This window comes from Girardinichthys multiradiatus, chromosome X (genome assembly GCF_021462225.1).
Source record: "Girardinichthys multiradiatus isolate DD_20200921_A chromosome X, DD_fGirMul_XY1, whole genome shotgun sequence".
In the NCBI taxonomy this organism is placed as follows: domain Eukaryota; kingdom Metazoa; phylum Chordata; class Actinopteri; order Cyprinodontiformes; family Goodeidae; genus Girardinichthys; species Girardinichthys multiradiatus.
In genome coordinates this window covers 11,125,697-11,260,557 of record NC_061817.1, presented here as the reverse complement: position 1 = coordinate 11,260,557, position 134,861 = coordinate 11,125,697, and the positions used below count along the sequence as shown (strand labels likewise).

The 134,861-nt window shown below is 40.6% G+C and overlaps 1 protein-coding gene across 6 annotated transcripts; it reads left to right on the top strand.

Annotated features, from left to right (window-relative positions):
* The first annotated feature begins 23,717 nt into the window (after positions 1 to 23,717).
* On the top strand, positions 23,718 to 107,710 carry LOC124863567 (phospholipid phosphatase-related protein type 5-like). 6 transcript variants are annotated; one of them, XM_047357999.1, is made up of 8 exons: positions 23,718 to 24,100; positions 39,420 to 39,533; positions 68,307 to 68,495; positions 94,966 to 95,086; positions 98,122 to 98,372; positions 98,620 to 98,796; positions 99,450 to 99,577; positions 106,834 to 107,710. In XM_047357999.1, exons 2-8 carry the CDS (start codon positions 39,465 to 39,467, stop codon positions 106,874 to 106,876), a joined length of 978 nt encoding a protein of 325 aa, XP_047213955.1. In that variant the 5' UTR covers positions 23,718 to 24,100; positions 39,420 to 39,464; the 3' UTR covers positions 106,877 to 107,710. The 6 variants fall into 6 exon arrangements, with proteins under 6 accessions (XP_047213955.1, XP_047213956.1, XP_047213951.1 ...); XM_047358000.1 differs by having other exon boundaries at positions 99,450 to 99,593; XM_047357995.1 differs by lacking the exon at positions 106,834 to 107,710 and adding an exon at positions 101,029 to 101,922.
* Positions 107,711 to 134,861: the final 27,151 nt, after the last annotated feature.

Here is a 134,861-nt window from a genome sequence, read left to right as displayed (position 1 = left end):
CCATGATTGGGGTTTTGAGTGATGAACCAGGCTGGGAGTTTTAAAGGCCTCAGGAATCTTTTGCAGGTGTTTAGAGTTAACTTGTTGATTCAGATGATTAGGTTCATAGCTCGTTTAGAGACCCTTTTAATGATATGCTAATTTTGTGAGATAGGAATTTTGGGTTTTCATGAGCTGTATGCCAAAATCATCCGTATTAAGACAATAAAAGGCCTGAAATATTTCAGTTAGTGTGCAATGAATCTAAAATATATGAATGTTAAATTTTCATCATGACATTATGGAAAATGATGAACTTTATCACAATATGCTAATATTTTGAGAAGGACCTGTATGTAGTTATGTAGTTCTCTCTATGTTTGAACAGCTTTTGCTCTGTGAATTTAACTGCTACTTCCTTTATTTGCAGTTTCGAATTGTCTGCGTCATTAAGGTGCAACAATGCTATGTCTATCGCTTCTTTTTTAAGAGCCCAGAGCACGTTTTTCCTTTTGATTAGCGAGTGACTTCCCTTAATGTTCCATGTACACAATCTGATTGTGGTTTTAACCATGATCAGACACCAATACAGACACACCAGATATCAACTACGACAGCTGTAACGAGGTTTTCCTGTCACCTGATCTGATGAAACTCATTTATTTTACAGATTCATTACACAGAGTGAAATATTTCAAGCCTTTATTTCTTGTAATTTCAATGGCTTACAGATAATATTATATAGGATTTATAAAAAATATATATTATTTTAAATATAAATGCCAGACCTCTGAAAATAATTTTAATTTCTATGTACTAAATACATGGTTGGACCTCCTTTAGGATGAATTACTGGATAAATGCAGTGGGGCATAGAGGTGATCAGCCCATGGTTCTGCTCAGGTGTAATAGAATCCCAGGTTGATTTGATAGCGGCCTTCAGGTCATCTGCATTCAATTCAATTCAAATTCAAAAACACTTTATTAATCCCAAAGGAAAATTAGATGTTGTGGTAACTCATATTATGCAGGTTTATTCAAGGACCTGTTGTAGATGCTGAAGGCTGTGGGCAGGAAGGATCTCCTGTAGCGCTCCGTCTTACAGCAGATCTGAACAAGTCTCTGACTGAAGACACTCTGTTGTTGTAGGACAGTCTCATGAAGAGGATGCTCAGGGTTCTCCATAATGTTCTTCATTTTATGAAGAATCTATCTTTCCACAATGATCTCCAGAGGTTCTAGATGAGTCCCCAGAACAGAGCCAGCCTTCTTTATTAGCTTGTTGAGCTTTTTTAAGTCCATTTCAAATGTTGCGCAACAGTAGGTTTGGCTATGAGTAACTATCAATAAGTACCAAAGGCAATTATTAACAAAGTTAGTAATTCTGATCAAAATTCCCAAGTCAAGATTGCCAAATCAAGAATTAATAGCCATTTTAATTAAAAACGCTCCAGTTTTTATTATAACAAAGACAGGTTTAATATTTATGTTGATTTTGTAATTTGTTTAGATTACTTTTTCACTTTCATGGCAATAGAGTTATCTTTATGTATAATTTGAGCTGAAAAGAATAAAATGCCTAAGAACTAAATGTTGAAGTTAAGAAGATTAAATAAAGTGATTTTCATTTAATAATCCGTTGTTATACATTCTATTTTATTCTACACGTTTGACTGAGGGGGTAATTGTGGCATAAGAAAATGGCTCAGGCAGTATACAAGTCAAAAGAGGTCTTGAGAAATTACATTACTTCGAATAGACTGGGCAGTTGTAATTGGCCATGACATGTATTATGATAGACGAAGTCATGGTCAACTGACTGTAGGTCCTGTGGGACACAAGACTGTGTGATGCCATGGTGGGAAGTTGGCACAAGGGCAAAAACGTTCGCCTTTTCCAAAGGCACTTCATTCACTGCAGATCAAGGTGCTATAGTTTATAAAATGAAATCACCTTTACCAGCTATCCGTAAACCAACATTGAGGATAGTTTTAAGCTCATGGATGCCATCTGGAGACTGTGGAGATATATTATGTGTGTGCATCATTATTATTATGTTCATAACCAGTGTGGGAAATAAAATGTATAACCTGTGTTAGTATAAGACATTGTGGCCTGCAGAATTGTTATTGCACAAACTTGGCCTTGAGTGTGATAAAGCAGAAAAATACTGAGAGCTGAAGGAGTGTGTGAAAAATAGAGACTGACTTACTCCCTGCTTATATCAGTAGATACGAGTGCATGTGCTGGAACAATGACTGTCTAAATATGGTAAGCCGGAAAAAGTGTATACGTGATCCAGATCCAGACCCTTTCACCTGGATGTTTCTGTAACAGCACACACCGCGAACGGAGTGCTGTTCCAGAAAAAAGGGGGAGTAAGAACAGTGCTAATGTATATTAGCGTGATGCTTGACAACATGGAACAAAGACACCATGAATGTACCAGACATGCAGCAGGGTTGGCAAAAATAATTCAAAAAACAGCCCATGTGGTGATGGGACATCCACTACATATTCTAACATCACATGGGGTAGTGGTATTTGTCAATTCCAAAACTTTCACACTCTCACCATTGAGACAACAGAGATTGAGTAAGGTGCTGGAGGCGCCAAATATCATCTACAGCCATGAAGGGATCAACATGGCAGACAGAATGACAGAAGGAGAGCCCCATGTATGCGCCGAAAAAGTTGAGGTAAGTGAGAAAATCAGACCAGACCTACAAGGAGAACCACTGACAGAAGCAAGAAACCTGTACACAGATGGCTGTTGTTTTAGACATGACACAGAGGGTCTGAAAGCAGCCTATGCGGTGGTGGAAGACACAGGAACGAACTTTGTGACTCTTAAGGCAGAAGGGCTGACAGACACCCAATCAGCATAGAGAGCAGAGGTGCTAGCAGTAATAGCAGCCCTAGAACTAGGGGAAGGACAAAAAGTGAACATCTACACGGACTCAGCTTATGTCACGGGAGCAGCACACGTGGAACTGAAGCAGTGGATGAGAACAGGGTTTAGAACAGCAGGACAGAAACCCATTAAACATGAGCCAGAAATGAGAAGATTAGCTGAGGCCCTACTACTTCCCCAAGAAGTAGCGGTCATAAAATGCAAAGGACATGATAACAGCTACACTAGGGTTGCTCAAAGAAATCAAGCTGCAGACCAAGCAGCCAAAACTAAAGCATATCTGCCCATACACATCTTGATGAACTCTGAAGTTGAATGGACACCAGAACCGACTCTGGAGGAGGTGAGTAGACTGCAAAAAGGGGCCTCACCGGAAGAGAAATCAGTCTGGAAGGCAAGAGGGGGAAGAAAAGACCAGGATGAACTATGGAGAAGTCCAGACGGACGTCCCATCCTACCCCCAGGGTTGACCACAACAGCGCTGGAAGAAGCACATGGACCGGGACATGCAGGAACTGCACAAATGATGAAGAGTCTTGAGCACTGGTGGCATCCATACCTGAAACAGACGGTAGCTCGTGTAGCACCTGCCAACAATTCAATGTGAGACCCACTTTGAAGCCTGCACCAGGTAAGTTCCCTGTGGACCCGGTAGCAGGTAAGGAAATCATCATACACTACATAGACATGACTGAAAGAGTGAATGGGTTCAGATATCTTTTGGTGTGTGTGGATGCGTTCACCGGTTGGCCAGAGGCCTGGCCAGCAAAAAAGGAAGACAGCAAAACAGTGGTGAAGTGTCTGATTAATCACTACATCCCCAGGCACGGTTTTCCTGTGAAAATCATGTCAGATAACGGCACACACTTCAAAAATGAAGAACTTAGAGAGGTTGAAATGTTCCTGGGACTGAGACATTCCTTTGGAACAGTGTACCACCCCCAATCTCAAGGGAAAGTGGAAAGGATGAACCAGACAATCAAAACCAAATTGGCTAATATCTGTGCACAGACCAAAATGAATTGGGTCACAGCATTGCCTTTAGCTTTGATGTCAGTAAGAAGCTCAGTGAGCCAGAGACATGGGTTGACGCCCCATGAACTGCAGACTGGAAGACCTTTTCCAGGCCCAAAAACCAGGTTACCTTTTTTGACTGAATGTGAACAATCTATGTCTCACCATGATTACTATAGATCTCTCCACAGCTTGGTTGCAGCATTCTCAAAACAGGTGGCCGCCCAACCATCCGAGGCTTGAGCCACCACCTCAGACGCGGAGTGGATCCTTCTGAAAGTCATCAAAAGGAAGTGGTCAGAGCCCAGGTGGACGGGTCCATTCCAGGTCACAGAGAGAACCTCACATGCGGTGAGGGTCAAGGGCAAAGGAGACACGTGGTATCATTGGAGCCAGCGTGCAGCAGCAGAGGCACCACAGAGATCGCTGCCAGAGGTCCAGCAGAACCTGAGGGACAACACCAGCACACCAGAAGATCTTTCTCACCCAATTCAAGGGGCAGAATAATCCCCTAGGGTGAGAAAGCGTTCATTTACACCTAAAGGTTAGTCTACACCTTAGGTGCACCGTCAGATCACCGAGACCACTTAGCTCCAGGTCAGTCTGCACCTATGAGTGAAGACCAGGACATCACACAGAAGAGGCGGGTGTGATTGAGCTTTCCTCTCTTTCACTGGTGGTCGTAGCTGTTCTCCCACCGAAGAACTGAACTGAACACTCTGAACTTTAAAAAAAAAAAAAAAAAAAAAGAGGTATTTTGTGTTTCACCATATTGTTAATCCTTATCTTCCTTTACAGGTACCTTTGAAAAGAATGGGAAATCAAAAGTTAGGACCCAGGCCCCTAAAGGGTTGGGTCACGGGAGGTATAGGTGTTTTAGCATTTTTCATTGTCACATTGATTCTAGGTTTGTATTGTGAACTTCCGTTCCAGACATGCTCTGACAGCCGCCAAACTGAGCAAATGTTCAAACGTGCAACCAATAAGGGAAAAGCGGACCGGTGCCTGGCTAAATACGAGTGGATAGAGCTCAATTATATTTGTGGGGCCACCACCACCTTTTCTTTTGACCTCTGTCTGGTAGTGAATTGCGGGAATGGCGGAACCGGGTGGGAAGGTTATGCCATTTATTTATGCATGGACGAAAGATGGTCTAAGCACTGTAAACAATGGGGGGACTCCTGGCCCATACCCCTACCATGTGGCTCTTGGAGCGGGGTGACGAGTTGGACGGGCTCGGGATGGACTCCTGATAAAAAGGCAGTACCCGGTAATTTGACAATTATCAGCATCCAGCGCAGCACGCCAGGTGGAGCCATTACCAACGGATGTAACCCCCTTATGCTCTCCATGAACGTTAACTGCACTCGACCCTCTGTAGAGTATTTAACTCTTGCAGTATGGCAGTCAGGAACAGACACATGGGGACCAATAAAAATAAATTTTCGAACACCGTCTGTGCACCAGGACAGTCAGGCCAAAATATAAACCCCAGGTGATGGAACTTGATTACTCCAAATTGAAACCTATAGAGGTAATTCAAATGGCCACAGGATATACCGAAGACAACCTTTGGCTTCAGTGGATAACACAAACAGCAAAAGAACAAAGTAGAGCTGAGTGTGTGGCCTGTGCCTCGGCCCGACCACATCTTACCACAGATCCCGCCCCTCTGTATCCAGAGGACACGTGGGGTTACAATTGTATGATACAACTAACTAAGGAGGCCACACCAGCTAACTGCGCCACACTAGCCAGCATTTTTCCTCCCATTCCCAATAACACCAAAACAGGACCATTTACCCCTCAGAAAGGGAATGGTACTTATACTTGTTTTAATTTCACTGCTCAGAACCCTAAAATCAATGTGGGACAGATCCCCTCAGATTGGTGTAATAGGACCGCTTCAGGCGGGGGCATTGGACGTTGGGCAAGATCAGGACTCTACTATTATTGCGGAGACCATAGACTGCTCACTAATATCCCACAAGAGACTGTAGGATTGTGTGCCATGGTTAGGCTACAGGCACCACTGGTCCTGATAGGACCTAATATAACATCTGCCACGACCACTCATGATAAGACCAGGGCGTTAACACGTAGAAGAAGAAGGCACGTCATGAAAAGGAGCGCAGGAACCTTTGACCTAAGTCAAGGCTCCCCCACTTACATTGATGCCATAGGAGTACCTCGGGGAGTGCCAAATTAATATAAAATCGCGGATCAAATCTCAGCGGGTTTTGAAAATATCCCAATAAGCGCAGAAGGCCTCTTTCAAGAGGTTCTTCAACAAGATCCAACATGACCGAGGTTAGTTTGTCAACCCAGTAGCTGTCCTGTAGAGAAGAATGAATTAATTTTCATGGTGCACTGTGAAAATTTACACAACCCATTGGCTTGAGGAACATTTGTCCTCAAAGAGAGCTACAAACAGAACTGTGACCTATGGTCTTAGCAGATATCACATGCAGTGTCAAATTTGGCAACATATTAGCAGACTTTAAACAGAAAATGTTAATGACACTCGGACTGCTTCAGGCCGTCAAGTAGTTCTAATAACCTGTGAATGAATATTATCATTAAAATGTATAAACCTTACATATCATTTGTAAGGGTGGCACTGGCAGAATTTATCACAAAATGAATGACTGTACAGTCTGTACATTTAGCTTAAATTGATCCTAAACTTGTAAATCAATACACAATGTTGCAGAAACTGAATGCTGAGGAAACTCGGTATTACCCAAGAATTCAGCTGCACTATTGAAAAACAAGACAACAATACGTTTTAGCAATTTTAAAACAACAAATCATAGATCTAGAGTAACTCCCATATGGACGGCAATAGGAGAAATGTCTGTCCCCCTCTTCTGTGGATAAGGAAACCCATCTGCATCTCTGTCTGGCTGACATTCCTGCCACTGGCTGGGTTGACCAGATGGAATGTCGCTGCATCCATGCATGCTGCCTCCGAAATGCCAAAAGTACTTTTAGTCAGAAGAAAGATAAAAGGCAGATTCTTCTGTTTTGTGCTGAGTTCTGCTGTCCTTCGGTTTCTGGTGTAGACCACCATTCCATAGATCAGCATATTTTGGGTTTTGTGGACACATCTGCATGCAGGTGTTTTCCAATATTTTCTGTAAATGCATGTGAATGTCAGTGCGCACATAAACCTCAGTTCATCATCAGATCCATAGACATCTTTATGACCCCCCTGACAAGAGGTCAGGATTGTTTTATTGAGATAACGTAATGTTTATGTACAGCACTATACATATGTTTCGGATCGAACAAAATTGGACAAATTTATCTCAGCTCGATTTGAGGATCTTCTTTGCTTGCTGCTGAGGGATCTCCTGCCAAAGGAACTCAAAGAGCTGCTTTAGCCTACACATTATGATCACATGCAAACATCCACAATTACCCAGAGGAAGCATATGATCCCACAAAATGTGCACACACACTGACTCAACCACATATTGGCATGAAGGACGTGGCATGCTGGCTGTGCAACCTGCTCAGAGCAAGAACATTTAGCATGCATAATTATAGAGACATGACCCAGATGAGGAACTATGAACCATCCCTCGGCCCAACAACTTAAATACCAATTGAATTCTCTATTTATTCTCTCTCCTTCATATCAACTTCATGCCCATTATGACCAGCCACCCTTCCCCTGAGAGTGTGGGATAAGAAGGGAGTCTGGGAACATTAATGTTCGGTTTATTCGGGGCATGAAGAATGATTTGGTTTCACTGAAGGTCACACGCTGAGACTTTCCTTTTATATGAATCTGTTGTGACATTGTTGTGATCTGACCTTTTTTGCTTGCCATGCTGCTTTTGTAACTCACTTCCAAATCATGTCAGTCTTTTATAAAAATAGAGCCACAGTGACATTCTTTCTCATTTTTAATCCATTAAAGTTAGAAAGCAGGACTCAATTTGATCTATATTAGCTGAACCGACGTCCCTAAAAATGGACGTCCGTTCAGGCTTTTCAAGACTGCAATGCAGTGAAAAAGCAGCACATTTTCAGCGTTTAAAACAAGAATGTTCTATTGAAGAGGAAAGTAGGGGCCCCCAAACAAAATTCAGGAACATACTCGGCCCTCTAGGAGAGGTGGTTGATGCAGGTAAACACTTTTTTTTTACTGACAAATTCAATTCAAATCTTCATAAAATGGAAAATGTTAGGTACATGTTAGTAATATTAGGTAATGCAAAGTATTCATATTTTAGTAATCATGCTTTTGGTTTTCGTTTAATTTCCTAATCAATAGGACCACAAATATCCATCAACTTGTATGCAATAGCAGACCTGGTTGCACCCAAATCTGCATTTACTTGATTTCTTAAACTTGGCTAAATATAGGTAAAAGCTTTCCAAGACAGTATGACCCAACTCCTGTTCTTGTTGCTCATAATTGACATGTTTTTTCAGGCCAAGAAATAAAAAATCGGTCAAACCTAACCCTAATTATTTTTTTTAAAGTTTGCCTTTTCATTATTAAGGCAAACATGCAAAACCCTTTTTATGTATGCAGATTTAAGAAAAAAAGATTTACAAATATTTTTGAGTTTTAAATTCAAAACAAATCTTATTCTTGTGCCCCGTCAGCACCTTAGACGTGAGGATTTTGGTCCATGGACATTTTTTTTCTTTTTAAAAAGTAGAGATGCTGATGCAGAACACTACAACACCAGAGTCATTGAAGTCCTTAAATGACTGAAACGACTCTGCACCACGCCACTGGATGAATCTCTTGTAAATTGATTATTTCTTTGTATTATAAATAAAAATGTTATTGTAGAAGATAATTAAGAGTCAGAGTAGTATTACAGTCCATTACAACATTAATTTTATCTCTGTGTTGGCTCTGATCACTCATTTAACATCTGAGTGATGTCGAAATATGAGTCTCATGGTAACCATGTCCAACACTCAGACTTCCCCCTCATAAAGGGGTCACCTGATCAGAGAGTAAATGCTCTGTGAGACAAAGGACCTTATAAATTATGCAGAAGAAGCTAGAAATGCATGGCATTGCCAGTGTGGATGAGATTGCAGCAAACATGAGATAACAAGCTTCCAAGATTGTCACCCACATTCCTCAAATTGACTGTTGGTTTATCCGGAAACAGAACAAACAACTGAATGAGCTCGGAGGATTTGTGACTTCGACGTGTCGTTCAGCAGAGTCATGGTCAAGAACTTACAGCTCGTTGCGCACTCCGTGCCTCTATATTAGTAAGTCAGTTTTTCAGGTCATCAGCCTACATCTCCAAAAGTGGAGTGATTCATCAGAGTGTCAGCGCCAGATGAAGTCTGCTTCTTTAAACAATTTAGAGTTTTTTTCTCCAGTTTCACAACTTCTAGTTAATGCCATCCACTATCCAGCGTGACGGGGGAAGGGTGTGTGTGTGTGTGAGGGGGGGGGGACACACACACACACCTGGAAAACCCGTCTTTGGAGGTAATTTAATGATTAAAAAAACTAATTTGAGTATGCTTTTTTTAATAAATGCACAATTTTCTTATATTGTACATTTGCCCTTACTGTAAAGTGTCTTATTCTTATTTTGTGATGGAAAAGAAAACTGAAATTTGGACAGGAAATGCTCCATTTGGGCCACAATTGTAACTTTCTGCCCATTAAACTATTACAGCATGGTCAAAAACTCACAATAACAGCAAATAACTGCCACATACTCAGAGTTAAAGTTGTCCTGCACAACACTCACTCATTTCACATTTTATGATACCTCTACAACCATAAAATCAAAATTAACCCATGTCATCTATATTTACTTTTTGTCATAAAGGAGTCAACCCACCCTGATGTTCCTTCTTAATCTCGATTCTGCTAAAACACATCAGCTGACAAAATCTTCCATCATGGAAATTAAACACAGCTCTGATGTTCTTTCAGCTACCTTCCTGCAGGATGGTCAGAGAGAAGAGTTCAAAGCTGAAGCTTCTCTGCTCTACCTCCCATTCATAACAGAAAAACAAACAGCAACCTAAAAACCCTTGGTGTGTACTGGTTTTAAGGGTTGGTACCTTTAGTTAATATCTTCATTTAAGTATTAAGCAAAGCCAAAGGTCGCATAGTCAAGTTTAAGATTAACATTAATCAGACATTTGGCGCATACCTTAAGGGGAAATGATTTGGCCCTATCTCATTAGAATATCCAAAGTGTGCCCCTACAAAAACACAATATACACAATATAAATTTTTCTTTCACGCCCAAACAAAGTGCTGTTAAATTACATCAAAATGAGCTGCATTATCTTTTAGCTCTCCACAGAATACAGCATCGTTCAATTTAAAGCTTTCAAAAAATGTGAGCTCGGTATGACGCGTGGCATGGTGGAAGAGCGTGCGACCCATATACGGAGGCTTTAGTTCTTGGCACAGCTGTCCCTGATTTGTGTCCCGACCTGTGCTGCATGTCTTCTCACTCTTCTCGCCCCACTTCCTGTCTGCCTGTTTTGAAATAACAAAAAATAAAGACCGCTAGTGCCACAAAACAAAAAAAAGGGAACTGCATACTTGAACATATTTCTTTTAACTTCTTCATAACACTCTGTATGTGTGCTTCCTTATGTATATTTGATGGACTCCATAATGGGTGAAAAACATTTAAGAGCGAAGTGATACAAAGATTTGTTTTTTTTTAACTACTCTTGTCTTTCAGATGTATTCAGTGTTTAGTTAGGTTTAGCTATTAGAACTGCTTAGTAATGATTATGATCTAAACTATTATGTTGAAGTTAGGAAACAGTTCCCCTTGTTTTAAGTATGGACCAATTTATAACATATATGTGAATATAATGTTTCACTTAAACTATTTTGCGCCTAGAAATCTAACAGAAAAGGTAATCCTCTGTAACCTGGTGACTCTAAAATGTCTCTGTCACAGCTGAAGTAAGACAAAAGAAAGACGACACATCAGAAACAATGTGTAAAACGTGGTTAATACGTGGCATTACAGACAGAATCCCACACCCCCATGCTGAACGTTAAATAGGCCTCATTCAAAGCGTCCATCAAAAAACGTCTTTCATAAATCAATCACCAATGTGGAGAGTTTTGTGAGTGATATTTGTCAAGTCGCCATTTTTAACATCTATTCTGTATAAATACATTTTGTTTCTAAACACCAACCATACAACAATTCTGCATTGGTCTACTTTTCATTTCAAGCTCTCAAATAAACCCAAACAAACAAAAAATAGAAAACTTGCAATACTCAGGTGGCTTTTATGTTGAGATCAGTATCACGGAACAGGGTTCCCAGCTTTGGAGAGGCATGCACACCTTCAAATTGTGCATATTGTTTCTGTGAGGCTGAGAGAAACAGTGAATACTCCAGGCTGCAGTTCAAATGCAAGCGGTATTTGTTAAGTTTGCAATAAGAAGCTCCTGCGTTGTATTTAGCAATGAGAAAAGGGGAAGATGACCATTGACCCAGAAGACTAATCTAAATAAAGACATCTAGATAATAATCTATAATACAGATAATAATAAAAAAGGAGCAACTGAGGTACAGTGAAGGCAGAGCAGCTGAAGGAGGGAGATTAATTAACCAGAGTAGAGCTGAACAGAAACAAAAGAAAACCCATGGAAGTATCTAACAAAAATCCAACAGGAAATCCCAAATTGAACAAAAAACAAAAGAATGAACTAATAAGGAAACACCTAACAATAAAAAGTATGAGTAAATTAACTTAAGAAAGCAAGACCTTAAGAACATACAGTAATAAACAGCAAAGAAATGGTAAAAAAACATAGGTTTATTAGAGAACATTTGTCAACAAGCGGCATCATGTATACCAATTAACACAGCAGACAGTTAGAGATAAAGTGTGGAGAAGTTTAAAGTAGGGTTAGGTTGTAAAGTAATTTTACATCCCATGGAGCACTGTTCAGTCCATTATCTAAAAATAGAAACAGTATGGCACCACTGCAAATCTTTTTATGGTCGTCCACGTAAACTGACAGGCTAGTCAAGGAGAGCCATTAATCAGAGAAGCATCCAAGAGGCCTATTAATTATCCACTCCACAAATTTGGCCGTTATGGACCCATGGGATAATGAAAGCCATAAGAGGTCCTGTTTGCAGTTTGCTATAAACCAAGAGAACATATGTGGAACACATTGAAGAAGGAAGGTTGTCTGGTCTGATGAGATCAAAATTGATTGTTAAGGGTGAGTACAAAACCTTATGTATGGCAGAAAGTGAACCCTGCACATCACCCCACTGTGAACACCCCATCCCTACAGTGAGATATGTTGGTGGCAGCATAATGGTGTGGGGATGCTTTTCTTTTTTCTTCTAGCCCAACAACTATCCTAAACATACAGCCAAGGCTACAATTAAATGATCAAAGCACACTGTTGTGTTAGAATGGCGCTCCATCTAACATGACTGAGCTTGATCAATTTTCCAAAGAATGCAAAGCTAGATAACACATACAACAAATGATATGTAGCTAAATTTGCAGATGGAGGGGATTTTCGAAAGTATTGTCTCAGGGTTCACTGAATACAAATGCATGCTCAACTTTTTAAGTTTTTATTTGTTAAAATGTTTGGAAACCATGTATGATTTTGCAGCCATTTAAGTTTATGGTTGTACTGTGAAAATATCCTACGAAGGTTTATTGGGTATGGATATTTTGCAAGGGACTGCACAAATAAATATACAGATCTTCAGTTATCCTCTTAAAACATACAAAAATTCATTTAGAACCCGTAATACCTTAGTAATAAAATATAAATAGACACTTTAGGTTGTTTTTTAACCTGCAATTGTCCCTGATCTTTGACACAGATTTAAAAAAATCTAAAAGCTAAGGAGGTAACTAAGGCAGAAGATTTTTTTTTATCTTATTAAAATGTGTGAAGACTACATCAATCTTTAGCTGCAAGGAAGTGTAGTTTGGTTCTTAGATTTCTGCCTTTTCAGTATTGAACAAAATGAACTGCAAGTGCAGAGTATTGATTCTGAGGAAGAAATGTCTTTTAAGATGTGGTCCATGTGAAACTTTTATTCCCCTTACCACTCACATCTTCCCACCTTTCCTCTCCTGGTGCTCCGCCTCCACTGCTATGTGTCCTACTATCCTACCAGATGAGGCGTTCTGCTTCACCCTGTGGGTGTCTTGTACAGAGCCTCAGCGGCTCTGGGTACTGATCTGGATTTGTCTAACACAGAAACTGTTATTGCTGCCTCTCAGCTCTAATCACTCAGCATTTCTATACCACGTATGAGTGCCTTTTGTAGTTTTGCTTGTGTTACGTTAATTTTGTCACTATTTATATGTTCATAGAAATTCTTATCTATTCTAGAATTTCATGAGCCTTTTAAAGCCTTACCCGCTTTCAAGAAAATGTTTCTGCAATACAAGTTCTTGTTCTTGCTTCTTGGGTAATTCTATTCCTTTATGTCCATTGAAATGTTATTTCCCTGTTTTTTGGACACATTTTTGTCTTATCTTGTTTTATCTGGTCAAGTTTGCTGCCTTGTTGTACTGGATGATAAATCTGAGCATTAGAGATCTTGAATTGTTTTTTGCCTAAGCGTTTAAGTACACTTTTTAGACTTTACCATCACATCAGAGATTATTTGTCGTCCCATAATCTGTCCAAACTTTCACCAGGATTCTCTTTGACCTATGAAAAGCTAAAACGCTGTGTGTGAGGCCTTACCTTAGTTTAATAGTTTTCTGTCCTGTAGCATGCACATTTAACCTGTTTTAGTGTAGAAGTACTGCATAAACAACCTCATTATCGCCCATTACATTACAAGGACTTCCCAAATAGTACTTTACACATATTCACCTGTAATGTGGGTTTCCAAACGTATAGTGTCATGTTAACTTTACGTAAACTAGAATATTAAATCTTTGAAAGAGTTCCTGTTGAAAGCTTAATCTTATTTGTAGTACAGTGAGAGCCCCAAAAACTTTTAAGGGCCACAGATATTAGAGAACAGTAGTGGAAATGTGGGTTAGAAATGAGTTTGTTGGAGCAATGGTCTAAATGTTATCAGATATGCCAATAACTGATGGTAATTTACAACTGTCTTTAAATGTAGCTGCTTAATGGCCTTCTCTTGCCATCTGTTCACTGGCTGAACGATTCCTCATAATGAGGGCATATGTCTTTGACATTTTATCTCTGTGAGCTGCTGTGTTCTGAGGCAGGGATTGTTTGAAGGTATTCACTAGTGGGGAAACATCAGGTACTGTTCCTGTTTGCTGTGTGGCTTGAACTACATATAAAACTGTTTTCATGCAAAGAGAAGCGTTTATTATTCTGTTGAGTTGTTTTTTTCTAAAAATGTCCTTGCAAGTTCTCTATGCAATGTCTCAGTATTCACTTGATATTAATCCTACTGTAGACATCATAATATATTTTGACATGACATGAATTGGTATTTCAATGACAACTTCTATTCTGGCAGCGACAGGCAGGTTATTTATATATATGTATATATGTATATACAGGGGTTGGACAATGAAACTGAAACACCTGGTTTTAGACCCCAATAATTTATTAGAATGGTGTAGGGCCTCCTTTTGCAGCCAATACAGCGTCAATTCGTCTTGGGAATGACATATACAAGTCCTGCTCAGTGGTCAGAGGGATTTTAAGCCATTCTTCTTGCAGGATAGTGGACAGGTCACTACGTGATACTGGTGGAGGAAAACGTTTCCTGACTTGCTCCTCCAAAACACCCCAAAGTGGCTCAATAAGGCCATGGGAGATGTTCAACTTCACTTTCATGTTCATCAAACCACTCTTTCACCAGTCTTGCTGTGTGTATTGGTGCATTGTCATCCTGATACACGGCACCGCCTTCAGGATACAATGTTTGAACCATTGGATGCACATGGTCCTCAAGAATGGTTCAGTAGTCCTTGGCAGTGACGCGCCCATCTAGCACAAGTATTGGACCAAGGGAATGCCATGATATGGCAGCCCAAACCATCACTGATCCACCCCCATGCTTCACTCTGGGCATGCAACAGTCTGGGTGGTACGCTTTTTTGGGGCTTCTCCACACCGTAACTCTCCCAGATGTGGGGAAAACAGTAAAGGTGGACTCATCAGGGAACAATACATGTTTCACATTGTCCACAGCCCAAGATTTGTGCTCCTTGCACCATTGAAACCAACGTTTGGCATTGGCATGAGTGACCAAAGGTTTGGCTATAGGAGCCCGGCCATGTATATTGACCCTGTGGAGCTCCCGACGGACAGTTCTGGTGGAAACAGGAGAGTTGAGGTGCACATTTAATTCTGCCGTGATTTGGTCAGCCGTGGTTTTATGTTTTTTGGATACAATCCGGGTTAGCACCCGAACATCCCTTTCAGACAGCTTCCTCTTACGTCCACAGTTAATCCTGTTGGATGTGGTTCGTCCTTCTTGGTGGTATGCTGACATTACCCTGGATACCGTGGCTCTTGATACATCACAAAGACTTGCTGTCTTGGTCACAGATGCGCCAGCAAGACGTGCACCAACAATTTGTCCTCTTTTGAACTCTGATATGTCACCCATAATGTTGTGTGCATTTCAATATTTTGAGCAAAACTGTGCTCTTACCCTGCTAATTGAACCTTCACACTCTGCTCTTACTGGTGCAATGTGCAATCAATGAAGACTGGCTACCAGGCTGGTCCAATTTAGCCAGGTTTCATGGCTAAATTGGACCAGCCTGGTAGCCAGTCTTCAACCTCCCACACTAAAATGACAGGTGTTTCAGTTTCATTGTCCAACCCCTGGATGGATGGATGGATGGAGGATAGATAGATAGATAGATAGATAGATAGATAGATAGATAGATAGATAGATAGATAGATAGATAGATAGATAGATAGATAGATAGATAGATAGATAGATAGATAGATAGATAGATAGATAGATAGATAGATAGATAGATAGATAGATAGATAGATAGATAGATAGATAGATAGATAGATAGATAGATAGATAGATAGATAGATAGATAGATAGATAGATAGATAGATAGATAGATAGATAGATAGATAGATAGATAGATAAGATCCTGATGCTAAATTCATACTATCCAGTCCTCTCTACTGCCAGTCCCCCTTGATTGGTTTCGCCTCCATTTACATCTAATCATAGAGAGATTGTGGTTTTTCCTCCATGCTCCTTTGCTTTAGGACCCCATCTAGTGTGATTGCAATAACATGCATCATTTCCCTTTGTACCTCGGGGGTTTATTGTTAATAAACAAGGGACCACTCCACTGGATCCTGAGTAAATGGGTGGGGGCAAGCACAGCCAACCACAGCTCTAGAAATTCATATACATGAGATGGGATTTATTTTTCAATCTCAGTAAAAGAGAAGATCACCAGCTGCATCCGTCTCTTGGTGTTTGTGGAACCTTGGCCTGATGTGTTTATGTTAATAATTTGTCAGATATGGCATTTTCTCTCTGTATGCAGGGAGCTGTTCAGCCATACAGAAAGTAAATATGTAAGGCTCTCAATAAAGATCTTCCTTCTGCTGACACTTTACACTGTTCAATAGAGGAGGAATAAAAGCTATCATCTTATCCAGTTCAATCCAACCAGTAAGCAATATTAACCAAAATTTGTAATTTCGAATAACTGCTTTTAAAAACATTTCACTTCCCAACAGCCAAATTGCCAGGCCTGGCTCCAAGAAGATGTGATAGTTTCCCTTTCCCAGGCGAGGTTCACCTATTATTATGTTTGCCGTCCTCACGCTCATTTTATCACCTTCATCAAAGAGCCGCATCAGCTGTCAGTACGCAAAATACGCAGCAGCATCCCATGTCATGACTAACCGGCACGCCACAATGCTAGTAGAATAAAACAGAACAAGGAAAAGATTTTCTTGCATAGCTTACATCAGTATACAGAATATAAGGAAAGTATGTCATGGAAAAGATAAGCAGCTAAAACAAAGATTGAGAAACAGCTCATAAGTGGGTGAGGCCAGTGAAAGGTGATCTCTGAGGGATTTTTATGACGTTTGCTAAAGTGATTTCTCAATTTCACACGGAGGGGAGCACAATGTGGAGCGACACTGTAAAAGTGAGTCGCACAAGAAACGCACAGCTGAAAAAGCCGCCTGCTGATCTATAGACTCACTTTAACTCAAACCAGGAGATGACTGCCAGACAGACAAGGTAACAGATTACCAGTGTTTAAAAGCTTGTAAAGTTTTTGTTTTTTTCTGATAAGCATAGAAAACCTTTTTTAAACAGTTTTGTTAAACTTCAAAAAAGTTTTTAAAAGTTTTATTTTCCAAATGCTGCTAATTCATTGTTTTGTACTAACAGGCAAAGCAAAGACTGATATAATGTGAGATCTGTGGTAAAATGTATGTCATCATCATAGTGTTAGGATAAAACAGAACAATGTTGCGGTACTCTGTTCGACCTTCCGGTTATCTGCACTAAGTCTTGCTTTAATTTGCTATACTTTAGCTTAAATTAACTATAGACACAACTCTGTGTTGTAGAAAACGCAGCTTCTTACATCTCTGTGCTTCCTCTTCATTCAAACACTTCAATCATACTGAAAATGAATAACTGGGACTCCCCATACTTCAGTATAAGTTCCACACTGAAAAGTGGTGTTGTCAGTGTGACATGATAACATTTACGTATGGTGCATTTACCGATAAAAACAAAAAACTGTTTTCTGACCAGTTGGTCAACAGTTAGGTCCAGTCATCAGACTGTTCTCTGTACATCTCTACAACAACCTTATCTTAATTGTAATAAGATATATTTTCCTATGAATAGACAGTGTAATTAAACTTACTTGGATTAAAATTAAAATATTTACCTATGCCAATTTTATTATGTACAGTCTGTTTTTCAACTTGCCTGCTACTAACTTTCTCTCACCCCTAAGAGGTGCTGGAGCTGCAGTCTGAAAGCGCAACCTGTCCACCCACCTTGCTTACCTGGGACATCGGGGCGCTCCAGCCGGTTCTGCGCAGGCTCACGCCCCAGACTTGTACCCGTCTCTCCCCCCTGGCGGATCGGTTGCCTCCTGAATAGTGAGCATAGATCTTGGCTTGATTTATCCGATCTGTTTCCTCAGCTCATCTGTCTTTCCCTTAAAGCCTGACTCCTGAGTCTTTAAGAGTTAAAAAGATTTGATGCCGGAAATAAATAGCTTTTAGCTAAAAGTAGCTAAAGTGACTGGTTCAACTTATAAGAGAACTGATGGTCGTAATTGTGAAAAAATTCTATAAAGAAATACAATTTTAAAAAAGCTAATAAATTCTTATACATGACATAATAGTGTTGGTAGATGTATGTACTTATTTGGTTGTCATGTACTGTTTTAAAATAGTTCAGACTGTATTCTTGTGCCTTTTGGGCTTTATCCTGTAGACTCATCAGAATGGCCAGTCTTTCTACATGGTTGAACAAGTGATATGCAACTGACCTTGAACTAATTAAATAAATTATTTAAACAAAGCAGGCACTCTACAGTTTAACTGACAAAATGCTATTGACTTCACCTCACACCCCATTTTGTTTATTTTCATCCATCAGGGATGGAGTTTAGAGGGATTTCCTCTGGTGCATGCACACACTATAGGAGGGGGATGGACATCACGATGAGGCAGGGTATATGGCCAAGAGGAGAGTAGACCCATGGGACAAGCATCCAGTATGATGTAAACCATAATGGCTCGTTTTCACTACTGCTCAGGCCATATCTCATCCACCACTATGACAATCCCGTCGAGACCCACACAGGGCAGGACAGCCAACTCAGCACTGGAGGAGGGGCAGGAGAGTCCAGGTAGGTGGTAATTTGGAGGAAGTGACAGAATAGCAATGAATTTCAGTGACAGATTATTTGGGGAAAGCTGTGTGGTTTTATCGAATCTTTGCTTTGTATGGAACAGGGTTTTTCTTAATTAGAAAGTTAGTGGATAAGACCTCCTGTTTCTTGTTTTACTATTTATTTGATGTGCTAACCTTCTTAAGATATAGGGTATTCAAGGCAACAGGATGGGCCTTCTTTTACCACCCCTGGGTTTCTCTGATCTGCTGAGGTCCACATTACGGATCAAATATGTTGTTTCTGATCGAGGAATTTTCTAAAGATTTTCTATTTACAACATAAATTGTAAATAGTCAACAGCCCTGAGTCAACAGAAAATAAAATCACTAACATTCCCTTAAAAAAAATAGAACATTTAAAATGATCAATAATGCAGTAAATGTAGATGCAAACATGCCTTCTCTAACCAACAGATCCCCACCCCCAACACAAACCATTACCCCTTTTTCAATCACTGAAATGCATTCACAGACAAAAGTATGGAAGTCTGATGTGCTCTAAAGTGCCAGTGACAACATACACTCATAGGTGTGGATACAACTGATCCAAAATCAACTCATTCAAGCTCTTTTAAAATTAGTGCTTCCCATGTGGACACGCCAAGTCTCCTGGAAAAAATCAAAGATAAAAACTGAACAATTTGGCCACAGCAACAAAGTATATTTTGAGGAGACGAGGCTTGTCATGATGAAGAACCAGGTGACTCTAGTGCGAGCAACAATTATAGAGGCAGAATCAGAATTAAACAAGTTTATTGAAAAACAGAAACAGGCAGGAGTCGTAAGGGGGCCCCGGGTTTGGCAGTGTGGGGAACTACAAAAGAGAGATTGGTGAGTTTGTATCAGATTATGGTGTCCAACTTGGAATGTTAGATGATAGCTCTTATTTGAGAGAATGAAGTGGAGCAGCTGGGAGATTTTGAGGGACGCCACTGAACAGAGATTGACAGGTGAGGTTGTCATGAGGTCGCTTGGGTTTCTCTGGGAGTCCTTCCAGATAGTTGGTGTGAGGTTGGAGGGTGGACAGGCCTCTCCTCCTTAGATCCTCGACCTGCAAAGAGGAGTCTTTGCAGGTCGAGGATCCAAGGAGGAGAGGTGAGTACATTTCATACATTACCAGGTTCCAGGAAACTGAAGGAGACTTAGGACGGGTGAGGTGCTTTCATCCACAGGTGAACTCGAGCTTGGAACATGGACAGCAAGGGAACAGGTCCGGGTTCCCAGAGTTCCTTTCAACTCTAAGGAGAAGAGAGAAAGATAAGTACAACGCAAGTCAGGGTCAGTGAGTACAAAGAACTGGTCTGTGTAATGATTTGGGGTTGTTTGGTTTTTGGTTTCTGTTTTTTTTCTTATGTTTTTCACAGTTAAGGTTTTGACTCGTTCTTTTGTTTATTATTATTCTTAGATTTTGAATCATGCTTCTGTTTATTTTTCTGGTCATGTTTTAGTCTTGTTCATGTTTTGTCAAGTTTGGCTTTGTTTGCATATTAGAGTCTCTGTTTTGGCTCCAGCCACGTTTTGTTCAGTCTGTCAATTACGTTTATTCGGTTCACCTGCTCAAAGTTAATCTGTCTCCTTGCTCCACCTGGTTTTCACTCCATATATACACACCTGTTCAGTTAGTCGTCGGGGAAACATTTCTCAAACCGAGTCTTTTTTTTTTTTTTTTTTTGATCATGTCATTCCTGTCTCGCTTGCCCTTTTGTTGTTTTGTTCCTGCCTCCTGCTGTGAGTGGGTTTTTGTTATTAAACCTTTTTGCACTTACCATCACGCTGCCTGCTCGTCTGCATTCTGGGGTCCTATATCTCGTAAGCCGTAACAGTCTGTAGGTCTGATTACTACTCAGGTGAGTTAACAACTCCTACTGCAGGGTTGCAGTGGCTTAAGAAAGCCCCTACTGATTAGTCCCGATGATCCACAGCTGTGAAGTCAGGTTCCAGGGAGGTCTGCTTGATCCAAACAGGATCAATGCCAGCAGCAGACTGGCTTAACCTGATACAGCATAAATAAAAAATAATTTCCATTTGCAAATTTTTCTCCCAAAACAAAACTGCAGTAATGTGCAGCGCTCAGAAGAAAGCTTGTATCACATCGTTATATATTTATACATTTTTAAATATTTAAATTTGTCTTATTGTAAAAGTATAAGAAACATAATTGTAGTTGTTTGGTCTTTTATACTGTGTTTTCAGCTTTGCTTTGTACATGTGCATCCTCACTGTACAACCTGGACAGACATAGAAGCAGACTGCAGCTCAGCTGGTTTACATTGGAATTCAACTGTGAGGAGGTCATTTTAGATCATTCTGGTCCAAAGTAAAGAGAACACTGGACCTCTCTTCAATGCCTCAGCTCTCACTATGGCATCACGTCAACCCTCTGGCGTGGTTTATAATAGCACAAAGTGGCCTCTGCAGTTTCACTGGGTAAGAGGATGTATTGTTTTTCATAAGCAAGTCTTATCACTCTGTATCTAATTTGGACCTGGAAACCAAAGATCCCAAATCTCGGAATGATATTCCTACCCCTCGAAAGCTTCTGTTGTAGATGCACAGCATTTAATCATTGCCCTTGTTTGATCTCCTCTTTACAACCATGTTTCTGTGTGCTGAACTAGGTTTTTCAGTTCCCCAACATTTTGGTCTCCACAGACCACATTCGCTGTCCCACATGACTCTGCAGAGTCAACCAGGACAACAGGCCCGGGTGGTTGGAGGGGTTGGGGGGTGGGGATGCTATTGGATTTGCATCTATCACACATTTCCCCATGCAACCACTAAAACAATGGACCATTTAGTCGGACCACATGCCACCTTCTCAGTGTCAGCTTACATGCCTATTTTCCTGCTCCTTGTCATATCTTAATAGTTTTCAAGCATACAGGCGAAGTACAGGGAAATGTTCAGGTTTTTCAAAATTAAACCGTTCACATGCTTCATTATTTGATTGCTTCATGTACCAGTGGCCCCAAGCCTAGTACTGGTCTGGATCTCCCTGGTTGGGAACCCCAGCTCTGCTTTGTTTGGGTCAGTGACATAAAACACTCCAATTAAACACACCAAAGTTTGTGGTTGTAATAACAGCTGCATGATAAAAGAAAATGTGATAACGATATTTGCAATAAATTCACATTTTCTTTGCTCCTCTCTTTTTCAACTGTGCTTCCAGCTCTCTATGTGAACTTCAGCATGTTGGACACTGTAATGTCTGTGAGGTGTGGGATGTGGTGCGTGAGACTCCATCCAACTGGCTTACGACCCTTTTCCACTGGCTATTTTTAGGATGTGCAGCTCCACTCCACTCGGACTCTCTCTACTCGGTACGGTACCTGTTGCATTTCCACTGATACACTAACGGCTGGAGCTACGGCTTTAAGCCCCGCCTCCAGCCATCCAGCAGTGTGCTGTGCTGCTATTAATGTTACTGTGTGACATTACTGCAATAAAGTAATCTGAGTGAAATGTTAAAAAATAAATAAATAAAAACATAAACAAACTATAAATATTGTTTATTATTGTACATGCAAGAATGTCTTATAGATGTTTTTTTTTCATGATTAAAATGATCCACTGGGATAATTATCTGGACGACAGTCCAGCCAGAACCTAAGGCTCAGGGGTTCTGATGTGAGGGGGGTGTGGCAGCAGAAGCTGAAGGTAGAGACACTGCTGTCTGCACTGGTTAAGCTGCAAATTTTGCCTGAAGAAGTTACAATTTTAGGCTTTATGATGAAGTTTTTTGTCTCAGCTATGGCAATAATGAGGACAGTGACTTTAAAATACCAAACTGTGGACTTTTGACCACGGTTAAGCTAGTCTTGGGTTGGATATTCGTACTCCGTGGATTTAGCAGGGTCTTCCTCTTGTTTGACCCGATGCAGGCAGTCTGACTACTTGCAGCTGCTCTCTGCCTGCTTCCTCCTGTTGCAGTTGGTGGTTCGCTTAAGGACTGTCTATACATTTCTGAACCAAACACGCTGTTTCATGGTGGTATTGTTTTGTGTGTTTTGGGGGAAATCTTTGTGTGACTCAACAGCTGGCAAATCAGCAGATGTTATTAAATACAACACCGAGCCTGTGTATAATTCAGAAAGCTGACATGGTGTCCTTTCTCTTTTCTTTCAGCTTTCAGGGATCGTTAATAATTTGTAAATAGTAAACTTATATTTCAGTATGACCCGCTACGGCCATTGTGGTCCTCAGTATTATTGTAGTCGCTCTTGAGTTTTATTAACTTTCCCTGCCCTACCTCAGCGAAAACCTTCTCATTTCACCTGGTCCCATGGCCAATCAGCGAGCAGCAGTCTGTTCACGTCACATGTAGTCCCTACTCAGCCCCGGTCGTACCTGCTCACGAGCAGGGACCATAAATGTAGGTACCGATTAAGAAAAAACAATAATGGAAATGTAAGCAAAGCATGCCAAGTGGAGTGGAACCAAGCTTAGTGGAACCAGTGGAAAAGGGACATTTGTTTTACCTTCTTAGGCATATTTGTAGTAAAACAACACGTGTAGTGCCAGTCTGCTTGTGTCAACCGTCATCTTTGTCTGCTCAGTGATGTTACATGTGCTCCTGCATTGCTGTATCAGTAGCCATGTGTCATTAACTCACTTCCTTAGCTCTCATCCCCTGTGCCCTTAGTCTGCAGAATTCTTGCATCACTCTTTTCTCTCCTCCATGGGTCAGGTCCGTGGCCAAGAAAAGCTAAGGAAGGAAATGGACAAAGAGATGAACTGTAGATGAAGGGAGAAGACGGATAGAGGGATGGTGAAAGGCAGGAATGAAGAGGAAAAACAAGCATTGAATACAAATGAGCTGACACACATAATGCTCGCCCTCCCTCCCTCTGTTTCCCTCTCTCTCTTTCTGCTCTCAATCACTGTCTCCCTTACATGCTTTTTCTTCCCTCACACACGTTCTTGCACTCTGCCTCTGCTCAGCGTCCTCTCATTGGATCAATGGAGCACAGGAGGTGATTTCAGCCCCTTGATTTATTAGTAATCCCTGGTTGTTGGATCAAGCCAATTAAAAGGATTCTGAGTGTGTGCACGCCTGTGTGGATGATCCTGAGACAGAAACAACACTGCTGCTGTGTCTGACTGTTCTCTCACGCTTCACTGTGGACCAGGAGGCAGCAGGGAGAAGAGGGTTGCAGGGTGGTGGGGGGCTTGGAAGAAGAGAAGGAAGTAACGAGGGACAGACAACTGGGCAGACAATTTCACGCCACTTTAGCATAATTTGTTCTGTCATGGCCAGGACATAGGAATCCACAGCAAACGTCAGCTTGGCTGCAAGGTATCCAAGGTAAGGATGCAAGGAATGATGTGTTAAATGACAGATGGGAGGTTTTCCATTCCTCTCACCATTGCTGTGATGGGTTAAGGAATCTGGGTGCCTGGGTTTCTGTGACAAAACTGCTGTTTTGTTTAATTTTTTTCCAACATAAGATTCACGTTCACACAGTAAGAATAGATTACTTGTCTTTTTTTTCCAAGAGTGTCCCCAAATGTGCTTCTTGGTGTATCTTGGGGTTTCCTTCTGAGAGTATTCTGTGGTATTCCCCAAACAGAAACAATTGTGGATAATCCTATTATGGTTTATAATCCCTGCTATGTTCTTTTCATAGGAGTCACATAGCCTGAGGAGTGCTGTGTTTGTCCTGGTTGTTTGTGACTTCATTCCACAATCAGAATAGGTGTGTTGCACATGTTCCTAGCTTCAAAGTGTACAACTGTCCAATGGTATGGTCACAACAGACTGACAAGTATGGGACTACAGTAACCATAGTGCATGGCAATTTGTTTTACTGCTGTTAAAAGAAATATGGAGTTTGCCATAAGCTATTCAGGAGATACAGCAAACATGTGGATGAAGAAGAAACTCTGGTCACATATGACCCAACCTAATGTTTTTGGCCTACACATCACACAACATGCAAAGCATCCTGCTATCACCACCATAATACATGGTGGTGATAGCAGGATGCTTTGGGGATGCCTTGCTTTTTATGTATGTCCAGTCAAAGATGAGAGCTTTCTGCTTACAATAGGGATGTTAAGTTACAAGCTTTGTGCAGAACCGCTCTGAATTTTATCACACGGCAGAATCCGGATGATTTCTTAAAATTTTATTGGCCAGGGTGTGGTAGGAGGAGAAGCTTTCCCAGGGTAAAATCATGCAAGAACCACCACTGCTCAGGAATTCTGGGAGAAATCTGGAATCTAGGTTTATCTTTTAGCATAACAGTAACCCCAGACACACAGCCAGAGCTATGGTGGAATGGGATATTCATATGTTAGAATAGCCTAGTCCATACTTAAATCTAATTGGAATTTTGCAGCAAGAGTTAAAAATCTTATAAAAAGGAATAGTACAAATAGCCCACATTATAGTTCTGGATTCACCCTCTTATGATTTCTAAAATATCTGTTCTTTAAATAGTAATAAATGGCTTCCACACAGTCACTAACTGTTGCACAGCAAAAATAACCACAGTGTACAAAATTAGAAAATAAACATTAAAAACATCCCTCGTGCAAAGGCATTTGAAAGGATGAGATTGGTTGTGATGCCATAGAAACATAGAATGGCTGAGTAACACTTAGAATTTTCACACTGCTGCATCTTTTTAGATGCTATTGCTGCACAAATGCATATTTAAGCAGAAAAGGGCATAGGATATGCAAGGCCATTGCTCTGCAAGGACAAATCTGAGCATAGCCCAGACTGTGTTGCCCATGTAGTTGTTTTTTTCCCTGCAGACATGCACAGTTCTGTGTTTTGCAAGTCCTGGAGCAGGGTGGAGGACAGATGGCTGCCCAGGTCTCTACCCTTTGACTGGTGTCCTCTGAGCTGCAGAACAGATGTGCTGCAAACCCTGATGTTTGGGTTTGTGTGTATCTGCGTGAGACAGCCAGCTTCACCTGCTGTTGCTCCTTTCTCCTTTCCCACCACCATTTTGATTTGAATTCTTTCATGCTTTTATTGTGAAACTGTGGTTTGTGGAGTGTTTGTGGTTGGAGTCCATTTGATCTGTCTCCTCTGACAGCTAAACTTGATTTTCTCTGAGTGATAGATGGATAATAAAAAGAGGCTCATTTTCACATGGTCTCTGCTAAATCAAATCAGATCCAGCTAGAAGGTTTCTTCCCTACACCCTCATTTACATGGACACAGACCAATAACTGGATTAATTCACTGTTATACAGATGCATGTTGGAATATAAGTGCTGCAGTGCAATGAATGTTCTCCTGTTAGTTGTGCCTGCTGCTGTTATTTTTCAAACAAGGTTTTAACATGAGAAGTTTTCTTGGATGTATCCTGTAGGACTTCAAAGGGGACATATAATGCAAAATACACTTTTTTAGCCTTAAATGGATTTTGTTGTGTCCTTTGAGTCTGTAGGAGTGCAGAAAATGTTTTTCCAACTGTTACGTCATAGTATTTGTTGCAGAACAGCTAAAGAAGGTCATGGACTTCCGGCTGATCAATTTCACATGTCTGCCATATCCATATTTTGCTGTGATTTTGTAGTCCAAGCTCAAGTTTGCCTACGCTACAAAAGGATAGGTTTGGTCCGGTTGTTGCGTGTAGTAACCCACACAAATCATCACACCGTCCCCCAGAATCTGATTAAAGGGTCAGTTCCTTCTGTCTGTGGATGCGATGGACGCAGCAAAGCCGTAAGCTGTAAGTAATGCTAAAATGACAAACTTTATTTTAAGCATTAATTTATTGTGTTGATATGTCCTGGCCATTGTTTTGATGGCAGTAGCATAGTGCCTTTTAGTTCCTTGAGGACAGAACCGTACTGCGTGTTTTAAATATTATTACATTATTAGTTTTGCATTGTAGTTGTTGTTTTTGTCTTGTTATCGAACTACAAAAATGGCCATGGGTTAAAGTGCAGCGCTCCTTGACCTTGAGGGGGGTGGGGTGTGAAAGGAAGGATTTAAAAGCATGATATGACCCCTTTAAGAGATGCAATTTAAAGTGATAGTTCAGACTGGAGTAGAGCCAAAGAGGTTATGAACAATTTATGTCTTACCAGAGGCAGATACAGTAAATCAATGTTGAACACGATTTAATCACTTTAAATATTTTTTGTGACTTAAAATTCACTCTTGGTGTCGGCAACAGCCTTGTCAATCCATACATAGAACTAAATCCAAGCAAATTAGTCACAAAATGAAGCTATGGGTAAAAAATCAAATGCCTAGTTTTATTGTTGCAATACAAACTAATGGGAACAGTTCAACTAGATTTCTAAACTACAGAATGTTACAGTAGGCACCTCTGAAGCAAAAATCAAAAAATGGAGAAAACATCGTTTCACCCTAAGCCATCCGTGGTCGGGTGCCCCTCGTAAAATGTCTGACAGGGGAGTCAAAATAATTATCTAAGAGCCAAGGAGCAGGTAACAGGTTCCAGGTACCAGGTTTTTTCCATAAAATCAATACGTAAAGGACTTGAATGCAACAACTTTTACTAATACTGCACACTGCTAAAGAGCAAAAGCAAGCTTGTAATGTACTGCAGAAGATTTGGACCAGTCAGTGAAATACTGGGACAATATAGTTTAGTCAGATGAATTCCATTCTGATTTTGTTTGGATGTCATTTCTCACACCATGTCTGGAGAAAGAATGGTTCCTCGCATCACCCCAAAAACACCATGCCAAATCATGATGTGGGTTATCTTACAATATAATTGACGGATGGAGAAATGCACCGGAGCTCTCGATAGGAATCCATATATGATACAAGTGTGGATTTCTAAGCAAGACAACATTCCCAAACACCCAGCCAAGGAAACTCTTAATTGGTTTAAGAGAAAAACTGCCTGAAAGACTCCATCACCTGACTTGTATCTAACTGAAAATATATGGAAAGAACTGAAAATCAGAAGGCGTAAAAAGGACCCCAGAACTTTGATGCTTTGAAGACAGTTTATGTGGTCTCTGGCAAGGCAAGTTCATTTATATAGTCAGACAATTCAGTAGCAAGACAATTCAAAGTGCTTTACATGAAAAAAAAAAAAAAGAAACATAATAGGAAAAGTACATTGCAGTAATTAAATAAAAAAAGGCCACTCTAAACAAATACATTTTTAATCTTGATTTAAAGCAACTTAGGGTTTCAGCGCTTTTACAGTTTTCTGAGAGTTCATTCCAGATTAGTGGAGCACAAGAACTAAAAGGTTCCATGTTTGGTTCTTGTTCTGTGTATGCAGAGTAGCCAGAACACCTGAGAGGTCTGGGTGGTTGATACACTGACAACAAGTCTGTAATGAATTTTGGTGCTAAGCCATTGGGTGATTTATAGACTAACAGAAATATTTTAAAGTCTATTCTCTGAGCTACAGGGAGCCAGTGTAGGGACATTAGAACCGGCGTGATGTGCTCCGACTTTTTAGGCAGACCTGTGAAGACACCATTGCAGTAATTAATTGTACTAAAGATGAACGCATGAATTAGTTTTTCAAGGTCCTGCTGAGACATTAGTCCTTTAATCCTGGAGATGTTTTTTAGGTGATAGAAGGCTGACCTTGTTACCATCTTGCCTCTGAAGATTCAGGTCTGAGTCCATCACTACACCCAGGTTTCGAGCCTGACTGGTGGTTTCTGGCTGTATTAATGAAGTTGTGTACTAACTTTTAAATGCCCTTCCTCTGGTCTAAAGATTATTACTTCAGTTTTGTTTTGATTCAGCCGAAGAAAGTTTTGGCACATCCATGCTTTGATTTCTTCTAAGCATTTACCCAGCGCTTGAATGGGTTCATGGTCACCCGGTGACATCGTAACCTATATAGCTGTGTGTCGTCTGCGTAGTTATGATAACTTATGTTATTTATTATAATCTGAGTTAGAGGGAGCATGTAGATATTGAACAGGAGGGGCCCTAAGATGGACCCTTGGGGAACGCCACATGTGATTTTTGTGGTCTCTGATGTAAAGTTACCTACTGACACAAAAAAGTCCCTGTCCTTTAAGTAGGATTTAAACCAATCGAGTGCTGTTCCAGAAAGGCCGACCCAGTTTTCCAGGCGCTCTAATAAAATGAAATGATCAACAGTGTCAAATTTTGCACTAAGGTCCAATAATACCAGCACTGTGGTTCTTCCACAGCCTGCATTTATACGGATGTCATTGAACACCTTGACAAGAGCAGTCTGTACTGTGGTGAGCAGCAAGCCTGACTGGAAGACATCGAAGCGGTTGGTCGTTGTTAGGAAGTTGTTTAACTGTTGAAACACAGCTTTTTCAATAATCTTACTAATGAAGGGGAGGTTTGACATAGGCCTGTAGTTGTGTAGCAGCAGCTTGTCCAAGTTGCTCTTTTTCAATAGAGGTTTGATAATTGCTGTTTTCAAAGCCTGGGGGAAAACACCTGAAAAAAGGGACGTATTTATTATTTGAGTTAAATCAGATGTTATGACAGGCAAAGCCTTCCTAAGGAAAGCTGTGGGTAAAAGATCAAGACAGCAGGAAGAAGAGCTTAGTTGCTTAGTTGAGGCACAAAGGTTTTTGTTGTTTATTTGGTGAAATTGGGAAATATTGTCAAAATCAGTTCTAGTTGGAGACAACATTGGTCCTGGAGTTGATGTGCTGACTGCCCCTCTGATCTTTTGGGTTTTTTCAGTAAAGAATTTAGCAAATTCATTGCAGGCCCTGGTAGAGTGGAGTTCAGATGCTACAGTTACAGGAGGGTTTGTTAACCTGTCGACCGTGGCAAATAATGCACGAGCATTGTTAATGTTTTTAATGATGATCTCAGAAAAGAAAGATTCCCTTGCATTTTTCAGTTGTAGGTTATATTTGTAGAGTCTCTCTTTATAGATGTTAAAGTGAACCTGGAGTCCAGTCTTTCGCCACCAGCGTTCAGCTTTTAGACACTCCTTTTTTCCACTTCTGACTGGTGGAGCACTTCTCCACGGAGACCTTTTCTCCCGAGAAATGACCTTCACTTTAATTGGAGCAATTGAATCAATGATGTCTGAGATTTTAGAATGAAAGTTATCTACCAGCTCATCTACAGTGTTACAGGGCAAAGTGGAGGTAGAAGAGTAAATCTGGTTAAAGGTTTCAGCAGCACCGTCCTTAAAGATGCGTTTTCTTATCATGTCTCTTTGGCAAACTGAGTCATTGCAGATGATGCTTTCAAAAATAACAGAAAAGTGGACAGATAGAGCAACATCAGTTACAGACACCTTGGAAATGTTTAGACCCTTAGTGATGATCAAGTCCAAAATACAGGTCCTTCTCAAAATATTAGCATATTGTGATAAAGTTCATTATTTTCCATAATGTCATGATGAAATTTTAACATTCATATATTTTAGATTCATTGCACACTAACTGAAATATTTCAGGTCTTTTATTGTCTTAATACGGATGATTTTGGCATACAGCTCATGAAAACCCAAAATTCCTATCTCACAAAATTAGCATATTTCATCCGACCAATAAAAGAAAAGTGTTTTTAATACAAACAACGTCAACCTCCAAATAATCATGTACAGTTATGCACTCAATACTTGGTCGGGAATCCTTTTGCAGAAATGACTGCTTCAATGCGGCGTGGCATGGAGGCAATCAGCCTGTGGCACTGCTGAGGTCTTATGGAGGCCCAGGATGCTTTGATAGTGGCCTTTAGCTCATCCAGAGTGTTGGGTCTTGAGTCTCTCAACGTTCTCTTCACAATATCCCACAGATTCTCTATGGGGTTCAGGTCAGGAGAGTTGGCAGGCCAATTGAGCACAGTGATACCATGGTCAGTAAACCATTTACCAGTGGTTTTGGCACTGTGAGCAGGTGCCAGGTCGTGCTGAAAAATGAAATCTTCATCTCCATAAAGCTTTTCAGCAGATGGAAGCATGAAGTGCTCCAAAATCTCCTGATAGCTAGCTGCATTGACCCTGCCCTTGATAAAACACAGTGGACCAACACCAGCAGCTGACACAGCACCCCAGACCATCACTGACTGTGGGTACTTGACACTGGACTTCTGGCATTTTGGCATTTCCTTCTCCCCAGTCTTCCTCCAGACTCTGGCACCTTGATTTCCGAATGACATGCAGAATTTGCTTTCCTCCGAAAAAAAGTACTTTGGACCACTGAGCAACAGTCCAGTGCTGCTTCTCTGTAGCCCAGGTCAGGCGCTTCTGCTGCTGTTTCTGTTTCAAAAGTGGCTTGACCTGGGGAATGCGGCACCTGTAGCCCATTTCCTGCACACGCCTGTGCACGATGGCTCTGGATGTTTCTACTCCAGACTCAGTCCACTGCTTCCGCAGGTCCCCCAAGGTCTGGAATCAGCCCTTCTCCACAATCTTCCTCAGGGTCCGGTCACCTCTTCTCGTTGTGCAGCGTTTTCTGCCACACTTTTTCCTTCCCACAGACTTCCCACTGAGGTGTCTTGATACAGCACTCTGGGAACAGCCTATTCATTCAGAAATTTCTTTCTGTGTCTTACCCTCTTGCTTGAGGGTGTCAATAGTGGCCTTCTGGACAACAATCAGGTCTGCAGTCTTACCCATGATTGGGGTTTTGAGTGATGAACCAGGCTGTGAGTTTTAAAGGCCTCAGGAATCTTTTGCAGGTGTTTAGAGTTAACTCGTTGATTCAGATGATTAGGTTCATAGCTCGTTTAGAGACCCTTTTAATGATATGCTAATATTTTGAGAAGGACCTGTATGTCCCTGTTTGTGCGTTTGTGCGTTTGCTGTTTAACATGTTGAGTCAAACCAAAATTTCTAAGAGTGTCACATAGATCTATAGTACTTCTGTCTTCACGATTGTCCATGTGAATGCTGAAGTCTCCCACAATAATTAAACAGTCATAATCAACACATATCACAGATAAAAACTCATTAAAATCACTGATAAAGTTTGTTTTGGACTTAGGAGGCCTGTAAATATTCAAGAACATTGTTCGGACCTGGCTCTTTACTTGGAGAGCCAAATATTCAAAAGAGTCAAATTTGCCCAGAAATACTTTTTTACACTCTAATAAATCTTTAAACAAAGTGGCAACCCCTCCACCTTTTCTTTGCTGTCTCCTCTCACAAAGAAAATTGTAGTTCGGAGGTGTCGCCTCTTTCAGAATAGGAGCTTCATTAAATTCATGTAACCATGTTTGTTACAAACGACATCAAGATCGTGGTCAGTAATGAAGTCATTGATTAAAAATGATTTTCCTGACGAAGATCTGATGTTCAATAAAGCCAGTTTATATGACTTAGTTGCTGATATTAACTCTGTGTCTGGTTGTACCTGACAGTTTATGGCTTTTGTTGATTGTTTATTACTGTCTCTTATCCTTTTAGCTTTGTTCTTTCTGTCACGTATAAGCACAGAGATTTTACAACTATCTCCTATCAGGGGTCCAAGTTTTTCCTGGACATGCTCATTTCTGATAGAGTTACCACTGGGACCCAGGCTGTATCACAAAGAAGTGATTTGAAGGTCCTGATTAGGAGATAGATAGATTAGGAGGTAGTGAGGCTCTGCAGCTTTTGAAAGATGTTGGTTCGGTAGCAGGGCCTCAGCCACGGGGGTGTTGAATGGAGAAGATGTCAGAGCCATTTGGGTCCCCATCTTAAAAACCTCTTTCACGTTGTCGGTGAAATCCAGAAAAGCAAGAATTGGGCTCAGTGGAGAGACGGTAGAGTTCTGTGCGGTCTGGGTTGGGGTCATGGGTGATGGGGGTTTAACAGGGGCGCTCAGTCTGGGTCGGGGTTTGGGGGGAGGGGAATTTAATAGGGGGGTCCACTTCTCCTCTGGAATTCGGTGGGGAGCAGACGAATTAAATCCTCCTTCAATAATTTAGATTTTTTTGCTTAGCTACGTCATCCATGGCTCCAAAGTGTATGAAAATGTTTTCGATGCTCTTCTGTGATCGCCAGAATATTCTCTGAGATATCGGACACCACATTACTGGTACCAATCATAACTTCTGTGTTTTTCTTGTTGCAGAGGTTTTTGATCCCATTCACAGCTGCGTTGCCCACTATTAGGGTTCTTGGTCCGGTGGGGCGCTGTTTCTCTGGCAGCTTAGGAGAAGACTGTTTAGAATGAAGATTGTTCTTATACCGTTTATTGTTCTCAGAAGATGGATCATTTTCCTGGTTTTCATTCTGTAGTGGGACAAATTTGTTTTGGAGGGATGTTGAATGTTAAATTTTCATCATTACATTATGGAAAATAATGAACTTTATCACAATATGCTAATATTTTGAGAAGGACCTGTATTCTAGTCATCCATTTAGTCATTGGGTTGTTTGGGTACCTGGTCTATGAGGGAAACACAGTCATCCTTCTACACAGTGACACACTGCAGTTTATTCGGGGGAACCCAAGGCGCTCCCAGCTCACAAGGGATATATATAGTCCCTCCTGCAGGTTCAGTCAGGCCTGGGGTCTTCTACCAGTAGGGTTGTGCCGACAAAGCCTCCAGGAAGGTATCCAAAAAGCATCCAGATCAAATGGCCTAACCATCTCGACTGACTCATTTCGAGTAGGAGCAGCAACTCTGAGTTCCCCCCAAATGAACTCTGTATCCTGTCTCTACGGATGTGCCCAGCCCACCCTACGATGGAAGCACGTTTCAGTTGCTTGTACCCGAGATCTCATTCTTCTTGGCCATGATCTCTCTCATGACCATAACTAAGGCTGGGATTGTAGATGGACATGTCACCTTCGTTTTTTTGCTCAGCACTTTATGCGCCACAATGGACCGGAGCAGTGCTTGCATCACTGCATCTCCAGCTCCATCCTACCATCGCCTGTGAACAAAAGGCTGACACACTTGAACTCCTCCTTGAGGCAGATACTGACCCCTGACCCGAATCATAATCTTCTGAGCTAATTCTTCAAATAACATCGTCAGGATGCAACATGAGAATGGAGGATCTGTCTCAGCCTCCAGCGCTGTCCCCATGCTTTGCATTAAAAGCAGTGAACAGATTTTTTCATACTAATCAACCTGCAAACTTGCAAAATCTATCAGCAGTCTGCATATACCTGAGAGGAGCATAACGTAGACTTTAATAGTCCTATCCTCACCTAAAGGCTTAGTGTTGTGTTTCTTAGATATTAATCACTAGACTCTTATTCGCTTCATCTCAGGCCACTTGAGCCTTTTCCTCAAAACATAATTACACCATTGGGAAACCTGCCAACACAAGCTCTTTGATGGGCCGAAGTGTGGGAGAATTCCTCTGTGCTGCCTCACACCGAGCCAATGAAACAGGAAGTAACATCTCAATTGTTCTCATGGGGTGACGAGAGAGCAGCCTTTTTCCCCTCCGTTTCACCATCTCCTCTGTCTCTGTCAGTGTCCTTCAGTGGAAGTTACTGCTTTTTCACAGTGACAACTACTCCCTTCTTTTCTCTTTCTTTGAAGGGGGACAAGTATCACATACACGGATGTGCCAACATGAGGACATGCCTTCAACCAGTTAACCATTAAAGTTCTCTTGGTTGGCACATTGTGATGTTATAAAAGCTGCTAAGAGCCTGGATTTATGTTTTATTTATCCCTCAGGCTCAATTTTTTCCCTCTGGCGGAGAAGGATTTTAGGAGAAAAACTCTCTATCACATTATACATAATGCTTGTAGTGGTTAGTCTTACAAATACTGGCAAACAAAATTTTGGGAGTATGACAGCCACGATCACACAGTGCGTGTTGTTGGCAGCGTGTGCTGGTCTTTAATGTGTTTGCATGTGGGACCTAAAGTGAATCAAACACAAAGCACTGGGATATTTGGCAAAAATGTGTTTAGTATTTTATGAGTACTCATATAAACCCATTAAAGCTGTTCACACTAGGAAACCTGTATTCACATTTCAGCATAAGAGCAACTGAATATATCTGCCAATACATCATAAGACTGTATGTTTATTTCAAAATTGTAATAATAATAATGATAATAATAATAATAACCTCTTAAAATACAGGGGGTATGTAATTTAAAAAAATGGACCATTATAAATCTTTGATTTTGACATTTATTCCATCCAAATTAGACAAATCACGTTTTGGTTCAATAACAGCACCGAGTCCTCATAAAGAGTCTTTCAGCAAACACCCCTTGATTTGGCATTATATTAACCAAGACCAAAGACATCAACTGTGAAAAACTGGGTGGACTTATTTAACTGTTACTTCACTTTGTGATGACTGTTTCATCGGTGACATATAAAATAAAGGATAAAAATATGATGTATAGTAATGTGCAATGGCCTAGAACAAACCTTTTTTTTCCTTTGCTAGACATGTTTGAGGCCTTTGTACAGTTTTCTATTTTTTTTATTCAGTCTCATTAACTTAAATCTTGGTTTATAAAGCATGGTGTGCAGTTGGTGTTAAAACGATTGGAAAATAGCCATGTTGAGGTCTAAAGTAAAAGTGTGTTGATTGGTATCTAAGAGTCACGTCTTGACCTGGGAGATGATTTTTCTTCCAGTTTATCATCAAATGTGTAGTTTCTGTGTTTTTTTTGTTTTGTTTGTTTTGCTTTGCATAACTTAAAACTAATTTTCGCTGCAACAGTATCGTGAAAAAAAAACTTTTATGTTTAGGTGTAGACTGAGGATAGCCCCATCAGCTTTTTAGCCAAATATCCAAGTTAAATGCTTTATCAAAACCCATGCCCTTAACAGCTGTGTTTAAAATAATAACACTGTGTTTAAAAACTCAATGAAGCTCAAAATTGTGTAACTATAACCTCCCTGTGATATTTTTGTTCCTTAAAATTTTTGTAGCAGTTATTTTTTGGATAGTATTTTTTTGTTAGATTTTGTTAAATTTTGTTATCTGTGCAGCCACTTATGATTGTTGGTTTCTACTTGGGGGCGCTGTGGATTGAGACAGAGTGAGTGGGCTTCGGTGAGCTACATTTGCTGCTGTCTGATGTATGGTTTCCTCCAGTTTGGGTAAAAATAAAGAAGTTGGTAAGAAGTGCAACTGTAGCCCAAGCATGCAACCTGAGAGACTTGAGAAGCTACAGGGGAACAACTGAGGATTTCAATAGATTTATTTCCATGCAGGAAAATGCAATGGGAACAATAACACATATTTTAAATCAAAATATTTAAAGAACTGTTATCAATCTACAGAAACTGAGGAAAATGGAATATTAGGCTGTTCAAGAAAATATCAGTGCCATTATTTTTCTTTACAATGCCAACAGTATACAGGTCCTTCTCAAAATATTAGCATATTGTGATAAAGTTCATTATTTTCCATAATGTCATGATGAAATTTTAACATTCATATATTTTAGATTCATTGCACACTAACTGAAATATTTCAGGTCTTTTATTGTCTTAATACGGATGATTTTGGCATACAGCTCATGAAAACCCAAAATTCCTATCTCACAAAATTAGCATATTTCATCCGACCAATAAAAGAAAAGTGTTTTTAATACAAACAACGTCAACCTTCAAATAATCATGTACAGTTATGCACTCAATACTTGGTCGGGAATCCTTTTGCAGAAATGACTGCTTCAATGCGGCGTGGCATGGAGGCAATCAGCCTGTGGCACTGCTGAGGTCTTATGGAGGCCCAGGATGCTTCGATAGCAGCCTTTAGCTCATCCAGAGTGTTGGGTCTTGAGTCTCTCAACGTTCTCTTCACAATATCCCACAGATTCTCTATGGGGTTCAGGTCAGGAGAGTTGGCAGGCCAATTGAACACAGTGATACCATGGTCAGTAAACCATTTACCATTGGTTTTGGCACTGTGAGCAGGTGCCAGGTCGTGCTGAAAAATGAAATCTTCATCTCCATAAAGCTTTTCAGCAGATGGAAGCATGAAGTGCTCCAAAATCTCCTGATAGCTAGCTGCATTGACCCTGCCCTTGATAAAACACAGTGGACCAACACCAGCAGCTGACACAGCACCCCAGACCATCACTGACTGTGGGTACTTGACACTGGACTTCTGGCATTTTGGCATTTCCTTCTCCCCAGTCTTCCTCCAGACTCTGGCACCTTGATTTCCGAATGACATGCAGAATTTGCTTTCCTCCGAAAAAAGTACTTTGGACCACTGAGCAACAGTCCAGTGCTGCTTCTCTGTAGCCCAGGTCAGGCGCTTCTGCTGCTGTTTCTGTTTCAAAAGTGGCTTGACCTGGGGAATGCGGCACCTGTAGCCCATTTCCTGCACACGCCTGTGCACGATGGCTCTGGATGTTTCTACTCCAGACTCAGTCCACTGCTTCCGCAGGTCCCCCAAGGTCTGGAATCGGCCCTTCTCCACAATCTTCCTCAGGGTCCGGTCACCTCTTCTCGTTGTGCAGCGTTTTCTGCCACACTTTTTCCTTCCCACAGACTTCCCACTGAGGTGCCTTGATACAGCACTCTGGGAACAGCCTATTCATTCAGAAATTTCTTTCTGTGTCTTACCCTCTTGCTTGAGGGTGTCAATAGTGGCCTTCTGGACAACAATCAGGTCTGCAGTCTTACCCATGATTGGGGTTTTGAGTGATGAACCAGGCTGGGAGTTTTAAAGGCCTCAGGAATCTTTTGCAGGTGTTTAGAGTTAACTTTTTGATTCAGATGATTAGGTTCATAGCTCGTTTAGAGACCCTTTTAATGATATGCTAATTTTGTGAGATAGGAATTTTGGGTTTTCATGAGCTGTATGCCAAAATCATCCGTATTAAGACAATAAAAGACCTGAAATATTTCAGTTAGTGTGCAATGAATCTAAAATATATGAATGTTAAATTTTCATCATGACATTATGGAAAATAATGAACTTTATCACAATATGCTAATATTTTGAGAAGGACCTGTATAATCCAATAAGAAGAGGCAGAACCAACCTTTTATAGTCTGGAGAATAGCATCTGTACACTAAGGTTAATCTTATGGGTCTGGAAAAAAGATGTTGTTTGCTTACTGGTGTGTTTGTCGTCACTGTACTGAAACACCCTTTTAACACTTCTTCAACAAAAAAGCAGAGTGACCTCTTCAAATATTTTGATGAATGTAAATTTACCCATGATTCTTGTTTTGTGATCAATAGGCCAAGAGAAATAGAAAAACATCCCCATAGTCACCATGTTTCTCAGTGTACTGTGGCCTCTCTTTAGACCAATCGATATGTCAGTCAGTCATTTTCTACCGCTTAATCCATAGTGGGTCGTGGGGAGCTGGTGCCTATCTCCAGCAGTCTATGGGCAAGAGGCAGGGTACACCCCGGACAGGTCGCCATTCCATCGCAGGGCAACACACAAACAACCATGCACACACTCATTCACACACCTAAGGGCAATTTAGAGAGAGCAATTAACGTAACAGGCATGTCTTTGGACTGTGGGAGGAAGCCGGAGTACCCGGTGAGAACCCACGCATGCACGGGGAGAACATGCAAACTCCATGCAGAAAGACCCCCATCTGGGAATCAAACCCAGGACCTTCTTGCTGTAAGGCAACAGTGCTACCAACTGCGCCACTGTGCAGCCCTAAATGATATGTTCTTTGGCAAATTGTTCTTTATGTAGCCCATGTTTTTAAATCAATGGGAACTTGAAGGATCTCCTTGCAAAAACCTTTGTTTCACATGGATGTTTATACATTTTTTAAAATACTTACAGGTAACCGTCGAGTTTTTTTATCCTCCCGCAGCTGTTTGACATTTTGGTTATTTTTGATCCAATGTTTTAATAGTTCTTAGTTTTCTTCCATGTCTTTCTGGGTTTTGTTTTTATTTTAAAGCATTTGAGATCATTTAAGTTTAGCACCTTCTGAACTTCTTTGAATGTTTTCCTTTCTCAACTTATAATTAAAGTATGCTATTCTTCTGAACAATGTCTAGAACATTTTACATAGATATTCAGAGAGGAATGCATTTTAACACTTAGTCCTTCGATTAGGGCCAACTGTTCTTTTCACAGAATGAACAACTTCACTGAATAAACTTCACACTGCTACTATTTTACAAACACACCCATTTCATTATAATGATTTGCTTGAAGAGAATTAGCAGCATGCATGTCGTAACTGCTGGATCTGTTGGTTTTCTATTACTCCGCTTTCATCCACTGGTGAATTATTTCCCATGTAGAAACAAAATTTCTATCAAAAACAGCCATTAATCTGTTTAATTATGTTGGACTACTGTTATTTGTTTTTATAGTTGTATATGGAAAAATTAACCATCTATGTTCTATAAATATTATATGGTCTACATTAGTTTTGTTTCTCACTTACGTAAATGTAAAAGGAGAGTTTGACACACTTATTTCACTCTTAAACACCAACAACTATAGCCAGTATAGAGTTACATCTAACATTACATAAATACATGTCTTATCATTCATTTGTTGATTGTATGGATTCCAACTAATATTTTCCTGTTATAGTTGCTCTGTTTAAGTAAAATACAGAAAAATATCAAATGACAAATAACAGAATAAAAAGAGAACTCTACAGAGTGAGTAGAAATGAGCGACAAATTTGGTGCTTCAATTAGGTTCCAGAAGAAACAGGTTTATGATGACTGAGGAAAGCTCTGTGTCCTGTTTTCACCTTTCACCTGATTTTACTGTGGACAGACACCTATGATTGGCCGGTGCATTCACCTGAATTACTCTCCTTTTCTCTTAGATTAAGGAAAGTGAAAGCTGGACTGGGTCGAAGGAACAGAAAGGGATGGCGCTGGAGGAAAAGCCTGGTGTGAAGAGCAGCAGCTCTATAGTTCCTTGCTTTCTTTTTGTGGAGGTAAGCAGCATGATGCATGTCACATATCAGAATGGATGAAATCTTGACCAAATGCAGAGTATGAGATATCAAAGTGATAATTTGTATACTCCATCACTTGTTTCTGTGGTGATGTCCCTACAGCAGCCTTTTCCTAAGTGAAAATCTATGATTTTACACTCTGTTTGACCCTCCAGCACCCTCCCCTTTTTACATTTTGTAGAATCTCCTGTGTGGTGAATATTTCAGAATCATGAAAGGAGTTCAGGACAGCTTGGCAAACGCTCGTGTCACTGCTGATTATCTTACTAGTGCATCACACAACCTACGGTGTTCCAACACCAGTGGCATCTCAGGATGTGTAAATGGGTTACAGTTGTTACACACAATGTTGAGAGCTATTCATCTTATATGCAAACCGAATTATTCATTCAGTCAGTTGTTGCATTTTGTGCATTGGGATTTAGATTCTTGTTATATGGACAACCCCAAAAGTCTGTGTCTGTGGTAGATCAAGAGTGCCCAGACTCATATGCTATTGCATCCCTCCTCTAAATTGTGCTCTTTGTTGTTTGTGAGAGCAGCTAGACAGATGATTCAGAGGGCAGAGGAAGTCCCTGAGCACTCTCTAAACTAGAACTGAGGTGGAAGAGGCTGAGCTTTAATCGAATAGGGCAGAACAGACGTTCTACTGGTCTTAATAAGCTAACCATCATCTGTGTAGCTGAGATGCATCATCCATTCAGAGCATACATGCAACGATCAAAGATTTGTAGCCAATTTTCCAGTCAGCAGTTTGGAAAATCGGATGAAGTTTTTCTTCAAGATCTGGAATTAGGCATTTTAAAATATGTTTTACTAGCCTTTCTCTATTTCTGATACATATACACTGCTCAAAAAAGTAAGCAAAAAAAAAACTTAAACAACACAATATAACTCCAAGTAAATCAAACTTCTGTGAAATCAAACTGTCCACTTAGGAAGCAACACTGATTGACAATCAATTTCACAGCTGTTGTTCAAATGAAATAGACAACAGGGGGAAATCTTTGGCGATTAGCAAGACACTCAATAAAGGAGTGGTTCTGCAGGTGGGGACCACAGACCACTTCTCAGTACCTATGCTTTCTGGCTGATGTTTTGGTCACTTTTGAATGTTGGTGGTGCTTTCACACTCGTGGTAGCATGAGACGGACTCTACAACCCACACAAGTGGCTCAGGTAGTGCAGCTCATCCAGGATGCCACATCAATGCTAGCTGTGGCAAGAAGGTTTGCTGTGTCTGTCAGCGTAGTGTCCAGAACCTGAAGGCGCTACCAGGAGACAGGCCAGTACACCAGGAGACGTGGAGGAGGCCGTAGGAGTGCAACAACCCAGCAGCAGGACCGCTACCTCAGCCTTTGTGCAAGGAGGAACAGGAGGAGCACTGCCAGAGCTCTGCAAAATGACCTCCAGCAGGCCACAAATGTGCATGTGTCTGCACAAACGGTTAGAAACTGACTCCATGAGGATGGTATGAGGGCCCGACGTCCACAAATGGTGGGTTGTGTTCACAGCCCAACAACGTGCAGGATGCTTGGCATTTGCCAGAGAACACCAGGATTGGCAAATTCACCACTGGCATCCTGTGCTCTTCACAGATGAAAGCAGGTTCACACTGAGCACATGTGACAGAGTCTGGAGACACCGTGGAGAGCGATCTGCTGCCTGCAACATCCTTCAGCATGACCGGTTTGGCAGTGGGTCAGTAATGGTGTGGGGTGGCATTTCCTTGGAGGTGGCCCTCCATGTGCTCGCCAGAGGTAGCCTGACTGCCATTAGGTACCGAGATGAGATCCTCAGACCCCTTGTGAGACCATATGTTGGTGCGGTTGGCCCTGGGTTCCTCCTAATGCAGGACAATGCTAGACCTCATGTGGCTGCAGTGTGTCAGCAGTTCCTGCAAGATGAAGACATTGAAGCTATGGACTGGCCCGCCCGTTCCCCAGACCTGAATCCGATTGAGCACATCTGGGACATCATGTCTCGCTCCATCCACCAACGTCACGTTGCACCACAGACTGTCCAGGAGTTGGCGGATGCTTTAGTCCAGGTCTGGGAGGAGATCCCTCTGTCAGGCTTAGTATGGCGGAGGACCCCAGATTGCAGACGGACAGGAAGCATCGGTGGTGAGTAATATGATTTAATGAAACAAACTAACTACAGACGGTGAAGGCAAAAACAGTCATGAAAAGGCTTGGCATGAACAACAAGAACTGGCACAAAGCAAAGTGACATGATCCGAAATGTTTCTGCGAGGAATGAACAGAACAGAGGTGTATATATGGAGCAAGAACAAGGTGAAAAGAGGAGACTGATTTGCTTAGTGCAGGTGAACCAAATAAAGTTAATTAACAGAGCAAAACAGAAATTCAAGGATACAAACTAATAGAAACATAACTAGAAAAACATGAAACTAAAGCATAATCAGATCCAAAAACTTAACTTGACAAAACATGAACTAGAAGACAAAAACTAAAGCATGACCAGGAAAATAATAAACAGAAGCATGATTCAAAACCTTAACTGTGAGAAACATATGAGGAAAAACCCGCAACCAAAAACCAAACCCCAAATCATAACACCCTCAGGAGACCATCCACTGTCTCATCAGGAACATGTCCAGACGTTGTAGGGAGGTCATACAGACACATGGAGGCCACACAATACTGAGCCTCATTTTGACTTGTTTTAAGGACATTACATCAAAGTTGGATCAGCCTGTAGAGTGTTTTTCCACTTTAATTTTGTGTGTGACTCCAAATCCAGGCCTCCATTGGTTAATACATTTGATTTCCATTGATGATTTTTGTGTGATTTTGTTGTCAGCACATTCAACTTTGTACAGAACAAAGAATTCAATGAGAATATTTCATTCATTCAGACCTGGTATGTGCTATTTGAGTGTTCCTTTTATTTTTTTGAGCATTGTATATTAGAAACAGAGGTGACGTCTGTGGTGTGCCAGTGTTCATGATTATGGGGTCAGAAGTCAAGTTCCCCGATCCCGATGTTCTGAGTGCTGTTGGTAATTAGAACCATATTTTTTTTAGTTTCTGAACTAGTTTGTGAGGTATAACTGTGTTGATGGTGCTACTGAAGTCCACAAAGAGCATTCTGACAGGTGTTGGATTGCTCCAAGTGGGTCAGGGCTGCGTGAAGTGCAGTGGAGATGGCATTCTCTGTAGATCTGTTTGCCCGGTATCTAAACTGTCTGTCCAGGTCTGTTGGAATGCTGTTCTTAATGCGTGCTAACACCATCCTCTCGAAGCACTTATGAGGACGGGGTGAAGCCAAATGAGCAGTGGTCATTGAGAGTAGTGATAGCAGAATTTTATGGCACAGGAACTATGGTGGTGGATTTGAGGCAGGTGGGAGCTGTGGAACTGTGGCATGCTGTAGGGAGAGATTCAAGATGTTTTTGAAAACCCCTGGCAAGTTGGTCAGCGCAAGCCTTAGCAGGTGGCCTTTCACCTCATCTGGTCCAGCTGCTTAGCTACTGTTGATCTATCTTACAATGGATCCACCTGACGGCTCCTCTTCAGGGCGTTTTAGTTGTACACTGCATTAGGCCTAGCCGAGGATGGAGAACAACATCTGAACTATACTAACAAAGACACTGGTAAAACTCTGAACCCCATACTGCACAGCATTAACATACGTTTAAGACAGCCCTAGGAAGGAGGAGTCACACCATCGAAACCACAGCTCTGCATGGTTCGAGGAGAAGCTTATGGTGCATTCCATTTCAAGTGGAACCCCCCCAAAAGACGGAATTACGAGTCGGAAACTCGGGGCAACATGACCATACCCGACTTCCGCATTCAAGATGGCTGCTACTTGCATCAATAGTAGAAAAACTTTCTGACTTTCACTGTTTTTAGCACAGCATATAGTACTTTCCAATGATGAGCTGTTTCAAAACTGTTTACATGCACGAAATACCGCATTGAACATTGTTTATTGTCACTGTTATTGTTGTAAGGCTGCTGTTACAGTTGCTAGCAATACGAACAAAAACAAGCAGGAGTCTGGAACACTATAACTCAGAGATGATGTAAACTCCAACTTCCAAGGCAAATGGAATGCAATTTTACCTTCCCAGATGCTTTAAAGAGTTACTTCCAGGGCGTCTTTCCTCATCCACTGCCATGCAACTTATCACCCTTTGCACATCCTGTCCTCCTTCCGACTTGAACGGTTCATGTTAGAGTCTGGGCAGAGAAAATTAGTGTAGCATTAAACAATTTAAATATTGTTTCTTTCATTGTGTTTTGCCTAGTTGGTGTCTGTTATATAATAAGCTAATACTAACGGCCACTGAGCCTGAGTACCAACAGGCCTGTAGTCTGACAAAAAATGTCATATTATAACTTTATTTATAAATGTTAAAAAAATTGTTAATCAATAATTGTAATTATTTATAGTTTCTAGTAGCCAAACCAGGGTTTGGTGCTTGTATTTCTATCCACATGCTGCAGAAGTCATTGTTTTAAAAGTGTTCCTCTCCTTGTTGCCTGTACGAGCCCTTGGTTTCTCTGATCCCCTTTACCAAGATATTCCAGGCAGTTCTGTGGTCCACAGCTAGTTTACTAAACTGCCGGTAAACAGCGTAGCCGGCTAGCCCTGTAGTCTCTGTGTCATAATGTTAATTAAACGACTGAGTATGGGCAGCAATCACAGAGGCAGAACAGCGGTTTAACAGGTTTATTGAGGCGCAACAGGGTTAAAACAGAACACTGACTAGATCTGTCGGAGGGTTCTGGGTAGGCACGGAAGAAGAGAGGTGAGACGTTATTGTTTGTTCAGATGAAGGTAATAGATTGCGCAGGACATGAGTGAGGTTAGCTCACTGTAGGCAGTGGACGACGGCTTGCTGGAGGTGGTAAGTTCTCCCACAGATGCTGAGTTAGGCAGGAGGAGAGGCACAGAGGTTCTTAGTACTGAATCTCTCTTTGTGTGAGCCTCTGAGTGGCAGTGCTTCAGAGCGAGCGGTATTGGAGGGTAGACAGGCAGGTGGGCAATAGTTTGGTGACAGGAGAGGAGGTGAGACTCACAACTGGATCAGCAGGAAGGAGTTCCAAGTAACTCGACTGTGCAGTACCTGAAGAACAGGCGCGTGGAATCCAGGACATGGTCACTAGAGGAATCCAATAATCTAGAGGAATCTGTAAAAGGCATGAACCGAGACTTGGGTAAAAGCAGGCTCATGAAACACAGGAGAACTGCAGACAACGGTCATGTTACCATGATGGCAGAGTTAACAATCTGACGCCTCCCTCCTGGTTCCTGCTCCTTAAGAAGCCCTCTTGATTGGACTCAACGTGTAAACCCTGCAGAGCTACACCTGCCAATCACACCCTGTAGGGAGAGTGAATAACAGCACAAACACAACCACCTGCACACACAAACAACCTCTGTGGGTATTAAACTCTGTTTCTATCCAGCCAAGTCTCTTAACAAGGAGAAAGAACATTTCTATTTTAAAGAACTTCTTATATCTCTGTCTGTCTTGATTTCCTAACACAGATCACTAGTAAGGCATGATCAAGCTGAAAAGGTCTGATTCTGGTCATAATTTCTCAGTGCATCTCTAATTGAAAGTTGCTCTGTAAGATTTGGGAAAAGCTGTTTGGATGCTTTAGTAACATATCTTAAGATATTTACTTGTATTTGCTCTTGCTTTGTCTCTGAGATGCTATTGCTTGAATGAACCCACTCATCCATCCATTTGTCCGTCCGTCCGTCCGTATTCACTGCACAACCACTGATGCGCACATTCATACAAAACGGCAAGTAAAGGTCTATTGAAACAGCATGCTTTTAGGAAACTGGAGTATCTGGAGAAAACCCACACGTTTATTTGGAATAAATGTCACACAGAAAGGTCACAGCCAAGATTACATGTTATTTCTAGATAATTTAAATTAGGAGTTCAAATCACGTCCATGGCCACAGGTGTATAAAATCAAGCACATGCAGACTGTTTCTACAAACATATGTGAAAGAATGGGTCGCTCTCAGGAGCTCAGTGAATTCCAGCATGGTACTGTGATAGGATGCCACCTGTGCACCAAGTGCAGTCGTGAAATGGCCTCGCTCCTAAATATTCCACCGTCAACTGTCTGTGGTTATATTAGAAAGTGAAAGTGGTTGGGAGCAACAGCAATTCAGCCACAAAGTGGTAAGCCGCGTAAACTGATTGAGCAGAGGCAGCGGATGCTGACGTGTATAGTGCGCAGAGGTAATTGACTTTCTGCAGAGTGAATCACTACAGACCTCCAAACGTCATGTGACCTTTAGATTATCACAAAACATTGTGTAGAAAGTTTCATGTAATGGGTTTCCACGGCGAAACAACTGCATCCAACATAGTGGTGTAAAGCAGTGGATTCTAAAGCAATGGGGGCGCGTTCTCTGGAGTGACGAATAGCTTTTCTCCATATGGCAATCTGATGGACGAGTCTGGATTTGGTGGTTTCCAGGAGAACGGTACTTGTCTGACTATATTGTGCCAAATGTAAAGTTTGGTGGAAAGATTATGTTGTGGGGATGGCCCCTTAGTTCCAGTGAAAGGAACTCTGAATCCTTCAGCATGCCAAGACATTTTGGACAATTCCATGCTCGCAACTTTGTGGGAACAGTTTGGAGATGGCCCCTTCCTTTTCCAACATGATTGCACACCAGTGTACAATGCCAGTCCCATAAAAACATGGATAAAAGAGTTTGGTGTGGATGAGCTTGACTGGCCTGCATAGCGTTGAGAAATCCCTGAGCATTCTTCAAACTAGAACTGAGGTAGAAATGGGTCATATTGAACCTTCTGAGTTAGGAGTGGAATGTCACTTAAGTTCATATGCGAGTCAGCGCAGTTGAGCGAATACTTTTGGCAATATGGGGTATATCGAATATGTGTAAAAAACGTAACCAAACTCTGTAAATCAGTCAAAAACCAGAAAGTACAAACCCACTCTGAAATAAAATGGTTTCGCAATGTTGGAAGGCTAAAGACCTTTTCGCTACCTCCTTTAATTAATATGTTGTATTTCTTTTTTTTAAATAAGCTTGTTGTTTGATTCAGATCTGAAAAATTAGAGAATAGTTGTCAACCTGAAAACATATTCTTTTATTTAATCCCAAGTGTAATTGGAAGACTGAGGTGTGCACTGATAACAAGATGCCTCCTAGATGTCATAACGGACACATATGAATTGGTATTTGTGAATTTGTCAGCATGAGTCAATGGATTTTATTAGGATTTCATGTGATAGCCCTGTGATGTACTGGGAACCTGTATAAGAGGCTAAAAAACACATGAGACTAGTTACACACAGAGCCACAGCTACATACAATAGAGTGGTTTAGATCAAAGCATACACATGTGGTAGAATGGCCTAGTCAAAGTACAGACCTAAATCCAGATGAAAATCTGGGGCAAATATTAAAACCAAATTTTGACAAACACTCTTACATCCAGTCTAAGGGAACTCGAGCTATTTAGAAAAGAATAATGGATGAAAAAAAAAAAAAAGGCAAGGCGGGTGAAGTGTCTTGACCAAAGACACAACGACTGAGACAGAGTTGCGGTTTAAACTGGCAACCCACCAGTTACAGGACGAACTCTTACCACAGTCACCACAGTTGCCTATTTTAGTTGCACCACCCAGTTCCTCATATTAGCACCTGCCTTTGGAAATACTGGTTACGATGCACTGCAGCAGCTCTTTTCTTAGACCACTTTGCCAAATGCCTCCCACTCATCAGCGCTCAGGTCTCAGTCTTTTTACTCTACATAGATGTGTGTACAGTACATGTGTTTGCGAGACAGTTTTTCTGTCTGCTTGCACTAGGTTTAAAAAACATTAACTATTGACCAACAAGGGCCAACGAAAGAACAGCAGCTGCTGAAGTCTATGATGTGGAACTGTAACAAAAAATGTTTCCTTTGAGGAAAATAACAGATTAATACCATTAATTGCATTTACTATCTAAACAGTATTTATTTGCCTAATTAGTTTAGTAGTGAAGCATAAGCAATTTATTATTAGTGATACATTTCTGATAAAGTATAATTATTTTTTAAGGTAAATCCTTTTTTAAAATATTGCTTTTCCATAAAATTTTTATCTCTTGTTTGATTGGATCAGAACAATAGCTGGGTTATTGTGTAATCCTTAATATTTATGTTTTTATGCTTGCACTATTCCCACGTGTTTTCATTGCGTCAAGTCAAAGTATATCCTGGGTTTTGGTGGGCTGCCTCATTACTTGAGCTGTTGTTAAGATCACAGCCAAGAGATTTACTGCCGCTTATCTATGTCAGATTTCATCAGAAGGAATATATTTTTTTACTTAGTATTTTCTTACAGAGATGATTTTCTAACCCCTGCATCTGGAACAATTCACAAGACAAATTGTTGAAAGTAAATCTTGCACTTATCTTCCCCTACGGCTGCTATAGTTGTTAAAGTGTGTTTGGTCAGATCCAGAAAAGAGGGCAACAGATGTTTAATTAAGTAGGTGACAAAGTAAGCTTTATAAGTTATTGAGGATTTTCTTTCAGGATGTGGGGGTTTGGATAGGGACTACTACAGGGATGGGTAGAGAGGGATGGCCTTTTTCTCTACATGTTATTGTATTCCTGTCACAGTATTGTGTGTCTTCTTTTCTTTTTATTGGCATAGGAAGACATGATGCCGTCAGAAAAAAGCAAATATCATAAACAGTTTGATCACAGCAGAAAGCAGGCTGCCACTGATCTTCCTTTGAAAAAGCTGAGAAATGTTGCTGCATGAGCACACCAGATCACACTGCAGGCACAGCTCGCACCACAGCTTGTGCCTGTCATGTATACCAGATATGTGCACAAATAAAGCAGTATCAGTGCAACTGCTACGCAAATGTCTCTTTCACCTACCCCTCACCTTGCAACCCGGTGCTTGAAAATTAAACTGTAACTGATGGCTTGTTCAAATTTCGAATTTTCTTCCTCTAATATCTATGCGACTGAATCACGGGGTCAATGGTCTGTGAGTGGATTTCTGGTAGCAAAGCAGAATTCATGGTTCAGTCAATTATGGAAAGTTGTTCAGATCCTGAAGCAGCAAAGGAGCCCTAGACCATCACATTATTAGCACCATGTTTGACTGTGATGTTTGTCTGCAATGCTGTGACAGTTTTACACACTTTGACACAAACCTGTCAAACAACTGTGTCTTCTAATTTTACAGAATACTATCCTAAACGTTTTGTTGATCATCTACATGTTTTTTTTTGTGGCTAATTTAAACATCTTTTGTGTTCTTTTTGGTCAATGGTGGTTTTTGTCTTTGAACTCTCCCATGAATGTTATTAGTAGCCAAGAATCTTTCTTATTTTGAAATCATAAACCTTAACTAAGCAGACAAGATCTGCAGTGCTATAGATGTTTTTCTGTCTTTCATGGCCTCCTGAATGAGTTGTCAATGTGCTCTTAGAGTAATTTCAGTAGACCTGTGACTCCTGGGAAGATTCATTACTGTTCCATGTTTTCTCCATTTGTGCTTAATAGCTCTCACCGTGGATTACTAGATCCCTAAACCCTTTAGTATGGCCTTTTAACCCTTTCCAGCCAAATAGATGTCAACGAGGTCGTTTACCCTACTTCAAGTGGTCAGACGAGATCTGTTTAAGTAGTTTCTTAGTTCAGCAGATCTGGAATTGATCAGGCCTGGATGTGGCTACTGAAACTGAACTAAAAACGTAGTTACTCACAGTTCAGTCATGATTTAACAAGGGAGACAATTATATTTTCGTACAGAGCCAGGTTGGTTTGGATAGCTTTTTCTCTTATTAAATGAAATGATCAATTGAAAACTGCTCTTGGTGTTTACTTGGGTTATCTTTGTCTGATATTAAAATGTATTTGATCTGAAACAGACTAGCGCTGAATGCATGAGTGGAGCAGGAGTGGAGCTGAGTTGTTACTGGCCTGCAGCGAGTAAAGGTGTGACTCTGCCGATTAAACACGTCCCTCCACACTCTCAGTGAGTGCGAGGTGACAGGGATCCATAATGAGAAAGAAAGATACTGGCTCTTTTATTCAGCCCTGCACTCCTCATCAGCAGTTACCATGGAAACCAATCAGCCAGACTCTCTCTTTCTTCTGACTCCTTTCATCCTCTCTGCCCTAATCACAAGTCACAACCTTTTCCGTCAGTTCAACCTACTCAGCCATCTTGTTCTAGTGGTCTGCTCTGTCATCTTCATTTTGTTGTGTCCTTACAATTTTTTTTAGTGGGGCCCTCCCAGCGAGCACTTAAATTTAATCTGGGATTTTAGCATATATTCCAGTTCTTTACAGTCTCACCAACATTCTGCATCAATTTATATTCATGTATTTTAAACATGAATCCACAGTCATCTTACTATGAGTATTTGTTTCAATTAAAAAAAGTTATGTTTGTATAATTTAACATACAAAGAGGAGTTCTCATATGTATACACACCCTGTTTAATTGTCAGGCTTTTCTGATGTAAAAGGTGAGACCAAGATAAATAATTTAAAAAAAAATGTTTTTCCTGCACAATTCAACTGGAACCTGAACAAATGTGCAATTGCCTGGTTGCATAATAGTGCACACAGTTAAACTAAGATTTTCTTTAAGTAGCTTTTGATTTAGCTGCAGCATTCAGTCCTTTTTTATGGTAGAGTAAACCTAAAGATTTTCTAGCAGGTTAAGTTCTGGACTTTGCTAGACCATTCCGAAATTATAGTTTTTCCAGTTAAGTCATTGTAAAGTTGGATTTGATGTATGCTTGGACTCACTCTGCAAAATAAAAATAAAATGAATCTTCCTCTTTAGCAGACACCTGAAGGTTTCAGGCCAAAACTGACTGGTATTTAGAGCTGTTTATATCCTCATTGAACTGCCCTTCCATCTGAAAGAAACGTAACCCAAGCAAATGATGCTGCCACCTGAGATGTTCTTATAGTGATATATAATATTTGAGGTTTAGAGAGATGGGGTTGAGCTCGTCTCCAGATACAGGTCCTTCTCAAAATATTAGCATATTGTGATAAAGTTCATTATTTTCCATAATGTCATGATGAAAATTTAACATTCATATATTTTAGATTCATTGCACACTAACTGAAATATTTCAGGTCTTTTATTGTCTTAATACGGATGATTTTGGCATACAGCTCATGAAAACCCAAAATTCCTATCTCACAAAATTAGCATATAATTAAAAGGGTCTCTAAACGAGCTATGAACCTAATCATCTGAATCAACGAGTTAACTCTAAACACCTGCAAAAGATTCCTGAGACCTTTAAAACTCCCAGCCTGGTTCATCACTCAAAACCCCAATCATGGGTAAGACTGCCGACCTGACTGCTGTCCAGAAGGCCACTATTGACACCCTCAAGCAAGAGGGTAAGACACAGAAAGAAATTTCTGAACGAATAGGCTGTTCCCAGAGTGCTGTATCAAGGCAGCTCAGTGGGAAGTCTGTGGGAAGGAAAAAGTGTGGCAGAAAACGCTGCACAACGAGAAGAGGTGACCGGACCCTGAGGAAGATTGTGGAGAAGGGCCGATTCCAGACCTTGGGGACCTGCGGAAGCAGTGGACTGAGTCTGGAGTAGAAACATCCAGAACCACCGTGCACAGGCGTGTGCAGGAAATGGGCTACAGGTGCCGCATTCCCCAGACCTGGGCTACAGAGAAGCAGCACTGGACTGTTGCTCAGTGGTCCAAAGTACTTTTTTCGGATGAAAGCAAATTCTGCATGTCATTCGGAAATCAAGGTGCCAGAGTCTGGAGGAAGACTGGGGAGAAGGAAATGCCAAAATGCCAGAAGTCCAGTGTCAAGTACCCACAGTGAGTGATGGTCTGGGGTGCCGTGTCAGCTGCTGGTGTTGGTCCACTGTGTTTTATCAAGGGCAGGGTCAATGCAGCTAGCTATCAGGAGATTTTGGAGCACTTCATGCTTCCATCTGCTGAAAAGCTTTATGGAGATGAAGATTTCATTTTTCAGCACGACCTGGCACCTGCTCACAGTGCCAAAACCACTGGTAAATGGTTTACTGACCATGGTATCACTGTGCTCAATTGGCCTGCCAACTCTCCTGACCTGAACCCCATAGAGAATCTGTGGGATATTGTGAAGAGAACGTTGAGAGACTCAAGACCCAACACTCTGGATGAGCTAATGGCCGCTATCGAAGCATCCTGGGCCTCCATAAGACCTCAGCAGTGCCACAGGCTGATTGCCTCCATGCCACGCCGCATTGAAGCAGTCATTTCTGCTAAAGGATTCCCGACCAAGTATTGAGTGCATAACTGTACATGATTATTTGAAGGTTGACGTTTTTTGTATTAAAAACACTTTTATTTTATTGGTCGAATGAAATATGCTAATTTTGTGAGATAGGAATTTTGGGTTTTCATGAGCTGTATGCCAAAATCATCCGTATTAAGATAATAAATGACCTGAAATATTTCAGTTAGTGTGCAATGAATCTAAAATATATGAATATTAAATTTTCATCATTACATTATAGAAAATAATGAACTTTATCACAATATGCTAATTTTTTGAGAAGGACCTGTATATGGGAACTGCAGCAGCTACAGGAACCAGGACTTGTAGGAAACGTCTACAACTCTTTCAATGTTGCTGTCAGTCTCTTAGTAGCCTCCTCTGACCAACTCGTTTCAAACTCGTCTTCTTATAAAGTTTGGAGAAATTACAAGTTTTTGCTTTGTCACTGTTCCATATTGTCTCAAATAACTTGTGGCAGCGTGACACGGTGCCATGACGTATACATGATGCTTTGGATTTTTTCAGTCTACTCAGCACTGGGGATTTAGAGTCTTTTAGTTTTTCTGTAAAACAATTCATTTTTAGTTGAATTGTACAATTGTAAGGCTGAGTCTGAGCTTGGCTGAGAAAGCTCATTTCTTAATCTATCTCTCATGAATATAGCCGAGGGTTAGGATGTAAATTGACCAGTCAATTGAAAGATTGGACTTTTGGGCTTAGGTCTTTCCCATGATAGAGCCGCATTAAGAATCCCTCAGTCCATTTTTTCAGTTATTGTTCCATGATTTGTGAGTAATACAACAAGATGCTTGAACCATTTCACCTGAAGCAGAGACTCAGCAGTCACCCCCTCCACAGAATGACTTCGGAGGGTGCCCTGCCAACTCTGGAGAAAGGGCCTGGGTGATCCACCTGGGTCCAGCACCTGCAGGGAGCGAAAGCAAGAGTTGGGGCTTCTGTATGCCCATCCCTACTGTCATAATCTAGCATTTATCAGGCTTTTGAGAGATGGTCTCAGTCATCCCAGAATGGTAAAAAGATGTCCAACTGCGTTTCCTTTAAGTTTTTAGAGTCAAGGTCATGATGGGTGAGGGTCTTTGTAGGACCAACATACAAACAGGAGTGTGGGAGCCAAAAGGTGAGTTGAATATTTAATGATAACATAACTTACAGCAAGGAACAGAGGCAGGTAGGCAAACGTAGAACAGGGAGACACTGGCGACATGGACATGAAAGACAGGGAACTAAACAATACAAACCAGTGATGTGCACAGAAAACCAGGGTGTCTAAATACTGAGGAAGGGAGGAGAATAGAGCAATGAACTAGAGGCATAATCAGGGAGAGAATCAGGAGCAGCTGGTGGAGAAGGTAAATGAGGGAAGGTGACTAATGGAGAGCAGGGAGGTAACAGAAAACATCTAAGTAAACCAAAGATTAACTAAACATAAACCGGGAAGAACCTGGTCTATAAGGCAATATAAACTAACAACACAGGAATCTGTCATGATGGGGTTTTGGGTCGGACCAAAGTGCAGACAAGAGCTTGGGAGGCGCATCTGAATTTATCCTCGTTTATTGAGAGGTTGCAAGGTGAGAGCAAAAACGTAGCAAAACAGACCGCAGGTACGAAGCATAGGTACAGTCCAAACTTACATGAACTCTTCAGGTTATTCAAGGCAAAAACGTAGCAAAAATGTAGCATGGTTTCCAAGCGAAGCAAAAACAAAGCATAGTCATGATAGGGAACGGGGTAGTGACGAACACACAGAACCATCCACGAACAAAGACACCAAACCAACTAATATACTGTGGGAAAACAAAGGCAGGTAATCAAAGGAACGGGGAACAGGTGAAACAAATACAAAGGCTGAAAAAGAGTGAAAAGACTAATAATAAACAAGAAATAGAAAACACAGATTAAGCAAGATAATTAATCAGAGGAGTAATGAGGAAACTAGAATAACTAAGAACTAAAGTAAACAGAGAAACTAGAGGGAAACATAGGAACACCAACAACAACCTAAGAACAAACAAAGAGCCCATAAGGAGAACCTGATTTACAAAGTAAACAAACCAAATGTAAACAAGAACTAAAGCTGGAATGAGAACAATTACCTAACCATAAATAAGCACAGAGATACTAAATGAGAATCCAAGGATGAATAATAATAATAATAATAATAATACCACACAAAGTAATAAGAAAGCAACCACAAAAGGAATTAAGAGCATGAGGAAGAAAACACACTAGGAGGTGGTAGAGGGAGGAAAAGAACTAATAAACATGATGCCAAACCCAAAATGGAAACAACTAAACAAAAGTTAACACAAAGCCACAAACTAAGTCCAAAAATGTCATATTCTAACAGAATCCAGGCAAGTAACAAAAACTAAACAGAATGAATCCAATAAACCTGAACGAACTGAAATAAAGCAAGTATAGAACATGGCAGTGCAAAGAAGGGAAACAGAATAAAACCCTAAAATCATGCTTCCGGTCACAGTTGAAAATAAAACAAGCTCTGTATTTCCCCCTCAACATAAATCTAACTGACTCATAGTTTTAATTGTAAAAGCTATATACAATATGTGCCCCCATGCTTAATAATCTGGCCATAAAAAAAATACATAAACACAAATTAAAAACATTTGCATGCAAGAGTACAGGGTTATAAAGAAAACTGTTGACATTATTCATTATTTATAAAGATTACATGATTTATATTAATAAACACCAGGTTTTATCTAGGTGTGGGGGCACTGCCTAGTCACACTTAAATGTAGATTTTCTTTGGATTTTTTTGAAGAACTCCATATAGACATACATTTTTTCTTGTTGCAGATCAGTCATTGCTCTCTGTTGGATTAGCGTGGGTGCCAACATTTCCTTCCCCATTGAACAGCTAACATTTCCTAGAGTGCCTGTCCTTAAAAAGCAGAAATGAGAGGCTGTGTTTCTTTGACATTAATGTCAAAAGAGACCTTTAACATTTTTAATGTTAGTAGTAGTCATCAGTATGATGTTGCTTTCTTTTCCTTTCCCACTCATTTCATAGACAATAGGCATTTATACAGCTAAGATGTATTTCCCTGGAGCTTGTTTTGCCTAATTTATTGCAGAAGAAATATTGTAAATCTCCACTGAGTGGCGCTGTTGTAACATGGCTGAAACATCACTGTGCTGCGAGTCAAACTCATAGCTTTGCTTTAAACCTGTGCAAATTGAATGCACAGTATGTGTGTGTATGCACATACATTATGTACAGTACCTTGCAACAGTGTTCCTACATGATTTGCATGACCTGAAGTGAGAAGAAAATAAGTGGGAGCTGCACGGTGGCACGGTTGCTAGCATTGTTGCCTTGCAGAAAGGTCCACAGTTTGACTCCCGACTGGGGTCTTTCTGCATGAAGTTTGCATGTTCTCCCTGTGCAAGCGTGGGCCCTTCCTGGGTACTCTGGCTTACTTCTACAGTCCAGAAACATGACTGTTAGGTTAATTGGTCTCTTTAAATGGTCCTTAGGTGTGAATGGTTGTTTTTCCTGCGTGTCTCTGTGTTGCCCTGCAGCGGACTGGCGACCTGTCCAGGGTGTACCCAGCTATACAGAAGAAGCAGGTATAGAAAATAAGTGGCTTCCACAATTTTTTACCGATAAAAATTAGAAAGATGTGATGTGTTTCTGTTTTTAGCCCCATGAACCAACATATTGTAGAGCCACTTCTCAATGCAATTACAGCTGCAATGCTTTTGGAATATGCCTCAACCAGCTTTGTACACTGAGAGACATATATTATTGACAATTTGGCAAAGTCTCGACTTTGACTGGGCCACTGTGATACATGAATAAGCTTTGATCTAGACCACTCCACTGTACTCCTGGCTGTATGTCCCACTGGACGACCAACGTCCTCCATGGACGTCTGCAGCCTTTTTTCCAAAATCTCCTTGTACTTACCTCCATCTATCATCCTAACAACTCTGTCTTTTCACATCTTTCTTTAAACAATGTCTTTACACCCTTTCCTAAAGACCATATTTATGGCATTCACAACTAATAGCTACACAGAAAAAGATTCTTCTAGCATAGCTGTGGATCTCTGCAGCTCATCCAGAGATACCATGGGCCTCTTGGCTGGTTCTCTGAATAATGTTCTTCTTATCCAGCCTGTCGGTTTAGGTGGACGGCCATGTGTTGGTAGGTTTGCAGTGGTGCCATACTCTTTCATTTTCTTGCATGATGGATTGAACAGAGCTCTGTGGGATGTTTAAAGCTTTAAACCTCCCCACAACTTTTTCCCTGACACATCTGCTGTGTTATTTGTCCTTCATGATGCTGATGAACCTCTGTGGCCTTCACAGAACAGCTGGAGTCATACTGAGATTAAATTACACACATTTACGAATTAGGTGATTTCTCAGGGCAATTGGTCATACTTCATTTTCAAATGTGACACATGATAAACATGTCTAAATCATATATCCTTTAACTGCAAAATCATTTGGTTCCTGGCATTGGTCTATTACATAAAATCATTTTAAAATAAACTCAAGTTTGTGATTGTAAATGTGAAAGAGTTCAGAGGGTTCAAATACTTCAAATAAATCTCTACATGGTGGTGTTGCAATGTTGCACTGAAGTAGCTGCATGTTCATTTCAAATCTAAGGGTAAAAAGAGTGCAAGTGTAAGGTTAACTTTTTTGTGGGAGATTTAATTTTATTATAATCAAAAGAAAACAAACGTATTCTATTCTTTAAAATGCATCCGATTGAGCAGCAACAAAATGTCCACATACCTCAACACTAGCAAATACAGTAAAACCTCCATCATGTCTTAACTGCTGCTCTGTGTTCTGACAGCCTTTCCTACCTCTGTGACATTATTTATTAATAAGGAGGGAAGAATAAAACATGGATTGCACACTGTATGAACTGGCAGGTTTGGAGCTTTGGGGCAGGTAGTGAACCAGTAATGGCTGCTGTGCTGCAGTCTAATCTCTGTAATTTACATACACAGGGTTCTCCCTATGGGCACATGAGCTCTGCAGATGTGTGCCTGACCTCAGTTAAAGCATGCAGAACTGAATCCCAAGTGCTGAAAATGTCATGCCATCTGTTTTTTTGCTCTTTATTTGATGATTGTAAAAGCCCCACATGAGGCAGGTAATAGAGAAAGAAATAACAAAAAACGATGATTACTTTGTCCTTTTTCGCACATTCTTTGCTGTCAGTGTCTTCTCATAAGAAATTTAGTAGAAACGTTTCCATTCTCCTTTCCACAGGTATTTTTTGTCACCTTTTTCTACATTTGTTAATTACAGCGTAGACCAACCTGGAGTAAATCCATAACAATAATAAAAATTGCATGTCCGTTAATATTCATAGCCTTTGCAATGACAGTCAAAACTGAGTTCAGGTGCATTCTGTTTCCACTGGAAAAGGCCTCAGAAAGGGTAGATGAGGAACTGTATTCATTGACTACCTGATTAGCTATTAAAAAAAACATATCAGACTCATTAAATATAATCTATTTTTTTATCATTCTCAAATCTTTCTAAAAGGATCTAAGAGGTACATTCTCTTTGTCAGGGAGACTAAACCACTTTTCAGAAAGAAATATACTGAATTACTGCGAAAAGCTGGAATATACTATAAATGTGTATATATACAGTACTGTGCAAAAGTTTTAGGCAGGTGTGAAAAGAGGCTCTAAACAAGAATGCTTATGTCTATTTTTTATCAGTTTACCAAATGCTAAGTGAGCGAACCCAAACATATAGCCAAAGTCATTAAGAACTATCTTTAGCGTAAAGAAAAACATGAATTAAACCGTTTTACTTACGGTTAAGATGTCTAGCCGTCGGCATTCTGGGGTCCTCCGTCTTGCCAAACCTGACACCTTTACAGTTGTGGAACAACATCCTATGGATTTATGAGATAAGGATCAACTTGTACCAAAGTGATGGGAGGAGAAGAGTATGGGCAAAGAAAAAATCTGTTCATGAGTGGAAACATACTACCTCGTCAATAAAGCGTGGTGAAAATACGTAATGGCATGGGCATGTATGGGTACCAATGGAGCTGGTTCCCTCGTATTTAATGATGATGTGACTGTTGACAAAAGCAGCAGGATGAATTCTGAAGTGTTCCAGGCAATATTATCTGCTCATATTCAGCCAAATGCCTCCGAACTCATTGGACGTCGCTTGACAGTGCAGATGGACAACGACCTGAAGTATACGGCATACCTTTCAGTCATTAAGTGAACCAATGAGCTTCTCTGCATAACGTATGTACAGTCCAATGTGTGTCCATCTGTCTAACGTCTAAAGCTTGTCACAGATCAGGTTATCAAAAAGACATGATCTCTTACACAGTAGACACCAGCTCAGTAGATTCCCTGTTCCTGCTGAAGAAAGCGACCCCACAGCATGACACTCCCACCACTATGTTTCACCAATAAATACATAAACATAATTAAAGTTTGTGATTGTAACATTGAGAACTGTGTCAAAAAGGCTGGTTACAAGTTTAATTAGTATACTTCTCATAGTTGTTTTGGCCGACTTAATTGCGTGAATGTGAATCTTTACCTAATGCAATGTGCATTTATTATTTTATTTTCATGTCTACCAGGAAGCCTCCCTTGTGTTTCAAAAGCAAAAGTAAAGATAAAACAAACAGCAACAAAATGATCCATCACAGGATTTGTCTCAACACATGTGGGTTTTTATGTTCATCTTTTTTTTATTTCTTTTTTTTAATAAAAGCAAAAAACAAAAAGGAAAGACATGTGAGTAGGAGTTTTCTGCGTGGGTGGTGTTGGTGGTTGTACTGCTTCTGGTAAAGTTCTGGCTGGTGGGATGTTTGTGGCTTTAAACCTAGTAAGAGAAACGGACTCAAACCCGCACCAAACATTAGAAGATCATGTTCTCACCAATATATACTGTGTTTTTATCTGCAGCATGTAGCAAATGACTCTCAACAAGCCAGTTTAATAATTTATTGTGCTTTGTTGAGGCCCTTTTCTCATGTCAAGTAGAACATCTAACCTAGCCTTAATTGTGTAACAGCAGAATATAAATTCCAGTTCAAGGATCCTACATCTAAACATTTCAAAGTTACATATTTTCTATGTTTTGTTTGACTCACCTTTCAACCTTAACTCTAGCTTTTTCTGCTTTTTCCAACCCTCTATGTTCCAGCAGCGAGGTTTCCTCTTGCAGCAGTATTACCATGCAGGCCAGGTTCAGTGTAGCATGTGTTGATAGCGGGCTACTTAATGGAAAGAGAGTTTCTGATGGAGGACCCCTGAGCTCTTCTGTCCTTTGCTGCAGACCATAAAACACAAAACCACTCTTTTAAGCAATGTGGTACTAACAGCACCCAGGGAATGGAGCAGATGACCACAGTTGCATGCTGATATTTTCAGTTTAAGTTTTGGATGTAGGTTTTATGTTTAAATATTTCAAATAGATTTAAAGCACTCAGCAGGAAGAGGGTGTTGTGATGAAAAACCTTAAAATTGATGTATGGTAAGATCTTTGCAGTCCACATTTTTCTCAATACCCTTAGTACTGTCGGGGTTCGACATTTTGGACTTTTTGTTGGTTTTGTGTTTTATTCGTTCAGTTATTTTGGTGTTAGTTTTGTTCTCTCTCCTGCCTCCTACTGTTTGCAGTTCTCTCTCCCCTCGCTCATTGTTCCTTTAGTTGTTGTTGTTTTCTTATTTATCACTTTGAATGGTTTTCTCTTTATTATGATTATTATTATTATAGTTCTCTAGCTTTAGTGTCTCTTCTTCCAGTCCCTCCTGATAGGTTAGTTTTAGTTATTGTTTACATTTTGGTTTGTATGTATGCTAGTCCTCACGTTCTCTGCTTCCTTTCCAGTTATTTCAGTCAGTGTTGGTTTAGGTTTGTTTACTTTTGTGATCAGGGGTTTCTTTATGGGTTCTTTTGTTAATTCTTAGGTTGCTAGTTTCTTAGATCTTAGTTTGTTGCGTTTCTTCTGTTCCCTCCAGTTTCTCAGTTTCTTTTAGTTCATGGTTATTCCTGATTCTTATGCTTCATTTGGTTATTTCTCTTTGTTTATAGCTTTGCTTAGGTATTGTTTTTTAGTCACTTCTCCCATGCTTTAGTCTCTGTATTAGTTTCACCTGTTCCTTCAGCCTCCCTGCCTCCTTGTCACACCTGTGCCTAGTTCTTTTGATTATCTGCCCTTTGTTACCCTCGGTATATAAGTTGGTCTAGTTTATTTGTTCTTCACTGGTTCCTCTCGTTCACTACCCCTGTTTATGTTGAGGTTTGCTACGTTACAGAAGTGAGTACACATGTAAGTTTTGGGCTTGACTCATGTTTGTACCTGCTGTGATTTATGTTACGTTTTGGAGACCTTTGATTAAAAAGAAGCCTTACTCTCATCATGCTGCTGCCAAGCTCTTGTCTGCGCATTGGTCCACTAAAGCCTCAGAATGTGACAAGTACTAGCTATTGTTGGTAATTTGGGTGGCTATTAAATCAGAAACATGACACCTGAGTAACTGTAAGTTATGACATTAATAAAATTAATCATGTTTCTGATCTTATAAGCATTAGTTGATCTGTTATTATCAAGACCCCAGAATGATGAAAACAAAATGTCAGAGTATGTTTTCTGTCACAGTCCCCGCAAATATGATTTTTATTAGCTTAGGAAGATAAATGCTTTGATTCTAATGAAAAATATCCAGCTTAGTTTAGACACAAATTGCTGCAAGATGGTTATTGCGGGTGTAACTTTAAATGCAACATGATCAGTTGAAGGTCTCATTTGTGGTTGTGCCATATTTAGAGTCTTTTGCAAAACAGAGATTTCAGTTATTTCTAAACCAGCAGTGATTTAAAGTGGAAATAGAGAGAAAGTTGGAACAAATACATGAAAGGGAAAGTACTTGGTCAGATAGCAGAAAACCCCAGGTCTTGTATTTTGTAGTTGTGTGTTATTGTTACAGGCAGGGTTTGGGTTTGCCATTTTTTTACTTCTGACAGTTTATTTCTCAGTTTTTTGTTTGTGTCCATATAATGATGAACAGAGAAAGCCTTAAGCTCTCCATATCGACTGATGTTAAAATGTCATAATTCTTCTCGACATCATGAAGTTCGTCTTGCTTTTATCCAGTTGCTACACCCATGCAACTTTGTCTAGTAAAGTATGGGAGCAGTTATTATTATGAGATAAGCATTGTAAGAATTTACAGCATTAAATAATGTATATTCAATGAACTATGAGCCTTTGCTGTGTGGAAAACAACTATTTATCGTTTACTTTGCACAGTATTAGTTTTTGAGTGGAATTCTATTACATGATTTGTTGTTTAATACAGCAGAAAGAAAAAAACATTTTATTAAGAGAATAAGCATAGTTTTATTACAAATCTGTCAATTTAATTAGCATCAAATAATGAACCAAATATAGAAAAGATCAGGCCCTTTAAATCAATGATGAGCCCCTTTCAAGCTTCGCTACATGAATCTCTGAAACATTGCTTCTATGAAGGACTTTTTTACAATCCACTACATGTCATGTCACTACATAACAAAAATGTGCACTGACATCTTAATCCCCTGACGGGAATTAAGATATGAGGAGGATCTCCGTGACATTCGGAGGGGTCTTCTTTGTGAACGATGAAACTTGTCTCTTTTTATTCTCAAAGTGGCTGCTCTTTTTTAATGCAGTCAAGTGAGAAAAGTTGGACAGTAAATGCTTGGTGCAAAGAGGAGGACAGCATGGAGGTGGGCTTATTGGTGGGCAGGATAGAGTGATGGCAGGGTTGTGAACAAGTTCCTGTCACCAGCATCTTTGGTAACAAGTACTGGGTGATGTAAACAATCCCCGCTGGAGTATCTGAAAAAAATGTATTCATATTGTGCAAGCTATTTCTAACTCACCCTTGTCCAGATCTCTGAAGCTCTAAAACAAAATACAGAGAGCTTTGCAAAAGTATTCAAACTTTTTCACATTTTAGCATTGTACCACCAAAAACATCAAGTTATTTTTGGGGATTTTATGTCATGGACTGACAAAACGTTAAGTGAAATAAATTTTTAAGTGAAAGGAAAATAATGCATGGTCTTCATAATCTGTCACAAAAAATCCTTATGTGTTATAAATTTCTGTTGTGATGCCTGAGTCAATTCTCTTTCTAAGGTACAAGAAATCATATTTGCAGGACTGTATTTACCTCAATCCATCATACCGTCAATTTGACAAGCTTCATTGTCCGTGTTGAAGAAAAGCATGATGCTACCACCACTGTGTGTCACAATAGGGATGGTGAGTTCAGGGTGATGTCAGGCGATAGTTTTCCAAAACACATGGCATGCAAGCCAAAATGTCCAATTTAGTTTTTATCTACCTCTGAATGTTTGTTGTGTCCCCTACATGCCTTGTGGCAACCTAAAAGCAGGACTTTTTCTTGCTGTCGTTTAACAATGCCTTTCTTTCAACAGTGATTTTGCCATTGTTCCATAAAGGCCATATTTGTGGAGGATTTTACTAATAGTTGCCATTTTGACACATTCTCTCACTTGAGTAGTGGATCTCTGCAGCTCACCCATAGTTACCATGGACCTCTTGACTGATTGTTTTGATTCATGCTCTAAACAGAGCTCTGTTAGATGCTCAAAGCTTGGGATATTGTTTTATCACCTGGTCCTGCTTTAAACTTCTCCATCTTTCTCATTGAGCTTTCTGCTGTGTTCTTTGGTCTCCATAGTGCTGTTTTTGTCACCTATGTTCTCTGATAAACCTCTGAGGCCTTCACAGCTTGATTTATACTGGGAATAAATTACAATCTATTTACTAATTAAGTGATATCTGAAAGCAACTGGTGACACTGGATTCCATTTAATCAATGATCTCAAAGTAATAGGGTATGGATGCAAATGCATACCATACTTTTCAGATTTGATTTTTGTAAACAATGTTATTTAAAAAAAAGTATAATTGCTCTTCTACTTTAGTTATTTGCTACTTTTTGTTCTATCACATCAAGTCTTAGCCAAATTCTTTGAAGTTTGTGATTGTACCATTTTAAAAAATGTGAAAAAGCTCAAGACAGTCTACTTTTTATTGTTTTGGTGTATATACAACAATAGGTTCAAAAGATAAACACAATTCAGAAGATGACTCTGGAGAACAAGGTATAGTTCCATTGCTCAAAGTTGCAGATCATTTGGTTGAGAGGGAACAACTGTAAACTTTATAGGAGCTTGCGGTAAAAGCTCTTCCAGAAACATGTTCTTGAATCTTTGTCCTTGTCACAGCAGTGGGAGGCCAGTGTAACTACGCCCAATGCTTGGACAGATTTTGATGTGTCGCTGTGAGGATTAGGGGTGTTTTCTTGTTTAAGCAAATCACAACAGTGAGTCAGAGGCCGTCGCAATATGCTGGGTGAATGCAGGGGAGGGGCGCCGCTCTGTCACATAAAATAAAAGAACGCTTAATGAGTCACACAACGAAGACTCCTCATCTCTCCCAAAAAACAAGCCCACCAAAAAAGCCACAAAAAGGCACAGAAATGTGTGCATTAACAGAATAATAGGTGGAAACTGCTGTTATAAATTGCTACCTATAAAGTATACAGTGAGATTAACGCTAACCCTACATAGTACTCTAGAGGTAGACTTCATTGGATTTATTCAGAGATGCTAAACACAGAAGCTTCTCAGTCATTTCCTCACCATGACAACCACAGATTTCAAAGCACATCTGTCTCAAGGGAGACAAGGATGAGGGAGGGATTGATGCAAATAAAAAAAAAAAATAGGGAAAAGAAGTTAATATTAAACACACCAGTCCCCATGAGCATCTGTACATGTGTGGATGCATCTACACTAGTAAATATTTGTCCAAACATGCAGGAAATGTTTGTTCCAGCCACATTTATCTGTGCAAAACTGATATCTGTACACTACAGATATCAGTTTTGCACAGATAAAGCTATTTAAAGCACCCACCACTAACTAAGATCACATATCAAAAAATAAATAAAATAAATATATAAAAATACACCCATCTTTCTAATGGGAAAAGTCACATTATGTCATATGTTTATTAGATTAATGGTAAAAAACATGTTTTCATATGATCATAAGAAAAGCAGAGGTGCAGATGTTTTATTTACTGTTTCAATATCAGATTTTGTGATAGAAAAGAAAGTGATAATGCTTTCAATAACTCAGCTCAGGGAAGGTTAAATCAGAGCCAAAATAAAAAAAAGACTCAAGCTTCACTGAAAATATCCTTATGATTTAAAATGAGGGATGCACCGATATCAAAATTTAGGCCGATATCGATATCCAATATTAATATCACTGTTATGGCCGATAACCAATATTAACCGATATTATATAACACATATATTTCACTACCCTTTCAACACCGCAAAAAAAGACCACACCTCTGACACATCACCACCACCACCCTCCAGAGACATAAACACAAACGGCAACAAGATAGTAATAAATATGGGTTATTAATATCGGGACAGATATACTTATCGGGACAATACCAATGTGTTAAAAAATGACTAACATCGCCCTATACCGACGTCAATGCAGATACATCGTGCATCTGTATTTGAAATGACAACTCAAGAAGAAGATTGCTGTTGTTTTTCTTGACAAAATGAACATCTTTATTTAAATTCTAATCAGAATACAAATCACAAGTTTTTGACGACTGCTTCATTTGACCAAGCTGGGAATGTGAACGATTGTAGATGTTTTCCCTCAGTATGATTTAGATGTACTCTGTGTTTCACTTTCATAGACAACAATAATAACAGTCTTTTGTCGGTTATTGGTTTTCATGAAAATAGGCTATTAAAAATCAAGTCCGATGGCCAAGTGTATTTATATTAAACAAGAGAATTAGAACCTGTGCTTGCAATACATGACTACTTTATTTATAGATGGGTTTTGACTTCAAGGCATTAACTCACAATTTGTCCGATTAAAAATATGGGACATTTGGAAAACATTTATTTTTTTACCAAATGTTATTTTTGTAGACTTTAATCAGTATGTCTCAGTAGAAACTGTCATGATTCTCCTGTGTTAGATGTTTGAATTCCTTGTGTGTTTATGTTCTTTAGTTGCTGTTATTTTCGTTCATCCCATTGTTTACTTATTTATTGTATTCCTGTACATTTAGAGTTCTGTTAGATTCCTTCCAGTGTTTCTGTGTTCCTGCTCATCTGAGTTAATTAGCCTTCCCCCTTCAGTTGCCCTGCATTCTCCCTGCCTCCAGCTGCTCCACATTTTATCTGATTAGCTCTTCTTGTTTATTGGTTATTTCTCCATCCTGACTCCAACTTTAAACTCTCTGAATTTTATTGTTTACCCCAGTATCCTACTGTTTGTCATGCCTAGCGTGTTACTACCTGCTCAGTGTCTGTTCACCCACCTGTGTTCAATGTCCTGTAGCCACCTTTAAGTTTCCTGTTCTATTATTATTAAAACACTTCTACTCACCCTGAGGCTTCACAGTCTGATCTGCATGTTGGGCCTATGACACCTCAGCGTTATATAACAGAATTTTTTTTTAAGTTTAACAGCTGAGTACTTTAATACATTTGTTAAATTCCAAACAATTTTTGAAATGTACTTAATCAGAAACATATTTAAATTTTAATTATTAGGGAACAAACAAACAAATTGGTTTGTGATTAAATGACATTTAGTCCAACAAGGTGGCCTGTGAACCGTTTCCCTGACAACCACAGCTCAGATCTGCCATTAATTGGCAAGGACTGCCTTAGGATTAAGATGCTCTGCTTGCTAGTAAGTTTGACTTTAGCATTAACGATGTCACTGAATGAGCTAAAGCTATATCTTTATATATACTGTATATAGTAGTATAATAATTTTAAGTCTTCCATTGCAGTTTGGAATTCCGAGATGTGCCCCACTTCTTCCCTAATAATGTCTGGTGTAGGCTCCAGCCCCACCTCAACCCCAAACAGGACCAATCGGCTAGTGAAAGTGAATGAAATTAGAAATTTGGTTCAGTTCAGGCCAGTGGTGTCCAAGGTTACTGTTCAAAGGCTGCTATCCTGAAGTTTTACATGTTACATGTTTTCCTGGATCAGCAGACCTGAATCAAATACAGATGCTGGTCATCAGTAAGTGATGTTTGGGATGCCATGTCATCTGCTCGTGTTGGTCCACTGTGTTTTCTGAGGTCCAAGGTCAACGCAGCCATCTACCAGGAAGTTTTAGAGCACTTCATGCTTCCTGCCGCTGACCAACTTTATGGAGATGCAGATTTCATTTCCAAATAGGACTTGGCATCTGCGCACAGTGCCACAGCTACCAGTACCTGGTTTAAGGACCAGGTTAATTGGCTAATCTGACCTTAACCCCACAGAAAATCTATGGGGTATTGTGAAGAGGAAGATGCAATATGCCAGATCCAACAATTCAGAAGAGCTGAAGACCGCCCACAGAGCAACCTGGGCTCTCATACCACCTGAGCAGTGTCACAGACTGATCGACTCCATGCCACGCCACATTGCTGCATTAATCCCGGCAAAAGGAGCCCCAACTAAGTATTGAGTGCTGTATATATTCATACTTTTCAGTTGGCCAACATTTCTAAAAATCTGTTTTTGTATTGTTTTAAGTAATATTCTAATTTTCTGAGATTTGGGGTTTAAAGTTATAATAATCAAAATTAAAAGAAATAAACAATTGAAATATATCAGTCTGTGTGTAAAGAATGAGTATAATATAGAAGTTTCACTTTTTGAATGGAATTACTGAAATAAATAAATTTTTTCATGATATTCTAATTTTATGACCAGCACCTATAAATGGGTAACTTGCATGTTCCTGCAGAGCTTGAGTTCATGCTGGTGAGCTAATTGAGCCAATTAAATCTGATGAGCTGGATCAGAAACACATCTAAAACTTGCAGGACATTGGTCTTTGTTGACTGGAGTTGAAAACCCCTGGTTTTCTCAAAGGTCCCTGCACAAGATGATGATAAGCAAGTGTTTTGAAGCCTTAACATATGTTGTTTTTTGGTCAAAGCAAACATTAAAACTAACATTTAACATTCCCATTACGTCTGGACCCACAGTGCTGTATAATCCTCTTGAGCTTCTTTTCACATTTTTTTTATGTTGCAACCACAAACATAATTTTGGGGACAGACCCACACAAAGCGGTTCTTGTGAATTGTAAGGAAAATAATACAGGTTATCAACATCTGTTACAGTTAAACTCTAAAAAGTGCAATTCTATTCATCCCCTTTGAGTGAACACTCTGCTGAACCACCCTTCACTGCAATTACCAGGTTTGCATATCTAGACATTGACATTTTATGCAACATAACTTTTTCTACCACATAGGCCTTCCCATGTAGGCCAGAAAGCAATATTTTGGTCTTATCTAGAGTACCTTTTTCCATGTTTGCTGTATCCTCTACATGTCAAATGTTAGTTATACATATTGTTAAACTAGATTTGATTTTGGGTTTGTGGGTCAGAGCAAAGGGGACCTTTCGGATTTGTTTTGCAAATGTTGGAAAACTGACGTTTGTGGTTGTAATCTGACAAAAGGTGAAAAAGTGAAAGAGGTGGTATACTACTTTTGCCATGCACTGCATTTCCTCACAAAAACAGTGGAAAAGTTAGTTAGCAAATGCAATGTTCTTTTAATTTGTGTGAGTTGTATTGGTCATAGAAAGCTGGGGCTTTTTCGGTGCCAAATTTTGGGCATTGTGTAGTTAAACATGTTTTTAAAGTAAACGTGCAAAGCATTGCATGTACTATCCAGAAACACAGTCGTGCTGGTAGAAGTATTTTAGGAACACTTTAGCAGAGACATCAGCTGATGAAGCCCGTGTCTGCAGAAACATACTTCACTACCCGGTGCACATGCTCTTGCCACACATATTTATGTGTTCTGCACATACAAATACACACACTGTTTCAACGAATACACCCACAGCTCAACTGTAGCAGGTTTCATGAGTGCCAGAAGCATAAAGGCTGCTCCCCCTTCCTCTCTCTCTCACCTCCCTTCTTCTCTGTCCATCTCACTCCATCGCACTCCATCGCTGTCTTGTTTTGCCTATGCTGTTTGCAGTGCTTTTTGTACTGCTGAACCCCCTCTTTGAATGTTATCTTTTTGTTCAGCTTTTTTTATTCCATGAATAGAAAAAGCAGCCTCCTTTTTCACCCTTTCTGTCTTGGATCCAAGCACAGAACCTCTCACACTACCTCCCTCTGGGTCCGTCATTTCTATGCATCTTCTCCTCGTAGCTGAGGGGAGCAGGGACTTGGTTCTCCCCGCTTCCTCTCCCGATCCTCCTCTTCTACCTGTTCTGCTTCGCCTCTTCTCTCACTTCCTAAGCTCTCACTTCCTAACTCCGGGATAATGTTCTATTTCCAGTTGGTGATCATGGCTGGGACGGTGCTGCTGGCTTACTACTTTGAGTACACGGACACCTTCCCTGTGCACATCCAGGGCTTCTTCTGCTATGATAAGAGCTTCTCTAAGCCCTACCTTGGTCCAGACGACACCAGCAAAATCCCCCCGATGCTCATCTATTCACTCGTCACAGCCATCCCTACCCTCACGGTAAGAGCTGGATCTATTGACTTAGACATGTGGATGCAAAAGTGAGATCAAACTACACTAAAAAATAATTATTTAAAAAGAAAGCGAGTTAAAGTTGCGGTAATATGATAAATTTGCTTTCAGTATTTTTGTTCTGTGTTGTGAGTCATGCAACAAATTATTTTTTGCTCTGTAGACACTGAGAGCATATCGGCAGGGTGCTGAGAGATCACCCTCTCCATCTTTGAGAGGGAAATGTGTGTGGATGAATGTGTGTGTGGAGAGAAGGAACTAAAACAACAGTCAGTGCTGACCAAACAGACATGTAACAAGAAGAGGCAGATAGGTCATTAGAGGAAGACAGAAAGGAACTAACGTTAGAGAAAGCACGTGAGAGAACGAATGCAGAAGTGTGAGGGAAGACTGAATGATAGTGACAGCGAGCAGATGCTGCCTGATAAGAAAAACCTGAGTTTTGAACGGAAAAAGATGCAAAAACAACAAAGCAGCCAAATTATGAAAAAGGAGTATAGAACATAGTTGCTATCTAAAGTGCCTTCCAAACATATTCACACCTTGTTAACTTTCTGATGTTTCACCACAAACTTCAATGTATTTGATTGGCATTTTATGTGACAAACCAAGACAAAGTAGCACATAATTATAAAGTGAAGGAAAATATTTTTTCAAATCTATTAAGGATGACGTTAATCTGTTTTCAGCCCTCCTGAGTCAACACTGGGTAGAACAATCCTTTGCTGGAGTTACAGCTGCAAGTCCTTGGAGAATGTCTGGCTGCTGGTTGACTGTGCCATTCTAACACATGAATATGTGTTGATATAAACAATTTGTTTGGAGTTCTTGCTGTACGTTTAGGGTTGTTGTCCTCCTGTAAGGTGAGTTTCTACTTCAGTCTCGAGTTTTTTTAGCCTTTACCAGGTTTTCTTCCAGGATTGTCCTTTGTTAAGCTCTAACCATACTCCCCTCAATACTTCTTTTTACCTTCTCTTTACCTCCTGCTGGTGGCAGCTCGATGCTGCCACTGTTTGTGGCAAACTTTAAACAGAATGTCTTATGGCATTTTTCTAACCATAGCTTCTCCTGCACTTTGTTATTAAGGCCAAATGTGGGGAGTGCACAACTATAGTTGCCCACTTGAGCTGGCTACTTGCAGCTCTTTCTAAGTTACTATAGAAACTCTTGAATACTTCTCTGATTAATGCTCTCCTTGACTGACCTGTAAAATTAGGTGGAGGGCCAAGTCTTTTACCTGTCTTTTGCTTTCTCTCTGTAACCTCTGAGGCCTTCAAAGAACAGAGGGATTTACAGCGAGATTAAATTACAGCACTCATAGAGTGCACCCTTCTGCCAACACAACATGGTCATGTGAGTCTTTTTCTTTATTGGGCTATACTCTGGATGACTTATGGCCACTGCATGTGAGCTGCTGACAGGGTGAGGAATCAAGTGGGAATTCCAAGATGTCACACCATAATCTGGCAATGATAAAGAATCCATCAAAAAAATCCTGGATCCAAATGGTGCTCCGCATCACAACCAATATCTGATCATCTGTTCCTTGCCTGAAAATTTCATCCAAATCTGTTCACACCTTTCAAGAGATTTTGCAAATAAACAGACAGACAGATTGACAAACCAACGCTGAGAAACATATACCCTCCTTGGCGGGTGTAATAAGGTGTCTTCTGCAGGCAATTAGACACAGTGGATTGTATTTTAGGTTACCAGAATAAAGTGTGCTAAATAAAAAATGCATGACACACTTTTCATCTTTTTATATCTACATTTTACATAACCATGTATGGTTTTCCTTCTACTTCCTCTTGGTAAATCACCCAGTGAAACCCATTAACGTTTGTGGTTGTAAAGTGGAAAACAACATGGAAGAGTTAATGGGGTGTAAATACACAGCTCAAAAAAATAAATAAAGGGAACACTCAAACAACACAATATACAGGTGTTGGACAATAAAACTGAAACACCTGTCATTTTAGTGTGGGGGGTTTCATGGCTAAATTGGACCAGCCTGGTAGCCAGTCTTTATTGATTGCACATTGCACCAGTAAGAGCAGAGTGTGAAGGTTCAATTAGCAGGGTAAGAGCACAGTTTTGCTCAAAATATTGAAATGCACACAACATTATGGGTGACATACCAGAGTTCAAAAGAGGACAAATTGTTGGTGCACGTCTTGCTGGCGAATCTGTGACCAAGACAGCAAGTCTTTGTGATGTATCAAGAGCCACGGTATCCAGGGTAATGTCAGCATACCACCAAGAAGGACGAACCACATCCAACAGGATTAACTGTGGACGCAAGAGGAAGCTGTCTGAAAGGGATGTTCGGGTTCTAACCCGGATTGTATCCGAAAAACATAAAACCACGGCTGCCCAAATCATGGCAGAATTAAATGTGCACCTCAACTCTCCTGTTTCCACCAGAACTGTCCGTCGGAAGCTCCACAGGGTCAATATACACGGCCGGGCTGCTATAGCCAAACCTTTGGTCATTCATGCCAATGCCAAACGTTGGTTTCAATGGTGCAAGGAGCGCAAATCTTGGGCTGTGGACAATGTGAAACATGTATTGTTCTCTGATGAGTCCATCTTTACTGTTTTCCCCACATCCAGGAGAGTTACTGTGTGGAGAAGCCCCAAAGAAGCGTACCACCCAGACTGTTGCATGCCCAGAGTGAAGCATGGAGGTGGATCAGTGATGGTTTGGGCTGCCATATCATGGCATTCCCTTGGCCCAATACTTGTGCTAGATGGGCGCGTCACTGCCAAGGACTACTGAACCATTCTTGAGGACCATGTGCATCCAATGGTTCAAACATTGTATCCTGAAGGCGGTGCCGTGTATCAGGATGACAATGCACCAATACACACAGCAAGACTGGTGAAAGATTGGTTTGATGAACATGAAAGTGAAGTTGAACATCTCCCATGGCCTGCACAGTCACCAGATCTAAATATTATTGAGCCACTTTAGGGTGTTTTGGAGGAGCGAGTCAGGAAACGTTTTCCTCCACCAGTATCACGTAGTGACCTGGCCACTATCCTGCAAGAAGAATGGCTTAAAATCCCTCTGACCACTGTGCAGGACTTGTATATGCCATTTCCAAGACGAATTGACGCTGTATTGGTCGCAAAAGGAGGCCCTACACCATACCAATAAATTATTGCGGTCTAAAACCAGGTGTTTCAGTTTCATTGTCCAACCCCTGTAGCTCCAAGTAAATCAAACTTCTGTGAAATCAAACTGTCCACTTAGGAAGCAACACTGATTGACAATCAATTTCACATGCTGTTGTGCAAATGGAATAGACAACAGGGGGAAATCTTTGGCGATTAGCAAGACACACTCAGTAAAGGAGTGGTTCTGCAGGTGGGGACCGCAGACCACTTCTCAGTACCTATGCTTTCTGGTTGATGTTTTGGTCACTTTTGTTGGTGGTGCTTTCACACTCGTGGTAGCATGAGACGGACTCTACAACCCACACAAGTGGCTCAGGTGGTGCAGCTGGAGCACTGCCAGAGCCCTGCAAAATGACCTCCAGCAGGCTAAAAATGTGCATGTGTTTGCACAAACTGTTAGAAACCGACTCCATGAGGATGGTATGAGGGCCCGACATCCACAAATGGGGGTTGTGCTCACAGCCCAACACCGTGCAGGACGCTTGGCATTTACCAGAGAACACCAGGATTGGCAAATTCACCACTGGCATCCTGTGCTCTTCACAGATGAAGGCAGGTTCACACTGAGCACATGTGACAAACTAGAGACACCTTGGAGAGCGATCTGCTGCCTGCAACATCCTTCAACATGACCGGTTTGGCAGTGGGTCAGTAATGGTGTGGGGTGGCATTTCTTTGGAGGTGGCCCTCCATATGCTCGCCAGAGGTAGCCTAACTGCCATTAGGTACCGAGATGAGATCCTCAGACCCCTTGTGAGACCATATTCTGGTGCGGTTGGCCCTGGGTTCCTCCTAATGCAGGACAATGCTAGACCTCATGTGGCTGCAGTGTGTCAGCAGTTCCTGCAAGATAAAGACATTGAAGCTATGGACTGGCCCGCTCGTTCCCCAGACCTGAATCTGATTGAGCACATCTGGGACATCATGTCTCGCTCCATCCACCAACGTCACGTTGCACCACAGACTGTCCAGGAGTTGGTGGACGCTTTAGTCCAGGTCTGGGAGGAGACCTCTCAGGAGACTATCCACCGTCTCATCAGGAGCATACCCAGGCGTTGTAGGAAGGTCATACAGGCACGTGGAGGTCACACACAATACTGAGCCTCATTTTGACTTGTTTTAAGGACATTACATCAAAGTTGGATCAGCCTGTAGTGTGTTTTTCCACTTTAATTTTGTGTGTGACTCCAAATCCAGGCCTCCATTGGTTAATAAATTTGATTTCCATTGATGATTTTTGTGTGATTTTGTTGTCACCACATTCAACTTTGTACAGAACAAAGTATTCAATGAGAATATTTCATTCATTCAGATCTAGGATGTGTTATTTGAGTGTTCCCTTTATTTTTTTGAGCAATGTACTTTTGCAATACGCTGACTGTATTTGTTCTTTCCATATGTCTTGTATGTGTGTGGTTCATGTGCGTTCAGCATTTAAGCCCTTTGTGAGATAGTAGGCAGCAATCCTGAATTGCAAATCACCTCGCTTTAAGCAGGGACCCCGATCTGAACCTCTTACATACCCCGTGTGCTGCAAACAGCACAAAGCACCTCAGATGGAAGCAGCCTCAATGCAGAGCAGACAGATAAAAGGATTACACATAACAGCTGCATGGACTTATTGCAAAGGAAACAATACCTGGATCACAAGTCAAACACTGATGATGCCTGTAAGCAACGTACATTAGAGTTTTCTTCTGAGGAAAAGCTACTGTTTGGTGTATAAGAGGTTTTATAAGTGTGGATAAAAAAGAAGACCCAGGCTGGCTCTGGGTGAAAAAGGGAAGGTAGTGACAAGACTCGGAATGTCCCATTCAGGATTTCATATCTCTGATAAGACACAGGTCATTTTAGAACAAGCGAAGGTACAGAGCCCCAGCCTAGTACTTCATTATAGTTCATGAAAAATATATGCTAGTTGGTAGCTTTAAAATTGTGGAAGATTACATGCTACATTTAATAATGTTGTTCAAGAAGTCTCTTTTATCTGTTTTTACAGCTAAAATATTTAGTCCAAACTGAAACTTCTGCAGGTTAGCCATAATGGATTAGCTCAGTTATGAATGCCACTATAGCATTTAGACACGGTGTCAACATAGCTTAATCATTGGTTTCCATACATATCTAACTTGACAGCTATCATCTCAATAAAAAGTTTTGCTCCTACTGACTGGATTTTCTTCTGGAGCAGTTTATTGAATTGGGAAGCTAACGCAAACTAGCTCATAACATTTCAGAGCAACTCCAGCTAATTATGTGTGGAAAAACACATACAAAAATGTTGATCTACTGCTTCATAAACCAAACGCTTTGCTTTTAACATCTTAAAATGTAATGACTAGCACTTCAGCTGTTCTCTGTGCAGCTGTTTCTCCTACATCAAGAGCAGTTCACATGACACAGAGAGTCAGTCACCCTCCGCTGCCAATGCAGCCTCTCTTTTCCCTTGAATGTTATTAAAGCCTGAAAAACAGCTAGATTACAGGTCCTTCTCAAAATATTAGCATATTGTGATAAAGTTAATTATTTTCCATAATGTAATGATGAAAATTTAACATTCATATATTTTAGATTCATTGCACACTAACTGAAATATTTCAGGTGTTTTATTGTCTTAATACGGATGATTGTGGCATACAGCTCATGAAAACCCAAAATTCCTATCTCACAAAATTAGCATATCATTAAAAGGGTCTCTAAACGAGCTATGAACCTAATCATCTGAATCAACGAGTTAACTCTAAACACCTGCAAAAGATTCCTGAGGCCTTTAAAACTCCCAGCCTGGTTCATCACTCAAAACCCCAATCATGGGTAAGACTGCCGACCTGACTGCTGTCCAGAAGGCCACTATTGACACCCTCAAGCAAGAGGGTAAGACACTGAAAGAAATTTCTGAACGAATAGGCTGTTCCTAGAGTGCTGTATCAAGTCACCTCAGTGGGAAGTCTGTGGGAAGGAAAAAGTGTGGCAGAAAACGCTGCACAACGAGAAGAGGTGACCGGACCCTGAGGAAGATTTTGGAGAAGGGCCGATTCCAGACCTTGGGGGACCTGCGGAAGCAGTGGACTGAGTCTGGAGTAGAAACATCCAGAGCCACCGTGCACAGGCGTGTGCAGGAAATGTGATACAGGTGCCGCATTCCCCAGACCTGGGCTACAGAGAAGCAGCACTGGACTGTTGCTCAGTGGTCCAAAGTACTTTTTTTGGATGAAAGCAAATTCTGCATGTCATTCAGAAATCAAGGTGCCAGAGTCTGGAGGAAGACTGGGGAGAAGGAAATGCCAAAATGCCAGAAGTCCAGTGTCAAGTACCCACAGTCAGTGATGGTCTGGGGTGCCGTGTCAGCTGCTGGTATTGGTCCACTGTGTTTTATCAAGGGCAATGTCAATGCAGCTAGCTATCAGGAGATTTTGGAGCACTTCATGCTTCCATCTGCTGAAAAGCTTTTTGGAGATGAAGATTTCATTTTTCAGCACGACCTGGCACCTGCTCACAGTGCCAAAACCACTGGTAAATGGTTTACTGACCATGGTATCACTGTGCTCAATTGGCCTGCCAACTCTCCTGACCTGAACCCCATAGAGAATCTGTGGGATATTGTGAAGAGAACGTTGAGAGACTCAAGATCCAACACTCTGGATGAGCTAAAGGCCGCTACCGAAGCATCCTGGGCCTCCATAAGACCTCAGCAGTGCCACAGGCTGATTGCCTCCATGCCACGCCGCATTGAAGCAGTCATTTCTGCAAAAGGATTCCCGACCACGTATTGAGTGCATAACTGTACATGATTATTTGAAGGTTGACGTTTTTTGTATTAAAAACACGTTTCTTTTATTGGTCGGATGAAATATGCTAATTTTGTGAGATAGGAATTTGGGGTTTTCATGAGCTGTATGCCACAATCATCCGTATTAAGACAATAAAAGACCTGAAATATTTCAGTTAGTGTGCAATGAATCTAAAATATATGAATGTTAAATTTTCATCATGACATTATGGAAAATAATGAACTTTATCACAATATGCTAATATTTTGAGAAGGACCTGTATAAGAGAGAATTCAGATTCATTAGATCAACAATACAGTTTTGCTGGCTTTGCACATAAAAATAGGCTGATTTTTATAGAATGATTTTTAAAAACTGGCTGTGCAGAATACTGCTAAACAGCTCGCTAGGGGAGCAGCTGACAAAATCTGAATTATTAGAAAAACAACTGGCATCAAGAGCTGATTGTGTGGTTCAGAGCCACAATAAGTAAGTTTACATGATTGTTAGTTAGACGTTCAAGTCAGTTGTCAACCAAAATTTCTTTGAACTGAAAAACTTTAAATCGAAATTTATTAGTTAAAATTTTGTTTAAATTCTGATAATCTTTGTTATAACATCCCAGTAACTTTTGTAAAACTGTAAAATCTTTAAGCTTTGGCAAGCTATTCTTTTTTTTCATCCCATGCCTTGTGTAGGTTTTTCTCACTGTTTTATGTTACACTTTTTTATGTGGTTAAAGAAAATCTTATGAATTGTCTTGAAATAGAAAATAAAAAAAGATCAAATTAATCCACAGCAATTAACAATTTAGCTAAAATTCAGTGTTCTACTAAAAAAGACCTGGTGTAGCAAACATTGACACAAAAATAGTGTATTAGTTTGTCACCCTAGGGGTATATGGAAAAAATATCTGTACTGGCCTAGTCTTATTCCAGAACATGTTCCAGAACAAAGCTGTTTTACAGTAAAGCCTAGAAACTGTGAGATGAAAACTTTTTGTGCTGCCTACTGCTTTGATCATTGTACAACACAGTCATGTATTTTTTATTTCCAGCCTTAGCAATGTATATTTAATGATTATGTCTAACCAGTTGTAGTGACAGTCGAGCAGAAAAGTGAAGGATAAATAAATATCCCCAGTTATCTCTCGCTACCTTACTACAAGTATTGGATTGCAAAAAGTGCCAAACTTGAAAATGTTGTTTTTGCTACAAATATTAAACTTTTTTAGGCAGCAGTCTGATCCTGTTTCAGTTCAGGAGAAAATTAGAAATAATAACGCAGAGTGCCTACTTTGCAGATGGCCACTCTTGCTTTCTTTAATAGAAATCACAGCAACCGACTCTTTCCACCAAACTTCAAACATGAGCTAGAAACAAAAACAAAGATATTTTAGAAAATGAACATTTAAAGTAATATTTAAACTGGTAAAGGTCAAATTTAAATAAAAAAAACGAAACTCTGAAATTTCATTAAAACGGTTTGGAAATAATTTGGAGTCATTTGACTTGACCCAAATCTGGGAGAAAAGTCTATTAAAGGAAAATGGACAAAGACCTTGGGGGCCCATCAGGTTCTGACAACAGAAAATGGCTTCAGTAACCTGAAAGGACATGTCTTATTTTGGCACAGGTCTTGTTGTGTCACCTCACTATGAACTGGACTGGCTCCCTGGCTGCACCATCCTATTTCTCTGTTCAGCAAAACAAAGGATGTCTTCGCAAAAGCTGTTCAACCCAACCTAATGGTTGTCTCTCCGTCTGTCTCTCTGAAGAAGCACGTTGTGATCACACATCACAACTGTGTTCCATGTTTCATTAGACACCCAATAGGAAAAAAAACAATTCTATTTTTTTAAGCGTTTAAGAGCATTTAAAATTCAGGGAGAGGGAGGAATTTCAAACCACACTAATTGTTGAAACAATCTCTGGGCTGAGCAATGTCTGCAAGGTTTCACACATGTACTCTCCTAGGAAGGAAAAGACAAGTGTGCATTTAAAAAAATAAATAAAAACATTTTCACGACTATTGTGGTTTTTAGCACAGAAACCAACGGTGGGCCTTTAAATAATCAATTTTAATAATGTCTGGATATCCAGTCCCCATTGGCACACCACAACAGAATTTAAAAAAAAATCTGCAGTACGGAACAAATTTTAACAAATTCTCAGTTTTTGCCGTTTTTGGATCTGCCAAAAATCTAAAGTAGTGGGTAGTAGGATTGCTGGATAAGAGACAGCTGTGATTATTACCAGCGAATGGCAGGTGGGGGGAGTTGGAAAGTAACAAGTCAATTCAGTGGGAAAAAGACAGGTGGGTTAACGAGGTCGGCATTCCATTTCTGCATCTATGAATGTTGGTTGGCAGCTATAATGTGTGTCTGAATGCTGAAGTTGTGTGTTTTCTTTTCTTTTAGGTCAAACTTTCTGCTGTGAAATAGGCTCATTGACAGAACCTGATAGGGGAATAATATACAGGTCCTTCTCAAAATATTAGCATATTGTGATAAAGTTCATTATTTTCCATAATGTCATGATGAAAATTTAACATTCATATATTTTAGATTCATTGCACACTAACTGAAATATTTCAGGTCTTTTATTGTCTTAATACGGATGATTTTGGCATACAGCTCATGAAAACCCAAAATTCCTATCTCACAAAATTAGCATATTTCATCCGACCAATAAAAGAAAAGTGTTTTTAATACAAAAAACGTCAACCTTCAAATAATCATGTACAGTTATGCACTCAATACTTGGTCGGGAATCCTTTTGCAGAAATGACTGCTTCAATGCGGCGTGGCATGGAGGCAATCAGCCTGTGACACTGCTGAGGTCTTATGGAGGCCCAGGATGCTTCGATAGCGGCCTTTAGCTCATCCAGAGTGTTGGGTCTTGAGTCTCTCAACGTTCTCTTCACAATATCCCACAGATTCTCTATGGGGTTCAGGTCAGGAGAGTTGGCAGGCCAATTGAGCACAGTGATACCATGGTCAGTAAACCATTTACCAGTGGTTTTGGCACTGTGAGCAGGTGCCAGGTCGTGCTGAAAAATGAAATCTTCATCTCCATAAAGCTTTTCAGCAGATGGAAGCATGAAGTGCTCCAAAATCTCCTGATAGCTAGCTGCATTGACCCTGCCCTTGATAAAACACAGTGGACCAACACCAGCAGCTGACACGGCACCCCAGACCATCACTGACTGTGGGTACTGCTTCTCTGTAGCCCAGGTCTGGGGAATGTGGCACCTGTAGCCCATTTCCTGCACACGCCTGTGCACGGTGGCTCTGGATGTTTCTACTCCACACTCAGTCCACTGCTTCCGCAGGTCCCCCAAGGTCTGGAATCGGCCCTTCTCCACAATCTTCCTCAGGGTCCGGTCACCTCTTCTCGTTGTGCAGCGTTTTCTGCCACACTTTTTCCTTCCCACAGACTTCCCACTGAGGTGCCTTGATACAGCACTCTGGGAACAGCCTATTCGTTCAGAAATTTCTTTCTGTGTCTTACCCTCTTGCTTGAGGGTGTTAATAGTGGCCTTCTGGACAGCAGTCAGGTCGGCAGTCTTACCCATGATTGGGGTTTTGAGTGATGAACCAGGCTGGGAGTTTTAAAGGCCTCAGGAATCTTTTGCAGGTGTTTAGAGTTAACTCGTTGATTCAGATGATGAGGTTCATAGCTCGTTTAGAGACCCTTTTAATGATATGCTAATTTTGTGAGATAGGAATTTTGGGTTTTCATGAGCTGTATGCCAAAATCATCCGTATTAAGACAATAAAAGACCTGAAATATTTCAGTTAGTGTGCAATGAATCTAAAATATATGAATGTTAAATTTTCATCATGACATTATGGAAAATAATGAACTTTATCACAATATGCTAATATTTTGAGAAGGACCAGTACATAACTGTATCATCAAACCGTTAAATATAAAGTAACTAAATAGGGGTGGCACAGCTGTTAGCACTGTCTTCTTGCATCAAAAAGGTCTCTGGTTTGAATCCCAGCTGAGGCCTATATGAGTGGAGTTTGCATGATCTCCCCAAGCATGTGATAGTTCTCTCCAGGTGCTCCAGTTTTCCCCACAGTTCAAAAACATACTTGAGGGTAATTGGTTTCGCTAAATAGCCGTTATGTCTCAGTGTGCATGATTGTGATGGACTGACAACCTGTCAAGGATCCATGGCACCAGTTATAGAGAAAATAGAGAAAAAGGATGGAAAAGACAAAGCAAAACACAAAACCAGCCAAAGAAAATTTAAACTTACCTTTTATTTTATGAAAGTAAATAAAAACCTAACAGCTGTAGCTATGACTTTTTACTTTCCCACAAGGTTTTGATCCTCTCTGTGCTCTTTCTTTGGCAACTCCTTGTTTTAAAATGCTGCACCATTGCTTTGAGTGTTTAGCACCGCTAATGAGCTCCAATTTAAGATCATAGCCCCATAATCCAAGATGAACAGACCCTTAAATCTGCTTTAACACAGGCTAAATTACTTGGGATGTTGAATGGGGATCAGATCTCACTGGATGCTGTAGTTTGTCTGCTCTAACCTATGCTGACAGGGACTGTGGTGTGTAACAGCAGCATAGTACATCAGAGGCGTAACCCCCTTCAATGGAGCAATATGCTTTGCTATTTGCTGCTGGTTCCAGATGAGCTTTATTTCTTTTATTAGCGGCAGCAGCTAACCTATGCCTTGGGTTTGGGGCTAAAGTGGCAGCACAAAAAAAACAAAAACTAATAATAACACAGAGGTTTGACCTTTCGTATGAGTTTAGGTAAGAGGTTCGGGGTTTATTTGTTGCCAAGCAACGGCACTACTGCAAATGCACCATTCTGTCGGACAATTTTATAATCTTCAGAATTTAGCACTAAGTTTAAGAAAGAAGAAGGCGGATATTAAAGGAGCATCGTATTATTGCTGTTTCAGGAATTATTTATACATAAATAAAAATGTTCCCGCACAAGTGTTTGCAGTGTTCTCTGGGTCTAACACAGATCATTTGGTCAATTTGGGCTACAAACATTTAATTAAAACCATCGGTCACATTTTAAAGCTTCATGACACGGACCCTGACACCATGCTACTGCTGAAATCCATGAGGAGTTTGCTCTTGCCTTTCTATTCAGGTTTGTTGGGCACATTCTTCGTTATGTATACATATAAACAGAGACAGTAAATGTCTGTGGCAGCTCAATAATACTAATAATTCCCCAATATATTTTAAGCTCAGTTGGCAAAGATTTATACTTTTGTTCAGTGGTTCCTTAATTTTTTTTATGACAGGTACCACCCTACTGTCAAGACATTTTAAGCCACACATCAACAAGAATCAGTGTTTTCTCCTGTTTTTTTATTAAAGAAAAGAAAGACAGAGAGAAAAAAAACTCATCCATTTGTGCTGCTTGGTTGAAAGTGTCCAGGTAGTGCACTCTGTGTCTCCATCAGGGAGAAACAGAATCAAGGGGCTGCACAATAACCTATGTACAGGTCCTTCTCAAAATATTAGCATATTGTGATAAAGTTCATTATTTTCCATAATGTCATGATGAAAATTTAACATTCATATATTTTAGATTCATTGCACACTAACTGAAATATTTCAGGTCTTTTATTGTCTTAATACGGATGATTTTGGCATACAGCTCATGAAAACCCAAAATTCCTATCTCACAAAATTAGCATATTTCATCCGACCAATAAAAGAAAAGTGTTTTTAATACAAAAAACGTCAACCTTCAAATAATCATGTACAGTTATGCACTCAATACTTAGTCGGGAATCCTTTTGCAGAAATGACTGCTTCAATGCGGCGTGGCATGGAGGCAATCAGCCTGTGGCACTGCTGAGGTCTTATGGAGGCCCAGGATGCTTCGATAGCGGCCTTTAGCTCATCCAGAGTGTTGGGTCTTGAGTCTCTCAACGTTCTCTTCACAATATCCCACAGATTCTCTATGGGGTTCAGGTCAGGAGAGTTGGCAGGCCAATTGAGCACAGTGATACCATGGTCAGTAAACCATTTACCAGTGGTTTTGGCACTGTGAGCAGGTGCCAGGTCGTGATGAAAAATGAAATCTTCATCTCCATAAAGCTTTTCAGCAGATGGAAGCATGAAGTGCTCCAAAATCTCCTGATAGCTAGTTGGATTGACCCTGCCCTTGATAAAACACAGTGGACCGACACCAGCAGCTGACACGGCACCCCAGACCATCACTGACTGTGGGTACTTGACACTGGACTTCTGGCATTTTGGCATTTCCTTCTCCCCAGTCTTCCTCCAGACTCTGGCACCTTGATTTCCGAATGACATGCAGAATTTGCTTTTATCCGAAAAAAGTACTTTGGACCACTGAGCAACAGTCCAGTGCTGCTTCTCTGTAGCCCAGGTCTGAGGAATGTGGCACCTGTAGCCCATTTCCTGCACACGCCTGTGCACGGTGGCTCTGGATGTTTCTACTCCAGACTCAGTCCACTGCTTCCGCAGGTCCCCCAAGGTCTGGAATCGGCCCTTCTCCACAATCTTCCTCAGGGTCCGGTCACCTCTTCTCGTTGTGCAGCGTTTTCTGCCACACTTTTACCTTCCCACAGACTTCCCACTGAGGTGCCTTGATACAGCACTCTGGGAACAGTCTATTCGTTCAGAAATTTATTTCTGTGTCTTACCCTCTTGCTTGAGGGTGTCAATAGTGGCCTTCTGGACAGCAGTCAGGTCGGCAGTCTTACCCATGATTGGGGTTTTGAGTGATGAACCAGGCTGGGAGTTTTAAAGGCCTCAGGAATCTTTTGCAGGTGTTTAGAGTTAACTCGTTATTTCAGATGATTAGGTTCATAGCTCGTTTAGAGACCCTGTTAATGATATGCTAATTTTGTGAGATAGGAATTTTGGGTTTTCATGAGCTGTATGCCAAAATCATCCGTATTAAGACAATAAAAGACCTGAAATATTTCAGTTAGTGTGCAATGAATCTAAAATATATGAATGTTAAATTTTCATCATGACATTATGGAAAATAATGAACTTTATCACAATATGCTAATATTTTGAGAAGGACCTGTATTTTCCTTTCATGATGTCTTTGAGATTAGGATTTTGGGTCTTTTGTAAAAAATGTTAAATGTTTAAAATTAATCTTGCAAGTTCTGGATGTTTCCTGTTAATGTTCGGTTTCTACTACAATAGCAAAATGGAAATTCTGCCTAAAGCATTTTGAGCATTTAGACATTGGAAGGGACTGATAAATCCATGTGCTAGTGCTGTGGTATATTCCATTTACATTGAAAGTTTTAATGATATCACGTTCATTGTAGTGGTTGCAAATCAGAAAACCAGTGGTTTTACTAAAAGTCATGCTCAGTGACTAGCTTACTATCTGCAACAGGAGCAGATTGAAACATGTTTTACTGATTTTTACAACCCCAATTCCAGTGAAGTTGTGATGTTGTGTAAACCATCCATCTTCTATACCTGCTTCTTCCATACTGGGTCGCTGGGGAGCTGGTACCTATCTCCAGCAATCTAAGGGCGAGAGGTGAAGTACACCCTAGTCAGGTTGCCAGTCCATCACAGGGCAACACAGAGACACAAAGGACAAGCAATCATGCACACATCCATTCACACCTAAAGGCAACTTTGAGAGACCAATTAACCTAAAACTAATGTTTTTGGACTGTGGGAGGAAGCCAGAGTACCCAGAGAGAACCTTCGCATGCACAGAAAGAACATACCAACTCCATGCAGAAAAACCACAGGCAGGGAGTCAAACCATGGAGGTTAATAGTGCTACCAACTGCATCACCATGCAGCCCAAAAGGAAAATATAATGATTTGTAAATCCTGTTCAACCTATATGCAGTTGAATCCACTACAAAGACAAGATATTTAATGTTCAAACTAATAAACCTTTAGTGTATTTGCAAATACTCACTTTAAATTTGATTCTTGCAATATGTTCCAACAAAGCTGGGACATGAACATTTACCACTGTGTTACGTCACTTTTCCTTTTAGCAACACTTAAGTGTTTGGGAACTGAGGACACTTATTGTTGAAGCTTTGTAGGTGGAGCTCTTTCCCATTCTTGCTTGATAAACTTCATTTTCTCAGCAGTCCAGGGTCTCTGTTGTCATATTTAGTGCTTCATAATGCTCCACACATTTTTAATGGGAGACAGGTCAGGACTGCAGACAGGCCAGTCTAGGACCAGCACTCTTTTACTACGAAGCAACACTGTTGTAACACGTGCAGAATGTGGCTTGGCATCGTCTTGCCAAAATAAGCAGAGACGTCCCTGAAAAAGCCGTTGCTTGGATGGCAGCAGATGTTGCTCCAAAACATGTATGTACCTTTTAGCATTAATGGTGCCTTCACAGATGTACAAGTTCCCCATGCCATCACAGATGCTGGCTTTTTAATGTCGAACTGAAAACAATCTGGATAGTCCTTTTCCCCTTTGGCCCAGAGGACATGACGGCCATGATTTCCAAAAACAATTTGAAATGGGAACTCTTCAGACCACAACACACGTTTGCACTTTGCATCAGTCCATCTCACCACAGGCCCAGAGAAGCCGGTGGTGTTGTTGATGTATGGCTTTCACTTTGCATGGCAGAGTTTTAACTTGCACTTGTAGATGCTAGAGTGCTAACCATGTAGATGTCAGAACATTAAAAACAGTTCATTTGATTTTACTCCTTGCCTTTACCCGAAGAGAGTTATGTGACTGATTTAAAAGGATGAATAGTAATTAGGACATTTTTATTAGCTGCTCTCGTCTCCAACTCAGCCTTTTCTCTTATGTAAAATAATAAAATTGAGTTTCTAATCAAATTAGGGCAACTCTTGCTCCGTGGGAAGAGTAGTCGTCTTGCAGTCCGAAATTTGTGAGTTGATTCCAGCTTTCTCCTGTCACATATCAGAAGCCACAAGTTCCCCACTGACCTGCAAATCACTGTATGACTGTATGCACATTTGCATCTGTGATTTGGTGAATATGGGTCTAGCGTAAAGTGTTTTGAGTGGTCGGTATGATTAAAAAAGCACTGTATGAATTCAGTCCATTCAATATAATCCCCTCAATAAATTATTTGTGTACCACAAATGACCATTAATAAGAAAAATTATAGCACAATATCATAACATAGAATTGCATTTTTTTCTAACATGGAGTTAATCTTTGTTCTCTTCATTTACCTTATTATTTCCCATGGCTACCTTTTGTTTTTTTTTTAAACAGAACAACTATTTTAGATTTGGCTGTTGCTGCCTCAGATGAATCAGACGGATGGTAAGGTAAGCTTTATGGTAGAAGAGGGTTAAAACAAATGGCTCTCTGCCACCAGCAGCCATGGAATCATGTGATTGGGGGAAACGTTTGCAGGGTGAGCCTTCTCTGTCATTGATTTTCAATCAGGGAAGAAAAAGGAGGATAACTTCATGGGAGCATGAAATGAGAAAAGAGGGCACATTAATAGATTGCAAAATTAGCTATATTAAAGAAGGATGGCTAAGGATTAGCTGTTTTTCAGCTAAATTACATTTATAGAATTAACAAATTCATGATGGTTTTTCCTGCACATTAAGGAGGCCCTATCTGTTCTTTCTTTCCAGGTAATACCCATAAAATTGATAAGTTTTCACTGCCTGTGATATTTCTGAACCTGCGACATAGTTACAGCTTCCATAAAACTGCTCATAAAGATAATAAAAACAGCATTGGATTATGTTCCTGCTGTCACTTTCTCTGTCACCTTAGCCAGCATCTCCTTTATTCTCTTCTTCTCCAGTGTAGAGACTAAAGACATTAGAGTCTGCAGTAAGGTTGGTCTGTATAATTTGAAGCATTTCACCATTTCAAGTTCTTTGTAGTCAATTATCAAGCTAGGAGGACAGCCAAAATGAAGGAGACAAATATCCTTTTACACCTGCACGGTTTGGAGCCCGTTTTATTTCGAACCAGTGACGCGTGTTTCCACCGATGAAAAGAGATTCCAGGGCACGAACTCTGGTTTAACTCGGGCACTGCAGAATATTTGGTTTTTCTGCATGACCCACAACGTCTCCCATGGGTGGGTCGAAGCTGCAAACAATAGAAGCAACAACTTTGGGGGCAAAGACATAGAACCTACCTTGTGAACATTATATTTTTTGCAAAGCGACACTAATACTGTTACCCATGCCACAGTATACCAAGGTTGCAGTTTCAAGACCTTTAATATTTTCCATCATACCTTTTTAACAACATATCAGAGAAAGTGATGGAGATATAGAGTAAGTCCTGCCCCAGCCCCACTTGCTGCTTCACTCTGTAGGTCAGGCAGTTGAGCTACTTCACTTTTACCTCATCTACAGGACAGATAACTTGAAAATAATTGCAGTTATGACAAGAATAGACAATCATATTTAGGCAATGCTGTTTTAAAACTACAGATGGCAAGCAGCCAAATGCAGGCTAGTCACACTACTTAACCAGCTAATATCAGCTTGATGAGTTAAAGGGCTGAATGGCAAAAAGGTATTATATTCTGTTCAACAGACACGTGAAAACTACTACAAAATTTATCAGGTGTTTTTTTATATTTTTGGCTTTTTTCTATGTATTGGCTGTAACTATAATGAGAACACTTGATGCCTTTCTGTTGTAAATAAAGGCAATTAGACCCTTTTGTACATTTTATTTCCCTTTGGGATTAATAAAGTATTTTTGAATTGAATTGAATTGAATTTTATGTTGTATTTGTTTATTCTGGTTTTCAAACCATGAGAACCAGACTTGTGAGAACTCAGTTACTCCAAGTTTTAGGCTAAAGTATCACTGAAAAACTATGACTAACTGCATACTGTCAGGATCTGTCTGTTAGGGTTGTGTTTGTTTTAATTTCCCTTTAGTTTTGTCATTCTGTCTGGTCCCTTGTTTACCTTCTGTTCTTTGCTTATCTTGTTGATTGGTCACATTCCCTCTGTCTCCCTGCAGCCCTGACCCACACCTGTTCCAGATTCCTCCTGATTGCCTGTCTCTCTGCTCTGTTGTTCTCAATCAACTTCCCTCAGTTTATAAGCTCTCTGGTTTGCATTGTTCTCCACTGGTTCCTTCCGTTAATACTCCGTTAACACCTTGTTTCCTACCCTGTGTCTTTGCCCTGGTCCAGTCCTGAGTTCTTCCATGTCTGTTGCTTGGATTGTCATGCACCTGCAACATGTTGTTTTTCATCTGCCTGTACCTGGTCATTTGTAAGTTAATTTCTTCATTACCACTCTACACTGCATTTGGATCCTACCTCCAAACTCATCATGACACATACTAGGACAGAATTTGAGGAAAACAGACTAATTAAAAGCAGCCATGGAACCAGTCTGAAAAGTCCATGCAATTTAACCGGTCAAATATACAGGTCCTTCTCAAAATATTAGCATATTGTGATAAAGTTAATTATTTTCCATAATGCCATGATGAAAATTTAACATTCATATATTTTAGATTCATTGCACACTAACTGAAATATTTCAGGTCTTTTATTGTCTTAATACGGATGATTTTGGCATACAGCTCATGAAAACCCAAAATTCCTATCTCACAAAATTAGCATATCATTAAAAGGGTCTCTAAACGAGCTATGAACCTAATCATCTGAATCAACGAGTTAACTCTAAACACCTGCAAAAGATTCCTGAGGCCTTTAAAACTCCCAGCCTGGTTCATCACTCAAAACCCCAATCATTGGTAAGACTGCCGACCTGACTGCTGTCCAGAAGGCCACTATTGACACCCTCAAGCAAGAGGGTAAGACACAGAAATAAATTTCTGAACGAATAGGCTGTTCCCAGAGTGCTGTATCAAGGCACCTCAGTGGGAAGTCTGTGGGAAGGAAAAAGTGTGGCAGAAAACGCTGCACAACGAGAAGAGGTGACCGGACCCTGAGGAAGATTGTGGAGAAGGGCCGATTCCAGACCTTGGGGGACCTGCGGAAGCAGTGGACTGAGTGTGGAGTAGAAACATCCAGAGCCACCGTGCACAGGCGTGTGCAGGAAATGGGCTACAGGTGCCGCATTCCCCAGGTCAAGCCCCTTTTGAACCAGAAACAGCGGCAGAAGCGCCTGACCTGGGTTACAGAGAAGCAGCACTGGACTGTTGCTCAGTGGTCCAAAGTACTTTTTTCGGATAAAAGCAAATTCTGCATGTCATTCGGAAATCAAGGTGCCAGAGTCTGGAGGAAGACTGGGGAGAAGGAAATGCCAAAATGCCAGAAGTCCAGTGTCAAGTACCCACAGTCAGTGATGGTCTGGGGTGCCGTGTCAGCTGCTGGTGTTGGTCCACTGTGTTTTATCAAGGGCAGGGTCAATGCAGCTAGCTATCAGGAGATTTTGGAGCACTTCATGCTTCCATCTGCTGAAAAGCTTTATGGAGAGGAAGAGTTCATTTTTCAGCACGACCTGGCACCTGCTCACAGTGCCAAAACCACTGGTAAATGGTTTACTGACCATGGTATCACTATGCTCAATTGGCCTGCCAACTCTCCTGACCTGAACCCCATAGAGAATCTGTGGGATATTGTGAAGAGAACGTTGAGAGACTCAAGACCCAACACTCTGGATGAGCTAAAGGCCGCTATCGAAGCATCCTGGACCTCCATAAGACCTCAGCAGTGCCACAGGCTGATTGCCTCCATGCCACGCCGCATTGAAGCAGTCATGATTACATGATTATTTGAAGGTTGATGTTTTTTGTATTAAAAACACTTTTCTTTTATTGGTTGGATGAAATATGCTAATTTTGTGAGATAGGAATTTTGGGTTTTCATGAGCTGTATGCCAAAATCATCTGTATTAAGACAATAAAAGACCTGAAATATTTCAGTTAGTGTGCAATGAATCTAAAATATATGAATGTTAAATTTTCATCATGACATTATGGAAAATAATTAACTTTATCACAATATGCTAATATTATGAGAAGGACCTGTAGCAAGAGAAAGAGAAGGGGATATCCAACCTGGTTTGCTTTGCAGTGCTGAACAAACATGTGGAGCGTAAGGAAGGAAACTATAATTGGAAAAAGAGAGATCAGTGATTCTGCTGCACAATAATGAGGAAGTTGTGTTTCAGTGAGGCGAAACAGAGAACAGGGAGAAATTGCAAATATGTTTGGTTTGGGTTGATTTTCAAATGCCCATCAGCTGTTCAGGTGTGCTGTTTGGCCTCTTTCAATGGAACAAAAGCATCACTTCTTGTTTAAGTGATGTCCAGTCAAGTCTGGATTTCTTGTGCCTAATATGTGTGAACACATTATGTAATGAATGTAATGTTGTTTACACTTCTGTACCCAGTGCTCTTTTATCCTCAAATGAGATAATTCTGTTTTTTCAATAATTTTGCTTTGTACTTCCATCCCTACCCAACAGAACCTCCTCTATTGTACTGCTTTTCTCCTGTCAGTATTCACTCTGTTTAGCTAACAGTCTGTTAGCACTCGATCCACACAGTACAAATCTTGGTGAAAGGTCCAAATGATGTACTCAGACCAGTGCATTATTTTTACTTGCATTCTGCATTGCAGACATCGAGGTTGCTGTAGATCATGAAAGATAATGGAATTTTAGTGACAGCGAGGCGTCTCTGTATACTTTACACATGAATAAGTTCCCCAAACTTGTCAGAAGCATTAGGCCCTAAAGCTTGCAGAGCAGCACTTCATAAAAATGGGTCTAAAGACAACAGTGCGGATTAGTTTCATTAGATTGAATATTATAAATATGTCATCAAAATGTTCTTCTGTTAAATATAGCAACGATTTTCAGTAGGAGCTCCTATCTCAACCGTTTTTGTTTTTGTTTTTTTGTCTTGTTTGCAGGATTACACAAAAACTGCTAGAATGAATTAGATGAAACTCCTGGGAGAAATGATCAGGATCACTGGTTAAAGTGTCAACATCTGTTGCTGGTGTTGTTGTGTTTAAGCACGCTTTCTGCAAAATGTGATCAAGTTGATGACTCTTTGTAATCAGCATTAAGGCTTTGGCTCAGTTTAGTCTGCTTCTGCATTACCTCTTAGCTTTAGTTCAATAAATAATGACTCAGGGTAAGATGTCATGTGTTGTTGTTGTTCATCCGTAAAACCTTGAAGCTGAAAGCAGTGCTTACATCATAACGGTACCCTGTTTTTTTTCTTTTATACAGAAATATTTAGAAATAGTCGAGGACAAACAGCCTCGCTCCCAAAATGGCTGCATGTGCCCCACCGGCAGGTCTTTTAAAACCTCTGAACATCCCCTCCAAAACACACAAAACGCCTGTAAAATGCATAGCCTGAAGGAAATGAGATGCAAGGCTTGGTCTCTCTGTAGAGGAAACACCTTGCATATGTAACTTGAGCAGTCAAACTTGTTTTAACTATTTTGTAGTTACTGAAATTGAACACACAGAAATGTAACATTTTTCCCTCATCCAGAATTGTGGAAAATGATTTGTTTTTATGTTATTGTACATGGAGAACTAAATATATGGACTCAGAAATCAAATGCAGCTATAGGTTTGAATCCCACACAGGGCTCCTTTTGCATGGACTTTTCATGTTCTCTACAAGCATGTCTTTGTATGCCAGAAAGTTCTGATATGAACCCAGTGTGGGTGAGAAACATCTTCAAGTCAGCTGCTGGAAATCATGTTAGCCATGTTTCACTATGTTTTTATTTTACCTTTTTACATATTTATAACGTATGTTTGCAATTTCAAGTTTCAGAACTGTTTATTAAGCATGTTTGTGGTTTTTATTGTAATTAATAGTCCATTTTACCCATTTGGATCAGCAGGGTTTCAGATATTTTGTGGCCCCGATATGTTAATAAGGCAGCTTAAAGTAAACAAATTAGTATCAGATCATATAAGTGAAATTGTGCTGAAAAAAGGACATCAAAGATGGATGTGGTAAATATTGCTGATGTGGTCATAAAAGCCAAAATCCATATTATTCCAAAGCTGCCAAGGAAGATTAGTCTAAGGTAAGGAAATCAAAACGGCTAAAGTTTTTATTGACAAGACAAAGCATTACTAAAACCACAGATCAGAAATGGTCAACATATCTCTGATTTGTACATCTTTGATTTAGTCATAGATATTTAATTATTAAAATTTAATAACACTGTCCTGTGTCTCTTTCCCTGATGTATTTTGATTGTTTATTTCATTACTGTTGGAAGGGAACACTGGCAAAAGTCATTGTGTCTTTGCTTTGCAACACTGTCACAGGGATTAATTTGACCTTCACAACTTTATTGACAAATTACCTGATAATTATGACACTCGGTTGCCCAAACTGAAGAAACACATTCCAGTAGGGTAGATATTTTACATGGTAACTAAGCCACCATTGTTTTAAAACAGCTTTACTGACACAATTAGGGTATTGACTGAAAATCTTCTGTTATAGCTATATATTATATACAGATTCATAAAAATTATCTGTCTGAGCTAATATGCAGTAACACACAGAGCCAAGCCCCCCAATCGCTGTAGCTATAATAGGGTTCAATAGTCCTGACAATATAGTCCTGACTACTTGTTAGTTATAAACTCGTAAGTAACAGGGCACTAGAAGGTTGATAGAGAGAATCTAACAAGGCTGAGAGATAATTTCAAGCTGTTTCCTCAAACGAGACGCTACATGATTCATTTGGATGCAACAGAAACATGAATAATTAATCCTTCTACAGTTCTGTAAGCATCTGCTTTTCCTTCTAACAAACATGCCATACAAAAAGCTCTCATGGCTTACTTAAAAGTACTTAAATCAACATCATTTAATGATATGCTGCCTTTCATTATAAAGCTTTACCAAGGTGTAATTTAGCTTCATCCAAAATATGGGAAAACTATAGATGGAACACTTGATAATTCAGGTTTTCAAAACTTCCAAAACTTGATCAAATACATATTAGACCCACAATGTTAATTAAGTGTGATTAAAAAATCTTTAGGACAAAAATATTTGTTGAATCAAAAGTCTGCTTTGTTCGTTTTTATAAACAGTTATCTGTATTTTTAAAATGCTCAACTAGCACGAGCAATAAAGACATACTGAGAGCTAAGCACGTGGATGACATTGGAAATAGGTTGAGATTTATCATTGAGGGGGTGCATGTAAACTGAGGTTAGGTTTATGGTTAAGGGTCAGGGCTAGGACATAGAAATAAAGTCAATGTAACACCCTCACAATGATAGACATGACTGTGTGAGTGAGTGTGGAATTTCTGTAAAACTAGGTTTTAATTTCATTTTACTATAAAGACAAAATGATTTAAGAGCCTTGAGGTTTTAAAACGCGCAGTTAACATGGTTAGCAAGGTTAGCAATACAAAATCAGCAGTCTCTGTTAATTATTCTGCAAAATGTCGTGCCTTACTTACACTCTGCAATTTTCAAAAGGCCACTAAGGTTCTGAAATATCAGCCTTCCTGTTATGCGCAGAAAGTCTCGCTCTCTTGCAGTGTAAGAAGTATTTTGACATTCAGCAAATCCAGTTTCCTTTTTAAAAAGCTACTCACATCTCTGTGCTCTAACTCATTTTAAACACTTCACTGATCCCTCTATGGCTAATTTTGAGTGGACCTAACCGTCCACACTGAAGAGTCCTGTTGTTAGCATGACCTGGACCTGGTGCTTAGTGTGGTGTGTTCACAGGTCGGAAGAAGAATGGATTATTTTCAGATTCACCCGTTAGGTTTGCAGAGGGAGATTGGATGGTGTAAACTTAAGCAGCCCTAACCCAGACAACATATCAGCAAAATGTATTAGTAGCTCTAAATTAAACATGCTTATTGTACAGAATTGTTTGGATTTTTTGCTCTTTGTAAAGTAAGATTATTTAAAGTCTAACAAGATGATCTACCTAAGTTAGTCAGTCAGTCTGCCTTAGTAACAAACCTACAACAGGCTGTTTATTTTACCAACATATGCCAACTCTCATAGCTTGTTGTTTTTGTTTTCTTTAAAAATGTTAGTGTTTTTGAAGTTGAACAAGTGAAAGGTCTGTCTTACAGATTTTAGGCAGCATTAGCATTCACCGCTGTTCTTTGACTGAGACGTTAACATTGCTTCCATTGTCTTTTAACTGGCCGCAGGCATGTGCTTCTTCCTTGTTCCTATAGTGACTTTCTGTTAATAATTACTGCAGTTAGCAGTCTCCAGATCTCTCGGGTTTCCTACACTGGCAACCAATAGCACGTAGCAGCTTATCACACACAGACTTTTGGTTGGTTTCCAATTGTTTTGATAACGTTATCAAGGTCAATATCCTCACTGCTTCTTTGACAGACCACAAAGCAATCTCAATACAAATCTCACCAATGGGGTTCATAATGTAAACTGAACAGCTCTATTCTAAAACATGATGCTGTGTCCAAAACTGTCCATTCGTTAATTGAATGATTTTGGCATAAACCTCAGTAGAAAAACAATTTTTTATCAATTGGAATCTCCTACAATTTCAGTTATCAAAATTCCTGAAGGTATACGGAGGTTTGTTCCCTAAAGCTGACGAAGAAAATTTAATTTCAGAAATAACCTTAATAACAAAAAATACCAGGAAACTTAACTGAAAGTGAACATCAACACTTAATCAGTCTACAAAATCAACTGGATGACATTTACAGACTGAAAGCTGAGAGGTGAGAAGTAGGAGAAGATGGTTGGAAGAAGGGGAACAGAATACTGGTTTTTTGTGACTTGAAGAACTTCATGCTAAAAATAAAATAAAACTAATACTAAATACTGATGGAGACATGATGATCCAAGAAAAATAGAAATAGAAGAATATTATTCAGATTTTATACCAAACTATATGAATTAAAACATAGTAAATATTCTACCTGTCCATTATTGACAATTAAGTTAATTCACACTGACTCAAAGCAATCTTGAGACAAACCACTAAAACTACAGGAAGTTATATTTGCTCTTGAACACCTCAATTCTAATAAGTCTTCAGGCGAGGATGGCTTTACCTCTGCTTTCCATAAAGCATTCAGCTTGCACCCTTCCTCCTATTCTAACGAAAGGCCTCATAACTCTAATACCAAAACCAAAGAAAGATTTCCTCCTTATTGACATCTGGCATCCAATCTGCTTATTAAATAATAATTCTAAAATATTTGCACTAATATTTGCTATAGAATAAAAACTGTTTTGGATTACATATTGACGAGACTCAATCTGGCTTCATGAGAAACAGACATATCTCCAACAAGATCAGTTTAATACTTGATTTGATCAATTACTCAGATCTATGCTGTAATGAAAGTTTTATCATTCTTTAGACTTTTACAAGGCTTTCAATGCAATTGAACATAAATTCATATTCTGTACCTTTTGTGGTTCATATTTCAACAGTGCTATCAAAACAGTGTTTACAAATGTCTTTCTCTCTGCTTCACCACTGTATCCAGGTTAAGTGTTTAGTGTCACTTGTCCATCTGTTACGGTACAGTGTAATTTGATATTTTGTGTGGGGTTTTCAGTCTCAGAACTACTGCAAAGCAGCAACCCCCATGGAAACGGCACCTATTCTTTTAATTGCTTCAGAAATGCTCTCAGTATGATGATGCCCCTTGCACATCTGATATGCTGCCACTGATTTAAGCCTCCCTCAGCTTTGAATTCATGCTCATGTTAGTGTTTAGAGTGTTGCCATGGAACACCCAATGGGATGGTGTTGTTTTAATGGGAAAAACCACTTGGCTGGGCATGCACTTCACAGCACTGCTGCTTTGGCCAGGTCCCTGCAGGCTGTTAACACTTTTGACTTGGCTGGGACCTGATGAAAAAGCCAAGAAGCACAGGACTTGACTGGAAACATGATCGTTCTCCTCATTTCACTCTAACCACCCTTGTACTTCTTTCATTTCCTTTTGCTCTCACTCCACAAGCACATGTAGTGGCACTCTCGCTGCCAGAGTCAGGCATAAATGGAGAATTATGTTGAGTGTGCAGATAGAGCGAGGCTGATGGAACACGATCAGTGATAAAGTGGGTGCCACTACAGTCACAGCAGGACATGCATGTTGTCAGAATGATTTTACAGGCGAGGCATAGCTGTATTAGCTATTCATTATTAAGAGCTAGGTTATGGTATAAACTCAGATATTTGAGGGTTGTTTCCCCCCATGCTTATGAGCCTCACAGTTTCATCCCATTAAGAAATCACCAGTCTATAGAGGCAACACAGTTCAGGTTCATACAAAGTGAAATAAATTGCCTGACCATTTTTGTTTAAAGTAAAATATTATATTTGCGATGTTACACTCAATGCCCATATTACCCAACACTGTTGTTTTCATTCCACATAAAGAAAAACATGGTGGCACTATCGTGGTTTGGACCTGTTTTGAACCACCTTCTTTGTTGAGGCAGTACACGCAAACGAACTCCAATACAGCGCAAACAATGGCACCAGATACACCAAGAAAAAATATAATGGTATTACACATTTCTCTGTTTTTCTTGTGTGCACAGATCCTTGTTGGGGAGCTTTGTGCATTCTTTACCAAGGCAGAGGGAACCCAGGAGAAGACCATAGTCACTGCAGACTGCTGCTACTTCAGTCCTTTGCTCAGGCGCATTGTACGCTTCTTAGGTGAGGATGCTGCATTTGGCCTCTGTGTTCCACACAAATGCATCATATATAACATTTTAGCTGCAAGAACTGCTTTTCTCCAAGTTCCTTCGAAATACCCTTGCTGGATTATAGCTCGAGCCAAATAAACATGTTATTCCTTGCAGGTTGTATCCTGCAATTTCCAATACATGAAAGGTTTTACGATCACCAGTGCTTCTTGAAAACAGATTTGTCTAAATGTCTGTTAGTAAATGCTGCAGCCCTTAAAGGGATTTATCCTATTTTTATAACTTTCAACAAATTTTAAAACCTTTTTTAAAAATGTTTATTAGCCATAACTCTAAATATCACTTAATGTTTAAAACATTGAATGTGATCCTGTCCTTTTATTTAATTGAAGGTTTTAATATTTTATCTTTTAATGTGAAAACAGCCCCAGTTATAACAATTTGTGGGTATTACAGCTACAGCAAAGACTGTGGATACTTTTGGCCTCTCTCCAGTCTAAATGAAGTTTGTTTGCAAAAATAATGGTAATCCAATTATCTTGCTGTCTAATGTGGCATAGCTCTTACTTTACCCCAAGTCTACTTCTGATTGGCTCATCAGGCCTCCTGACGCCTCCTCTCCTGGAATCTACGGCATCTAAAAAGCAGAGGCAGATTCTGAATTGGTCAAAGACCGGACCAATACACCCATTAAAAATCCACACCTGATCTGAAATAATTAATTACCATGTCTGAATAAATTTATTTGCTACATTGGTCTTATTTTGTGCAAAACTCCTGCAAGATTTATTGTTGTTTTTTTTTTTTCCCCATTCCTTGGACTTGTGCTTAGCATTATTTAGTAACTGTTTTTAAGTGTGTTACCCAGTTCTGAAATCTGAAAGAGGGGAACAACCAAGATAATCAGAAACCTGGGCCAAAACCAACAACTGCCAGTCGCTGAGTAACCTCTGAGAAGTCAGAACCACTGGTTAGTACAGAAAGCCAACTATCCCTCCACCCAAGAGACTGAAGGTGTTGGAACAACGTGAAGAGAAAGTCTATTTGCTTCTGAGAATGTAAGCAGTCGTGTCTGACCCAGTAAGGTGCTCTTTCTAGTTCTGTTCTTGGCGATTCTAGAGTTTAAAGCTACTGATCAAATGTGGTTCAAAGGCTTTGAATTAATCTTCAATTTTGTATCCTTTCTGAAATAACATAGGGACCAAGCCTGTAGTATCAGTTTTATATTCGTTCTTTGGCTAGATTTATGTGTTTCTTTTTGCTTTATAAAATCATGAGTAAAGAGATCTTAATTTAATAAATAATTATAAAGAATTAATAATTAATTCTTGAGCATACTTGTTACATTCTGGTCATTTCTCTTATAATCGTTCTATTTTAATAATTTATTCTAGTGTGGATCCCAAATAAATATTACTCCTGAGAAATGCACAGAAATGCTTCTTCTTTTTTATATCTACATTCATATTCAATAAATTAGAATAATATTGAAAAGTAAATTTATTTTAGTAACTCAGTTACATTTATTACACACAGACTAATGTATTCAAGCCTTTCGTTTTTGTTATGATTTTACGCTTCCAGCAAAAGAAAGCACAACATTTATTTTTAAATATTATTGTTATAATTTAATTTAAAACAAAACATTTTATTACAGTAATGTGGGCTTAAAAAAAGCATGTTTATTACCTGCCTAAAGGTTATTTTCAAAACGTACTTTAAATCTGACAATAGGACCTGATCAAAACACATATTTTAATTTACTGAATATGACTGAATAGAAATCCATTCATGGGGAGGAAATAATGTATCCTTCATTCAGATTTGTGTTTGAATATGATAAATAATTAAGAGACAGATTTGTTTGTAAACATTATTAACATAACTCATTCAACCTACATGGCTTCATACCTCTGTAACACTATTGCACATCTGCCTTTCATTTCAGTTGTGTAGGAAGATGCAATACCATAGGAAAATTATGTTCCTGCATGATTTCACAGCACATTTGATACTTTAAGTAATTTGATAACAGAGTGTTTTGACATGTCAAAACTAGTTCACCACAGCGTGCACAACATGTATATGTCATACATTTCCGCCACTGCTTTCAGAAACGTCATGACCGTGACTCAAATATTGCATTGATGACTAAATAATATTCCTTAATCTCACTTTGTTCTGCTGCTTGCACTGGTGGAGATTCATTCACCTCGGTATGCTGGATTCTTGAAACAGGAAGTGAAACTGACAATCTGCCCTACTTTCTAAATTTATTTCTCTGATACTCATCTGAGCTGAAAAAAAAATCAACAAGACAGTGATGTTACAGCAAAAGTAACATAACTCGTACTGACACAGCCCTTGATCCACAAATACATTTTATTCAGAACAGGAGTTTATTAAAGCCACATACCTACTTCAAAGATATTAGTCGATGTTCCACAAAACCCTCTTAATTTCCTCATATTTAGACCCACATAACAGGCATTTTTCAACCCGCCAGCGTACATGGCAAGATAAGAAGCAGTGTTACAGCAACCTTATCTTCTTGTGAAAGGTATTTTGTGTTTCTGCGAGGCTTGAGGATCAATTAAAATCTTCAAGAAACAGGTCAGGGCATCATCAAAGATAAGGCTGCAACTCTTCAGTTTGTCATCCAGTACTCGTACATGAAGCTGTTAATTGGACAAGTAAATGGGCTGTGATCTTGAGGGTAGAGCTTTCAGGATTCCTGCAGGGAGACTTCCATGAATATTAAGCAGCTTGCAAGTTTGCATTTTAAGCTGAATCAGCTGAGGTGAAGACTCCTCTGACAATTTCACACCTTGGCTGATAATAAAGTGTTAGTGCTATTTTGAGGAGAAGGGTAAAAAAAGTATCCTGTTTTATCTTAAAGCATGTGTACAAGATCTGATGCTAATCTCAAACATTTAAAATGTTATTTCTTCCCCCATATGCGAAAATAAAATCTTTAACATCTTGTCACCTCTTCCACTAATGTTCCCTACTGTTTCTTGTGCTTCTCTTGTACCTTGTACCCAGGTGTGTATGCCTTCGGCTTGTTCACCACTGCCATTTTTGCCAATGCCGGCCAGGTGGTGACAGGAAACCAGACGCCTCATTTCCTATCTGCCTGCCGACCAAACTACACAGCGTTAGGCTGCCAGTCAACCATGCAGTATATCACAGAGCTCCGCGCCTGCACTGGCAACCCGCTGATTGTCATGTCTGCGCGTAAATCCTTCCCATCGAAGGATGCAGCGCTCAGCGTGTATTCTGCTGTGTACACTGTGGTAGGTCGGAGCATGCTGCTCAGTAACACTTCTTAGTTATTTTTTCCCCCTACTCAGTTTATAAGGTATGCCTTTATTATGAAAAAGCAACATTTCCTTAAAATCTGTTAATAGATTAAAGATTAGATACTGGAAGATGCAATGTTTGTTACCTGCCATGTGCTGTTATAAAATCATGTTTATGCCTGTATGTCCCTCCTGTTTGTTTTGCCTTCCTGTGCTTTCCCTTTTCAATGGGTCTCTGCAGATGTATGTGACGTTGGTGTTTAAAACGAAGGGAACACGGCTCACCAAACCCACCATCAGCCTCACTCTGCTGTGCCTGGCCATGCTGGTGGGAGTGGTAAGGGTCGCAGAGTACCGCAACCACTGGGCCGATGTGCTGGCCGGATTCTTCACTGGTGGAGCCATCTCTGTGTTCTTGGTGAGAATAAAAGTATACAGTTATTCATGCCACTTTCTCAGAATTTCTCATTGTATATTCACAAACATGTTTCTTAAAATGTTTTCAACATTGGTTTTAATTTTGTTGGAATTTTCTGTGATAGACCAACACAACAATATAGTAAGTAATTTTTTACTTAACTTAAACTGACCAAGGAGAGCAGCCAAGAGTGCAATGGTAACTCTAGAAGAACTATATTTTCCAGCGCAATGATCATCTTTTGCTGAAGGTACCTTTTAAGGTGGGCTTTGTCATAAATTTATTTTCAAATAAGCCACCAACCTGCCCTTTCGTTTGTAGAGGCGAACGTACTCTAGGTGTCTTTTTGGTAATTTACCCTTGACGCTTGCTGGTCAAACATTTCGGTTTATAAAAGCCTTTAGGAACTGCTCTGAAAACCTAACACTGAAATCATTCAGTCTTAAATCACAAACTCACTCTTTATCATATAAACACAACACCTGTGATTTCACATGCTAAAAAATGTTTTCATCAGGGGCCTATTGTGAATGGTTTTCATATTTCAAAAGAGCCTTTTAATATAACTGCTCAAAGATGCTTGACTTCGAGGCTGCAGCTCAGTTGTATTTTTGAGTTATTTCCTGTTTTTTTTTTCCCCTCTCACTCTCCAGGTGACCTGTGTCATTAACAACTTCCAACAGTTTCAGCCAGGCCCACCTCCACTGCGCCCCCAACGTCCTGAATCGATGCTGGGCATGCCCATGGTGACACTGCCTTGTGTGGAAAGTCCACTCGAAAAGTTAAGTGGCCCTCAGGTAAGGGTGGGTCTAAAGCACAACTGTGCCCACCAGATGGGTGAGATAAATATCCCTTGTCTCTTAATTAAAACTGTTGTCTTCCTTCTTCCTGACCTCTTACAAAATGAGCATGCATGCAGCCCCTGGACCCAGCTAAAACACCCAAGTGAATCCCTTAAATCTTTGCACACTTAAGCTGCAAGCTGAAAAGGCGTAACAGAGATATCCTTCATGAGAATTAAGGTTAGAGAATATTAGTCAACAATCAGTATCATGAAGACAAAGGAACACGCCAGACCAGTAGCATAGCTTGAGAACTATTCTCAGTGTCTAACATGGCCGTGGCAGCATTATGCTGTGGGGATGAGATGTAGAAGGTTCACCTTCTAACAACAATACTTAACACATGGCCAAAGCTAGAAAAGAATGGTTTAGATTAACGTAGATTATCTGTTAGAATGTCTCAATCCAAGTCTAGACCAAACGTTCCTTAGTGTGCGGCAAGCCCTGTAAATTGTTGTTCACATATGCTCTTCAAAAAATCTGACTGAGCTGAAGTTACTTTGTAAAGAACATGGGGCAAAACGTTGAGTTGAGTCTCTAGATGTGCAAAGCTGGTAAAGACGTACCCTGAAAGAAAACACAAAGAACCAAAAGGCATAAAAAACTTTTCAGATTTTAATTTGTGAAACTTTTGAAACCATGTTTTATTTTCCTTACACATAAAATTCCAATTAAAAGTAATTAAAAGTTGGTGGTTACACTGTGCTAAACTGTAAAAACGTTTAAGAGACAGAACGTTTTTTGTAATTCTTTGTATGCTTTCTGTAAAATAAGGCAGGTGTTGCAACATATCGTAAACTCCGTCCTTTCCCAGGTACTCTTCAGCATGAGTCAGAGGTTTGTCTAAAAAACTTTGGGTATATTTGTATGTAAATGAAAGAGGTTGCCCTTTCAATCCTAAAAGGGAGTAACAGCAGTAGACCTGATTGCTAAAGTTTTATCCTCTCCTAAAAAGTGCTGCATGTCTTAAAGGGATTCTGACATGGGTGCTGTCGGAGTGGTTGCGTAAATGTCTTTCGTCCTCTGTGGTCTGTCTTCGTCACTAACCCTCACCTGACTGCTTCTTTTCCTCTGTCTCCCACTTTGTCTTTCTCCTTTTAATCTATCACTCCCCTCCAGCGTCCTGCACTCTCTGGCTCCTCACCCTTCAACGCCTACATCCAGCCATTCTAACCAAACCTGAACCCTTTCCTCACTGACATCCCTCAGTATCCCTTATTTCTGTTTGTACATCCACTCTCCCTCCATTGCCCAAAAAAATCACTTCATTTGGCACATTGCACTGGATTATTCTTCTCTCCGACCGCCTTCTCTCCCCTTCACCTTCTTCTTCCTGCCCCCCCACACCCCTACCTCTCTCTCCTTCTCACTCCTCTCTCTACCCCTGCAGACTCTGCGGGAATCTCCGTTTACAGAGATCACATGACCATCAGCCCTATCGGTTTCCCGGCACTCCCGATGTCCTCGCACCATCTCGCTCCATTTCCAGCCAAGTCTAGACCAGCCGGAGCAGCACTCACCACATTGTGCGGCCCATGGGGCGGGTCGGAACTCAACGCTGCACCGCTCCTATTCCACGCAGGTCTAGGTCCTGTAGACATCACCCTGTAGACCTCCTTAACTGCCGGGGAACCGATAGGCAAACGTTTTAGACTTTATTTTCTTACAATACAGTGAGCAATCAACTGAGAGTCACCTAGTTCTCATCAGTAATAAATTTTTATGTTATTTTGTATTAAATCAGTCACAATTAATTTTTGCTGCCGTGGGAAAACAACAAACTGTGACTCCAGAGATTTTCCACGTTTTTTTCTACCAATAAGTTTACACATGTGAAAAAGAGACAGGATCTGACAACCAGAAGTGGCTGTGAACTCCCAAGATGTTCTCAGAGGAGTGCCACCAGGAGTTTGCCACTTTGGACCAAAGACACTCGCTGCAGGAAATGTGTCAAACTGAGATGCACCCATTAAAAACACCTTTTAACCGAGCCATGCACACAAACGCATTCATACACATGCTCTTTCTTTCTTCTTCCTGCTTATCCTATCCAACACACTGCTGACGTTTGGGTAGCCCACTCTGCACTGCATGAGGTCCACTCTGAGCAAAGCAAACATTTAATGTCTCAGCAGAAGCAACAGACAAAAGCAGACAGGAGAAAGATGCTGACACTTTCACTAGGGTTTTTTCACTCTGAGATGGATGCAGTTTTGCCAAATGCAAATATGTTAGAAATAAAGGCAAGGTTCTGACTGCAGCCAAATAAATGGTTTCACATTCAGGAGCTAGTATTTTTATTTTTTATTTTTTTTTATTATTGTTCATGCATACCAACTGTATGAGATTCCATGTTTTGGTTGTTGTTCTACTGGATTTGAAACATTGTTGTCCCAGGAAAAGGAGTTACCTCTTTTCTACCAACTGCCCTTGTCATGTAACTATTCTGATTTAAAGACTTCATCCTCACTGATTTGTATATAAAGCATAGATGCGATAAGCGCTACATATGGTGAGACACTTTTGCTGGATTTGATTTGCACAATCTCTTCACTCCAGCGTTAGCCCCTTCACCCACACTTCATCTCCATTTAGCTCCCCTCCTAGATACCGTGCCATCATTGTGCTGTAAAATGTTTCCCCCTGCTGGATGGCCCATGCATAAATACACACACGAAGACAGACAACACTTGTTTTTACGAATCAAATGTACATCGATGTACACGGTCATACTACTTAAACCTTTTTACTTTTATCGCATTACAACCTGAAACTTAATTATATTTAATTAGGATTGTTTGTGATAGGCCAACACACAGTAGTGCGTAACTCCATAAGTGGAAGGAAAATCATCATCATTTTCTACGAATAAAATGGGAAAACTGCATTTGTAGCCCCCTCAATCTGACACTGATAAATACAATTCGGTATGACCAGTTTAATGCCAAAATAACAGTGAATACAGTAAATTCAGCCTACTTGCTTTATTTAACAGATCTTTTAAGGTAATCAATTCAAAACTGGAAAGAGTGTGGCTACAACTGCAAACCTACTAAGACATAGCCATCCACCAGGCCAGGCAAGGAGAGCATTAATCTGAGAAACAGCCAAGAAGCCCATGGTAGCTCTGGCGGAGCGGCAGAGGTCTATAGCTCAGTTGGGAGAATTTGTCAACTTGAGAGCTGTTATACTGCACATTATCTCTTTTTGGAAGATTAGCTAGAAGAAATGAATTATTGAAGAAAGCCATAGGCCATGTAGGGAAAACTGCATACATGTAGAAGAAGGTGCTCTGGGCAGATGAGACCAAAATGTATCTTTCTGGCCCATATGCAAAACGTACCATGCATATCCCTCATTCACACATTAACACATCATTCCGTCTGTGAATCCAGGTGATGGTAGCATCATGTTGTGGTCATGGTTTTTGCAAAGGACTTGATATTTGGGAATAATTTAGATCAAAGCATATTCAAGTGTAAAAATGGCATGGTGATATTTTAAAGCTGGTAGACCATACTGCAGAAGACCTGTGGCATCAACTGCAGTGAAGTATGATTTATTGAAAGTATTGACATAGGGGTGCTGAATACAAATGCAATCCCCACTTTTAAGATTTTGTACTCGTACTCGTCGTCTTCCACTTTTATGCAGGAATCGGTCGCGGGGGCAGCAGACTCAGCAGAGACGCCAAGACGTCCCTCTCCCCAGACACCTCCTCCAGCTCCTCCTGGGGGAGCCCAAGGCGTTCCCAGGCCAGCCGAGAGACATAGTCCCTCCAGCATCTCCTGGGCCGTCCCCTGGGCCTCCTCCCAGTGGGACGTGCCTAGAACACCTCCCGAAGAAGACATCCAGGAGGCATCCGATATAGATGCCCGAGCCAGTTGAGTAGGCTCAGGCACCGGGAGGGGCTCGGAGTAGAGCAGTGGTTCCACTCCAAGCCCATCTCAAAGGGAGTGCCCGGCCACCCTACAGAGGAAGCTCATTTCAGCCGCTTGTATCCGGGATCTCGTTCTTTCGGTCATGACCCAAAGTTCATGGCCATAGGTGAGGGTAGGAACGTAGACCGACCGGTAAATCGAGAGCTTCGCTTTTTGGCTCAGCTCTCTCTTCACCACAACGGACCGGCATAGCGCCCCCGTTACTGCGGCAGCCGCACTGATCCGTCTGTCAGTCTCCTGCTCCATTCTTCCCTCACTCGTGAACAAGACCCCGAGATACTTCAACTCCTCCACTTAAGGCAGGAACTCTCCTCCAACATGAAGAGGACAAGCCACCCTTTTCCGGTCGAGAACCATAGCCTCGGACTTGGAGGAGCTGATCTTCATCCCAGCCGCTTCACACTCAGCTGCGAACTGCCCCAGCGGATGCTGTAGACCTTGGCTAGATGTGGCCAGCAGGACCGCATCATCTGCAAAAAGAAGAGACGAAATCCACTGGTCCCCAAACCAGACCTCCTCCGGCCCTTGGCTGTGCCTAGAAATCCTGTCCATACAAGTTATGAACAGGACCGATGACAAAGGGCAGCCCTGCCGGAGTCCAACATGCACCGGGAACAGGTCCGACTTAGTGCCGCCAATGCAGACCAAACTCCTGCTCCGCTTGTACAGAGACCGCATGGCCCCTGATAAAGGGCCCCTGATTCCATACTCCTGGAGCACCCCCCACAGGGCACCACGAGGGACACAGTTGAATGCCTTCTCCAGGTCCACAAAACACATGTGGGCAAACTTCCATGAACCCTCGAGTACCCTGTAGAGGGTATAGAGCTGGTCCAGTGTTCCACGGCCGGGACGAAAACCACACTGCTCCTCCTGAAGCTGAGATTCGACTATCGGCCGGACTCCTCTCCAATACCCTGGCGTAGGCCTTACCAGGGAGGCTGAGGAGTGTGATCCCCCTGTATTTGGAACACACCCTCCGAACCCCCTTCTTATGTAGGGGGACCACCACCCCAGTCTGCTAGTCCAGAGGCACTGTCCCCAACCGCCACGCAATGTTGAAGAGGTGTGTCAACCATGACAGCCCCACAACATCCAGAGACTTGAGGTACTCAGGGTGGATCTCATCCACCCCCGAAGCCTTGCCACCGCGGAGCTTTTTAACCACCTCTGTGACTTCAGCCTGGGTGAAGAAAGAGTCCAACCCCGAGTCCCCAGCCTCTGTTTCCACCAGGGAATGCGTGATGGCAGGAATGAGGAGATCCTCGAAGTACTCCTTCCACTGCACGATAATGTCCCCAGTCAAGGTCAGCAGCCTCCCATCCCCACTGTTGACAGTGTTGGCGATGCACTGCTTCCCTCTCCTGAGGCGCCGGACAGTTTGCCAGAATTGCTTCGAGGCCAACAGGTAGTCCTTCTCCATGGCCTCACCGAACTCCTGAGGCCCGGGTTTTTGCCTCTGCCACAGCCTGGGCCGCGGCACGCTTGGCCTCACTGTACCCGTCAGATGCGTCAGGAGTCCCACAAGCCAACCACAGCCGATAGAACTCCTTCTTCAGCTTGACAGCGTTCCTTACTACCGGTGTCCACCACCGGATGCGGGGATTGCCGCAGCGACTGGCACCGCAGACCTTACGGCCGCAGATTTAAGATTTTTATTTGAAAAATGTTAAAAACCAAGTGTAATTTTCCTTTCACTTCACGATTATGCTCTACTTAGTTTTTGTGTATGACATAAAATCCCAATAACATACATTGAGGTTTGAGGTTGTAACTTTGATAACATTGATAAAAAATACGCAAAGGTTCAAGGGGTATGAATACTTTTGCAAGCCACTGTATTTTAAAGCACACAAATGTACAACTAAATGCAGCAACCTTAGGTGTTACAATTCCTTTGTTCCTTTATCTCCATGTCACAACCCTGTATCTTTGTATGATACTGTAAATAGACATTTTGTACAAATTTTTTACAAATTTCACTTAATATTGAAACTTGGCAAAATCGTATAACTTTTATGTTGATGCAGGACATGGAGTCTAATGTTGCCGAATTTCTTGAATCAACACCAAACAAGTTGAGAAATACTTAAAATCTCTGTATCTAGCTGTAGCCAACCAATGGAAGAGTCTCCTGTCAGTTTCTGTGTGATCATACTGTTATACAGTCCTGGGACAACCTAAGTACGCCTTTTTTCACAAGTGGAAAACATTTAAGAAAATTAAAAACTTCTGACAGTGGATGTAGCTGCCATTTGTGTATTCCCCTACAAAATGTAGACCCATGCATGAACTATGACATTTCCAAACAGCGGCCTATGTGTCCAAATTCAGCCTGCTATATGACCCTTGAGGAAGAAAACAGAGAAACTTTCCTGTACCTTGTATGGCCTTCCTGTTTCCTTTGCTCTTGCTTGCCACTGACATGTGGACGTGTCATAAAGAATACAGTTTCTTGAACTTTTTCTGGCCTTACATTTGAACACCTCAGTGGTACTAAAGATAGGTAAATTTAAGGCTTCATACCTCAGTAACAAGGTCTGCACTGAAGAGAGTTGTTGTTAGCATGACCTAGTAACACTTTTATTTGTTTCATTGATTGAAAATAGATCAGATTCTGGGGTTTTTGAACCAAGGGTCAAGACCGATCAAGCAGAAATTTACCTGATTTTGGTCACCAGCCTATTTCTATGTCCATCTTATGTAACAAGTCATTTATGTGACATTTAGAAGTTCAAACGATGTATAGTAGAAGACCAGCACCTGAGGTGTCTCTTGATGCACAAGCAGCATCAGGACCTGCAAAAGAATCTGTGTGACTCCCGGGTTAGTAGTGAAAAGCATGAAGATATAGTCAAGACTGACTATCTGTGGTGAAAACCAAACACAGCATATGAGCACAACTAACTGTCAAGCACATTAATTAAAGGGTGATTACTTGGGCTTGTTTTGCAGCTGCAGGACCTGGGAACATTGCAGTGATTGAATGGACCACAAAGTCCTCTGTATGACAAAATATATTCTGGTCAAATGTGAAGACTGATGAAGTCCAAAAACACATAGATCGAGTTTTTCCTGCCTAAGGTGGTTTCACAAGCGAGTGAATCATGGGGTGTTCTTAGTTTTATCCAATGAAGGAAACTTTGTTTTTTTTAGGTTCCTATCAACTGTTTACTTTAACTGGACTTTAAGTTCTCCTTGATGAAAACTAATTTAACACATGTTCATATTTCATCCCTTCAACTTTTCCATAGGTGTCAAGCTGTGAACCATGAAGGGCCAACTTCACACATGTAAAACTGTTCTTCATTAAGCTGCAGCTTTAGGATTTGCTCTGTCAGAAACTAAATGTGCATTATTTTTGGAAACGTTTGCCAGATGATGGTATTCAGAATGCTCGTTGAAGCTTGAGTTCATAAGACACAAACAATTTCTAATTCAGTTTTCTCCCTTTTCAGTTTTTGATGCAAGTATTTCAATGGATAAGACAAACTTTCCAGACTCTGTCACTCTTCTCATATTGACCTGTCTGTCTGAGCTGAAATGAAAAAATAATCCTTTAAGTCCAGGTGTGAAGTTTGGTCAGATGTACCACATTTTGCTCCATAATATTTGTTTTCTAATTTATCCTGTGCCATGCCCCGCTGAAGCAGAAATGCCTTAAAATAATCTTCACGGAGACGTGTAATAGCCTTTTAGATGGTTATGTTCTGACGTTCTAGTTCCACATGTAAGCTGCTCTTATGTGCAGCATCTCAGTAGATCTTCAGATGCACTCAGTCCCTATTAGTGTTCACTGTGTGAGCACTGCGTCAGCACCACTAAAGAGGTTCAAACAAATGAACCCCAGAAGTCAAACGCCCCGCGTGAAGATGCAGATTTTTCTTTTATTCAGCTGTGAGCTGCGCAGCTTTGCTTCCCTGTAAATTCTTTGCCAAACTTGTTAGAAATCAAAGAACAAACATGCAGAGGATGACTGATATGTGAACAAAAAGCGCCCGTCTACTTAAGATCTGCAGCTCTGAGGGACGACCATGTTTCCTTTGATCCTGTTGCTGCGAACCCTCTGTTTTGTAATGATTTGTGTGAAGAGAACAATAAATGGATATTGCAATAAGAAACACCTCCTGAGCCAGTGTGCAGAGTTTGTTTTGTGATTCATGGACTTGGCTGTCTGTCTCTCCACACAGGTCTTCGGTATGGTGTGGATCATTATATCTGCATTCACTGCCTTATAATGAGGAGAGACACCAATGTTGCTGAAAACGTATTTGCTCTGTTACGGATTTCTTCTCGTTTTCCTTTATTGTCACATTTAAATGTTTTTGATCAGTGGTTTAAAAACCTTCAGAGAGAGATTCATGACTATTGGTTGAGTAGTCAATGAAACAGGGATATGCTGTTAGCAGAAACTTCATCAACAGCTAGTATAATACTTCTATCTGCTTGAAGGATGTTTTTTTTTAATTTCTTCAAACACTTAGAAAAAAAAAGCTTTTTAAACAACATGAAGTAGGCTAAATGATCTGAAAAAGCAGCACATGATGATCCATTGTAAAGAAATTCAAGATCAGATGAAAAATTAAGCTTTTTATATCTATAACTTTGGAAAGGTTAGAACGCCAATAATTTGTAATGCTTTGGGACTCCAGCAATCCACAGTGAGACCCATTATCCATAGATGGAGGAAACAGTAGTAAACTTTGTCATAAGGGGCTGGTCTACAGAAATTGCTCCAACATCAAAAATTACTCCACATCAACAGCTCACAAGAAGGTCACAAAAGATCTAAAGCACTGCAGGCCTCACTTGTGTCAGTTAAGGTCAGAGTTCATGATTTAACAGGAAGAAAAAGACTGGGCAACAATGGCACCATGGGAGGGTTCCAAGGTGAAAATGTTTGCAGTGTAAAAAAGATCTAAAGACCCATCTCACTTTTCCCATTACTAATCAAGACGTTATAGAAAATATTCTGCACTGAAGGGAAAAAGTGGAACTTTTTGAAAGCTAAAAAGTTATTTTAATGCAGCAGTCATAGTGTTTCAGCATGACTTGCCGTAGCTGATGGAACCATACAGTCTGGTCTCTAACAGTTCATTCTGTGGGAGAATGTCCCATGATACATTGTGATGCAATGAGATGCTGTGGTATTAACTCAAACAGAGGCGTCATGCTAAAAAAACATTCCAATTTAGCTTAATTAAAACAAATCTCCAAATAAGAATGGAACCATTGGTAGTTATTCCCAATGCTTGATGACAGCTGCTGATGGTAAGGCAACCAGTTATCAGGTTTAGGGAGAAATTACTTTCACAGGTTACTTCACACAGGAGGATTAGGATAGGGTTTTTCCCTTCATAACTGGAATCATGGTTTGAAGACTGTGTTTTGCATTTACTCAGTTTGTATTCGTGTGATATTAAAATTTTTTTGATGATCGGAAACATTTAAGTGTGAAATAAAAGCAAAAGTGGAGAAACTCACAGTGCTGTGAGTCTTTCACAGCACTGTAATACCATGAAAGGAACATGCCTTCTGCTTTACTTAAAACTCTGAATGGAACTGACTCTTCAGTCATTTAGATGGATTAGCAGTCATTTGGATAATTGGGTCAAAGTAAGTGCACCAGATATATATATATATATACCCTGCCTCTCGCCCATAGACTGCTGGAGATAGGCACCAGCTCCCCCGCGACCCACTATGGAATAAGCGGTAGAAAATGAATGACTGACTGACTACATATATATATATATACAGGTCCTTCTCAAAAAATTAGCATATTGTGATAAAGTTAATTATTTTCTATAATGTAATGATGAAAATTTAACATTCATATATTTTAGATTCATTGCACACTAACTGAAATATTCCAGGTCTTTTATTGTCTTAATACGGATGATTTTGGCATACAGCTCATGAAAACCCAAAATTCCTATCTCACAAAATTAGCATATTTCATCCGACCAATAAAAGAAAAGTGTTTTTAATACAAAAAACGTCAACCTTCAAATAATCATGTACAGTTATGCACTCAATACTTGGTCGAGAATCCTTTGGCAGAAATGACTGCTTCAATGTGGCGTGGCATGGAGGCAATCAGCCTGTGGCACTGCTGAGGTCTTATGGAGGCCCAGGATGCTTCGATAGCGGCCTTTAGCTCATCCAGAGTGTTGGGTCTTGAGTCTCTCAACGTTCTCTTCACAATATCCCACAGATTCTCTATGGGGTTCAGGTCAGGAGAGTTGGCAGGCCAATTGAGCACAGTGATACCATGGTCAGTAAACCATTTACCAGTGGTTTTGGCACTGTGAGCAGGTGCCAGGTCGTGCTGAAAAACGAAATCTTCATCTCCATAAAGCTTTTCAGCAGATGGAAGCATGAAGTGCTCCAAAATCTCCTGATAGCTAGCTGCATTGACCCTGCCCTTGATAAAACACAATGGACCAACACCAGCAGCTGACACGGCACCCCAGACCATCACTGACTCTGGGTACTTGACACTGGACTTCTGGCATTTTGGCATTTCCTTCTCCCCAGTCTTCCTCCAGACTCTGGCACATTGATTTCCGAATGACATGCAGAATTTGCTTTCATTCGAAAAAAGTACTTTGGACCACTGAGCAACAGTCCAGTGCTGCTTCTCTGTAGCCCAGGTCTGGGGAATGCAGCACCTGTAGCCCATTTCCTGCACACGCCTGTGCACGGTGGCTCTGGATGTTTCTACTCCAGACTCAGTCCACTGCTTCCGCAGGTCCCCCAAGGTCTGGAATCGGCCCTTCTCCACAATCTTCCTCAGGGTCCGGTCACCTCTTCTCGTTGTGCAGCGTTTTCTGCCACACTTTTTCCTTCCCACAGACTTCCCACTGAGGTGCCTTGATACAGCACTCTGGGAACAGCCTATTCGTTCAGAAATTTCTTTCTGTGTCTTACCCTCTTGCTTGAGGGTGTCAATAGTGGCCTTCTGGACAGCAGTCAGGTCGGCAGTCTTACCCATGATTGGGGTTTTGAGTGATAAACCAGGCTGGGAGTTTTAAAGGCCTCAGGAATCTTTTGCAGGTGTTTAGAGTTAACTCGTTGATTCAGATGATTAGGTTCATAGCTCGTTTAGAGACCCTTTTAATAATATGCTAATTTTGTGAGATAGGAATTTTGGGTTTTCATGAGCTGTGTGCCAAAATCATCCGTATTAAGACAATAAAAGACCTGAAATATTTCAGTTAGTGTGCAATGAATCTAAAATATATGAATGTTAAATTTTCATCATGACATTATGGAAAATAATGAACTTTATCACAATATGCTAATTTTTTGAGAAGGACCTGTACATGGGTTGGACAATGAAACTGAAACACCAGTCATTTTAGTGTGGGAGGTTTCATGGCTAAATTGGACCAGCCTGGTAGCCAATCTTCATTGATTGCACATTGCACCAGTAAGAGCAGAGTGTGAAGGTTCAATTAGCAGGGTAAGAGCACAGTTTTGCTCAAAATATTGAAATGCACACAACATTATGGGTGACATACCAGAGTTCAAAAGAGGACAAATTGTTGGTGCACGTCTTGCTGGCGCATCTGTTACCAAGACAGCAAGTCTTTGTAATGTATCAAGAGCCACGGTATCCAGGGTAATGTCAGCATACCACTAAGAAGGATGAACCACATCCAACAGGATTAACTGTGGACCCAAGAGGAAGCTGTCTGAAAGGGATGTTCGGGTGCTAACCCGGATTGTATCCAAAAAACATAAAACCACGGCTGCCCAAATCACGGCAGAATTAAATGTGCACCTCAACTCCACCAGAACTGTCCGTCAGGAGCTCCACAGGGTCAATATACACGGTCGGGCTGCTATAGCCAAACCTGTGGTCACTCATGCCAATGCCAAACGTCGGTTTCAATGGTACAAGGAGCACAAATCTTGGGCTGTGGACAATGTGAAACATGTATTGTTCTCTGATGAGTCCACCTTTACTGTTTTCCCCACATCCAGGAGAGTTATGGTGTGGAGATGCCCCAAAGAAGCGTACCACCCAGACTGTTGCATGCCCAGAGTGAAGCATGGGGGTGGATCAGTGATGGTTTGGGCTGCCATATCATGGCATTCCCTTGGCCCAATACTTGTGCTAGATGGGCGCGTCACTGCCAAGGACTACCGAACCATTCTTGAGGACCATGTGCATCCAATGGTTCAAACATTGTGTCCTGAAGGGGGTGCCGTGTATCAGGATGACAATGCACCAATACACACAGCAAGACTGGTGAAAAATTGGTTTGATGAACATGAAAGTGAAGTTGAACATCTCCATGGCCTGCACAGTCACCAGATCTAAATATTATTGAGCCACTTTGGGGTGTTTTGGAGGAGCGAGTCAGGAAACGTTTTCCTCCACCAGTATCACATAGTGACCTGGCCACTATCCTGCAAGAAGAATGGCTTAAAATCCCTCTGACCACTGTGCAGGACTTGTATATGTCATTCCCAAGACGAATTGATGCTGTATTGGCCGCAAAAGGAGGCCCTACACCATACCTATAAATTATTGTGGACTAAAACCAGGTATTTCAGTTTCATTGTCCAACCCCTGTATGTATATATATATATATATATATATTTATATATAATTAGAATCAGAAAAGCTTTATTGCCAAGTACGTTTTTAGACATACAAGGAATTTGTTTTGGCGTAGTCGGTGCAATACAATACAAATTAAACAGTATAAACATATCTACAATATAATATAAATATATGTTATATATACATATATATATATATCTGTTAATAGCACAGATTCTTAAGTTTGACAATGAATTCTTGAGGGTTATGGTCTAAAATATGCTTTTCTATCTGTTCTCTCAAGCTCTTAGCTGTATAAATCATCCTATAAAACTGAACCGTGAGATATGAACTGTATCCGGGTAAGGAAAATCTAAAAGGGATCAACTTTCAAGTTCTTAGCTGTAATTCTTAGTATGTATAAAGAAACCAGTCCTTTTGTATATAACAGTGAATCTTTCATCATCAGGTATAAAATGCTTCTTCCATCTACTCTTCTTTAACAGACCTGACACAAAATAAAGATGTATTAGATTCTAATATACTGGCAATACTTGTACATCTTTACCAGCTTTAATTCTCATCTCCATCTGGTCACCACGGTGCATTCCTGTTAGGATGAATTAACACAGTTCACTGTGACGCCTTATAATGCATTTGCAGGAGGAATCCACAAGATGTCGTTGCACATCATGTACACCTCCATGCATGATGATGGAGTAGGCAGAGGCATTTTCCAGCATCTCTTTGTACGTTATCAAGCTGAGACATGAAGGGAAAGAAACAATTAGACAGTGGCTGATGAGATCTGCACCTGTGTATGCTAATTAGTAAGAAGAAGATTCCTCCTCTTAATGCCACAGATTAGTGGCTTAAAAACCTGCTCCATGCCTGATTTGCACAGCAAGTACCTTTTTGACAGATTTTAGAAATTCATGTCCATGAAACGACAAAGATATATGAAATTGCTTACAGTACAGCTTTCTAATTGCAGCCAGCTCACTTCTCCAACATTCATGTGTGATGCACCTGCAGTCCCTGAAAAAAACTCTTTCTGATTGAATTTGAACAAGAAGCAAACATTCCAGTCAGAGCAGTTCAAAAGATGACACCGTTTTCTGGCTGAAATCCCACCTGCAACATCTTTCTACGCTTTGCTTTTTTAAACAAAATCTGTGTCCCACTAGTGTGGGCACCACTACCCCCTTTGTGAGATCCTGGGGATTTTAATACTACCTTCTTCCTCGTCTCTGCATTCCAGTCGAATCTGTATGTGGGATTTCCGTATGCTTTATTGTCAAACACAAAGCTCTTAGATGTTTAAGGGTAAATATGATAAGTTTGACCATCACACTGAACTTTATAACTAATACATTCAATTAATTTTATTGGGATTTTGTGAGGCAAGACAACAGAGTGGTGCATAATTGTGAAGTGGAAAGGAAATGATACATGCATCACAAACAAAACATTTGGACTGTTTCTCCTGGTTTTTCCAAATTGATTTTGCTTCCAAGCATTTTTCCTGTACAATTGTTTTCAACTAATTTTAGAAATAAAAATTGGACAAATGTGAATTTGTAATTAGCATACTTTTACTCTAATGTCCCTTAATAGGATCCAGTGAATCCAGTATAACCCCAAACGAATGAAGTTGGGGCGTTGTGTAAAACATAAATAAAAAAAAGCAATGCAATGATTTGCATATGCTGTTAAACCTATATGCAGTTGAATCCACTACAAAGACAAGATATTTAGTGTTCAAACTGATCAACTTTGTTTTTTGGCAAATATTCACTCGTGGAATTTGATACTTGCAACATGTTCCAACAAAGCTGTGACAGGAACATTTACTATTGTGTTACATCACCTTTCCTTTTAACACTCAATAAGTGTTTGGGAACTGAGGACACTTATTGTTGAAGCTTTGTAGGTGTAGCTCTTTCCCATTCTTGCTTGATGAACAACTTCAGTTGCTGTGGCTTGGCATCGTCTTGCTGAAATAAGCAGAGACGTTCCTGACAAAGAAATCGCTTGGATGGCAGCAGATGTTGCTCCAAAACCTGTATGTACCTTTTAGCATTAATGGTGCCTTCACTTCGCATGGCAGAGTTTTAACTTGCACTTGTAGATGTAGAGATGAACTTTGTTAACTGACAATGGTTTTCTGAAGGGTTCCTGAGTCCATGTGGTAATATCTGTTACAGAATGATGTTGGCTTTTAATGCAGAGCCTCCTGAGGGGTCGAAGGTCACAAGCATTGCCCGGCCATGCACGCAGAGATTTCTCCAGATTCTCTGAATCTTTTGATGATATTATGGACTGTAGATGATAAAATCCCTAAATTCCTTGCAATTGTATGATGAGAAACATGTTCTTGAACTGTTGGACTATTTGCTCACACAATTGTTCACAAAGTGGTGAACCTTGCCCCAGCCAACCATCTGGATGTAAGGGAATTAAAGGAAATGTTAGTCGGAGGAACAACTGTTCGGCTGTGGACCCGAAACATCATGCTTAATGTGCTATCAATACTGAAGCACTATTTGATGTGCAGATCGATTTTTATAATGTAAGAACTGATTCTAAAACATGTTATGTGGTAAGATAAAACTTAAATAAAATAACTAAATAAATACAAGAAAATGTTTGACCACATCCCCACTGTGAAGCGCCACAGTGGAAGCATCATGCAGTGGGGATGCTTTTATTTAGCTGGGTTAAGGAAGCTGGTCATAGTTGATGGGAAGAATGATAAAACTAAATACAGGACAATTTTTGTCCAAACCTAAATCCAGTTGAGAATCTGTAGCAAGATTTATTGCTCTTCATAACATCTGACTGAGCTTGAGTTACTTTACAAAGGAGAACATTTACTCTCTAGATGTACAAAGCTGGCCAAGACTTATCGCAAAAGACTTGCAGCTTTTAATGCAGCAAAATGTGGATCTGACCTTTGATTGACAAAAACTTAAACGGCACACTTTTGAGGTTTTTATTTGTAAATATTTTGAAAACCAGGGGCTTGCACAGGTTGTCTTGGAACAACAAGGTCCTAGGCTCAGATCCTGGCCTGGGATCTTTCTGCATGGAGTTTGCACATTTTCCCCCTGAATTGTGACACAATTGTTTGGGTTCTCTCCGAGTACTCCGGCTTCCTCCCAAGGTCCACAAACATGACTGTTAGTTAATTAGTCTCTAAATTGCTCTTAGGTTTGTGTGTGTGCGTGTGTTCCTGTTTTGGCATGACAGTGAGAAGCAATTTTCCGATATCACCATTAAATTAAGGACCATTTCTACCAAAGTGAGGACATTTTGCTGGTCCTCACGACCTATTTTGCTAACGGTTAGGTTTAGGACTAAGGTGTGAATTGAGTTTAGGTTAAGGTTAGGGTTAGACATGCACTGGTAATGGTTAGGTTTAGGGTTGTTGTCAGGGTTAGGGCATAGAAATGGTTGAAAATCAATGGAAGTCATTGGCAGTCAACACATGGTCCTCAATACATATAGCAAAACAAGAGTGTGTGTGTGTGTGTGTGTGTATGTGTGTGTGTGTGTGTGTGTGTGTGTGTGTGTGTGTGTGTGTGTGTGTGTGTGTGTGTGTGTGTGTGCGTATGTGTGTGTTTGTGTGTTCCTGTTTTGGCATCGCAGTGAGAACCATTTTTCCGATTTCACCATCAAATTGAGGACCGTTTGTACCAAAGTGAGGACATTTTGCTGGTCCTCACGACCTATTTTGCTAACGGTTAGGTTTAGGACTAAGATGTGAATTGAGTTTAGGTTAAGGTTAGGGTTAGGCATGAACTGGTAATGGTTAGATTTAGGGTTATTGTCAGGGTTAGGGCATAGAAAGGGTTGAAAATTACTGAAAATCAATGGAAGTCAATGGGAGTCAACAGATGGTCCTCACTACATATAGCAAAACAAGTGTGTGTGTGTGTGTGTGTGTGTGTGTGTGTGTGTGTGTGTGCGTGTGTGCGCATGCTTGTTTGTCCTGTGTGTCTCTCTGATGTACTGTGATGGACCGGCGACCAGTCCAGGGTGTACCCCACCTCTCGTCCTCTGATTGCCGGAGATAGACACCAGCTCCCCTGTGACCCTGCAGGGACAAGCGGGTCTAGATAATGGATGTTGAAAACCATGCATCATTTTCCTTCCACTTCACAACCATGCACCAATTTGTCTTGGTCTGTCATATGAAATCCTTATACATTGTTTGTGGTTCTGTCATGAAAAAAAGTGGGAAAATTCATTGGGTGTAAATAGTTTTGCCAGGCATTGTATGCTGCCATTTTGTTGCAGCCAGATTCAGCTGCGTTTTTCTGAGAGCAAAGCTACCAGGAAATGAGACATCTGCTTTGTCTGCAGCCAAGGACACGTTGCTTGCAAAAAGTTTAACGAGCTGAAAATTTTCCATTACTGTCACCTAAAATTACAAAGACAATCTGACCAATAAATGAAGAGATTTCTGCCTTTAGTTATTGTTTTTGTAAGATTTTACATCCCTTAATCTCCATGTACAAATATTTGCACTCTGGTCGGCTTCTAGTTAAAGCAGTGTACGTCTTCAGTTAGTTGGGTCATAATGTCAGATAGTTCCTTCTAAACTACAGGAACAGGCATTAAAGCACTTCGCCCTCAGCAGTGACTTCTTTTTATGGAAAAGGAATAAAGCTGCGTTGTTCTGAATCTGAATCAGGTGAATATGGAGAGAGGGATTAAAGCACTGCAAGGCATTTTTCATTTTAAAATTGCTTCAGTGAGAGGTCTGAGTGTGCCTCTACAAGCTGTTTCTAATACTCATATAATGAAGGGGAAATGAACTGAAATGTCATTTTCTTCATTAAAATTGAACTACGGAATGATTTTCATTATTTAATAGCTGTGCCTCCTGTGCGCCATACTGGGAATGGACTACAATCGCATCTCTTTTACAATAATTATTTCAGGAGCATATTGATTTCCTTTGTGGTCGGTTCACTTTAAATCTTACATTATCTTTACCATGATATATGTGCTTATTTCTATGTCAGCTCCTTGTCTCTCCTTTCCATTTTGCATTTGTCTCTGAGAAACCCCAGACAATGGCCCCAAACGATGAGGCATTCCCGTTCTGATCTCAGGTCCAGTTCTGCCCTGTCATTTGTATGGTTGGTAACACATACAAATGACCTTTGACCTTTCCCTTGATGGGTCAAATGTGAGATGGAGTCAGCTGAGGTACTCCACTGAGGATGTTGCACGTCATCATCTTGGTTAAGTGGAATGAAGGCGGAGAGGCAGGCCAGATGAGTCATGGTGAAACAGGCAGAGGAAGGGAAGCATATTTTGTGTGTGTGCGTGTGTGTGTGTGAGAAAGATCCTGGTATTGAATTGGTATACAATGCATTGTATGCTACAAAGCAGATGCAGAAAAAATTTATTTCTCTGCTCTTTGCCTTTGCATCTATTGTTGTTCTGTGTTTCCTTTCATAATGAAAGTAATGCACAGAGACACTGAGGCTCTGCATATATGGTGTCAGGCAAAAGTATTCATACCCCTTAAATCTTTTCACATTTCAACAATACACTGTAATGCATTTCATTATGCATTACAGTGTGACAGACGGACACAATGTAGTGCCTAATTTTAAAGTAAAATAAATTGGCTAAATGGTGGATTTATTTGCTGCATAAAAAAACTTTGCACTTCTGAAGACTGAAGTTTCTGGCCCTAGTTCTTAGCAAAGCATCTCAAACTGAGTCAAAATGGATGGAGAGCATCTCTGGATATCAAGTTTGGCCACAGATTCTCAGCTGGATTTAGGTCTAGACATTAACTGGCCCATTCTAACACATGAATATGCTTTGATCTAAACAAATCTGTTATGGCTTTGGCCGGATGTTTAGGCTCGTTGTCCTGCTGTCCTCCAGTCTAAAATCTTTTTTGGCCTCTAATAGGCTTTCTTCCACAATCCCGTATTTAGCTCCATCCATCTCCTCATCAACTCTGACCAACTTCCCTTTAAGAAAAGCATCCCCACAGCACGATGCCTTAACCACCATGTTTCCCTATGGAAATGTTGTGCCCAGAGTAATTTTCAGTGTTAGGCCAAGAAGTTAAATTTTTGTCTGAACTAAGAATGTTTTTTTCAAAAGTTGTGTTCTTACCAAGACTGATTCTGCCACTAGAGGTAATGGATATTCTGGAGACTTTTTCACAAAATAGCTCTATGATAAACCTGCAAAAGATATGCTCTCTATAAGGTACTTTTGACTATTCGAGAATCACCAATCAAATGATGTCAGCACACAAATAGCTTTCAAAAATCAAGCCAGCATTGTGGAACCAAAGGAAGCCTAGAGTGAAACTCAGAAGGTTTTAATGTAGAACACATAAAATGTGTTTTCAAGATTGGAGCTATGGTGTCAGGGGCTTTATGCCCCTGGTAGGGTGACACAAGGCAAACAGGTTTACCTTGGTGAACACGAGGGTAGCCTCCCTCCGCCTACGGGTGGGGGGACTGTTGTTTGTGCTTATGCACCAAACAGCAGTTCAGACTACCCACCCTTTTGGGAGTCCTTGGAGAGGGTGTTGGAGAGCGCCCCTCAGGGGGACTCCTTGTTCTGCTGAGGGATTTCAACGCTCACATTGGCAATGACAGTGAGACCTGAAGGGGTGTGGTTGGGAGGAATGGCCCTCCCGTTCTGTACCCGAGTGGTGTTTTGTTATTGGACTTCTGTGCTCATCATGGATTGTCCATAACTAACACCATGTTCAAGCATAAGGGTGTCCATATGTGCTCTTGGCACCAGGACACCCTAGGCCGCAGTTCAATGATCGACTTTGTTGTCATTTCATCTGATCTGTGGCCTCATGTCTTGGACACTCGGGTAAAGGGGGGAGCAGAGCTTTCCACTGACCACTATCTGGTGGTGAGCTGGCTCCGATGGTGGGGGAGGATGCCGGTCAGACCTGGCAGACCCAAATGGATCTTGAGGGTCTGCTGGGAATGCCTAGCAGAGTCTCCCGTGAGGCAGAGCTTCAAGTCCCACCTCCAGGAGAGCTTCAAACACGTTCTGGGAGAGGTGGGGGAAATTGAGTCTGAGTGGGCCATGTTCCACGCCTCCATTGCCGAGGCGGCTTACCGGAGTTGTGGTCGCAAGGTTGTTGGTGCCTGTCGCAGCAGCAATCCTCGAACCCACTGGTGGACACCGGTGGTGAGGGATGCTGTCAGGCTGAAAAAGGAGTTCTATCGGGTCTTTTTGGCCTGTGGGAGTCCGGAAGCAGCTGATGGGTACCAGCAGTCCAAGCAGCAAGCAGGCTCGGGTGGTTGCTGAGGCAAAAACTGAGTTCGGAAAGGCCAGGGAAAATGACTTCTGTATGGCTTTGAGGCGATTCTGGTCTGCCATCTGGCATCTCAGGGGGGGAAGCAGTACACCACCAACACTGTTTACAGTTGGGAGGGTGTGCTGTTGACCTCAACTCGGGACCTTGTGTGTCAGTGGGCAAACTACTTCAAAGACCTCTTCAATCCCACCGGCACGTCTTCCACTGAGGAAGCAGAGCCTGGGGACCTTGGGGCGGGCTCTTCAATCTCTGGTGATGAGGTCACCGAGGTGATTAAAAAGCTCCTCGGTGACCTCATCACCAGAGATTTGATGTCTTATCAACAAATTCTCCTACCTCAGCTGTGGATCTCTGCATCTCCTCCAGAGTTTCTTGGCTTCTTGGCTTTATCTTGTCTTTCAATTTAGGTCAGAGGGCTTGTGACTCGCCACATGTGGTTCTATAGGCCATTCAGAGTAAGCCCTAATATTTTTGGCCAATAATAATATAAAACTAAGTTCTGAGATATAAAGGTGATACAAAGATTCAGGTGGACGGCCATATTTTTCTAGGTTTGCAGTTGTGACATACTGTTTCCATTTTCATGTGATTGGTCAAGCAGTGCTCTGTGAGATGTTCAAAGCTTGAGATATAGCATCATGAAGCTGATTTAAAACCTTTCTCCTGACCTGTCTGCTGTGTTCCTCAGTCTTCATGATGCTGTTTGTTCCCTTGTGTTCTCTAGCAAATCTATGAGGCCTTCCCAAAAAGCTGGATTTATATTTCTTTATCTATCTACTAATTAGGCAACTTCTGAATGCAAATGGTTGCACTGGATTTTATTTAGGGGTATCAAAATAAAGGGATCACAAATACACAACACACTATTTAAATTTTTATTTGTAAGCAATATTGAAAACCAAGTATCATTTTCCTTTTTAAATAACAATCATGCTCAGCTTTGTGCATAATTCGTCACATAAAATCAGAATAAGATACACACACTGCTGTGATTGTAACGTTAGAAAATGTTCAAAGGATATGTATTGTAGACTCATGCAGACACCAGCTGTCAGCTAAGTATGAAGGCAGAAATATGGGCTCCCACAATGAAATTAGACAAAACTGTGAGGTATTGATTTTATGTTCTGTGCAGAAGGTGTGAAATAAATTGAAAGCATTACTACAGCGCTGGACACGAACAAGAACCCTAACCCCCCAATCCTGAACATCACTTGCAATTACTGATGCCCTCTGAAAACTCAGGAGGATTCAATCAGGCAAAGTTGAGACTCATATCCAGCTGTGAGCAGAGGTTAATTACTATACTTGGCTTTAACCAAGCGTGCAGGATGCTGAAAGGTTGACAGATAATGTTTGTTTAGATACACGGTTGCAGCGGCCACAGATAATGTCTTCATTAAGTATTGATGTGCTCACACACCAGGCTGATAGCCTCTCCACGTCTGCACCTTTCTCCTCCACTCATTCTGTCAGCCACCCTGCATGGTTTTCCACTCCTCCTTCTTTTCCATTTTTTTCCTCCTCTGCGTATTTCCCCACTCCATATTTCTTTCTCTTTCTTCTTTTTCTCTTTTGCTTGAACATAAGCACTAGGTACACACTGAACACCCATCCCCCCCCCCCCCCCATCTCCCTCCACATACACAATACCAGTCCTTCACTCCTTGCATTATCTTTCCCGGAAATTGCATTTCCAGCACAGCCAGGGCCCCATTATGAAGAGGGAGCAACATGCTGTAACCTTTTTAAAAAGCCATTAGTGATGCACCTGCCCCGCCCCCCTGCTTCTCCCACAACCCACCCACTCTACTCCTCTAAACCCCCACAAACAGCTTGCAGTTCATACGTATGCCTCCCACCCCCCCATTCCCCCGTGCTTCACCCTTTCTGACCCTCCCTGCTCTCATGGCAGCTGTAATGTTATTAGGCCGTTTGTCCGGCCATTACTCGGCCAGCTCCCTGCTCCCCCGGCTGAACGTGGAGCAGATGCAGAGGGTGCAAATGGTTGCAGCGATAAGTGTGCAGAGGGTGAGGTGTAAAGGAGGGTCTAGAGTGAGGGGATGGATGGATAAGAGCAGGAATAGACATGAACAACCACAGATGCAGCAGAGAAAGAGAGATAGATGAAGGGAGCTCAATCAATAATGGTAAACAATGAAAAGCCCCCCCCACCACCCTTCCACGACACACACCCCTACCACCCTTCTAACTCGTCTGGTCTCTTATCTAAACACAAACTATAAGAAAGCCCAAGAATCACACAAATATGCAGACAGTCAATATGTAGTCAGAAGCTGGGTGTTTTATTGTTGTTGCACTGTTACGTACGTGTTGTAGCTGTGGGCCACACTGGCTGCATTATCGCGCTATTAGGATGCAGAGACGAGCCAAGGAGGGCCGTAAAGAGAGGAGCAAAGTGCCAGGGAGCTCTGAGAGAAGCCAGGCACACACAAACACTAAATCCAATTGCATTGGCAAGTTCCAGGAAGTGGATAGTGAGAGAGATAGAGGAGGAGGGGGGGACTATCGCTTCTCTCGTATTCTTCCTCTGCACAGCTCAGAGCGTAGTCTGCAGCGGTTGCAGCTTAACTGTAACGAAGGAGGCTAAAACAATACATGCTCACACTGTCAGCTTGATGGACATGCCGCACTACACCAAGGCACCACCCAGAAGATGCAAACCTATAAAAGAGAGCCCACGTATATCTCATGACTCTTTATAAAATGTCTCTCTCACCCAGGGGACGTTCATTAAAGTAATTATCAGCAGCATGATGATGCTATATACTGTCCCTCTTAATGTGATCACATGCTTGGCAACATTTCGACCACACCTCATGAGATGCTGAAGTAGGTTTAAACGATGGCTGGAGCTGGGGTTGAGGATTGTAATCTGCCTCCATACACGTCCCCCGTGTTTACTGGATGGCAACACGGCTTGATTCACTCCACTGTAAGTCACCGAGGGCTGCTTCCTTCCCTGCCCATAAAGCTTATATTAACAACTGTAATCCCCAACTTTGTTGTGTGACTGCTATTTTGTTTTCCTATTCATTATGTTGTTTTCCTGAAGGTCTGCCAGTTTAATGTTTTATTCTCACCTCGTTCACATCCACAGCTGTTCCTGCATGCCAACATACATTTTTAGCCCAAACAAGAGGATCTCTAACTGATGCATTGTAAGCTACCTGCATAACATACAAGAACAAATAGAATGCAAACAAAAGTGAGGCTTAAACGGTGACCATTAAATGTGTAGTAAGAGAAAGTGGGATTAACATAAAAATGCTGGTCAGTGCAACCAGTTGCAGTGCCCTCATTTGTAAATAGAGTCCACCTGTACATACTTTAGCTTTAATATAAATCCAGCTCTCAGAGGTTGCTTAAAGAACATTAGTGAACATGCAGTATTATGGACACCAAGGAACAAACATGACAGGTCAGGGATGAAGTTGAAAATATAAAGAGGGTCACAACTGCTGTCTACCTAAACTGGTAGGGATTGCAAGGAGCTCATCAGTCACAAAATCTGTCCCATGGTTACTCTGGAGTACCTGCAGAGTTCCACAACTAAGGTGAGAGAATTTGTCAACAAGACAAGTATTAGTCGAGCACTACAAATCTGTCCGGTATGTAAGTCAGGCAAGAAGAAAATAACTGTTGAAAGAAAGCCACAAGAAGTTTAATTTGCAGTTTGCCACTAGATAGGACAGGACACAACAAACATGTAGAAGGTAATCTAGTTAGACGAGACTAAAATTTTGCTTGCTGAAAAACAAAATGGAGTGTTGTTGAAAAGAAAAGACTGCACTTCACCCTGAACACACCATCCTCACTGTAAAAACAGAGGCTGCATCATGCTGTGGGGAGATGGTTCTTCAACAGTGATGGTTAAGTTGGTTGATGGGAAAATTGCTGGAGCTAAATACAGGGAAAACCTGTTAGAGGCTAAAAAGGACCTGAGACTTAGGCGGAGGTCCATTTTCCAGCAGGACAACACACCTAAGCACTCTATCTTACTGAGCTTGGGCTATAGAAGAACAAGCAAAAAATGTCCTTCTCTAGTTATACTGAAGCTGGTGAAGGCATATACCCAAAGACTGGCGGCTTTAACTAGAAGTGGCTCTAAAAAGTACAGACTGGAAGAGTCTGAATAGAAATGTACATCAAACGTTTTTATTTTTGGTAAAACATACTGAAAACCATGCAGCATTTTGCTTACACTTTAAGACTATATAACTTTTTTTTTTTTCTTCCCTTGGCTTTTAGTTTTTAAAGTGCATGTCTGGTTTCTTTAACATTAGCAATACTCTCTGAGATGGTTAGTAATGCAATCAATCTGAAGAATCAAGAGTGTTTGAGCTTGAGTCAAACAGGAGCAGCTGCAATCAGGTAACGCTTTCACCTTGCAAGAGCTTTTGTGTGGTTTGAACCTCTACCGGTTAGGTGTGGCCTTTTGAGAGTGTTTATAATTCTCTTAATGCCCCTGACATCAGATCAGAATCAGAAACAGCTTTGCTGCCAAGTTTGTACAGACAAACAAGGAATTTGACTCTGGCACACTTTGCCCTCTGTGAAGATCTTTTTTTTTAATATATATATATATTTAATGTAAATCAGGATTCAACTTACAATAAATCAGGTGCTGCTCCTGTGTGTTATGGTGAAGATAGAGCTGACCAAGAAGACAAATATCTTGATTTGCTGATCTGTCTATAGATTAGTGAATCACCTGGGTGCATACTTTTTAATTGTTTTTCCTTGCATATGCCCATGACCAGACCAGTGAATACTGTATATCCCGTCGGGCCTAAAGATGCCTTGAGATCCTTATGCCAGAATTCCCATTGCATTTGCTATAAACCCAGCCTTCTCTAGGCTGCTTTTGGCTATTCATAAATCACTAATTAACCTAGCCATGTCTAAAGGTAATCTTGAGTGGAATTCATAATTGTTGAAATAGAGTGTAATACATCATATGTGTTTTGGACATCCTAAAAGGCTCAACACATCAACACTTTATCAGTTTTGTTCTGTTTTCAGACACCACTGCTATTGAAGAAACTACCCTTGGCTAAAATCCAGTGACGTGTTCTGTCTCAGTTCACTTCACTGGAACCCATCCATTGTTTGGTAATAGCAAATAATGATGCCCATAAAATGAAGCATCATCCCAGGTTTTGACTTAAAGTTGTCAACCAGCTGTCTCTTATGGCTACATCAAACCCGTGAGCCACAAAGCTATCTAATATTTACATAAGTCAGAGGTTACTTGGCTGTGACTATACACAGCTTGGCTCCTCAGAGGCATACCAGCAGCTGATTGATTTCAAACCTCCAAGCGGTCTCTGTTCATTTAGAAATCACACAGATATTTCAAAAAGCTTTAAGTTGCAACTTTAGATGTTTTGGTAGAAGAGCTTGGGTTTCCTTCTTCAACCCGATCTTAAGGAGGCAGAGGATAAAGGATGAATGATACAAAAATGATGCAGAGTTTTTTGTGTAGCCCTGTAGCCTGTGCCACAGATTCCTCAAACCCTAACTTGCATCACTTGAGGAAAATAACTATAAGGCCAAGATACGGGGCTTATAGTAATTAGCATATTGTGATAAAGTTCATTATTTTCCATAATGTCATGATTAAAATTTAACATTCATATATTTTAGATTCATTGCACACTAACTGAAATATTTCAGGTCTTTTATTGTCTTAATACGGATGATTGTGGCATACAGCTCATGAAAACCCAAAATTCCTATCTCACAAAATTTGCATATTTCATCCAACCAATAAAAGAAAAGTGTTTTTAATACAAAAACGTCAACCTTCCAATAATCCTGTACAATTATGCACTCAATACTTGGTCGGGAATCCTTTGGCAGAAATGACTGCTTCAATGTGGCGTGGCATGGAGGCAATCAGCCTGTGGCACTGCTGAGGTCTTATGGAGGCCCAGGATGCTTCGATAGCGGCCTTTAGCTCATCCAGAGTGTTGGGTCTTGAGTCTCTCAACGTTCTCTTCACAATATCCCACAGATTCTCTATGGGGTTCAGGTCAGGAGGCCAATTGAGCACAGTGATACCATGGTCAGTAAACCATTTACCAGTGGTTTTGGCACTGTGAGCAGGTGCCAGGTCATGCTGAAAAATGAAATCTTCATCTCCATAAAGCTTTTCAGCAGACGGAAGCATAAAGTGCTCCAAAATCTCCTGATAGCTAGCTGCATTGACCCTGCCCTTGATAAAACACAGTGGACCAACACCAGCAGCTGACACGGCGCCCCAGACCATCACTGACTGTGGGTACTTGACACTGGACTTCTGGCATTTTGGCATTTCCTTCTCTCCAGTCTTCCTCCAGACTCTGGCACCATGATTTCCGAATGACATGCAGAATTTGCTTTCATCCGAAAAAAGTACTTTGGACCACTGAGCAACAGTCCAGTGCTGCTTCTCTGTAGCCCAGGTCAGGCGCTTCTGCCGCTGTTTCTGGTTCAAAAGTGTCTTGACCTGGGGAATGCGGCACCTGTAGCCCATTTCCTGCACACGCCTGTGCACGGTGGCTCTGGATGTTTCTACTCCAGACTCAGTCCACTGCTTCCGCAGGTCCCCCAAGGTCTGGAATCGGCCCTTCTCCACAATCTTCCTCAGGGTCCGGTCACCTCTTCTCGTTGTGCAGCGTTTTCTGCCACACTTTTTCCTTCCCACAGACTTCCCACTGAGGTGCCTTGATACAGCACTCTGGGAACAGCCTATTCGTTCAGAAATGTCTTTCTGTGTCTTACCCTCTTGCTTGAGGGTGTCAATAGTGGCCTTCTGGACAGCAGTCAGGGTCGGCAGTCTTACCCATGATTGGGGTTTTGAGTGATGAACCAGGCTGGGAGTTTTAAAGGCCTCAGGAATCTTTTGCAGGTATTTAGAGTTAACTCGTTGATTCAGATGATTAGGTTCATAGCTCGTTTAGAGACCCTTTTAATGATATGCTAATTTTGTGAGATAGGAATTTTGGGTTTTCATGAGCTGTATGCCAAAATCATCCGTATTAAGACAATAAAAGACCTGAAATATTTCAGTTAGTGTGCAATGAATCTAAAATATATGAATGTTAAATTTTCATCATGACATTATGGAAAATAATGAACTTTATCACAATATGCTAATATTTTGAGAAGGACCTGTAAATTGTAAAATGCTATAATTTAATTAGGTTTTGCCATAATTCCAGAGCATGTACTATGCCAATAACGTCATTCTGCTCTGCAAACATCTTTTAGCTCATGTAAAGACATTATCAGTTCAAAAGCTTTGTGCCAATCATCTCCTTCAACATGTTCGCTCATTTCACTAAAAGTGATTTGTGGTCTAGTTGGAAAAAGACAGTGCTTGATTTCCTTATTTAGGATCCTTTATGATCTATGTGTTGGTCCAAGACCGAGTGTCATATACACCTTGGCTAGCTCCATGTTAGAAAGTGAAAAGAGTGTAAGTAGAAGAAGCGGTAAGGCACACTGAGGTAATGTATACAGAGGAACATAGTAAATCCACAGCCAGGGGTGATTTCTTCTTTTTTTTACTCCTGATTCTATATAAACTCTCAGCCTTTTTTCTAAAACCAACTTTCAATAGATAAAGAGGTGCTTTTTCTTTCTCGATTTTACTTGACTTAATAATGACATTTAAAATAATGACATTTAAAATATCTTCTATTCCTGAACCTTTCCTTCTTCCACTTTGCTCACAATCTAACGCTAACCTCATCCTCTCTCCTGCTCTCCGTCTGTCTCTCCAGACACTGACACCAAATCCCACAGCAGACGCCCTGTTGATCGATACCATGACATCATCAAGCATGGACATCATCGGTGGGGCTGTGGGCGAGGTGCTGACCTGAAACACACACTCACACACACATACACGTTCTCACAAATAACACCCGTACCGGAGGGACTGAGCCAGGCTGAGCTACCTCACATCTTTTCCCAGCATGTATAATCCTTGCCTGCCTGCCAAAGCCACACTGCTTCTGCTGTAGTAAATCTGACCAATGACAGGCGCAGGACCTTTTTCACACACACACATCAACACATGGGCACAATGCGAGCTCATAAAACAATGAAGACATTTTTCTTGAGTGAGCTATTGAGAGGGGGCCAGGCTGATAGGTGTAAGCACAGTCAAGACATGACAAAGCGTGGCACTCTGAGACTGCAGCTGTCATACTTGCTCATTCCAACTTACCAGGATGAATGAAATGCAGGTAGCATCATCTAATTGTGTTTAATTATGCTTCAAATGCCGCTGTGTGCTTGGTCCATCTGTGAACAAAGGCCTTTCAGCCCACCTGACTGACTGACTGACAGACCTGCTTATTGTCCGACCAGGCCTGAACAATACACATACCACACTTTTATGTCAGCGTTGCTTGTCTGAAGCTGTCAGCAGCTTCGTAGGCAGCCGCGAGGCTCAAGTCTGAAGGTGGACAGCCAGGATCAAAGAGCCAAGGAGTCAATATCCATAAAGCTGCAAACACCTCCCAGTCTGCTCAAGACAGCTGCAAATGGGAAAAGCGGTTAATGTTTACGGCTGTTGCCTCTGCGGTGCATTTTGGCCATTCTAGACAGGCAGACGGACTGATAAAGGCAGACAGAAAAGATTGTGGGTGGGAAAAATATTCCATGGTTCAACTTGTGAATCTCCTGTTGTGCAGAAACATCTGTAAAATGTTGTAAATGGAGGTAAAATGTCTACCACCATAAGCTTCCTCTGGTTTTTTCACTTGTGTTGATTGTCATCAATTTAAAGTATGATGTTACAATCTAACAAAAGATTTAATCTGACATCAGCAACCTCATTAGTTATTGAAAAAACTGCCTAAATGCATTGGCATCATATTGTCCGTCATGCCAATGCAATAATAAAATACATATTATTATTAACAAATTTGTTTTAAGGCTATAAAAACATTTACAGAAGTTGTCATAGACAGTGTGGAGTAAAAATAAGAGGACACAGCACAAGAATGCAGCCCAAACAAAATTAAGAGATTAACACCTCTGCAAAATGTGGACATAATCTAATTTACGTCATGTTTAGACTGACCAGCCAAGTTAAAAAGAAAGTGTACCCTTGGTAAAGATTTATGCTCATAACATGTACCAATATACCTCCGAGCTCTGGTAGATGCAAAACGAGCCTCAATAATCATCTATCCTTCACTGTCCTTCATAATTAGTATGCGGTGTTTATGCAGATGTTTTCTTTTTCAAATTTTGAATACCAAACATCTGAACTTTGATTTCATCTTTAACCCACCCCCCGCTCCCCGTCACACTATTGTTTTAGTTGCTTGTGTTTCAGTGGGGTGGAAATATACATTGCCTAACTTCTCTAGACTTCTGACACTGCAGGATACATAATTTGATCTCCAGTGTGTTTTGAACATTAAACAAAAATCCTAAAGTCTTGGGGATTATCAAGATGTTTGGGAAATTCCAGCAGGAGTATGTTATTTTTGGTCAACATGAGATGTTGTTCCACATTCTTTTGTAACCCGGATCAGTCACTGATGTTCTCTTGGAGTAATCTTGGTGTATATGTTGCTTTTTGAGAACTTGTAGCCTACTTCCTGTTGTCAGACAGGTTCTATTTAAATGATTTCTTGATCCCACGGATCTAGCAGTAATCAGGCTCTGATGTGGCAAAAAAATCACAGTTAATCACAACAAATGAATGACTTAACAAGTAGGCAATATGCATTATTTTTAGACCGGGACAATTTGGTGTTAACTGCTTTTTTTCATCAGTGAATCTTTTCAAAACCATTTGTCTTCTTTGCTCTGAACATCTGTGCTTACAATTTATCAGATATTAAAATTTGTGATGGGAAGTAAAAGGAATTATGGAAAAGATCGTGGTAAGCTGCACTCTACAAAACACTACATAACATGTTCTCTGTGTTTATATATTTCTAATGTTTGATAAATTACGTAACAATTTTGCAGCAAAAGCTCTAGAGAGACACGTATTTTCTTTCAACATGAAACTTTCAAAGTCGTTGGCAATGTCATTTTCCTAAGATGTTTCCAGACGTGATGTAGCATAGTGTAAAAAAAATTTTGAGGAAGAAATTATGCCCAACGTTAAATCACAGTGATGATTACCTTCTCATTCATTTTTTCCTCAACTCCTTCCTAACAATGTAATCTTAAAATAGTCACAGTAAAGTAATTTGAATATACTTGGACTATAATTTATTCCTACATCTACCCTAAAAAAAATGTCATACTGTGTTTTTAAAAGCTCTTTCACTATTTGCAGGAAAAGGAATTACTTGATGTAATATTCATTCATTTTCAAAGGTATTTACAGTGAACAAAATATAAAGTGTTACCACGGCTCGTTTGAAATTAGATTCAAATACGTTTCTGCCGACCGAGAAATGTATTCATTACATTTCTGTGTCTGTCATGTTTTTCAGGCCACATCTCCACTTGTCTGAAAGCTAGGCGTCATTCAGACTGGGTGGACAATTTAGACACGTTATGAGAAGTGTTTACTTGTCACATCTTTGGTTTTTAGTCTCTGGTCATGTTGATAGATACCAGCCTCAGCATACTTTAAATGTCTGGACTGTCCATATTTGGACAAAAATACCAACAAAGTGGCAATAAATGTTTGACTTTGATATAGTGAGTAATATAAGTAAATAGTAAGTATTCAAGTGTTTTAAGAAAAAGGTCAGCAAAAGGGGATACAAGTGATTTTTCCATGTTATGGTTTCATATCTAAAGGACTAACATTTAAAAGGTCACTCTCTGATTTTTGGTAGGTTTTTTTGTTAAAAAAACTGTTTTTTTCTTCATTGTGAGAATTCATGGTGATATCGCAAGCACTGTGGGGACACAATATTCACTTCACTTATTGCTTTACCTGCTAAACTGTCGCTTCTCAGTCAAACGTTCGGCACAAATAAAGTAAAATGCAAACCACAATCTGAAAAGTAACACACAAAGCTCCTGCAGACGTTGGTGAATGCTCTAAAATGTAGATAGTCTAAAGAAGACTAACCAAAACCCAAAAACACACAACTTAGTAATGTGTCAATTCGATTTTAGGTGCTAAGCTACTTAGCTGTTGGCTACTTCAGCTAGCTACATAAGAAAACTGGATTAGAATAAATCAAACTCAGTTTCCTACTTAGCCCATTTCTTTTAATTGCCAGTTCTAATACCAAAATGTACAGAACCCTCCACACTTGTTGGCACTCAGAAAGCCTTAAAAAATATTTTTTATTGCGCTAACATAATCTCCCACTGAAAATGTATGGGACAATTTAAACTTTCAATTTGAGTACAGCTGGGAAAAATATGTAATGTAAAACACTTATATTTGTTTTATAAATTCATTGATGGAACAAATAGTGGCACTCCTATAGAGCCTCTTTCTGCTAACAGGACAGCACCTAGTCTTCTCTGGTGATAACTGGGTCTTCACTCTACTCTTCAACTTAGCCCACAGCTTTCAGTAGGATCTAGGTCTGGAGACTGGGATGGTCATGTAAGAAGGTTGATTTTTTGTCATGTAATTCATTTCAGTAGTGATTTGACAATATGTTTTAAATCATTATTCTGCTGAAAGACCCAAATGACGATCCATTTTTAGCTCACTGGCCTCCAGTCCTCCAGCTTATTATTTAAAATCTTAGTCCAGTTCTTCAAAGAGTTCATTAAATCATACACTTATTCCCAGGACCTTTGAGCTAGAAACAGACCCACAACATCACAGATCCTCCACCATACTTTATACAGGGGTACTGTTCCACATACTCATCTTTTGTTTTATGCCAAACCCCCCCAAGACTGTTTGTTCCCAAAAAACGTAATTTTAGTCTCAGATGACCAAAGCACGCAGTTCTGGTTGAAGTATCAGCAGAGTTTACTAAACTATATATGTTTATGTTTGTACTGAAGACAGAAAAGTCTTTTCTCCAACATACTGTAGCTCCAAAGAACAAGCTGATGTGTCTGAAGGTATTTATGGAGCCTTCTTATTGGAGCTCCTTGCTGCAGTTCTTAAACAGTGATCTTCGGAGGTGTTTTTAGTTTCTTTCCCATCTGGCCCACTGTACGTGAACGTAGATAAATATTGATCCCTATCCAAGCTTGTTTGTTATAATTACAGCTTTTTAAACCTTTTAACCTTTTAAACCTTTTATTGTTCAGGCTGTAGATATGGCCAAAATTTGATAATTGACCATTGACATTTCTTGACTCACCGAGATCCTCTTTGTCATTTTGAAGAGTGGCCACTTTTAAATAGACTCTTGTCATCCTGATACACGGCACCGCCTTCAGGATACAATGTTTGAACCATTGGATGCACATGGTCCTCAAGAATGGTTCGGTAGTCCTTGGCAGTGACGCGCCCAACTAGCACAAGTATTGGGCCAAGGGAATGCCATGATATGGCAGCCCAAACCATCACTGATCCACCCCCATGCTTCACTCTGGGCATGCAACAGTCTGGGTGGTACGCTTCTTTGGGGCTTCTCCACACCGTAACTCTCCCGGATGTGGGGAAAACACTAAAGGTGGACTCATCAGAGAACAATACATGTTTCACATTGTCCACAGCCCAAGATTTGTGCTCCTTGCACCATTGAAACCGACGTTTGGCATTGGCATGAGTGACCAAAGGTTTGGCTATAGCAGCCCGGCCGTGTATATTGACCCTGTGGAGCTCCCGACGGACAGTTCTGGTGGAAACAGGAGAGTTGAGGTGCACATTTAATTCTGCCGTGATTTGGGCAGCCGTGGTTTTATGTTTTTTGGATACAATCCGGGTTAGCACCCGAACATCCCTTTCAGACAGCTTCCTCTTGCGTCCACAGTTAATCTTGTTGGATGTAGTTCGTCCTTCTTGGTGGTATGCTGACATTACCCTGGATACTGTGGCTCTTGATATATCACAAAGACTTGCTGTCTTGGTAACAGATGCGCCAGCAAGACGTGCACCAACAATTTGTCCTCTTTTGAACTCTGGTGTGTCACCCATAATGTTGTGTGCATTTCAATATTTTGAGCAAAACTGTGCTCTTACCCTGCTAATTGAACCTTCACACTCTGCTCTTACTGGTGCAATGTGCAATCAATGAAGACTGCCTACCAGGCTGGTCCAATTTAGCCATGAAACCTCCCACACTAAATTGACAGGTGTTTCAGTTTCATTGTTCAACCCCTGTATAAACAAGGAAGGATCGTCACCTGTTAACAACACATTGGCTTGAAATGTGTTAAAATTACATGTCAGCACCGAGAATAGAAGCTCCTCCTTCACGGTCTTGGTTACCAGGAAAACAATTACTGCCTTGGGAGATGGAGGCAATACCACTTCAATAAAAATAAAAATTATTCCAACAACAGTAAAAGCAGCAAAAAAATATATATTTTTGCAGTGTTCTTGGTTAACCGCACTCTACCTAAAATTAGAATCAGTTTTAGTGATTTGTTTTCCTAAATCACCATTTTAATGTCCAATACGAGAGTTGAAATTATTGCCAGTAAGGGTAACACTAATTAGGAAGGGCATAGCTTAACTGACTCTGCCCATGCTTCAGTATGTGGGATATGTCATGCTCAAAGCTTCTGGTCAGAGTAAATGAATCTCTCACCCACTGCCTGCTGCCAGTCCAGATGAGACCAAGTAGCAGGAGTGCAGGGAAAGCAGCAGGAGTGCATCGCACTTCTCTGCAAACTTGACTCCATGAGCTCCCCATGTGTCCTGACATATACAGTGGGGTTTAATGTATTTTGCCGTTGACTTTAATCTCCCATGTCACTTAAGGCTTGGGGCAGATTTCTATTCTCAACTTACTTCCTGTTCTGAGGCTTCTTCTCCATTTTCCTATCCTGGCCCTGGTTCCTGCCATCCCTTATTCTAGTAGTTAAAAGAGGAAGGAACAGGCCTGTTATTATTCTGTGTTCTGCTCAGACATGGCACATTCAGCTTGCTTGTGGCAATGCCAGGCTTTCTCAGATCTGAAGTCTGACCTACTTTAACTGTATTTTATCACCTCAAAACAGCCTCAAAAGTTCACCAGTCTAGTCAAAGTAAATTCCTAACTATTGAGGTGGCACAGTTAGGAACATAAAGTCTACAACCTTGACAGTTGCCTAGTAAAATATGTTAAAGTTCCTTTTACATGAAAAATTATATTTTCCTAATTCGGATATCCTGAAAAAGAGAATGAATTGTCCATCATCCACTGACGGCCGGTCAGACAGAACCATTGCTGTCCAAACCAGGAGGGGGAGTGATCGCCCAGTTTCAACTGAAGTGAAAAGTTCTATTTGTTATCACCGGATGTTTTGCCAATTTTGTGTGAATTTTTCACTTATTCTACTGTAAAGACTCCTTCAGCTTAAGCTTTGCAATTTATCTAGGGCAGCGGTCCCCAACCAATGGGTCCCAAACTGATTCAGGGCTGTGGGTTTATTGGTACCAGGCTGCAAAGTAAAACATAAGATGTGCTGTAATTTTCTTGGTGTTGATAATTAGAGCATTATTTAAAATAGCGATTTTATTTTGAAAGATGTGTAATGAAAGGGAGCAGCATGTGAGACGTAAAGGACGATGGAGCGTGGGCGCTGTTTCAAACCGACTGTTCCAGAGGCCCAGCCGGGTCCATGAAAAGGACCATAGTAAGGACCTTTTTTTTGCTCTGTTGAAGTGCTGCTGGTGCTTGTGAAGTGCTCCTGAACACTTAAAAGTTCCTCTTTCAAAATGTTTTCCTTTCAGTTTAAAATTGAGTATTGAGAAAGAAAAGTTTTGTCAATAAATCTTTTTTTAGTATGAGGCTTTAATACATTCAAATAATAAAATTATGAACAATTCCATTTATTTCCAAGTCATAGAAATATTCCCCTTTTGAAAATTAGTGTGATGATTATTCTTTTACTGAAAGTAATTTTATGTTTTTGAGGCTGTTTTTTGCTTTAGTTAATAACTAGTTAGCAGGTCTTGTTTGATTAATACTAAATTTCACTCTGGATTTTCGTAATCAGGTTTCATCTATCTTTTCACTTTAAAAGAAGTCAGTCAGTCAGTCATTTTCTACCGCTTATTCCATAGTGGGTCGCGGGGGAGCTGGTGCCTATCTCCAGCAGTCTATGGGCGAGAGGCAGGGTACACCCTGGACAGATCGCCAGTCAATCGCAGTAAGTAAGTATTACTTTATATTTGAATTCCTTTTAAATCCGTTTTGAACCCTAAGAAACACAAACACTACTTTAACAGCTACAGGTACAGCCCACTGAATCAGGGGGGTCCTACTCCCTGTATGAATATGTGAATTTGGAGCCTGACTTTCCGTCCCTGTGACCACCACTGCCAC

Coding starts and splice junctions, on each gene's coding strand:
- LOC124863567 (XM_047357995.1), top strand. CDS start 39,465: ATGGCGCTGGAGGAAAAGCCTGGTGTGAAGAGCAGCAGCTCTATAGTT. Junction 39,534..68,306: donor CTTGCTTTCTTTTTGTGGAG/GTAAGCAGCATG, acceptor TTCTATTTCCAG/TTGGTGATCATGGCTGGGAC. Junction 99,578..101,028: donor GTGGAAAGTCCACTCGAAAA/GTTAAGTGGCCC, acceptor CTACCCCTGCAG/ACTCTGCGGGAATCTCCGTT.